The following is a 143,678-nucleotide window of genomic DNA, read 5'->3' as shown; positions in this document are numbered from 1 at the left end:
ACACGGGGACGGCTGCAAACAGAAATGGCGTAGGCATCTTGATCAATAAGAGCCTCAAGTATGGAGTGGTAGACGTCAAGAGACGTGGGGACCGGATTATCTTGGTCAAGCTGGTAGTTGAGGACGTGGTTCTCAATGTTATCAGCGCGTATGCCCCGCAAGTAGGCCACAATGAGAACACCAAGAGGGAGTTCTAGGAAGGCCCGGAAGACATGGTTAGGAGTGTACCAATTGGTGAGAAGCTCTTCATAGGAGGAGACCTCAATGGCCACGTGGGTACATCTAACACAGGTTTTGAAGGGGCGCATGGGGGCTTTGGCCATGGCATCAGGAATCAAGAAGGAGAAGATGTCTTAAGCTTTGCTCTAGCCTACAACATGATTGTAGCTAACACCCTCTTTAGAAAGAGAGAATCACATCTGGTGACTTTTAGTAGTGGCCAACACTCTAGCCAGATTGATTTCATCCTCTCGAGAAGAGAAGATAGGCGTGCGTGCCTAGACTGTAAGGTGATACCTGGAGAGAGTGTTGTACCCCAGCATAAGCTGGTGGTTGCTGACTTCCGCTTTCGGATTCGTGTCCAGCGGGATAAGCGTGCCAAAGTCGCTAGAACGAAGTGGTGGAAGCTCAAGGGGGAGGTAGCTCAGGTGTTCAAGGAGAGGGGCATTAAGGAGGGCCCTTGGGAGGAAGGAGGGGATGCGGACAATGTGTGGATGAAGATGGCGACTTGCATTCGTAAGGTGGCCTCAGAGGAGTTTGGAGTGTCCAGGGGAAGGAGAAGCGAAGATAAGGATACCTGGTGGTGGAATGATGATGTCCAGAAGGCGATTAAAGAGAAGAAAGATTGCTTCAGACGCCTATACCTGGATAGGAGTGCAGACAACATAGAGAAGTACAATATGGCGAAGAAGGCCGCAAAGCAAGCTGTTGGTGAAGCAAGGGGTCGGACATATGAGGACCTCTACCAACGGTTAGGCACGAAGGAAGGTGAAAGGGACATCTATAAGATGGCCAAGATCCGAGAGAGGAAGACGAGGGACATTGGCCAAGTCAAATGCATCAAGGACGGAGCAGGCCAACTCTTGGTGAAGGACGAGGAGATTAAGCATAGATGGCGGGAGTACTTCGACAAGCTGTTCAATGGGGAGAATGAGAGTTCTACCATTGAACTAGACAACTCCTTTGATGAGACCAACATGCGTTTTGTGCGGCGAATCCAGGAGTCTGAGGTGAAGGAGGCTTTAAAAAGGATGAAAGGAGGCAAGGCAATTGGCCCTGATTGTATCCCCATTGAGGTGTGGAAAGGTCTCGCGGACATAGCAATAGTATGGCTAACCAAGCTTTTCAACCTCATTTTTCGGGCAAACAAGATGCCAGAAGAATGGAGACGGAGTATATTAGTACCAATCTTCAAGAACAAGGGGATGTTCAGAGTTGTACTAATTACCGTGGAATTAAGCTGATGATCCATACAATGAAGCTATGGGAGAGAGTCATTGAGCACCTCTTAAGAAGAATGACAAGCGTGACCAAAACTCAGTTTGGTTTCATGCCTGGGAGGTCGACCATGAAAGCCATTTTCTTGGTACGACAACTTATGGAGAGATATAGGGAGCAAAAGAAGGACTTGCATATGGTGTTCATTGACTTGGAGAAGGCCTATGATAAGATACCGCGGAATGTCATGTGGTGGGCCTTGGAGAAACACAAAGTCCCAGCAAAGTACATTACCCTCATCAAGGACATGTACGATAATGTTGTGACAAGTGTTCAAACAAGTGATGTCGACACCGATGACTTCCCGATTAAGATAGGACTGCATCAGGGGTCAGCTTTGAGCCCTTATCTTTTTGCATTGGTGATGGATGAGGTCACAAGGAATATACAAGGAGATATCCCATGGTGTATGCTCTTTGCGGATGATGTGGTGCTAGTTGACGATAGTCGGACGGGGGTAAATAGGAAGTTAGAGTTATGGAGACAAACCTTGGAATCGAAAGGGTTTAGGCTTAGTAGAACTAAAACCAAGTACATGATGTGCGGTTTCAGTACTACTAGGTGTGAGGAGGAGGAGGTTAGCCTTGATGGCTAGGTGGTACCTCGGAAGGACACCTTTCGGTATTTGGGGTCAATGTTGCAGGAGGATGGGGGTATTGATGAAGATGTGAACCATCGAATCAAAGCCGGATGGATGAAGTGGCGCCAAGCTTCTGGCATTCTCTGTGACAAGAGAGTGCCACAAAAGTTAAAAGGCAAGTTCTACAGGACGGCGGTTCGACCCACAATGTTGTATGGCGCGAAGTGTTGGCCGATTAAAAGGCGACATGTTCAACAGTTAGGTGTGGCGAAGATGCGTATGTTGAGATGGATGTGTGGCCACACGAGGAAGGATCGAGTTCGGAATGATGATATACGAGATAGAGTTGGGGTAGCACCAATTGAGGAGAAGCTTGTCCAACATCGTCTGAGATGGTTTGGGCATATTCAGCGCAGGCCTCCAGAAGCTCCAGTGCATAGCGGACGGCTAAAGCGTGCGAAGAATGTCAAGAGAGGGCGGGGTAGACCGAATTTGACATGGGAGGAGTCCGTTAAGAGAGACCAGAAGGATTGGAGTATCACCAAAGAGCTAGCTATGGACAGGGGTGCGTGGAAGCTTGCTATCCATGTGTCAGAGCCATAAGTTGGTTGCGAGATCCTATGGGTTTCACCTCTAGTCTACCCCAACTTGTTTGGGACTAAAGGCTTTGTTGTTGTTGTTGACTATGAAATATAATGGGATAACATCTTATTCACCGTTACAAATATGGTTCCATGTTATGTACCTAATAAGTCGACCAAGATTATCTTATATCTTAGTCGATTAGACTTACACTTCAATTTCTTTAAAAAAATGGCAAGGCCCCGAAGGTTACAGGAGTTAACGGAGCAACCTAAGAGTGTATTTGAGTTAAAATTTTGTAGGAGTAAATCATGCATTGTTAGCTTCTCTAATGGCGCAAATGATTTATTTATTTATTTTCAAATATCTCTCTACTGCTCATTTATACTCCAAGTTCCCCCAATTACAAGTATTTTGTACAGAGGGAGGGAGTAGTTTGTTAAATCGAACAAACTCTTAAAAAAAAGTACTGCGCCCTCACAAACTAGTCTGCTCTCTCCCCATTTTTGTCAGATGCATATCTCCTAGCTGGCCGTGGCATGTCTGAAATTTTCTCTTCATAGCTAGCATTAAATCGATAGTTTTAAAAGATCTTTCAAGTCTTTGCAAAATATAAAAAGGAAATTTCAAGGCAGAAATGTAATGCTCCAAAAGCTTGTATTCTTAACCACAGCAAATAGCACTTATGTCATGCATAACATTACCAGGCGTGCAAGTTACACTCACACTAGTACATTCATCTATGTACAGAACTAAACTATATATATAGCTTCAGCCTTCATCTGCCAAAGCCAAAACACACTTTTTTCACAAAAAATCAAAATGCAATTGCTCTCACAAGTTGCAATCTATTGTTGGTTTGGTTACATCTCAGCCTGGAGACAGGATGGCAAAAAAGTCTAAATTCTAAGTAGTTTCCTAAGCTCCCAGATAACAGCAGCTGCGCGCCATTTCCAGGTTCACCAAAATACCACCTAATGATGTGCTTGACAAAACCAGCCCAAAAATCACCCACAACTGACATTCTAGAGGAATGGAGAGAGATGGGGGCAACACGAGCTCCGATCCCAGTACGGATACAATAAGAGTGGTTACCTATGAGATGAACTACAGCAACAGTAGCTAGAAAGATTCAGTCTAAGGAGTTAGTTTGCAGGGTCGGTAGTTCTTCCTACAATGTTTCACCTTCCCACTCATCAGATTTGCGTCGCCACCTTCTGAGTACAGAGCCTTCGGGCTAGTGCAAGTTAGGCCTGCAGCAGATCACTGTTAACATTTTTCAGGGAAGGCGACTGTTAACTCCAAATGCTAGGAATTTGTTGCAATGTATGCTTTGATATGGATTGTTTGCATGATAAAGCACACAACTGTAATGACAAAGGGATAGAGAGGAATTTACTGGGGAATGGCGCTGATGTGTGAGGACAATTCGGCGACTCGGCATGTGGGAGAGCGAGGACAGCCGTACCAAGAGGTGGTTTTTCTGTATGGTTCTTCTTCTTAGGATGTTTCGTCTTCAGTCTCACGAGCTTTGCGTCGCCACCTTCAGAAGTCACAGCTTTAGGAGTGCCGGTATAGTGGTTCTTCCTAGGACGTTTCACCTTCGCTCTCACCAGCTTTGTGTCGCCACCTTCAGACGTCAGAGCCTTCGGAGCGGTGGAAGTCAGGCCTGCAGCAAGTCACCGTTAACATTTTTCTGGTAAGGCCGCTGCTCACTTGAAAGACTAGGAATTTGTTGCAATGTTTGCATTGAAATGGATCGTTTGCATGATAAATATGTACTCAACTGTAATGACAAAAGGGGAACGAGAGGAATTTACTAGCGAATGGCCCTGATGTTGGAGAGCCAAGACAATTCGGTGATCCAGCATGTGGGAGAGCGAGCACAACCGTATCAACAGGTGGTTTTTCCGTAACCAAGGACACTGCGGTAGCTTCCAAAGCATGTACGGACTCAGCAGTCTCTTGCCTTCCTTCGCTAGCTGCAACAGAGACAACCTGCACATCTTGACTTCCTTGACTAGCTGCAACAAGAGGTGCTTCCTCCATAATCATGGACGATGCGGTAGCTTCCAAAGCATGTCCGGGCTCAGAAGCCTCTTGCCTTCCTTCACTAGCTGCAACAAACACAGCCTGCCTATCTTGACTTCCTTCACTGGCTGCAACAAACACAGCCTGCTCATCTTGACTTCCTTCACCAGCTGCAACAAACACGGCCTGCACCCCTCGGCTTCCTTCACCAGCAAGGAAAAACACACCCTGCTTATCAAGCAACATCGCCCGGTGTTGAGTTGCAATCTGATCCTCATGAACAGTCTCCTCATCGCTGCTCAAGTCAATAATGTTATCATCGCTCAGCTCTATGAAATCTATTAAGGTCATTGTGTGGCCTGAAATAGTAAAAATGTGTGAGCAATGATTAATGAAGAGTAGTGCAGGAACATAAAGAGCTGAAGCTATATCCGTCGAACTAGATCAAACTGTGCGCATAGATCACCAGATAAACCATGTCAAAAACAGTAAGGGGAAAAGCTGAAAAGGTATGCTGCTGCTGGTTATGTATTTGCTAACTGAGTATACCACAATACTGTATCGAATATGTTGATATGTTATTTTTTCACACAGAATATGTTATTTTTTGTATTAAATAGAAAGCCTTGTGGGGATATGTTATTTTTTTTGTATACCACAAACTTGTATTGAATATGTAAGTCAAAACCAAACCATGATAGTTTATCAATAAAAATGAAACCATACACAGGTGACACTGAGAAATTCCTTCCCTCAGACACATTCCATAAACTTAGTATTCTGCAAGTCAACACTACTGTAAGTTGATTGCTGAATCGTCAACTTATCCCTCTTTAAGTGTTGCTATATCTAAGCAATCATGTTAATTTTGCCTTGATAGCCTCTACAAGTCACAAACTCCCTTTTTAATACACAGGAAATCTCTTCATTTAATAGACGTGGTAAAGTATAAAAAGGTGAAAGTTCTATTGATGACAAATTTACTAAAATTATTGTCGTGCAGCCAGTCATAAACATCACATGTATTTAAGGGCACCCTATGTTTTAGTGTGCGAGTTCAAAGACCTATGATTGCAAAACTCAACATCTGTGTTGATTCATACATGTTGGTTGAGTTTATTATTGATTCATTTACTGAACTTCACACCAGAGTTGCAAAATCTCAGGGTCCTGAATTTTTTGCAAGATTTGTTCAGAAATTCAACAAGCAAAGACGGGCCTAGTTGACGGAGAAAACTTTGCTTGCAGTTTACAAGAGCACCAGGTAGCAAGGGTATGAAAATAGGATACCTTATACTGGAGGAATTGACAGCAGTTACGGAGCCAATCTTCTTAAACACGGGCCCAAGTTTCCTCAGCTTCACCGGATCAAACTGTGCACACAGATCACCAGAGAAACCATGTCAAAACAGTAAGGAGAAAAGGTGTTCTGATGGGTTGTGTTGACATGTTATTTTTTGTATACGACAAAATGCTATTCAATATGCAAGTCAAAACTAGACCATGATGCTCTATCAATAAAAAATGGAATTAAAGCATATGCAAATGACATTCCATAAATTTAGTAATCTGCAAGTACAAAAAAACACTAGTATAAGTTGACTGCCATATTGTCAAGTTATCCCTCTTTAAGAATTGTTTGAGATATTAATACCATGTCAACAGAGCAGCTAGTGTTCCCGTAATTAACTGTTGTTTTTGCCTAGACAGCGCCTCCAAGTTAGAGCACCGGCCATGAACTTTCTTCGTTTAACACACGTGGTAAACCATGAAATGATGAAAGCACTACTGATGACAAATGTACTAGTAACATTCTTGTCATGCGGCCAGTCACAAGCACCCCAAATATATATTTTTTAGTGTGCGCGTTCAAAGACCTATATATGATTGCAGAACACTAGCATCCGCGTTGATTCAAACTACATGTTGGCTGAGTTTGTTACTGATTCATCTACTGAATTTCACACTAGACAAGAGCCACAAAATCTCAGGGGTCTGAATTTTCTGCAAGATTTGTTCAGAAATTACAACTGTGTTTGCAGTTTACAAGAGCAGCAGGTTGGTTCTTTACTGAACCTTAGAGAATGATGTGCCTTTAGCCAGGTGCTTTGGTTGAAAGGTGTGCTCAGCCCAAACAAATCGCATTCAGCTAGTACCACCACCTATGTGTCAGGAGATGAAACTCTGTTTTACTGTTCAACGTACTGCTGGTACTAGTTTAAGGTGACTTGGGTGGGATAAGCAATTCGGAAGTAGATCATCTGAAAAGAAGATATCTGCAAGACAAGACATGGAACGAACCTTTCTTTTATCTGCTTCCCCTTCTCACTCCACCTCCAGCCTGGTTCCTGTCTCGCTTCGCCCCCTCCGCCTGCTTGCCCCGCTTCCAAGCCCCAACAAGATGGAAACGAGGCCGCGGGACGGATCGACCGGAGAAAATTAGAGAAACCCTCACAAAATCAACTCCAAGAAACAGATGGAGGGTTCCTAATCCTCACAAAAAACCAACTCCAAGAAACAGATGGAGGGTTCCTAATCCTCACCCGCGGGACGGATCGACCGGAGGTCCGGCGGAGGAGGATGAAGAGTGGATCTGTCTGATTGTTTGGAAGGGAGGAAGGCGAGCTGGATCGGCTCAGTCAAGAAGAAGAAGGTGGGTCAGCTGCTCTGTTCCTCTCCCATGGGGATGGGGTGGGGTGGGGTGGAGTGGAAGAGGAAGGAGCCATGGAACTGAGCGTGGGGGTTTCTGTACCACCGTGGGACCCGCCAAGAACAGTGGCCGAGCACAAAGAAGAGCGTTGAACAACTGCCACCCAAAATTGACCGCCGCCTTTTCTTCTTCTTCTTTTTTTTTGAAAATATAAAAGCGCCATTTTTGAATCAAAGAAACTTTCAACGTTTATTACAATGGATATTTTGTTTTTGTTTTTGTAGGATTCCATATTAATAAAGCCACACGACCAAGTGATAGAAAGTATTGAGTTAATCCTCGAGGGCTGGCCAAAGAAAAATAGACGACAAAGCAATCCTAGAACACAAAAAACGCACAAACTCGTGCGCAACTAAACCTCTCTGGCGCGTCACCGAGAAGAATCATTTGACGCGGGTCATTGGGGCCAACCAATATCATCGTTGGGGCAGCCCTAGAAGATGGGCCACCAGAGTAGCGGGCCCTCCATGGGCCAGATCTAATGCAGACCTCAGAGCCCACCACAACCTAACCTTAGATCTATCACCAACGGTGTTGGAAACCCTCACACCACCCTCACCGGCTGCCTGTCATGGCCTGGCCTGAGCATGCCCCCGCCCCGCACCGACGAAGAGGTCGGTTCGCGTCTCCCGAAGGAGCCGGCATGTCACGGCATTGGAGCATCGCACTCTAGCATAGTAGGGCTCAAGACCGCGACGCCACCATAAGGACACATGCATTCCACCTCCGAGTGCCACCATCGCCACCAAACCCAGTCCCGCCGTCACACGCCAGCCCACACGCATGTCGTGGCAGCATCGTCCACCTCCAAGTGTTGCATGCACCAGATCCACCCCCACCACCTGGAGCATGGATGACACTAGCTCTGACGCCGCCACCTCCAACCACCTCCTCCACCTAGAGTAGATGCAACGACCCACCAAGGTCGTCGCCCGATCCCACTGATAGCCTGCAAGTGCACATAATTTTGTTGTAACCTTTTCGAAGTAAAAATATAAATCTCACAGGGAGCACATGAAATGACATGTGTTCCTTGTAGTGAATTATTATGAAGTTCCTTCAACAATTTTTGGCATAAGATCGAAAGTTTCTAGGTTTGAGTTCTTATTTTTGCACAGTCATGGAGTTGCACGGAATTTCGTTATCGGAACTACTTCACAGACGATTTTTGGTTGAACGATATATGCACGATAGCTAATGCAAGGGCCTACGGCTGTTCGGAATTGCTAATCAATGGTGCGAGGAGCCATGTCGTGCATGTATCGGCTAGCAATCGTCGTGTGTGTAGCAATGGTGTTTTGTTATTATGTTGCGAGTGGAAACCACTTGTCAAGGATATACACTAGGGAAGTGGTGAAGAAATCTAGGATCGATGTCATTAGACTAACAACTCTATAATACAATAGAAATTGTAGGTTGGCTAGAATAATTTTGTTGTCACTATGTTTTAGTGATCCGACTCGTATATGGCGTACACATAGAGTACAATGCGAAAGAAAGAGACTTAGAGTATAAGACAAGTAACACGTGGTTTAAACTTATTGTATTGTGGTCCTAATATAAACGAAGATATTTGGATGACATATATAGTATATCTTGGAGTATAAGACAACTTATATGCGGTTTAAACACAATATACATCTAACATGACCCTGATATGAAAGATGATATTTTGGATGATATGGACACGGTCTCTAACCTCTATAATACTAGTGGTTGGGCCTTTTGAGAGGAAGTTATGCGCGTATTTCTCCCTCTTAAAGAAAAAAAAAGAAAAAAAATCTCAGCTTCATCCTAAAATTTTAAAAACTTTCTCGGCAACCCGTGGACATCACATCCATCTCAAAAAGAAAAAGGGAAAACCTAAAAAAATCACAGAAAGAAAAAAAAAGCCTCACTTTCATCTTCTAAAAATAATCTCCAAAATAAAAACTTTTCTGAAAAGAAAAAAAGTATCACTTTCATCTTCCAAAAGTAATCTACAAAAAAAATCAAAACGTTTCTTGCCACAGCCAATCAGCATGCGCCATGTGGCCATGCTAGTTGGCCGCCCTTCCCCCGCATGTTAATGTGCTTAATATCCTCGACAACTCTCATTTCCACTTGGAACATACTAACGAGATATTGATTTTTCGTGCAAAAGATTTACGGGAAACAAATCAAGTACTCCCTTCGGTCCATATTAATTGTTGATGAATTAGTACCTAAGTGACTTTCATGCATTATTCAATCAAACTATATGTTTTTCTAAATGATAGCTATCAAAGCCAGGAAGTTCAAAGGACTTAACCAAGCAATCGTACAAGCGCATTATAGAGTAAAAAAATAGGAATAAATCCTGCATTATCAGCTTCTCTAATGCTGAGCTCGCATTTTCTTTCTTTCAAATATCTCTCTACTGTCCACTTAGAGTTAAGTAGAACAAACTCTTCTTAAGAAAATTTTGCACCCTCGCAAACTCTTATGGCCTATTATCTTTGTGTGGTTTGTTAAATGCATATGGAAAAGGTCCATTTTAAACCATGAACTTGTAGAGTTTAGCTAAATCAAACCAACAACTCCGAATCCGGGTAGTTGGCATCCCGAACTTATCAATCCCGGTCTAAATCAAACCCTGGAGCTGTTTGGTGCACCGGGAAAGCAACGATCCTGGGATTACATCTCTCAGGTCGCTCCTTTGATGGGCGGCCAACCTGCAAAATAGTCTTGATTTTCTTACGGATTTGAAAAAATGTGCATGATATTAAAAAATGTTTGCATGATATTGAATGTCTCGAACAATTTTTGAAAACTGGAACATTTAAAAAATGGGAATATTTTTTGGAATTTGATTTTTTAATGAGAGTAAATATTTAAAGCTTTGATCATATTTTTCAGAACGCGACCAAAATTTTAGAATTCTGAACATTTCTCTAAGAAACAAACATTTTCAGAAAATCATAATCATGTCTTTTAAAAATGTTAAACATGTATAAAACAAGGACCCTGATAAATCCTGAATGTTCGGATTTAAACATGTCATCCCGAACGTTTCTCATGGCAACTTTAGTTGGCGCGAGGTGGCAACTTTAGTTGTTAAAACATGGTTGTCCGAGTTCAGATTTTTTTTTATCAGAAAATTTCCATCTTTGCCAATCTCATGTGAACTGAAGTTGCCGTGAAAAACTTTCGGCTTGCCATGCTTAAAATCCGAATGTTCGGATTTATCATTTCCATAAAACAATGTTCCTAATGTATACAAAAAATGCAGAAGATGTATGTAAATAGTAGACGTCAAAAAACAATTATTTAATAAAAGTACTCCTGATGTATGCAAAAATTATAAAATGTCTATCAAAAAGAAAGTTGACATCAAACCATATATCTGGGAAAAAAAGTTAACCATCTACTTGAAAACTGTTAAACATGTATTGAAAAATATACCTCATGTATATGTAGAATGTAGACTTGTGTTTTTGAAAAACCTCAAAGAAAATGGAGAAAGAAACAAAAGAAGAAGAAAACCAGAAAAAACCATATTTTAAAAAGAAGTGAAATAAAATAAGAAAACCTGAAAAAAGCGAGAAAGAAACACAAAAAGCAAAACCCGATGAAGAAATTAAAAAATAGAAGAAAAAGCATAAAAGGAAAAAACCGAAACAAGAAGCGATCAGAACGAATGGAGGAACACACGACCTAGTCAATGATCCCAGGGTTTCTCATGCCACGTCAGTGAGTACCAGCTAAACGCTCTTAAGGTTTATAATAGACCGGGATCGGACAGTTTGATGTGCTCATTTCAAAAATTAGGAGTTCAAGGTTCAATTTAGATGTCGTCTACAAGTTCAAGATTTGTTTTGGACTTTCTTAAAAATGATTGTGCGGCATCGGCTAGGGTCAGTGCAAAATATCCGATCCTTTGGCGTGGCCGTTTTGGTCTGCCGTCTCAAAAAGCTTCGCCCCACACAGACTTGACTGACCAGAGCGGGTTTTCCTTTCCCAGGTGGTAGGTAGGATAGGATGCAGGCCGCTGCCGCCGAGGCCGAGGGGAGGAGCAGGGGCTCGCCGTCGGCCATGGACAACGCCGACGAGAGCGCCAAGAAGGCGCGGCTGGAGCCGCCCAACGGCCACCTCGTGAAGCAAGAGCTCGTCGCGCACGAGGCGGCGGCCGGAGGAGGCGCCATCGTTGCGGCGGCGCCGGAGCACAGCCCGAGGGCGGAGCTCGCGGTGAAGATCGACATGTGCGTGCTCCACTGCCCGCTCTGCACCCTCCCCTTCAAGCCCCCCGTCTTCCAGGTTCTTCCTCTGCTCCTTGTCCTTCCTTCTTCCGGATTCTTTCCTTTCCTGCACAAGATGTGCTGGTTTACCGATCGACGGACGCCGATCTGTGTGCCTGCAGTGCAAAGGCGGCCACTTTGCCTGCGGCGTCTGCGTCACCCGGCTGCCCTGCAGCCGGTGCAAGGCGTGCGTGGACGGCGGCGGGCTCTTCGGCCCCTGCCCCGCGCTGGACGCCGTCGTGTCGTCGACCAGGGTCCAGTGCCCCAACGCGGGGTGCCAGAGGTACGTGACCTACCACGAGGCGGGCGAGCACCAGAGCGCGTGCCCGCACGCGCCCTGCCGCTGCACGGAGCCGGGCTGCGAGTTCGTCGGCGCGGCGCCCCTGCTCGCCGGCCACCTCCAAGCCGTCCACTCGGTGCCGATGCGCAGCTTCCAGTACGGCAAGGTGAGCCGGATCCAGGTCCCCGTGTCGGCCCCGCGGCTGCTGCTGCTCGTCTGCGAGGACGACGGCTGCGTGTTCCTCCTGACCGTGGGCGCGCTCGGCGCGTCCGCGTCCGCCGTGTCCGTGGTGTGCGCCAGGCCGAGCGCGGCGACCCGGCCGCGGTTCACGTGCAAGATGTGGGCGAACCTGGCGGCGTCGAACGGCGGCAAGATGGACATCGTGCTGGTGGAGATGCAGATGAGGAGCAGCACCTCGCCGGGGGCCGTGGTCGCCGCCAGCGAGCCGACGTTCCTGGCGGTGCCGGCGGTGTACCTGGTCCCAGGAGCGGACGGGGGTGGCATGGAGATGGAGGTGGCCCTGAACGTGCGCATCGACAAGAGCTCGCCGTGGTCGGACTGATGGCAAACCACCATGCATTCCGATCAGCTCCTGCTCAAAATTCCTTGCTGAGATCCAGCTGAATTAAACCATTCAAGATGTAGTATTACCACTACCAGTGAACTTTAATGACGTTATCGGGTGAACTGGTGCTAATTCTGGTGAGAAATGTATGGACTTGCGTTGTTTTTTGTCATTCCATTTGCAATCTCAATCTCAATGTCAGGAAATACTCTGTGCGTGTACGATCAGTTGGAAGGTCACATCTTTGTTCCATTTTGAAAGTAACTTGTGCTCCACGTACCAATAAATTTGTTTCTGCTTAGCATGAGCATGCAAAAGTTAAAAATAATAGTAATCCATATTATGGCAAATTGACCATTCTATTTGTTCGAACAGAAATTTAATACTCCCTTCGGTTTGTAATAATTGTTGTGGTTTTAGTGCAAATTTAAACTAAAACCGCAACGATTATTATGGATCGGAGGGAGTATTGTTCCTACCCTTGCATTCTTCCTACGCATGAACATAGAAGTGAAATGCGCCATTACTCAATGAACTCAAATTGTTTTGCAGGCTTTAGGACAACAACAACTCGAGACCTGATTGGTTTCAAACTCGTTCATTTGATCAAATAAGGCGGAAACTGATTCGGAAGGGAGAAAATCGGCCACGTGACTACCACGTCAGCAGCGCACCTTTGACTGCTTGCAAATTAACTAATCTTTACCGTGGACTTTTCGTAACACTGCCAACCTAACATAATATGGGAAAAAATATTGTCACACGTTGGGTGGGACTTGAACCCGCGACCTAAGAGCATCTACAACGGAACTCCTCAAACTCCACCCACTTCTCCCAAGCGTTCGAGCGGACAGTCCGATCAAAAATCATACCCTCCCTCCAAAACCAGCCCAAAAGGATAAAAATGAATGTAGATGCATTCATTTCTTCGATAAGTATTTTCAGACAGTGAGAGTATGGTCGAGTCCGAGCCCTCAAAAAGAAGAGAAAAAGAAGAAAGTTGGGTCCTTGACGTGGATGGCCAGTTGGCTACTTCTACTCCTGTGCTACGCCATAACTCTTGTTGCATCGGATCGGATCAGATCAGATCAGAAGCGGAGGCAGCTTTGCTTTTGCCTTTTGCTTTGCCCTGTGCTCTTGCGTGGCAGGTGGCAGGGAATTGTTGGAGCCATTGGCAAGCTGCAAGCTGGGCGAGGCTCATATCTTGCTCCCTTCGGTCTCCACCAAAAAGCACCGTAGCAGCATTTTGGATTGGATGCCACCCACGCATTCTCTTAATTTTTCATATGAAAAATCACTTCTACATCATCATTGAAGTATGTGATTTTTTTTTTGAAAGGGTAGTATGTGATTTCAACTGCACTAAAGATGGCTTCCAGGTCAAAGAGAAGACATGTACAAATATAAGAAATCTGCATTGTTAGCTTTTCTAATGGAGAAAATGATTTTCTTTTTAAAATTCCAAATCTCTCTCTATGGCCCATTCATAGTGTGTTAAATACAACACGTTCTTTCAAGAAAAAAAAAGGTTATGCGCCCTCGCAAACCATTGCCTCCTATCTTCCCGTTTCTGTCAGATGCATATCTTCTAGCTGGCCGTGGCATGTCTGCAATTTTCTCATCATACCTAGCATTAAATCGATAATAATTCTAAAAGAACTTTCAAGTCTTCACAAAAAATAAAACAGAACTAAAATAAAATGCCATGCTCCAAAAGGTTGTACGTTCATCTGTTGAACAGAGCTAAACCATCGCTTTAGCCTTCATCATCTACCAAAGCCAAACACCCTCTTTTTTTCACAAAGTACATAAATTGAAAACGCAGTTGCTCTCACAAATCTGGATCTATTGTTGGTTTGGTTACATCTCAGCTTTGAGCCGGGATTAACTCCTACAAAAATTTCTTAAGCTACCAGAAAACAGCAGCTGCGCGCATTTCCAAGCTCACCAAAATACCAGCTAATTAATCATGTGCTTGACCAAACAAGTCCAAAAATCACCCACACCCTACATCCTAGACGAATTTGATGCAGAGAGATGGGGCAACGCGAGCGCAGATCGACCCCATTACAGATGCAACAAGAGTGGTTACCTATGAGAGGAACTACAACAACAGAAAGATTCAGCCTAAGGAGTTAGTTTGCAGGGTCGGCAGTTCTTCCTACGACGTTTCACCTTCCCAGTCACCAGCTTTGCGTCGCCATCTTCTGAGAACAGAGCCTTCGGACTGGTGGAAGTCGGACCTGCAGCAGGATCACTGTTAGCATCTCTCTGGCAAGGCCACTGTTAACTCCAAATGCTAGGAATTTGTCGCAACACTTGCATTGATATGGATTGTTTGCATGATAAAAAACACAACTGTAATGACAAAAATGGTGCTGATGTTGGAGGGCGAGGACGATTAGGCGATTCAGCATGTTGGAGAGCAAGGACAACCGTACCGAGAGGTGATTTTTCCCTAACCAAGGACAAGATATGGTAGTTCCTCTCAGGATGTTTCGCCTTCGCTCTCCACAGCTTTGCATCGCCACCTTTAGAAGTCACAGCTTTAGGACTGGTGGAAATCAGGCCTGCAGCAGGTCACTATTAACATTTTTCTAGGAAGGCCAATGTTAACTTCAAACACCAGGAATTAGTTGCAATGTTTGCTTGATATGGAGCGTTTGCATGATAAAGACACAACTGTAATGACAAAAGGATGTAGAAGAAATTACTGGGGAATGTCGCTGATGTTGGAGAGCGAAGACAATTCGTTGATCTAGCATGTGGCAGAGCGAGGACAACCGTTTCAGCTGAGTCGGTAGAGGCAACTGATTCTTCTGCTGGCCCGAGCATGCGAGACCTCTTGTGGTCGGCTGTTGGCTCTTCCACAGGACTGGTACAACATCCACCCATCTGTATGAGCCTAGGACTTCTCCTAGGAGTGTCGGTATGGTAGTTCTTACGATATTTTGTCTTCACACTCACTGACTTTGCGTCGCCACCTTCAGAAGTCTGAGCTTTCGGAGTGATGGAAGTCGGGCCTACAGCAGGTCAACATTAACATTTTTCAGGAAGGCCACTGCTAAACTTTTCAAATACTAGAAATTTGTTGTGGTGTTTGCTTGATATGGATCGTTTGCATGATAAACACACAACTGTAATGACAAAGGGGCAGAGAAGAATTTACCGGCGAATGTCGCTGATGTTGGAGAACGAAGACAACTCCCTGATCCAACATGTGGCATAGTGAGGACAGCCGTTTCAGCTGAGTCGGTAGAGGCAGCTGATTCTTCTGCTGGCCCGAGCATGTGAGACCTCTTGTAATTGGCTGCTGGCTCTTCCACAGGACTGGTACAACATTCACCCATCTGTATAAGCCTAGGACTTTTCCTAGGAGTGCCGGTATGGTAGTTCTTCTTACGATATTTCGCCTTCACACGCACTGACTTGGCGGTTGCTTCCAAAGCATGTCCGGACTCAGTAGTCTCTTGCCTTCCTTCACTAGCTGCAACAGACACAGGATGCACATCTTGACTTCCTTCACTAGCTGCAACAATAGGTGCTTCCTCCATAATCATGGACAATGTGGTAGCTTCCAAAGCATGTCCGGGCTCAGAAGCCTCTTGCCTTCCTTCACTAGCTGCAACAAACATAGCCTGCCTATCTTGATTTCCTTCACTGGCTGCAACAAACACGGCCTGCTCATCTTGACTTCCTTCACCAGCTGCAACAAACACGGCCTGCACCCCTCGGCTTCCTTCACCAGCTAGGACAAACACATCCTGCTTATCATGCGACGCCGCCCGGTGCTGAGTTGCAATCTGATCCTCCTGAACAGCCTCGTCATCGCTGCTGCTCAAGTCAATAATATCATGATCACTCAGATCTATGAAATCTATTACAGTCATTTTGTGGCCTGAAATAGTAAAAATGTGTGAGCAATGATTAATGAAGAGTGGTGCAGGAACAAAAAGAGATGAAGCTATATCCATCAAACGGGATCAAACTATGCACATAGATCACCAAATAAACCATGTCAAAAACAGTAAGGAGAAAAGCTGTCCATCAAACTGGATCAAACTGTGCACATAAATCACCAGATAAACCATGTCAAAAACAGTAAGGAGAAAAGCTGAAAAGGTGTGCTGATGGTTATGTATTTGCTAACTGAGTATACCACAAAATTGTATTGGATATATTGATATGTTATATTCAGACAGAATATATTATTTTTCAGACAAAATAGAAACCTTCTATTGATATGTTATTTTTTCTGTATGCCACAAAATTGTATTGAATATGCAAGTCAAAACCAGATCATGATGGTTTATCAAATAAAAATGAAACCATACGCAGATGACACCGAGAAATTCCTTCCATTAGACACATTCCATAAACTTAAATTCTGTAAGTTGACTGCTGAATCGTGAACTTATCCCTCTTTAATAGTTGACATACTAATACCATATCAATAATTTTGCCTTGATAGCCTCTACAAGTCACAAACTCTCTTTATTTAATACACAGGAAATCTCTTCATTTAATAGACTTGGTAAAGTATAAAAAGGTGAAAGTACTATTGATGGCAAATTTACTAAAATTATTGCCACAACAGCCAGTCATAAACATCACATATATTTAAGGGTACCCTATATTTAGTCTGCGAGTTCAAAGACCTATGATTGCAAAACTCAACATCTGTGTTGATTCATACATGTTGGTTGAGTTTATTTATTGATTCATTTACTGAATTTCACACCAGAGTGGCAAAATCTCAGGGTCCTGAATTTTCAGCAAGATTTGTTCAGAAATTCAACAAGCGAAGACGAGCCTAGTTGGCGGAGAAAACTTTGCTTGCAGTTTACAAGAGCAGCAGGTTCGTTCGCGACTAAACCTTTACTTTTTTTGTGTGCCTTTAGCCAAGTAATTTGGCTGAAAGTTGTGCTTATCCTAAACAATCATATGTACTTTTAACCACCAGTACCACCACCAATGCAGGATCTCTGTTTTACCGTTCAACATAAGAATGACACTGTACATAGGAGCATACAAATGGCACTACAGTTACAATTTAACGTAAACATGGCTTTGCATAATTCATCTTAACCATGAAAAAATCCTAAATTTTGAGCTCTGAAATAATCTAGCTTCAGTACACTCTTAAGATGACACAGAACAGACCCATCATTTTTACTACTGAAGATATACAACATAGATTGGCTGGATATTGCAAACAGAAGGTAGTCTGGTCATGTAAAATGAAGCTACAATGTCAGACCAAGCAGTATAAAAAATCCGAATGACACTGTTGAGTATAGAAATACTGAAAAGAGTCACTTCAGTCGCATAGCTCCATATCTACTAGCTAAATGCTTTGTTCAAGCTAAAATGTGGTTGCATAAACCTCAGTTTCACTCTAAGAAAATATCCATAAAGATAGTAAACAGGTAGAAAGGGTACGGAAATAGCAAACCTTATACTAGAGGAATTGCCAGCAGTTACGGAGCCAATCTTCTTAAATGCAGGGCCAAGTTTCCTCAGCTTCACCGGATCAAACTGTGCACATAGATCACCAGAGAAACCATGTCAAAACAGTAAGGAGAAAAGGTATGCTGAATCGCTGATGGTTATGTATCGGCGTTGTGTTGATGTGTTATTTTTTTTGTGTACCACAAAATTCTATTGAATATGCAAGTCAAAACCAGACCATGATGGTCTATCAATAAAAAATGAAATTAAAGCATATGCAAATGACATTGAAGAAATCCCTTCTGTTCAACACATTCCAAAAATTCAGTAGTCTGCAAATAAACACTAGTATAAGTTAACTGCATGTTGGCTGAGTTCGCACAAGACTAGAGTCACAAAATCTCAGGGTTCTGAATTTTCTGCAATATCTGTTTAGAAATTCAACAAGCAAAGATGAGCCTAGTTGGCTGAGACAACTTTGCCTGCAGTTTACAAGAGCAGCAGGTTCGTTCGTCACTAAACCTTAAAAAATGGTGTGCCTTTGCCCTTTAGTCAGGTGATTTGGTTGAAATGAGTGCTTAGCCTAAACAAATTGATCTCTGTGTTCCAGGTGCTTTGGTTGAAAGGTGTGCTTAGCCTAAAGAAATCGCATTTACATTTAACTAGTACAGTATGTACCAGTACCGCCACCAATGTCAGGAGATCTCTGTTTTACTGTACAACTTCAACGTACTAGTACTAGTACTAGTGTAAGCTGAATGCGGTGGGATGGGTGAGCTCTGGAATGCTTAGAAGAAGCAACAATTCGCAAATCTCGAAGGGATCATCTGAAATTAAAGAACGAATCTGGGAGGGAGGGCATGGGGGCAAACCTTCTTCCTCTTCCTCTGCCCCTCCTTCTCACTCCGCCTCACCCTGCAGGCTCGCCTCGGCGGCTCCGCTCGGCCCCCTTCCAAGCCCCAAGAAAACTGCAAACCAAACTGCGATCAGTGCTCTGCGCCGCAGGGATGGCATGTTTGAGGCGAACAAGAACCGGCGCAAAATCAACTCCCATTCAAAGAAAGAGAGGGTTCCTCACCAGCAGCCGCAGGACAGATCGGCCGGAGGCCTTGGCTCTGCGCCTCAGTACGATCCAGCGGAGGAGGAGTGGATCTGCTGGATTATTTGGATGGAAGGGAGGGAGGCGAGGCGGATGGGTTCAGTCAGGAAGGTGCTCTGCTCCATCTCATCTCCATGGGGGGGAAAGAGGAAGAGCGTCGACGGATGAATGAGACTGAGAGGAGGAGCGTCGACGGATGATGGCGTGGGGGTTTCTGTACCACCGTGGGACCCGCCGAGAACAGTGGCCGAGCACAAAGAAGAGCGTTGAACAACTGCCACCCAAAATTGACCGCCGCCTTTTCTTCTTCTTCTTCTTCTTCTTCTTCTTTTAAAAATGTAAAAATAAAAGCGCACCTTTGAAGATTCGAAGATTGATCAACGGCGGTAAGGGCCATTTTTGCCTCACAAAAATCTGTGAGGGCCACTTGGATCAAAGAAATTTTCAACATTTATTACAATGTTTTTTCTTTTGGTTATGTAGGATTCCTTTTTCTTTTTGCGGACATACGTAGGATTCCGTATTAATAAAGCCACCCACCCAAGTGATAGAATACACAATGTACTTATTAAGGTGAGCTGATCGAAGAGAAATAAACAGAAAGCAATCCCAGAGCGCAAAAGGCGCACAAACGCGCACAACTAAACCTCTCTAGCCCGTCGTCGAGAAGAAGCATAGAAGATACACCGTCACGCCCTAAGGGATTATCGCACTCATCGACGCTGCCTCCAGGAGGATCACCAGCCCCCATATCGGCCGTTGGCGCGGGGCATTCGGGTCAACCAGTATCATCGCTGGGGCAGCCCTAGAAAATAGGCCGCCGGCGTAGAGGACCCTCCTTGGGCCAAATCCAATGCAGCCTTCGGAGCCCACCACAACCTAACCCTAGATTTACCGCCAATAGGGCAGGAGGACCCTGCGGTACCCTCGTCGGCTGCCTGTCATGGCTTGGCCCGAGCACACCCCCGCCCCACACCGATGAAGAGGTCAGTTCGCGTCGCCTGAAGGAGCCGGCACGTCGCGGCATCGGAGCATCGCACTCTAGCACACTGGGGCTCGAGACCGCGACACCACCACGAGGACACATGCAGTCCACCTCCGAGTGCCGACATCACCACCAAGCCTAGCCCCACCGTCACACGCCGGCCCACACACATGTCATGGCAGCATTGTCCACCTCCAAGTGTCGCATGCGATACATCCACCCCCACTACTTGGAGCATGGATGACACTAGATCCGGCGCTGCTACCTCCAACCACCTCCTCCACCCTGACGAGATTGTAAGTGCATCTAGTGCCACCCCTAGTTGGTTTTGGAGTATTGACGACAAACCTAGTTGAGGGACTAATGTGTTTGTGAGAATTGCAGGATAACACAGGTAGAAGTCCCTCATTGATTCGGTTTTCCTACCAGAGATGACCCCTAAAAATGTATGAAGACATTGATGTCAAAGATGGTATATGAAGATATTCACATTGAAGACTATGACAAGAGAAGACACCGCATGAAGCCCATGGAGCTCGAAGACTTAGATCTTTCATAGTTCTTTTTCTTTTTTGTTGAGTCATAGGAACCACCGTACTGTTAAGTGGGGTTCAAGAGAACCAGTCAGAATGACTGAAGTGATGCTTAAACAAAACCTATGTCTTCGAGTGAAGACTATGAGAGCGAATTTTGTCCAGAGTCGGACAAGTCAGCTTTGCTTGTAGCCCAAGTAAAGTTGCCGTGTGAGTTTGAAATCTGACCGTTGGAACACGTGTCAGTTCCTTAGTGACCCAGGGTCATTTCGGACAAATCAGGTCGGGTTGCCTAGTGGCTATAAATAGCCCACCCCCTACAACCATAAACGGTTGGCTGCTCAGATTCAGAGTACGGCTTTTGTCGTTTGCGAGGAACCCACCTCGAAGCCTTTGAGAGAGAATTCCTTGCGAGGATAAAGCCCTAACCACCCAGAGCCAAAGAGAATTGGGCATCACTTAAGTCTTCTTGTCTGTGTGATCTGAAGACTTATTACACTTGAGGACTGTGAATCCTCCAGCCGGTTAGGCGTCACGTTCTGAGCATCCAAGAGTCATTGTGGATTGCCGGTGAACGAAGTCTGTGAAGGTTTGGGAGTCTACCTTGAAGACTTACCAGAGTGATTGGGCGAGGTCTGTGTGACCTTAGCTCAAGGGGAATACGGTGAGGACTGGGTGTCCTGAGCTGCGTGTTCAGGACTGGGTGTCCGGGACAGTGTGTCCTCAGGTTTAAATACCTAGCCGCCCTAACCAGACGTACAGTTGTCACAACAACTGGAACTGGTCCAACAAATCATTGTCTTCAACGAGTCACTGGTTTCATCTTTCCCTTCCCTTTACTTACTGTTACTCCTTGTGAAGTCATTGTATGTTTGCACTATCTTTTGTCTTCACTGAGTGACAGTGTGTTCTGTTTGGCTTCATAATATCTTCCTACCTGATCCTTACTACATTGCTGCTATTAGTCATTGTGCTCTCACTTGATTGAATACTTGACTATGGTTTGCCTAGTGTAGTCTACCTTCCGCTGCATGGTAATAGGTTTATTTCTAGCGTTTGTCTTCGAAACTTCCACGTTTTGAAGACTTCCATAAAAATCGCCTATTCACCCCCCTCTAGTCGATATAACGCACTTTCAATTGGTATCAGAGCAAGGTGTTCTCTTGTTCTGTGTGATTCGGTTTAACCACCTGGAGTTTTAGCTATGTCGACTGCAAGGATAATTAAAGTCTTCGCTGCGTGCCCCATCTTCGATGGAACTGAATATCCCTACTGGAAGAATAAGATGCGCATGCATCTTGAAGCCATTGACGTCGACCTATGGTATGTCGTCAAGAACGGCGTTCCCAAGGCTGGAGAAGGTGTCACTGCTGCTGATGTCAAGAAGTTCGTTCAACTGGACTCTACTGCCAAGAATATCATATGTGGTCATCTGACCAAAGGACATTATGGCCGTGTGAGTGCTTTGGAAACATCTAAGCTGGTCTGGGACTGGCTATCCAAGGTCAACGAAGGCGTCTCAACCCAAAGAGATCAGAGAATCAGTGTCCTTCGCAACCTCTTCAACCGCTTCAAGCGAAATGACAATGAGAATGTCCAGCTCACGTTTGATTGACTCACTGACATCACAAATGAGCTTCAAGCCCTCGGCGCTACTGAGATCACCAAGCATGAAGTTGTCAAGACACCACTGAGATCACTCGACAGTTCGTTTGACACCCTAGCCCTGATGATTCAAGAACGACCTGATTTCAAGACACTCGATCCGTCCGACATACTTGAGAGGCTCAACACACATGAGTTTCAGCTTTCTGAGAAAAGAGATATCTACGGTCCAAACTATGGGCGAACTCGTGCCTTGAAGGCAAAAGCTGTCTCCTCATCTGAAGAAGAATCTGACAGCAGTTTTGATGATCCTGAAGACATTAGAAAGGAACTTGCTATGCTTGTGAAGAAGTTCCAAAAATTCACCAAGAAGAAAGGCTTCAGAAAGTCTTCACGATCAAGCTCAAGGAATGATAAAGTTTCTGCTCATGACTACAAGAAGAAAACATGCCACAAGTGTAAGAAAACTGACCACTTCATCTCTGAGTGTCCGCAGTGGGACAATGAGAACAGAAAGAAGAAGAAGAGCAAGGAATATGACTCTGACGACAAGAAGAAGAAGAAATACTCAAAGTCTTCTTCCAAGTCTTCCTCAAAGTCTTCATCACACAAGAAGAGCTCATCTGGCAAGGCACGTGCGTTTGTTGGCAAGGAAATGGATTCAGAGGAGGAGTCCGCTTCTGAGGAGGCGGAGGTGGAGTCTGAGGAGGAGTCCGATTCTGGCATTGCAAGTCTGGCTACAGCATACGTTGCCAAGTCCATCTTCAACACTGAAGACAATGACTTCACCACCGACACCGATGCAAATGACAAGGACTACTCTGCTCCTACCTACTGCTTCATGGCACGCGGTGCCAAGGTAAACACACGCACTACTCACTATCGAACATCTAGTGACGATGACTCTGATTGTGGTTCAAGACCCAGCTACAAAACACTTGCTAAAAATTGCAACTAAACAACAGAAAGCCATAGAACATATTCAAAAACTGTTAGACAAAAGCGATGATCTGTTGGGCGCTGAAATGACTCGATCTGAGTCCTTAATTGAAGACATAAAAAATCTTCACGTTAAGTATGAGGAACTTGAAAGTCGTCATGAAACGCTCTCAACAACTCATGAAAAGCTTTCCTATGATTATCTTCAAAGGAAGCAAGATCTTGAGAAATTGAGAGCGGCTCATGAAGATCTTCAAAAGGAAAACGAGTCACTTCGCGCCGAACAGATCAGTTCCGCTCAGGAAGGATTTGAACCACCATGTCTTAAATGCATTGAGCGTGATAATGCTACTTCTGTTGCTGAATATTCTACTGCTGCTACTGTTGCAATATCTTCAACTGTTGATGTGGTAACTAACCCCTCTGCTGAGGATACCACTACTATTGCTGATGAGAATGCTAGGTTGAAGACATTGCTTGAAACAGGGATGTACAAAAGTCTTAAAGGGCATCAGACACTATGTGATGTCCTCAAAAGGCAGATTCTGAATCGAAACCCGAGGAAAGAGGGTGTTGGGTTCGTAAGGAAAATGAATGCTGATGGATCTTACTGGAAACCCGAGCAGTATCCCAAAACCACATGGGTTGCTGCAAAGGAACCTTCAGCAGATCCATCCAATCTATCTGGCTTCACTTGTGCTAACCCCATTGTCATTGATGAATCCTTTGATGCAAACTATAAACTGTTTAAGAATCAGAATGGTGAAGTGTTTGCCAGGTACATTGGTACTAACTACAGGAATGGACCGCCTATGAAGAAGATCTGGGTGCCCAAAAGGTGTTTGGAAAATCTTCCTGTGAATGTCGTCATGACACCACAGATGAAGAAGACTAACCCCAAACCACAAGCTTCATACGGCCCAAAGGCTTCATACATTCAGAGGACTCACCTGAGTCGCACTAACGCAAATGTTTTGCAGGGAAACCATACTCAGGCCTATGAATATGAGCGCGGTTCATCAAACCGCCATGTTCATAAGACCAAGAACTATTCTGCTTATTCTTATGAGTACTATTGTCCGCCTGCAAGACTTTTTGCTAGAGCTCCAAAGCCAAAGTTCTCAGACGCTGCACTTAGACTTATTGCTTCTAAGCCACCCTTGAAGATGTGGGTGGCTAAGAAAACTTAACTCTCTTTTGCAGGGAAAGGTCTCCAGCAGAAAACCAAAATCGTCTGACGCTATTGCTGGGGACCTTAAACATCTTGTAGGGCGCAAGATCAAATGCCCTAATGGTCTTACTATGTACTTCATTCCTGAATCGCTTGCTACTCTCCCTATCAGTCCTAATCTGGATCTAAGCTTTCATAACCCACTGGTTCGTCAAATGTTTTTGCTTCACAACTCTCTTCGTGAAGCCTATCCCCCTAACTACACTATAGGGTACGACACCAGCATCTTCAGAATGGATTATTGATAGTGGGTGTACCAACCACATGACTGGCAAAAGAAGCCTTCTTATGGACTCAACCTTACGTCCATCCGACAAGAGCCACATCACATTTGCTGACACTGGTAAAAGTAAGGTATTGGGTCTAGGTAGAGTTGCAATCTCAAAGGATCAACACATGGATAAAGTCATGCTTGTTGAATCCCTTGGCTTCAACTTAATGTCTGTCTCAATGCTTTGCGATTTGAACATGATCGTAATATTTGGAAAATATCGTTGCCTTGTTCTAATGGAATTTGACAAGTCTCTAGTGTTTGGAAAATATCGAAAAGATGATTTGTACGTGGTAGATTTCTCAGCAGGACCACAACTTGCCGTATGTCTTCGAGCAAAAGCTTCAGAATGCTGGCTCTGGCATCGGAGGCTTGGGCATGCTGGCATGAGGAACCTCCACACCCTTGCAAAGAAGAAGCATGTCATAGGCATCGAGGGCGTCAAGTTCAAGAAAGATCACTTATGCGGTGCCTGTGAAGCAGGGAAGATGACGAGGGCCAAACATCCCTCGAAAACAATCATGACAACTACTCGACCCTTCGAATTGCTCCACATGGATCTTTTCGGTCCCACTCATTACTCAACTCTTACTACTACTGCTTGTCTCTATGGCTTTGTCATTGTTGATGATTATTCTAGATATACTTGGGTGCACATAATCCTCTACAAGACTGAAGTGCAGGATGTCTTCAGACGCTTCGCCAGTCGAGCAATGAACAACTATGGCGCCAAGATAAAGCACATCAGAAGTGACAATGGCACTGAATTCAAGAACACTGGCCTTGATACATATCTTGATACCTTGAGCATCACACATGAATTCTCAGCCCCGTACACGCCACAGCAGAATGGCGTCGTTGAACGCAAGAACAGAACACTCATTGAGATGGCCAGAACGATGCTAGATGAATACAAGACTCCAAGAAAATTCTGGCCTGAAGCCATTGATACTGCATGCCATACAATCAATCGTGTTTATCTTCACAAGCTTCTGAACAAGACATCTTATGAGCTCCTTACTGGCAAGAAGCCAAATGTCAGTTACTTCAGAGTATTTGGTGCAAGGTGCTGGATCAAGGATCCACATCACACTTTAAAATTTGCACCAAAAGCACATGAGGGTTTTATGCTTGGATATGGAAAGGATTCGCACTCCTACAGAGTCTTCAATCTCTTTCATTATAAAGTGGTTGAAACAGTGGATGTGCGGTTTGATGAGACTAACGGTTCACAAAGAGAGCACCTCCCAAATGTGCTAGATGAAGTTCCATCCAGCGAATCAATCAAGCTAATGGGAACTGGAGAAATCATACCTTCTGAAGCTCAACCTGAAGAGGAACTTATCATCTCCACACCAGACCAACCTGAAGACAATGCTTAGCCTGAAGGCATTCCCTCTAACAACGACAATGATCAGCAAGAGCAAAATCTTCGCCCTGTACATCCTCGTGTTGCCAATGAAGTGCAGATTGAAAGAATAATTGATAGCATCAATGCACCCGGTCCGCTCACTCGTTCAAGGGCAACTCAGCTAGCAAATTTCTGTGGGCACTTCGCATTCGTCTCAATAACAGAACCCAAGAAAGTTGAAGAAGCCTTCATGGAACCTGAATGGATTCAAGCTATGCAAGAAGAGCTTCAACAGTTTGAGCTGAATAATGTATGGGAACTGGTTAAGCGTCCTGATCCTCGGAAGCACAACATAATAGGCACCAAATGGATATACCGCAACAAGCAAGATGAGCATGGTCAAGTTGTCAGAAACAAAGCTCGTCTCGTTGCTCAAGGATATACTCAAGTGGAAGGCATTGACTTCGATGAAACATTTGCTCCTGTGGCTAGACTTGAAGCCATACGCATACTGCTGGCCTATGCCAATCATCACAACATACTTCTATATCAAATGGATGTGAAGAGCGCCTTTCTCAATGGCAAGATTGAAGAAGAAGTATATGTTGCACAACCGCCTGGCTTTGAAGATCCAAAACATCCTGACATGGTATACAAGCTCAACAAGGCACTGTATGGCCTCAAACAAGCCCCTCGGGCCTGGTATGACACACTCAAATACTTCCTGAAGAGCAAAGGCTTCATACCTGGTTCCCTCGACCCCACTCTCTTCACGAAGACATATGATGGTGATGAAGGAAATATGCCCTAGAGGCAATAATAAAGTTATTATTTATTTCCTTATTTCATGATAAATGTTTATTATTCATGCTAGAATTGTATTAACCGGAAACATAATACATGTGTGAATACATAGACAAACAAAGTGTCACTAGTATGCCTCTACTTGACTAGCTCGTTAATCAAAGATGGTTATGTTTCCTAACCATGAACAATGAGTTGTTATTTGATTAATGAGGTCACATCATTAGTTGAATGATCTGATTGACATGACCCATTCCATTAGCTTAGCACCTGATCGTTTAGTATGTTGCTATTGCTTTTCTTCATGACTTATACATGTTCCTATGACTATGAGATTATGCAACTCCCGTTTGCCGGAGGAACACTTTGGGTGCTACCAAACGTCACAACGTAACTGGGTGATTATAAAGGAGCATTACAGGTGTCTCCAAAGGTAGATGTTGGGTTGGTGTATTTCGAGATTAGGATTTGTCACTCCGATTGTCGGAGAGGTATCTCTGGGCCCTCTCGGTAATACACATCACATAAGCCTTGCAAGCATTACAACTAATATGTTAGTTGTGAGATGATGTATTACGGAACGAGTAAAGAGACTTGCCGGTAACGAGATTGAACTAGGTATTGGATACCGACGATCGAATCTCGGGCAAGTAACATACCGATGACAAAGGGAACAACGTATGTTGTTATGCGGTCTGACCGATAAAGATCTTCGTAAAATATGTAGGAGCCAATATGGGCATCCAGGTCCCACTATTGGTTATTGACCGGAGACGTGTCTCGGTCATGTCTACATTGTTCTCGAACCGTAGGGTCCGCACGCTTAAGGTTTCGATGACAGTTATATTATGAGTTTATGAGTTTTGATGTACCGAAGGAGTTCGGAGTCCCGGATGAGATCGGGGACATGACGAGGAGTCTCGAAATGGTCGAGACGTAAAGATCGATATATTGGACGACTATATTCGGACATCGGAAAGGTTCCGAGTGATTCGGGTATTTTTGGGAGTACCGGGTAGTTACGGGAGAAGTAATGGGCCTTGATGGGCTTTAGTGGGAAGAGGAAAAAGGCTGCTGCGCCCCCCTCCCCTCTAGTCCGAATTGGACTAGGGAAAAGGGGGCCGGCCACCTTTCCTACTCCTCCACTTCCTTCTCCCTTCCTCCCCTCTTGATGGACTCCTACTAGGACTTGGAATCCTAGTAGGACTCCCATCCTGGCCGCACCAATAGCCTTGGCCGGCCTCCTCCTCCTCCATCCTTTATATACTGAGGCAAGGGACACCCCATAGACACACAAGTTGATCCACGTGATCTATTCTTTAGCCGTGTGCGGTGCCCCCTGCCACCATATACCTCGATAATACTGTAGCGGAGTTTAGGCGAAGCCCTGCTGCAGTAGTACATCAAGATCGTCACCACGCCGTCGTGCTGACGGAACTCCTCCCCAAAGCTTTGCTGGATCGGAGTCCGGGGATCGTCATCGAGCTGAACGTGTGCTAAGAACTCGGAGATGCCGGAGTAACGGTGCTTGGATCGGTCGGATCGGGAAGAAGACGTACGGCTACTTCCTCTACGTTGTGTCAACGCTTCCGTTGCGATCTACAAGGGTACGTAGATCATACTCTCCCCTCGTTGCTATGCATCACCATGATCTTGCGTGCGCGTAGGAATTTTTTTTGAAATTACTACGTTCCCCAACAGGTGAACTGTTTGTGTGCCAAATATATGTGGATGACATTATCTTCGGCTGCACCAATCAGAAGTACAGTGAAGAGTTTGGATATATGATGCAAGAGCAATATCATATGTCCATGATGGGAGAGCTAAAGTTCTTCCTCGGTCTTCAAATACGACAGCAACGCAACGGCATCTTCATATCACAAGAGAAGTATCTCAAAGATTGCCTGAAGAAGTACGGTATGCAAGACTGCAAAGGCTTCACGACTCCAATGCCAGCCAAGCATCATCTGGGTCCTGACAACAATGGTAAAGAATTCGATCAAAAGGTATACCGCTCCATGATTGGTCCTTTGCTTTATCTATGTGCATCTAGGCCAGATATTATGCTTAGTGTTTGCATGTGTGCTCGATTTCAAGCGGCACCAAAGGAGTCGCATCACTTAGCTGTGAAGCGAATTCTTCGATATTTGGCTCACACCCCAACTCTAGGATTATGGTATCCAAAGGGCTCAGAGTTTGATCTGGTTGGATTCTCGGATGCTGATTATGCTGGTGACAAAGTGGATCGCAAGTCTACATCAGGCACATGTCACTTTCTGGGACGATCACTTGTATGTTGGTCTTCAAAGAAGCAGAACTGTGTATCTCTCTCCACTGCTGAATATGAATACATTGCTGCTGGATCTTGCTGCGCTCAGCTTCTGTGGATGAAGCAAACACTCAAGGACTATGGCATTCATTTGGAGCAAGTGCCACTCTACTGCGACAACGAAAGCGCCATCAAGATTGCCAACAACCCAGTTCAGCACTCGAAGACAAAGCACATTGAAATTCGTCATCACTTTCTCAGAGATCATGTTGTGAAGGAAGATATTGATATCATACACGTCAACACTGAAGAGCAATTGTCAGATATCTTCACCAATCCCTTGGATGAGAAGAGATTTTGCAAGTTACGGTGTGAGCTAAATATCTTGGAATCCTCAAATGTCCTGTGATCAGGCACACACCCTAACACTTATGCATATTGATGACTTAGATGTGCAACACACGAAGTAAAGTATATCTTCAATCAATGAAGACATACATTCTAAGTGTGAATACATTAATGTGGAATTTGACTTCGGAGCGCCATGATAATTGTGCGCCGTGTCTGGGTCTAATACTTCCTATACGGTGGGTAACGCCACCACCAAAAGTTCTGTTTGAAGCGTTTTACTCATGGCGTTACATTTGCTATGTCTTCACATTTGATTTGGCTTCAATCTCAACATGTCTTCATGATTATCTTCACTATGTTGATTATATATATATAAACTAGTGTTCTGTCCTCTACAGCATTCACTTATAGCTATGTCTTCTTGTTGAATCTTTTGAACTAAGTGAATGTGATCGGACCCTAACCTCTCTATGCTATCTATCTCAAACTCTATCTCTCCAAATCATATGCATTCTATTGAAACTGTCGAATGTCTTCTCTGCGTCCTTGTCAGCAGAAGATACAGAGACAACCACTAAGTCCGTTTTGAATGCTCATTCCTTCACATGAAACCCGGAGAAGTGGGAACGACCACCCGACAATCCAGGCGTGCGTGGGACGTGGAACAAACCCCAATATGCTGCATGATGGCCACGTGTTCCTCAGATGCGAATCGCCAGGGCCACCTGTGTAATAACGCAGTGCCGCCCCTGTACCTATAAATACACACCTCACAGCGGTCATTATCTCTTCTTCCACTCTCGCACGAACCCTAGCGCCACTGCTAGCCCTCGACTACGCCGGCGAAGCGCTTCGCTGCCGCAACCTCTCCGACGCCGTCTTCACGCCGACCGCGGACATCGTCCTCTCCGCCGTCACCGTAGGTCTCCTCCGTCGCCAAGTTAGGGCACGGAAGATTGAACTTCTCGGCCTCCTCTTCCACTCAGTCTAGCAGTTCTTCGTGTGATAAATAAAACCTTCTTTTTACGGCCCCTTAGATCCTATAGCTTTATCACTTTCTACCACAAGCAGTTTCTATTCACACAAGTTGGATCTCTTTCATACTGCATCTCATTACATGCCTAGTATATTCACTTATGCTTCATAAAGTAGTAGATTCCTCACTTGTACTGATCCGTGGATTCGTACAAATCTGGAACCAACTCCTTATCTATGAGTGAATGTCTTCGCACGATGAGGTCAATGTCTTCTAAACTGATTTATCTTCAAAATCTTCTGAGAATGCATATGACCTCTTCCCCTTCCCTCGCACCTTAATGCTGTCACGGGTACATGTCCGTGGGAGAATCCCTTGGTTCTCATAGTCTGCATTCATTTGCAGAATTCTTACAACATCATATAAATTCTCCTGAAGCCAGTTCCTGTTTGTCCAGCAAGCGAAAATCTTTGAAGCCTTTGAACGTGTTGAAGCCATTCAGTTTGAAGTTCATGGCTGCAGAGAAATCAGTAAGGAAGGGTGGCAGACAGCGTCGTGGGGGAACATCAAGAGATTTGCCCGATGACCTCTCAGAGCTTTACAAGACAGATCCTGAAGAGGATTACAATCAGTGCAAGACCCGAATCCAATGGATTCAAAGATATTGGGCGGAACAATGGTTCAAATACCGGTTTGTGACCCAGGAATATGCTGAGAAAAATGCCATCAAGCGAACTTGGGGAGACATCGTATACAAAAATCTTCAACCCAGGTCCAGGGATGAAGCCATTGAACAAGGCTTCTATCCCTGCATGGTCCGTGGGCCACAGCCTGCAGATGCACACCCATCGTCACTACTATGGTGTCGTGACGACAATCTGTTTAAGCGCAACTTTCAGTTTGCCAAGAACTCAGCGAAGCAGAATAAGAAGTCTTTGGGATTAGACTTCAACCCTGGTCCTTCTGCTCCAAGGGCTAACGGCACACGAGATGCAGAACCCAATGTCGTCGGTCCTTTCTACAACCTTGAAGGTCTCATCACCCATATCTTGGTTCAAGGGACAGCCGTGAATGAGCCTGCAGCTGACGCTGAATCAGATGAAGCGCCTGCAGCGCCGAAGCCAAAGAAGTTGAAGCAGCCTAAAGCTTCAAAGCCTGCCTCTTCACCAAAAATCTCATGGGCGAAGCCACTGGCAACTGCACCTCCTGAAGACAGTGTGCAGCCTGAAGATTTGTCACGCATCTCCAAGCTCCAGAAGGTCAAGATGCCTCTGCCACACACCGGCCAAGAGCTAACAGCTGCTGCCATTCTGTGTAATGATGCCATTGATCTGTCAAGTGATGAAGATCTTGCAGATGACGCTCTTGAGCAACTCATCAAGAGCAAAGAAGAAGCAGAAATCTTCAATTATCTGCCTCTCTTTGATGTAACAATCATCCACAACTTCATTGATGAGTGGTTTGACATGCCAAACATCAGCTTCGAAGATCTGCAACTACCCATTGGCCTTAGTGTCGCCTTCCATGGCGCCATTGCTTCAGAGTTAGCCATCGCCCAGCGCATTGTTGAACTGAAGCAGAAGATTGACTTTGAGAAATCTCAGTTCAAGAAGCATATGGCCAAGCTCAGCGTGCAAGACGTGAAGAACTTCAAGATTATGCTGCACGAGCTCAAGGAAGCCTTTCTCAAGAAACGTGCAGAAGCTCAGGGTTCTCGTGAGCGCATGAAGGTCCTGGCTGACAGGTGTGTGCAAGCCTACAATGAGGCTGAGAAGCGCAATGCCCTTGGGCGTCCTGGCATTGACCCCAGGATGACTGCCAAGAAGAAGAAGAAGCCCACTATGGCTGAACCCGACGCACCAAGGCAGGAAGCAGATCCCATTGTCTTCCCAACTAGCATGACTGGCCCAAAGCCAAAGGCCAGGTTAACCGCTTCAGAACTGAAGAAGACCAGGACTGCTAAGGCTGAAGCAAGGAAGAGGAAACATCCTAAAGCCTCTGCTACTGCCCCCTCCAAGAAGAAAAGAAAGACCAAGAAGGAACGGGCTGCTCCCACAGAGCCCTTAATTGTTGAACCCATTTCCATGGTTCACCCTGACGCTGAACCACAAGAACGTCAACTGACTGTCCATGAGTCTGCTTTCACAGAGGCTCATGAAGCTGAAGACTTTCCAGCAGCTGATCCCATCGCCGCTGAAGAGATTGGTCACCATGACCATGTTGAAGATGATGCAGTCCTTCCTCAGCTAGAGCACCAACAGGTATCATCGCCCGTGATAACGCACAGCGAGCTCATCAGCATTGGTCGTCCACTGACGCCAATTGCTCAGGATGCTTCATGGGCTGATCGCCCACAAGAGGAAGAAGACTTTGAGGCCCAGCCAACACCAACTCCACAGGCGTCGCCCGCGTTGCGCAGGCTTCGCAAAGGTCCAAGGCCCCCAGTCTCTGCGTCTGAAGGTAAAACTGCTGAAGATATTCCGGCTGCATCAGCCGATGAAGAAGAAGCCCCACAAGCTGCTACTCCCCTGTCCCACCAAGAAGCGGTTCTCGAGGAGAACGTGGTTGTGACCGACCCTCCAGCTCGTCAAGTGGAGGTTGAAAATCTTGAGGCTGCCACCACCAACACCACTGAAGCCACTGACACTGTCATGGCTGAAGCTAATGTGGAGCCCTCACCATCAAAAGCACCAGAAGTCAGCGAAGCCACTGATCCCACTGCTTCTGTTCCTGTGTCTACTGCCGGTCCCCAGTTCGACTATCATGTTGAGCACATACCTCAGGTACAGAAGCCAATCCCAAGATTGCCCAGGTTCCCAGGTCCTGCATCAGCACCTGGCTCCTTTAATATCAATGGCTTCAGAGCAGACAACACATTCTTCAATAGCTCCAGGAACCCCTACTCAAGGGAAAGAATATCATTTGATCGGTTCTGGAGCTATCCGCAGTGAAGCTATTACTCCTGCATTCTTTACAATCAAGGTCACATCTTCCCACACAAGCGTCTTGACATTGAAGCAATAGCTGGTCTGCCCTATCTGGAAGAAGCTCTGGATTGCTTCAAAGAGGTTGGATTGCTGCCGTTCGTCACTGACCAAGAGCATTGGAATGAAGAGTTGCTGCTCCAATTCTATGCCACACTTCACATCCGCGGGTATAACAGAGATCCGAAGACTTGGGTCCTGGAGTGGATGACAGGAAACGTTCATCATGAAGCCAAAGCCTTTGACATCATTGAGCTCACTGGTTTGCCCACTCCTGGCGATCTCTACGAACATGGCTGTCAGCTTCATAGTGAAGCTGTTAAGAGCATCTTTCAGAAGCCTGAACCTAACATGAGTCAGATGCTCAGTATGATGAAGCCATTGCCCCAAGATGCTGCTTATCCCACGGAGTTCTTCGTTGAAGACCTTGAGTATCTGCCAAGGACTATTTATCACATCATAAGGCGAACTCTCTGGCCAATCAAAGGACATTCTCCACATGCCAAGCTGGAAGGTGCAATGAAGACTTTGGTCTTCTATATTCTTCATGGAAAATGCTTCAATGAACAGGACTTCTTCATTCGCCAACTTGCTGCATCAGGCTCTGATCTGTATGGCTTGAAGTTCTACGCCCCATGGGTAATGCGGCTGATCAAACTTCACTCCGCTATCTCATATCAGCCATCTGCTCACAATCATCGGATCTTTTTGCCTGATGTGGATATGTCTATTGAAGCCATCTATCCTGAGCCTGCCAAGGAACCTCTAAGTCTTCAGAATGCAGAGCATCAAAGTTTTTCTCAGAACATTGAAGGCGTTGAAGCAGTAACTCATGTGTATCCTTTGGCTGGCACTACACGTGCACCGCATCCTGCTCTCACTGAAGCCACTGATAGCACCATTGCCCAACGACCCAAGAAGCGCACTCGTGTTCTCAATGACCGAGAGCTTCTGGTGGCTCTTCATCAGAAACAGGATAGGCATCATGACTGGCTGAAGCGTCAAATGCAAAGCCTCTTGGTGGATGTTAATCGCATTCGCAATCTTGCCACCAAGAATGCCTTTGTTGCTCATGAAACCTCTCGACGCACATGGAAAGGGCTGACGCTGCTGTGTTCTGAAGATGATCTTCAAGAGGATGGCTTCTCTGAGCGCTTCAAGTTTGACTCCACACCTCCTCGAAGGGCAGTGCTGCGACGAACTCCATCTCTTGAAGACTCTGAGTTCTCTTCCTCTGCTGCAACTGTGAATGCCAGAGTGATCGAGGATGAAGACGATGCTACTTCACCGCCACCTCCTTCAGCACGCTTCGACACTGCTCCAAGTTCTTCTGCACCGCCGACCACCACCGACGACCCTGCTGCTTCACCTACTCTTCATGGGAACGAGTAGATGCTCTATGTCTTCGAACCTTTTTGGTCCTTAATGAAAAAAGGGGGAGAAGCATACGAGTTTGATAGTCTTCAAATGGGTCCATATGGGCGGGTGCTTTATATTTTGCTTCGTGTTTACAACTCTCGTTTTGATACATTTGGTTCTTTGAGTTGTAACACTTAAACTCAATGGTCGTCTGCTACTTATTTGCCACCTTGTGATGCGATGATAAATTCCGCATGTGCGACGATAAATTCCGCACTTAGATCATTTTGCAGACGTCCATTTTCCATTATGCATGTCATTATCTTCACATACCTTCACATGCATAGTGGATTGTCATCATAAGTTGAAGAGGATCTCCACAAGCACAACCTGCCATGTGCATTTGCATTCCAAAAGCAAATTACTTATATGCACATCTTCAGGGGGAGCCATTGCAACTTATGAAGACAATTCCTTATCCTTTACAATTTCACATATTATATTCCCCGTTGAAAACTTCAACAAGTTTGTCATCAATCACCAAAAAGGGAGAGATTGTAAGTGCATCTAGTGCCACCCCTAGTTGGTTTTGGAGTATTGACGACAAACCTAGTTGAGGGACTAATGTGTTTGTGAGAATTGCAGGATAACACAGGTAGAAGTCCCTCATTGATTCGGTTTTCCTACTAGAGATGACCCCTAAAAATGTATAAAGACATTCATGTCAAAGGTGGTATATGAAGATATTCACATTGAAGACTATGACAAGAGAAGACACCGCATGAAGCCTATGGAGCTCGGAGACTTAGATCTTTCGTAGTTCTTTTTCTTCTTTGTTGAGTCATAGGAACCATCATACTGTTAAGTGGGGTCCAAAAGAACCAGTCAGAATGACTAAAGTGATGCCTAAACAAAACCTATGTCTTCGAGTGAAGACTATGAGAGCGAATCTTGTCCAGAGTCGGACAAGTCAGCTTTGCTTGTAGCCCAAGTAAAGTTGTCGTGTGAGTTTGAAATCTGACCGTTGGAACACGTGTCAGTTCCTTAGTGACCCAGGGTCATTTCGGACAAATCAGGTCGGGTTGACTAGTGGCTATAAATAGCCCACCCCCTACAACCATAAACAGTTGTCTGCTCAGATTCAGAGTACGGTTTTTGTCGTTTGAGAGCAACCCACCTCGAAGCCTTTGAGAGAGAATTCCTTGCGAGGATAAAGCCCTAACCACCCAGAGCCAAAGAGAATTGGGCATCACTTAAGTCTTCTTGTCTGTGTGATCTGAAGACTTATTACACTTGAGGACTGTGAATCCTCCAGCCGGTTAGGCGTCACGTTCTGAGCATCCAAGAGTCATTGTGGATTGCCGGTGAACGAAGTCTGTGAAGGTTTGGGAGTCTACCTTGAAGACTTACCAGAGTGATTGGGCGAGGTCTGTGCGACCTTAGCTCAAGGGGAATACGGTGAGGACTGGGTGTCCTCAGGTTTAAATACCTAGCCGCCCTAACCAGACGTACAGTTGTCACAGCAACTGGAACTGGTCCAACAAATCATTGTTTTCAACGAGTCACTGGTTTCATCTTTCCCTTCCCTTTACTTACTGTTACTCCTTGTGAAGTCATTGTATGTTTGCACTATCTTTTGTCTTCACTGAGTGACTGTGTGTTCTATTTGGCTTCATAATATCTTCCTACCTGATCCTTACTACATTGCTGCTATTAGTCATTGTGCTCTCACTTGATTGAATACTTGACTATGGTTTGCCTAGTGTAGTCTACCTTCCGCTGCATGGTAATAGGTTTATTTCTAGCGTTTGTCTTCGAAACTTCCACATTTTGAAGACTTTCATAAAAATCGCCTATTCACCCCCCCTCTAGTAGATATAACGCACTTTTAGAGATGCAACGACACACCAAGGTCGTCGCCCGATCCCACTGATAGCATGCGAGTGCACATGATTTAGTTGTAACCTTTTCGAAGTAAAAATATCAATATCACAGGGAGCACACTAAATGACTTGTGTTCCTTGCAGTGAATTATTACGAAGTTCCTTCAACATTTTTTGGCATATGATCAAAAGTTTCTAGGTTTGAATTCTTTTTTTTTCTTCACAGTCATGAAGTTGCGTGGAATTTCGTTATTATGTTGCGAGTGGAAACCGGTTGTCAAGGATATACATTACGAAAGTGGTGAAGAAATTTAGGATCGACGTCGTTAGACTAATCGCCCTGATACAATGTAGAATTGTAGGCTGCCTAGAATAATTTTATTGCCGTTATGTTTTAGTGATCCGACTCTCGATATGATGTAATTCCTCCATGTACTTATACAAGGCCACTATGAAATATACATTTTGCCTCTATATAAGACCACCAACAGTAATCGAGGCAAACATTAATGAGGTTTTCTCATACTAGAAATTTGTTTAATACTTGCATGCATCTAGTCATAATGACGCTCTGCTACTTCCTCCATTAAGTTTTCTTGCATGCATGCGGTGTATTAAATGTTCCCAATAAACGAGAAAAAAAGGTTAGGTTGCAAACATGTATTAAATTTTATCTTGATATCTGTAATTTGAGTTTGTGGCTTTGTGTATAAAAATGAAGGGAGCACACATAGAGTACAATGTGAAAGAAAGAGACTTAGAGTATTATAAGACAAGTTACATGTGGTTTAAACTTATTCTATTATGATCCTCATATAAAAGAAGATACTTGGATGACATATATAGTACTCCCTTTGTAAACTAATATAAGAGTGTTTAGATAACTAAAGTAGTGATCTAAACGCTCTTATATTAGTTTACAGAGGGAGTATATCTTTATTACAGATATAGTATTAATCATTCTTTGAGTGGGATTGACATTTTTATTTACGAGCCAGGCCAACAACTCCCATGTACTTTGAGGCCGGACAAACCGTGATGCCGTCGTCTCAACTATTAACCACGGTTCACATCACACTGCATTGCAGGGTCGAGTTTCAAAAAGAAAGCAGGTCCAGTTCCGTCCTTCACGTGGGTGGCTACTCCTGCACTAGGCCTCTACTTGATCCTACCTCCCTGACTGACCTGCACTGCTATCTACTCCTATATCACAAGAAGAGATATTGGAGACACTCCCATCTATTTGTACTGGAGATAGCATCCGTATTTTGCTTCTTGTCTCTCTTGTCTCTCTCACTTTCTCTTGTTCCTTGTTCTCCATTTATCCTAATCATGAACTGGAATTAGAGATCGGCCACGTCTAACCTTCATTTGCATTTTACATCAAGCAAAGAAGTTTCATCCTTTTTTATACTCGTACTTTTTCTGCTTCTACTATACTACTCTATCCGTATCCAAATATAAGACGTTTTTGCAGTTTAACTTTGATATAGGGTAAGTATGTTATTGCAGCCGTTTTCTTCTACTTGTCCATCTAGCTTGTGCTGCATATGTTTTTTCTGGCATGGCTTCTAGAAATTGAAATGTGAATCTCGATATGAAAGATGCAAGAACAAATGTTCCCCTCCACCCCTCACAAGTGTAACGACTACAAAAATCACACTTAGGGCCTGTTTGAAACTCCCCCACTCCGTGCTTCTCCAACTCCATGCGCAGAGGCGCAGAGCCGGACCGAATGGCTGAGCCCTGTGGAGTGGGCTTCGCGAAGCACTGCCTTCCTCTAGTGCAAAACTTCGAAGCAGCTCAAGCCCGGCTTCGGGAAATGCAGAAGGGAGGAGTTCGGCATAATTACAAGAGGATGCCACCACCAAGTTGGAAAAAATGTTTCGCACCACTCATATCTGAGGGATGTTCCCTGAATCTGTACGCAGCAACCCCTCTACCCTCGACATATCTTCCGCTCGTAACCTACCCAGCGCCACCGGTCGCTGCCGCCGCGCCCGATTCCACCCCTTCGCCGGTCGGCGAGCCTCTCAGCCAGTAGATTCGACCATTCTAGCCTCGTTCCCGCTGGATCCCATCCCGAAGGAGCATTTCCCCCGCGTCAGCCAGGAGAAACAACCCCACTGGCAGGAGACGACCACCTTGACGCCATTGATGCTGGTGTCACCATGTTGTCCTATGAGCCAGGCTCCTCGCCCTCGACCCCTCTCCCCAACCCAAGGTGAGACCACCTTTGCTTCTTTCATATGGCAGTCATGGTGATGCTACTGTAACATGTGCTGGGAATAGCTGCCAAGCGAGCTGGACGCAGAGAAATAACCAGGTGAAGTGAGAGGCTAGCTCAAGAAGCTGGATTTGTAGAATTTTGAGAAGTTAGTGAGTTTCAAAACACGCCCTTAATAAAAGCTAAATAGTAAGGGAATCTCCAAGGCAAACCGGCAAATAGCTCTGGTATATGTCCGTTTTTTGTCTGAACGTGATCCGCGGACATGATGCATGAGAGAGCCATTCAACCCCTTTTCACAGATTAATCTTTATTTGTCCGGTTAGGAGGAGAGAGAGGAGAGGGGGCCATGCATGTGCGGAGAGCGAAAAGAGAGGAGGGCCACACGTTGTCTTTTTGTTTGTCAAGTGGATGTTCAGACATGGTATAGCCCCCCCCCCTTGTTTTGTCTCAGTTTCGACGGAAAACGGACATCCAGACTCCAGACTACTTTGCGGACCGATAGGGTCCCTTTGGATGACAAAAGTTGCCACAAACGGTCCGGACATATACCGGAGCTTTGAAGGTCTTCCTTGGAGATGCGCTAGGAAACATTTAAGTCTAACCCATTCCCTAAGCATAGGGATTTTGAGATGGTTATTACCGCAACTTGGAACATCTGGATTGTCAGGAATGGCGAGGTTTTCAAGAATGAGAGACCTTTGTTCTGAACCTGGAGGCACAACTTCATCCATGACATGACTCTGCTTGTTCATAGATCTAAGTGTAAATACAAGGAAATTTATATGGCTTGGATTTCATCTTTGGCTTAAATCATAGGTAGGCTTATGTAAGTATGTTTAGTTTGTAACTTTGTAGTACAGCTTTGTAGTTCTTTGTTGTACATTGACTTTCCTTTTGTCGATTATTTAATAAAGTTCACTGTGAGGCTTTTGCCTTGCAGTACATAGTCAAAAAAGAAAAAAACCACTCTAGCGCCCGCATTGACACAATCCACCATTTGGCCTGGTCAACATCCGCTATTTAAGCGAGGTCATGCCCGACATGGTCCACACCACACCACATCTTTCCCATCCTCCTCCGTGCACCACCTTCCCCATGACAGCGAGCTTTAGAGCGTTGTGGGAGATACTCTTGACCAAGCAGAAGCACGAGTTGGCCACCCTTGCGGCCGGCCGCCATGCACGGCGGATAGAGGTTGGCATGCCGGTGAGCTCCCCGGAGGTCTTTGACGATGAAGGCTCCCTCCGATGACGAGTCGACGCCCCTTCCCATGCCGCTTCATGCTGGCATGACCGTGGAGCAAGAGCATGCACACTTGGACGCCATCATGATGGAGGAGCAATCGACACCACAGCCGGTGTCGGTGTCAGGAACATTTGCGGTCGATATATCTGTTGGGCCGCTTATGGGACATCATCCTATCTTTAAGATGTTTTACATTTCAGTATAGTATCATGACAAACCTTTCCTCCCCTTTTCTTGTGCTCTTTATCATATTATTTTCACTCTTCTTTTGCTTATTAACTCAACCTTTTGTTGTCAATTCAAGGCCATCATTTGATAGGTGTCATAGGTAAAACCTTTTTATTATCATGTACAACACTAGCCAATTCGGCTTCAAGAAGCCTGCAAGTCCTCAACGGATACAACTTGATTTGGCACACTCTCCACATTAATAGGAACAAGTGAACATTATGACTCACAAGGTAGGTAGGAGTAGTTTCTTGTTAGCTATCCTGAGTAAGACGTTCCTATTTTCTTCAGGGATTTTTCACGGTAACATTGTACTACCGACTTTAACAAGAATCCGTTTTGATTTTAGCCCAGAGACATTCTGGTAATTTTAGGTAGTCCTTTCACGTGTTATTGATTCTAATTAATGCATACGCATATGAATACGTCTACCATGTGCGTCGCATGACTCCCTAGTCCTTCGCCACGACGATGCCGCGCACTGGAGCAATTTCTTCACAATCCTACGCCACAGATGACATATCTGACTCCACCAGGCAGCTGGCCGCGTGCGTCCGCCAGCTTCCCTTGCTACCCGTGTGATGGCAAGACGTCCTGCCGCGTCGAGGAGTGCCGCGAGCTCAATCACGGCCTGCTTGCTTGGCCCCGTACTTCCTGCCATGAATCTTCTGCCGATGTGTGTTTGGCCAAGAGACGCGCGTATGAAGCAGCCAGGGAACCAAGGGAAAGTATCAGGTGTTCCCAGCTTTGGGGTACTTCCGATGGACCATGGGAGTTTGGATGTTGCTATTGTTGTCCCACCTATGGGTGTTGGACAGGTGGCATGTGTGGGTGCCGAGGTTGATGAGGTAGGTGCTTTGGCACCTAATTCTGCGGTGTTCAAGACCATCCGATCGCCCGTCTTTGACCGTGAAAGTATGATGGCACGTATTGATGAGGTAGTCTTCGCAAAAAAGCTTTGCCGCTTGCTCACTGGTTTGGAGGCCGCTAGCCCTGGGTCTGGCAAGACGATTGCCTGCATCCTAGCGGATGAGGCTTCTATGGGCAAAATCAAGAAGGTAAAGAAGGCTCTCAAGAGCATAGGCAAGAAGAGTGGCGACATTGGTAAGGCGTCTGCAACTGCTTAATGGATAATACTCAGTCTCTTCGACCACCACCTTCGATTGGCTCGTCTCCGTGGATTTGATGGTGACCGTTGTATTCAACCTTGGTTTCGTTGGGGGTTTCATTGCGATGTACAAGTGCGAGGGATCATGATTGTTGCGCGGTTTATATGTTCAAGAAATCCAGATCTGAAGGAAGGAGGCAAACAAGCCCAACAGGGAAACCTGCCGGATTTGACATGAACAACATCTGACCAGGACAACTAGGGGGAGGAAGCAGTCAGAGCCGCCCCAGACAGGGCCGGAGGACTGCAAACACCGACAATGGGTGGTCGGACCCCAGTTGAAGCCACCTACTCCCTCCTTCCATCTATATAGGGCCTAATGCATTTTTTAAGACCGCCTTTGACTATTGACAAGATTAATAGTGCATGACATGTATAATATGAAAAATATATCATTAGAAGCTCCTTTCACATACGAATTTGATGTTATGCTTTGTTTAAGTTGCATGTCATATATTGTTACTCTAACATTTGGTCAAAGTTAGCCTCGAAAAACATATTAGGCCCTATATAGATGGAAGGAGGGAGTAGCTCTCCTGCGCGACAGTGCACACGGTCATGCCGAGGCATCCCGCCGCCCTCATGCCCTAGATCCATGTGATTTGAAGCCCAAACACTGCCCAACCGTTGATGTTCACCGGGCCGGCCACCCCGTCACCAGGAACAAACTCTGCTGCACCAGTTAGGCAACACGAGCGCCACCCATGGAGCCGCAAGCAACACTTGGAGGAGGCCCCGCTGCCGCCGCTCTCGGGAGCCTCAGAGGTGAGCCTAGCAACCCTCTCAAGTGGCGACGAGGTGGGGGAAGGAAGGAAGAGTTGTTGCAGCGACTAGATTAGTCGCCACCCAAGTAGCCCTGAGGGGAGCAACGCGGGGGCGAATGGCCATCTTGGTGCAACTATTCTTTCTCTTATAAAATGCACATTTTGCATTGGTCGGGTAGTGTTTCCTTGACTATATTGTGACTTCACCGGGAGTTGAAAGTGGGTGAGGCCAAAATTGAAGCCATCAAGAGTTGGCTGACCGAAGTAATCTTGGGCTGACTGAATTTTATCGATATTTTGTCAAAGAATTCCAATAAAATTCATGTAAATAAAAAAAAGCCTAACTAATCTTGATGTAAAGCTAAAGTCCTCCAATTCTGACATTATTAATTGACTCTAGCACATGTATTAATTTGAGTTCTTTTGTTTTTTCCCATAAAAACGAATCAATCAAGTTCTTATTTTTCTGAAAAAAACCCACCCATATATTAATTAGATTAACATGTTCATACAATTGTTCATTACAACCTTCGCCATGCAGGGCAAAACTCTATTAATAAGCACACCAGCAGACCTATTAACAAAACTAAACTTCGCAATCTCGTGTGCCACCATATTGGCCTTTATCTTAATCTTGAAGATAAAATTCGATAACATTTTAGACGCTTCCCTCTTCAGGTCCACAAGGGATGACCTTTCAAGATTATTGTTCCCAAGAAAGGAAACCACAAAAGAGGAATCAGTTTCCAAAATAATCGGTTTATGAAGAGTTATACCAATATAAAGACCGGATAGGATCGCTCTAAGTTTAGCTTCATCGATGCTATTGCACACTCCAATATAGTCCCAGGATGAGATAATAACTTCTCCAGTATGGTTTCTGGCCACCCGTCTCACGCTCACCGCGGTAATGGCCTTCATGAAACTAGCATCAACATTAATCTTAATAAACTCCAAGGTGGGAGCCTGCCAAGCAAGAGCAGTCATCTCCATATTATCGATGGGTTGCAAACCATCCATCAACTCCTTACCTTTGTTACTCACCTCTGACCGCATGTTGTCATGACAAGAAGAAAATGAAGCCCGATAATTTTGTACAAAACTCAGAGACAAAAACAAGTTTCTTCCCCTTACGAAATATCATATCATTCCTCAAGCGCCATGCTCTCAAAACATGAATACAGTTTGCTCTCGCGCATGCGATCTTAATTGATCCACTAAAAACAAGAAACCTGCCCGGCGCAGAGAATTTGAAGATCTCTTCGTCCAGTAAATTCCACAACTCCCTAAGCGCCACATGAAACGCAGGAGCCTTGGGGTCACTCACAAACGCATGAAAAACAAAGTCATCTTCACCACCTAAGTTCGACCACGTACCTAGGATAGTTTGATGGTGTTTTACAAATCAGAGGGTGCTTGGATACGTTTTAGTCTCATGACTAAAAGTAGTGGGACTAAAACTTGCTAGCCTCATCCATGCTTGGATCCAAATACTAAATAAACTAAAATCAAGTTAATGATCATTTATTATCCTCCAAACCCTTCAATCTAGAACTCGCAAGTGTTAAAGGAGAGGAGTTAAATGAGGAGAGAGAGGACTAATCCACATTTTAGTAGGGGTACCCCTGACTAAAAAAATTTAGTCTCAAGACTAGTTTTAGAGTCATTTTACAGTGCATCCGGACGATATGGACCGTCCGTCGGAGCGAAATCGACGGTCCAGATCCGATGCAATACACTGATGTCACGTGTATTATGTCAGACCCCGAGGAGCATTTTCGGAAGAAAAAATATTTTGAACTGATCTGTTTTTCCCTCCAAAATATTTCGAGGGTATTCTCGGTATGAATTTGAGGGCTATTTTCGGTTCGATATTTATCCCGTTCGCTAGGGTTTATGCCTCGCCGCTGCTACGGTTTTGATCCTCGCCGGTAGGATCTAGCCGCTCGTCGCGGCCCCTCCCTCCCTCGTCGCCGGCAGGATCTAGCCGCGCGTCGCGGCCCTTCCCTTCCTTCACCCCAATTCCCTCGCGATCTCGCACCGCATTTTCAACGAACACGAGAGGAGGCCCACTACCCTCCCCGCGGCGGCCGCCGGCGAAGAGTCGGCGCCATCCCACCTCCCAGTTCTCCATGCGGGTGCCTATAGCCGTAAGGTTATAGGCAACCTCTTTCCCACACCCCAATTGGTTGTTTGTGTCCTCTACATATCATTTCTCAGTCATGGCTGCAGCTTCTATCTGGCCATGCATCTCGTCCGATGGCAAGGTGGTTGTGTATGGATCATGTTCTGCGGGACTAGATGAAGCTGGCCGCCAGCCTCGACGGCCAGCCCCATTCGTCCACCCCCGACTGCTTGATCTACGAACGTTCAATCGTTGCATTCAACATGTACTCTTTCAATTTGGCTGATAGGTGAGATTTGGAGATCAATGGAGATGATAAGCTATTAATTTTGGAATGTACTATAAACAATTCATAGCTTATGTTGCTCAATATTTATGATGCTCGCTTCTTCTTGTGCAATTGTTGGACTGGGATCAACAGACTTGGCATGTGCTTTATATGAAAAATTAGATTCACATGGGATATCCACCTTTTCAAGATTGCTGTTAAGTCTTATTATGGTGTTTTAGCCTTGTTAAAGGGAGAGTAATGGTCCTCGCAAAAAGCAGAGAGAAAGGAATGAGCATTCGATTCTTCCATATATTGCATTTCATTCTTTCGTGTTTAGTTATGTCCAACATTTGTTACATGCACACACTTGACAAGGTTAGTACAAGTACTAATTTTTCCTCTGTTTTGCAGGGCTGTGACAGAACATGCTATGTGATTCCCTGAGGCAGGATGGATGTACCATGTCCACACCACTGTGCTCCTGAAGGTGATCGCTTCAATTTAGCGTTGCAGCACCTGCAGAGGACCCCTATGGTACGTCCTTTTACTCTTGTTATCATATGCTCTATTTTTTTGGCTTTGTGGCCTGCCTACGAGACATAGCTGGGATTGCGTGTTGAATCAGGCAGTATTTTTGACTTCTGTTGTGAGGCTATGCTCATGCCTTAATAAAATTTTCTCTCGTATGAAAATAGACATATCATAATCCATTATTCTTCTAGGGTTGCCCCAGGCACCATTATTGTCACATGGTAGTAAAAAGCAAATATAGATTTCTACAAGATCCCGTAGAGACCAAATTTATTTCAAGCAAAATATAGTAACCAATATTATTGAAGTTTTACAACTTGACTCATGTGCAATGGACTAATAACACTGCTAGGAAACCTTCTTCGGGACTAAAACCCAACCACACCTTACTCTATCGCTTTATGGCCAAGTGTACACTCCACATGTAAGAATGAACCACAATGCTGGACTAACTGCTTGCATCCTCGTTGTCTTCAACCGCAGCTGCATCCGATTGCCTAGCATGGTACTGCCTGAACCTAGTCCCGTATTTCATTTTGTTGTAGGGTGAATCGACAAGCACAACAGGTAGCTCTCTTCTGAATTTGTCGATGTAGGCCTGCATGCGAGGATATGTTAGTATCATTCCATATGTTTCAGAAAATGACAAAATTTTAGGTGTTACTTTACGTACTTCGTCATATTGCAACCTTAGTTTTACTCCCATAAATAATTCGATGTTCTTCAACATGTATAGTGCACTACAAGAACTGCAACATTTTATGTTGTTAGATCAGCATTTCAGATATTAACAATCTAAAACAAAAACAAAAGCTAATATTGTTGACTGACGTCTCATCGGATTTTGGCACATTAATATTCCGTACTGGCCATTGCGTCACATTAATGTCTTCCCATGCATTGCTTTCAATCCCATTGACTCGCATCGCTGCTCTCAGATGTGCTTCCATCCCACGTACCTGCAAGCCCAATGGGATGAGAAGTTGCCTACGACTAATACTTACATACGATGTTAAATCCTTTCTTATAATTAAATATGTTGAAATTCTCACCACGTTATTTACTTCTTTGGGTATCATACAGTGGAAAAGTGAATCAAGAGCCTGAATCTCCTTCCTTATGGGGTTTACGACCACAAGGAACCACTGGGTGTATAAACTTTTCGTAGGTAGGAAAACCTGGAGTGCACAGATAATTAGATCAATGTGCATAGTAATAAAGAAAAAATATGTTCTACGTCAGCTTAATATACCATATCATGTTTCACGTAAGTGGTTCCTTGTGTTGTTCCAGGAATGCCTGCCAAAGCGTCCTCGTAGCACTCCTCTATCCTACCATCTCTTTCGAGCTTAGCGACGCCGGCCACCCTCTCAATGTAAACCAGTTGGCCGTCCCTTGTGTCAATTGGTTGATCATTACGCATGAGCTGGATCGCAACATCAACCACCTACAACAATAATCAAGTTAATTGTATTGTACAAAAATGAAACTTCATAAACAAATTTGTGAAATACTATCTTACTTCGTCACCCAACCATACTCCATCTTCAGATTCATCTTTATGGGTGAGGCATTGCAAATGCTTTGATAGCACGACAATGTCATCAACTAACACCATTTGTTTTTCACGATTTGTAGTGTTGATCAGTGACGCCACGAAATCCTGTCGAACCACGTCTAGCTGATCCCTCTGGGTTTCAGGAACTTCTGACCTCTTTTTTAAGTTGCTAGAGCCAATTTTCCTCTTTTTACTGTTTGTGTCCTCGGAATCATTTGTACACTCTGATGGAGTCTCTTTTTTTCCTTTTTTTCTTCTCAGTGTCGTACGAAGCATACTCGTCATCCTTAAATAACTGCAATACCACCCTTTTCTTTTCGCCCCCATGATTTGGTGGCGTCGATCCAACCACACTTACTTGTTGCTGCTTTTCAAAGGATTCATCATGGCTGTCATCATCTGTGAAGGCACGGGCCTCTTCAGGATCTCGCGATCCCGTAGCCTTCACAGAGTGCTGCTTACTCCGTCTGTTGAACGGATTCTGTCAGACGAAATAAACCGTGTGTTAGCCTTTAGCAGATTCTTGCTCAATTATAGGTAAAATTTGCATCACCTGGAAATCTTCAAGGCTTGTGGTGGCTTTGGAATGCATTTGGTTATCAAAACTAGGAGCTCCCTGGATATCATCCACCTATTTCAAAAGCTTATGAATACCACTGAGATCCTGTTTGATATTTGCAGCAGCTCTTTCGAATGCTTCATCCTGTATGTGGGAGATCAAATGTTATTTATGAAACGACAATGATTGTTTCATAATTAAGTTAACATGCGTATGTCAAAATCTTCATCAAGGTTCTTCATGGGGGGCTCCATGTCATCATTTTTTATTTCCTGCTTACAATCGTGCTTAGCATCGACCTCCGTGACATCCTTTTGTTTCCCCTGGTCATAAGCCTGCTCATCATTCTCAACAGAGGCCTCCATTGGGTGTGAAGGTGCCCCGAGGTCAGATAGATGTATGTCGTCCACTCCTGGAAATATTCCATCGTGTTTTTTCTTTAAAAAATACATGTTAGTCTGGGGTGTTTTGATAGTAAACTAAATTAGAAAAAAACTTGTACACGTAAATTTCCAATTATATATACTAATCTCATAATTCTAGGCTTACCTTCAATTCTTTGATGAGGTCCTCCATGAGCTTGCCATTTGTACGGGTACGCCTAAGACACTCATCCATTTTCTTTTCAAGGGTGCACATCCTATGGTTTTGTTCTGTACCGGACTCCCGCACGAGGGAGGCAACTTCTTGCAAATCAGTCAATACACGTCCGACGAGTACCTTAATCTGAGACTTTGAAACAGTTAGAATCATATAACTTCATACTAGTTGGAATGTTACAATATATATTTGTGCCTTATGTAACTCATTTACCCGAGCGCCAGTCTTCGGTTTGGCCAGCGTACCATCTCGTGCTGGAATGAAAGGCCTCATCAGGTCCTCAACATACTGCAGTTTAGTGTCGTTAGTATGATTTAGAAAATATATATGTTACATAATCCAGGCAATGTGCTAACATTTTACCTTTCCAACTCCCAGATAATTATTCTGGATTATATTGTCAACCTTTTTTGCCTTCTCCTCGCTCCAGTTCTGGATCAGCGGCCTTAACCTTGATTCATACGAGATGCTAGAGTCCAATTGGTGCACTCTGAACTTCTCGTAGTACCATGTCTGCATGACAACAAAAGCAGTTTACAAACATTCCCGTACATTATGTAATGTATGTTAGGTAACTGATAATTGTACTACTACGAATTACCTGCAGCAGTGGTAGATTCCCCTACAGAATTGCCTCACCATTTACAAAATTCTTCACGCTATCCATAAGATAGTCAAGCGTTAGCTGTCCAAGATTTGTGCCCTTTATCGTCTCAACGTTTCTAACAATCCCAATATATTTGTTATCCACATACTCCTCTTTTGTTCGGCATACATATTTTCCTATGGTGTACAACACAAATGGCCTGACAAAATTTGGTGTGCTGTCGACTTTCATCTTGGCTAGCAATCCTTTGAAAGTTATTTTGGTGTCATTACGGTCTTTCAGTTTCTTCCACAACTCCATATTATCATCAAGATTTGAAGGGACGTGCTTCTTCCCATGGCAGGGCATGCCCGTTATATGCGCTACATCTTCTAGTGTGATCCTACATGGTCTCCCATTGATGATAAAGGCATCCTGCTCTGCATCATATGAATTAGCGATGGCCAGGCAGACTACACGTCTAATTTTGATGCTAGGTGTCTTGAGAAGTCCACCCAGTCCTATCAACTGGATGTACATCCTTTGCTGCGTGTTTAATCCGTTTATGAACTCCTCATATGGCGGCAAAGAAGCATCCTGGGTTCAATGGATGTGCAAGTGTGATTAGATTCAGCATGGTATACAATTTAAACACTCATACAGACGAATACAACTTATATATACCAACATAAAAATTGTGCTCTACGCTACTGCATGAGGTACAAGCATGCTGAGTTCCATGTATGTGCAAATACTATCATGTGATTCAGCTTGGTTACGTTTGAACGGTCATCTAAGGTAATCTCCATTGCAAGGCACTTATCTGAAATAAAATAAATATTGGAAAATAAAAAACTATCCAACCGTGGTCTCCTCAACTCTAGGCGCTAATCATGGTCAGTGGTATGGAATTAAAACATGGGCCATCGATGCCTTCCATGACTCGTGCGGAAGGAAAAAAAGAAGGCAAGCACCCACTGCACTAATTGGCATCGACAAGACCAGACGCTAAGATTTAGCCTGGAATTAATCAATGAACTGCCAATCTGGTAGGAAACAAATCCTAGCACCCTCCCCTAACGCCCCCAACTTAATTTGTTTAAAAACGTGCTGAGTTACATGAATATGCAAACAACGAGTGGGGTCGCAGCAAGAGATCATGCGAGGAAGATCGTGGCACGAAAAATAGCAGCGGCTGAGATCGTGGGGAGTTACCAGAGGATCCATGTTTGGCTCCGTCGTTCGGTCTTGCTGGATTCCTGGGTTGCTCCGTCCTTCTGTCTTGCTGGTTTGGGCGGCGTAGAAGGACGAACTATGATCTACGAGGTTTCAAAGGATCCCTATTTATAGGGATCGTAACAACCCGGACATATATCTACGTATAGATTTCTTTGGTTGGAGGAAATCAAGGGAGGGGACCCACCTGGTTGAATATTAGGGGGGCGTGGAGAGTTTAGCAAATGTAAGTCATGGTTTAAAAAAACCAAGGTAAGTTGCGTAACAACACGTAGGTCTCCCGAGAATCACGATCATCAAAAAGATATTGTTCCCGTTTCTTTGAAAACCAGCCAAAATATTTCAGCCTCACTGAATTTCGGCCAAAATATTTCAACACTCGCTGAAACTTTTTCTGAAACTTCTAACTAGCGATGTTAAAAAAAACTGAACCTTCTAACTAGCGATGCCAAAATATTTCAGCACTCGCTGAATTTTTTCTGAAACTTCTAACTAGCGATGTTAAAAGAATTCCGAAACTTCTACCTAGCGATGTTTAAAAAATTCTGAAACTTCTAACTAGCGATGTAATTGTTCTGAATCTTGTCCAGACTCCGACGACACTTAAATATAAATTTAAGAATTCAGTTAACCTTCCTAAGCTTCAAAAGTTCTGGTTGAAAAAAGCGAATATATGTTTCAGCGTCTCACATGCAGACCAAATTTATTTCAAGAATAGTATTTGGAACCAGTACTGTGAAATATTACAACTTGATTAATCCGCACTGGACTATGAACATGGCTAGGAAACCTTCTTCAAGAATAGTATTTGGCTCTCTTGTGAAGTTATTTTATTGCCCATCCGATCTTGCATGCTCAAAATCATACTTTTTTTCCTCGTATCTGTGAGACCAAATTTTGTTAATAATGCTGAATCATTTCTGTTGCTGCTCAAGATGGCACGACACCATGGTTTTCACTTCGGTGAGATTTCGATGAAATAACTGAACTTCATTCATTTAAGCACTCACTGCAATATTTGCCTTTCAGCCAAAATATTTCAGCACTAACTGAAATTTTTCTGAAACTTCTAACTAGCAATGTTAAAAAAAGCTTCAAAAGTTCTGGTTGTAAAAAGAAAATATATGTTTCAGCGTCTCCCATGCAGACCAAATTTATTTCAAGAATAGTATTTGGAACCAGTACTGTGAAATATTACAACTTGATTAATCCGCACTGGACTATGAACATGGCTAGGAAACCTTCTTCGGGACTAAAACCAAACCACACCCTACTCTACCGCTTCATAACCAAGTGTACACTCCAGATCTAAGAATCAACCACTGCTGGACTAATTGCTTGCATCTTCATGATCTTCAATCCCAGCTGCATCCGATAGGCTAGCAATGTACGTCTTCGGCCTTTTCATGGACTTCAATTTGTTGTAGGGCGAAGTAAGAAGGGCAACAGGCAGCTCTCTTCTATAATTGTCAATGTATGTCTGCATGGGAGGATATGTTAGTATCGTTCCATATGTTTACAAAATTGACAGAATTTTAGGTGTTACTCTACGTACTTGGTCATAACGCAGCGTAAGATCTTCTCCCGTAAAGAATTCGATGTTCTTCAGCATGTAGAGTGCACAAGAAGAACTACAACAATTAATTCTGTTAGCACCATTTCACGTATTAAAAATTCAAAACATATTGAGAAGCTAATACTGTTGACTGACTTGTCATCTTGTTTTGGCACGGGAACATGCTTTACTGTCCATTGGGTCACGTTAATGTCTTGCCATGCATGGCTTTGTGGTCCTTTGATTCGCAGTGATGCTCTCAGATGTGCTTCCACCCCACGTATCTGCCAAAGTCCATGGTATGAGAAGTTGCTCACGGTTCAAGGTTAGGTATGATGCTAAATGCTGTGTTATATTGAAAGACGTTTAAAATCTCACCACGTGAACCACTTGTGTTACTACGTAGCTGAAAAGTGAATCAAGAATCTGAATCTCCCTCCTTCTGGGGTTTACAACCACAAGGAACCAGTGGGTGTTCGCCATGTTCGTAGGTAGAAAAACCTGGACAGCAAAGATGATTACATCAACATGCATAATGATTACAAAAATAAATGTGTTTATGTCATGGTTAGAAGGTACCAGATCATGTCTGAGGTAGTTGTCTCCTTTTGTTGTTCCATGACTGCCCGCCAAAGCGGCATCGTGGCAGTTCTCTAGCTTACCATCTCTTTCGAGCATAGAGACGCCGGCCACCCTCTCAATGTAAACCAGTTGCTCGTCCCTTATGTCCTCAGGATGATCATGACGCATGATCTGAATCACAGCATCAACCAACTAAAACAAAATTCAAGTTAATTGTACTGTGCAAAAGAAAATTGATAAAATAATTTGGCAAATATCTTACTTCGTCACCCAACCATTTGTCATCTAAAACTCCATCTGTCATGGTGTGGCATTGCAAATGCTTCTGTAGCAAAACAATGTCATCAATTACCACCAATTGTTTATCAAGATCTGAGGTGTTGACAATTTCGGCCACGTGATTCTATCGAAACTTGTCAAGGTCAGTCTCCAGCCTCGAAGCACCTGTGTCTGTATCTTTAAAAATGCTTGCACGGTTTTTCCTCTTTGTATTCTTTGTGTCCTTGGAATCGTTGGTAGACTCCGATGGAGTCCTGTTTCTCTTTCTCTTCTTATCACTATCGTACAGAACATAATCTTCATTGCACAATAATGAAGATGCCACTCTTTTCCGAATGCTCGTACGAGTTTGTAGCATGGAATCAACCATGCTATATTGTCGCTGCTTTGCTAAAGAATCATCATAGTTGTCCTCATCAACTGGGAAGACATGTGTCTCTTCCGGCTCCCTTATTGCCTTAGCCTTGGCAGACCGGTGTTTGCTTTTGGTACCTGCCTCTCTCCCCACCTCAATACTGACATCTTCATCATCTTGATCTCTTCTTTCTTCAGCCTTTCCCACATTCTCATTGTGCCTCAAATTCAGAGGATCCTATGATTCGAAATAAAGCACTTGTTAGCTACGAATCTTCATTAACTTAAAACAAAATTAGTTAGATGTGGAATGTGTATCACCATGAAAGCTTCAAGGCTTGTGGTGGTTTTTGAATGCTTTCACGATTGCAAACTAGGAGCAGGCTGCAAATCTTTAGCTACGTTCTTCATGGGGGCATCCATGTTATCTTTTTGTATTCCCTTAGCAGAAATGCCTTTGGCAATGACCTCCGTGTCTTTTTTTGTTTTTGCTGGTGAGTAGTATTCTCTCCTGGGACCTCCATTGGGTCCGCAGGTATTCCCAGGTCAGATAGCTATATGTCCTCTACTCTTGGGCGATCAACATCAAATATTCCATAGCGGTGGTTCTTTAAAACAAATGTGTTAGTGTGGAGAGTATTGATAGTAAAAATATTTGTAGAAACTCATAATGTTTTACTTACATTGAATTCTGTGATGAGGTCGTCCGTGCGTCTGCCGTTCGCAAGTGTACGCCTAAGGCACTCGTCCATTTTTTCAAGGGTGCTCATCCTATCAAATTGTTGTGCACTGGCTTCCCGCACAATGGAGGCAACTTCTTTCAAATCAGCCAATACATGGCCCATGAGTGCCTTATCCTACAAATTACAAGCAGTTAGAAGCATATGACTTCGATTGTACTTGCAAAGTTACAATATATATATTTGTGTCTGATGTTCATCATTTACCTGACCGTCAGTCTTTGGTTTGACCGGCGTCCCAACTGGTGGCGGATTGAAAGGCCACAGCAGGTCATCGACATACTGTATGTTAGTGTCGTTAGTATCATTCAAAACATATGGTAGATAATCCAGGCACACAGTACTAACACTTTACCTCTCCAACCCCTATATAATTTTTGTTGATTATGTTGTCAACCTTTTGTGCCTTCTCGTCACTCCAGTTTTGGATCAGCGGCCTTAACCTTGATGCATACGAGATGGTAGAGTCCAATTGGTGCACCCTCCACTTCTCATAGTACCACGTCTGCATTACAACAAAAACAGCTTAGAAATTTTTCCATAAAATTAAATGTATTGTATGTTAATAATGATTGTATTACTTGCAGCAATGGTAGGTTGCCCTCCAGATTTGCTCCACCATTTACAAATTTCCTGACGCTAGTCATAAGATGGTCAAGTGTAAGCTGTCCAAAATTGGTGCTCTTTATTGTCTCAACGTTTCTAACAATCCCAAGGTATCTGTTGTCCACATACTGCTGTGTTGTCGGGCATACATATTTTCCTATGGTGTACAAGACAAATGGCCTGACAAAATTAGGTGTCCGGTTGCCTTTCATCTTGGCTAGCAATCCTTTCAAATTTACTTTTGTGTCATTGGGGTCTTTCGGTTCCTTCCACAACTCCAAAGTATCATTGTGATTTGAAGAGACGTGATTCTTCCCCATGCAGGGCAGGCCTGTTATATGCTCCACATCTTTTAGTGTGATCCTACATGGTCTCCCATTAATTATAAAGGCATCCTGCTCTGCATCATATGAATAAGCGATGGCCTGGCACAGTAGACGTCTCATTCTCATGCCAGGAGTCATGAGAAGTTCACCCAGTCCAATCAACTTGATGTACGTCAGTTGCTGTGCGTTTAAATCTTTTATGATTTTCTCGTATTGCAGCAATGAAGCAACCTGAGTTCCCTGAATGTACAAATAGTGTGATTAGATTCTGTATGGTATTCATTTAAACACGCATAGAACCGACTAGATGTAATCTATGCCAATATCAAAAGTGTGCTCTACATTGCTGCATGAAATTATAGAGCTTCTAGGCCATATAATGAACACCAGACATAGAAAAAAAAGCTATCTCTGTCCGCAAATTGACTGATAATAGTATAGATTTTTAGTACAAAGAGCAGACTTTGTTCTATGTACACTACTAAAGTTTCAGGCGTCACGCTTATGAAAATAATTGCATACATGATCACAAGATCAATAGTTTATAGATAATCACCATACTAGGAATGTAACATGTGATCCTACTGTCCATCTTTCCCTTTAGTTTTCTCCTTTATTTCTGGTCAACCTAAAATTTAATATAGCACATACATTTGATGTTCTCAATGCCAAATAAGTGAGGCGTGCAACGTACGTACAAAACTACTTTGTATTCTGTCTACTGCGTATTTGATCAGGCATTTAGGAGTACTACGATTATTTTGTTGATTTGGTTGTTGGTTTTAAACAAAGTTGAATTACTAGTCCTTCCTTTCCATATCGTTGCACGTAGAACTTTCCAGCACGAAAATTAGCGCAAGTTTCATTACAGAGAGAGGCATTCACGACTAAAAACTAAGAGAGGAAGGTATCCACGATCTCCCTTAAGTTTTGCTAAAGCACATGTGGATGTGCTCTAAGTATTGCTTATCTAAGTCCTATGTCATTGATTTTATGCTAAGATTCGTGCAAGCCTTTCTAGACACACCAATCTCCCTTCGGTAAAATAGGGATAGTTCGTTATGGCTATAACTAAAAGAGATCAAAAAGAAGTGCACCGTAAATAATGGGATTGCATGCAGACTTGGGAAGGAGGATGTATACACAATACAAGGATCTCGATCTTTACCAGAGGATTCTCTCGATGGCGACCGACTCCATTGCCGTTCGCTTTCATCTTTTGATTCGCCGGCTTCTCCGACGTGCCCTTCTCTTTTATCGGCTTCTCTGACGTGCCCTTGTCTTTCATCTCAGGATTCACCGATGCAGGCTTTGAAGATGACGGCTCCGTCGGCTTCACCGACCTGGGAGCTACTTTGGGCGGCGTGGGGTGGTAATTCGGTGTAGTCATGGAAGGCTAGGTATGGGCATCGTGGGGTGGGAGGCGTGGGGTGGAAGTATACGATCTATGCCGTGAAAAGCTTCGTATTTATAGGGGATTCTCTACCAACCGATCACAAGGAAATATTGGGAATTTGGGATCTCACGAAGAGGTAGTTTTAGATCACGTAATGTTTATGTATAGGGATTCTCTAACAACCCACCACAAGGAAATATTGGGAATTTGGGATCTCACGAAGAGGTAGTTTTAGATCACGTAAAGTTTTTTAGCTATATTTTTATTTTGAGAATTTTTTAGCAAGTTTAGATCAGTAATCTCAACCGTGAAGCTTTTGGGCTTCTTGTGCTTTCTTATACGGGCCTATGGGTGTGCCCATTTTAAATGTGAACATGACAAAGGAAGCGAGGACTCCAGCAGGCGGGACGAGCCCCATCCCAATTATTTAGGATGGGCATGCGCGAGGGCGCTTCGTCCTCACTGCCACGATTCTCCAAAAATGGTTCCTCTGCCTCTGCGTCCTCTCGATTCCCTCTTCCTCTGCGTCACCCACTCTCCCAACAATCTGGCTTCTGGAATGGTGAGTTCTCCTTCCTGTCAATTTTGTTAGTAGTTCTCTAGTAGCAGCACATACGTTGGCCTTCTTCTTGTCAATTTCTTGTTCTCCTGCTTTTTTATTTTGTGCGCACAGATTCATCTGCCTGCAACATGTAGTCCGTTGCCTTATGAGAATTTTGCACACAGATTCATCTGCATGCAACATCTAGTCCGTTGTCTTGTCAATTTCTTGTTTTTCTCCTGCTTCTTTAGTTTGTACACACAATTTCATCTGCATGGATGATGAACAATACATAGATACATGTTTATTCTTGATTGTTGACGCAATTGTTTAGATAAATATTTCAAGAGCGTAAATTTATATTGTTACTCCCTCTGCAAGGAAATATAACAACTTTTGGTTCACTGCTTTAGTGATTTCTTTACATAGGGAGTACTTGTTTAGTTTAAATTGTTCATGCACTTGTTTACATAAACTTTCAATAGCGCCAGAATTCCTATACTATCTGCCGTCATATTCATCTCGGCTTATTGTTATCATGTTATTGTCATGCTTCATGTCTTATACTGGTTTCATCAATTACAGTCCTTCGGCATGGCATTCGAGAATGATTATGATGCTAGGGCAGATGGAAATACCGAAATTTGTGTGAAGTACACGAACAAGGCTAGCTGTGTTGAGTACTGTATTGGCAGATTCAAATACTGGCTGCGGAACGACGACTAGAAGATAGTTGCACTGGATGTGGAGTACACCTGGCCTCGTTGTCCGACACAGATGGCGGCCGTGGTCCAGTTATGCGTTGGCATCTACGTCCTCGTGTACCACATAAGCGTTGCTGATGAGCACTACGGCCTGCTTGCCACCTTCCTGCTCGACGAGGAGTACACCTTTGTTGGGGTGGACATCGAGAATGACAAGAAAAAACTCAAGCATGTTGGTTTGGTGGTACAAAACTCTGTGGATATCCATAATATGTGGAGAGTGCCTGATCCAGTGACGATTAAGCCAAAGTATGGCTTGGCTGACTACGCTGGTTCCATCATCCACCACAGCTACAACAAGATGAAGGACGTTCTCACAGAAGATGACCACCATATATGGGCAGAAGCGCCCTTGCCCTTGAAGAACATCTATTATGCTTCCATGGACGTGTATGCCACCTACGACGTATACAGGCGGTTGGTGAACTTCCAGAAGGGGTTCGAGAGTCAGCGCCAGCATCTCGCCAAACCATCCAGGCGGTCAAAGAAGTCCGGAAGGAAGAATGAATCAACATAAAATATTTCTTCTATTTATCTAGCTGATAGTCTGTAAACTTTATTATACTGCTAGTAAGTCGTAAGTTCAAATTTCCTGCAAGTTGAATCATCCTTTATTCTAGCTGTCTTGCCTAATTTGATCCACGTTCACGAGATATTATACTTAAGACGTTTATTTTGTTTCAGTTTCGCTAGCTACGATACAGAATGCGATAGCCATTTTTACCAAAAGATTATTTCAGATTTATAATGAATACACAGAATGCGATAGCCATTTTCTCCAAAAGATTATTTCAGATTTATAATGAATACTGTTCTCAACTGGTTTTGAATAGAGAAATTTTATTTTTTAATTGCATAGAGAAAGTTCATTTTTTAATCAAAAGAAGGGTCGCCCCCTCTGATTTTCCATTAACAGAGAACACATGGTCTTTCAAGCCCCTGATACAAACTACAGCTAGAAACTAAAGTAATCAACTAGCAGCACAAATCATACATGGTAGCCAGCCCAGCCAGACTTAACATGAAGGTCCAAAAAATAAAACTACGGCAGAGATGCGCCGGCAACACCGCAGTACCCTGTGACTCCACACTTGCGATGAACTGTACAATTCACCTGCTACATGCTCTAGTGTGCGCATATAGACCATCATCACCTCTTTGCTCCCAACATCAGCACCTCTTTGTTTACCACCTTCATCTGCAATATAGACCATCCCATGATCCACAAGCAAATTAGCTAAACAAGAATCATAAGATCACTATACCATTTATTTTGTAATCTCACATTATTCCTGCATTGCCAAAGAGTCAAGAACACAACTGATGCCCTTCCCGCATCTCCTACGCAAACACTCATAGGTAGTTCTACCATCTTAACTCCACACCACTCGCCTGCCCACCCCGCCGCTGCTCCCTTCCCGCCGCTGCACCTCCGCCGTCAAGATGCCCAAGTGCACCATGGGAGGGAGGGCCGACACCGGGGCCGACGCCATGGCGCACGAAGCATCCAAGCGCCGTGCAAAGCTGCACATGGAGAAACCCCTCCCCGCCGGCGAGGGGTCCAGCCGGCAACAGGGCGGCCGTGACGTCGTCGACCACGTCCAGGCTCCGGTGCAGGTGTCACCTACGCCAGAGCAGGTGACTCCTCTGCCACGCCTTCTGCCTCCTCTGCCGCAGCCCGTGGTCAACGTCGACGGCGACGACGACGAAGAAGAGGTCAGTCCTATTTTAGGAAATATCCTAGGTTTCCTTGTTCAGTCCCTTATCTATTTTTGGGCATGGCTAGGCTTTCTGCTTTTCTTCCATATATGAAATCCGTACCTAGATTCGTTAGATCAGGTAGGTTTGGTCCACATGGGTGCATGGGTGTGGGGGTCGGCTCCTCATTGCATAGGTTATCTTGTTTTTAAGATCTACCAACCACTCCGATCCATGGCTCTCATGCATCCAAAATGTGTTGATGCCAAATTTTAAGATAGATCTACCAACCACCCGAAATTATTTGCCCCAAAGTTCTTATATATGGTTCTTTTATTTTAAATGTACTAAAAGTGGTGTAGTTTATGCACTAAACTTCATGTCAATTTGTATAAAACTAGCCTCTTACGCTTAATCCAGCAGACACATTTTTTGTCGTTCAATTTGCTCTACACCAATTGCTTGATTCCTGGAGTCCAATTACCATAGGCTATAATATTATTGACTTGTTATCATCCCTATTTGAAATATATTATTTGGTTGCTTATTTTCATCATAATATTTTCTGCAAGTAAAGGATAACAACACCATGCCTTGTTTACGAAAATGTCATACTAAATAATCTTCATTTTCTGTCATTCATGTCTGTACTGTCAGTATGATGAAAAAAAATAATATTTTCACATGAACATTTTAGCTATTACGTACTCCTAACTCTTTAATTTCTTGAGTAACAGAAGCAGAGGCAGAAGAATGCCTTCTGGACTCAAAAGCCAACTTGATCTCAGCCGTTTGAAATATATTGTTGTGGTTTTGGTTTGCAATATTAATTTTTGAACACCCAACTTTGAAATCCTGGATCCGAAGCTGTGTTGCTAGGTTGCATTAGTTTAGGCATGTATATGACATTTTTTATCTATATAAAATATTCTACTATTTATGTGGGACCAGGTAGCTGCTCTGGCTCCTCAGACGGAGCAGGTGACGCCTCCTGTGCCCGAGCCTGTGGTCGTCGGCGATGTCAACAAAGAAGACGTTAGTCATCTATCTCCTTTAATTTTTTGTAAAATCCTAGGTGTTCTCTGGTCAATCATAGGTGTCAACCTAGATTCGTTAGATCCGTTAGGTTTCAGGGCGGATCCACATGGGTGCATGGGTGTGGGGGTCGGCTCCTCATTGTATAGATTATCTTTATTTAAGATCTAGGAACCACTCGGATCTCATGGTTCTCGTGCATCCAAAATGTGTTGATGCCAAATTTTGATAGCAGCAGCACCGGTACATACGTACAGTACTGCAACCGAATTTTTTTTGGCCAAAATTTCTTATATATGGTACTTGACTGGCATGAAACTGTCCTTGCACAGCCATTTATCTGGGCCCTGGTAGCTGCTCTGGCTCCTCAGACGAAGCGGGTGTCTCCTCTGCCGTGGGTGACGCCTTCGATGCCCGAGCCTGTGGTCGCTGGTGACGTCAACAAAGACGACATTAGTCATCTATCTCCTTTAGTTTTTTGTAAAATCCTAGGTGTGCTCTGGTCAGTCCTTTTCTCTATTTTTGGGGAAGGCCAGGGTTTCTTTTTATCTTTGATCAATGGACTCCATACTAATATTCTGTAGATTTGTTAGATAACTAGCTAGGTTACACATGTTGAGCCCTGTATAGGCAATATTTTGATGTAGATAAATTATTCTGCTAATAAAGCCACCTAGGTTTGGTGACTGTGCTAATACAAATACGTAGCTTGACCTTGGAATTGAATTGCCTACATAGGTGATTGTGAAAATATTTTTTGCAACTTAAGGATAACAACACCATGCCTTGTTTATGAAAATGTCATATTGTATGGTCATGAAGTAAATAATCTTCATTTTCTGTCATTCATGTCACTACTGTCATTACGATGGACTAAGAATCTTTTCACATGAAAATTTTAGATATTACTCCCTCCATTTGAAAAATATTGTTGTGGTTTTAGTTTGCAATATAAATTTTTGAACACCCAAGTATGAAATCCTGGATCCGCAGCTGTGTAGCTAGATTACATTTATTGAGGCATGTATATGTCAGTTTTTGACCTATATAAATTATTCTGCTAATAATCCGAAACAGGTAGCTCCTCTGGCTCCTCTGCCGGAGCAGGTGGTGGCTCCTCAGCCTCAGCCGGGTGTTCGTCTGCCGCGGATGTTGCCTCCCCTGCCCCCACCTGTGGTCGTCGACGACGAGAACAAAGAAGAGGTTAGTCATCTATCCCCTTTATTTATTTATTTATTTATTTTGTAATATCCTAGGTTTTCTCTGGTCAGTACAAGGCAAATAAGGTATTTAAATGTTGAGTACATGTTTGGTTGCACTTGATCGATCTTCAGTTTAAATGTTCCATAAGTGGCTGTGGCAATGATTTTAAACATTGATTATCTCTAAGCAATGGCTATTTTAGAAAGAAATTGGATATCATCAATGTTTTACTTGAGTTGTTTTAATTAGTTCTTTTGTAGGGTTTTTATTATTTATGCCACCAGTTGTATCCCACTACTCAGTTTTTCCCTTAGAAGTTACAGCCGCTCAAAAATGCCATCGATTCGTGACATGCTTACTCAGAAATGCCATTAGATGTATAAAAAATGCCATCGTTCCGTTAGATGTTTGCTCAATAATGCCATTAGACATTGTTATTTTCATTTAAAACTTGTTGACCATCCAATATGACAAAAAAAAGCCCAGGCCCACATTTCAGTTCTCTCTATCTCACAATGATAAGTATGCCCCACTTGTGAGGAGTAAGTAAGCGAATAATTTTACAGGAAAATAAGAACGCTGTTGGGATCAAGTGGGCCCACACTTTATTGTAGTGAGATAGAGGAAGAGCTGGCATGTTGGTCCATAGGTATTGATGCCATTATAGCATGTCAAGATAGATTTGATATCACAATAATGATATGCAGTGGTATTTTTGAGCATGTGTCTAAAGAAGCGATGGCTTTTTTAGCAGTAGAAATTCCTAGTGGTCATACTTAATTGTGGGACACAACTAGTGGCATAAATGATAAAAAACCCTTTTTTGTAAGTACAACGTTTGGGATCACTTATTGTCAGAATGCATAATAATTAACTACTTTACCTAGAACGTTGAATGGTTCAGGAACATTGATGGGTGGGGTATCGATCAACAGGGGAAACTTCCACGACGATAACATGTGGACTTTCAATATCCATCATCATAAACAAACAAAATTCTAACCCTAAATAGATACAGCTCACGAGCTATTTTATCTAGTCATGCATGTAAGTTATAAGTCTTTTTTTGCATTAGTACATCTGTATGCTGCTCTGCCATGTTACATCATCAGTTCATGCATTTTTACGTAACAAGTGAATTTTGTTGCACTAAAGGCTGTTTGGTTAGTGACTTTGCAAAAGATTGCCATACCTAAGGTTAGGCAAGTTTGACCAACTTAAGTGAGTGTTTGGTTCCAGCCACACCTAAGGCAAGCCACACTTGGGTCCCACATGGCATACACACAAAAAGTGTGGCAAGGTTCCCTTAGGCTTGCCAACTTGTGGCTCTCATTTTGATGAACTAACCTTAGGCAAGCTTGGGAAAAATGTGTGGCAAAATGTGGCAATGCTAGTGCTCTCTTCGACATGTATGATTGATCCTTCATTTTTTACTATATGGTACTATCCCATTTAGTTGATTATGTACCAACTAATAAGTTATGCATTTATTTTTTCAACATCATTTAAAGATATTTTACGCTGTCATCAATTACATTATGTTTCATAGACTCTGTGCCTGCTGAATTCTCATATTAGATATACTTACGCAACATTTGGTACTACATGTAGGTCCTAAGTGATGACGTCGACAGCGACCAAGAAACCCAGAGGATCTACAGGAGGCAGAAGGCGAGGGAGCTGAACAGTGGTGTGCTCGAGAAACGTATCAGGCCAAGAATCGGAAGGGGGGCTACGGATGCGCTTACTGCAACAAGCTGATGAAAGGCGACCTAAGAAGTACCATCAACCATGCAGTCGGAACTTCCCAAGGCAGCATCAAGAATGGCTACGCTTTCAGGGTGAAGCACGCCGCGTACGCCGAGTACTTGATGAGGCTTCTTTGAGGCTTTAGGGAAGTGCGCACCCTCGCAGCTAGAACTGATGCTCTTTTGGTTTTAACTATGCTAAGTACTACCCTATGCTATACTTTGTTGGTGAACGTTTATGGTCGAACTATGTGCACCAGTACTACTAAGTGGTGCTTGCTTTTGTATATATGGAAGTGTTGAACTAAGGTAAAACTATGTTAATTGGTGTGTGGTTTGGCATCTCTGCTTGTTAAACTCGTGCTCATTAATCATCGGCTCATTTAGATTAATTAGCATAAAACCCTGATTGGCTAGGTTCGTTTGAAGCTAGTTAAGCTTGTGAGCGCTCGTTAACAGATTCTGATGTGTTATGGTATACATGATGAGTGTGTACATGTGGTTTTCAAGAAGGAAGATGGTGACTCAAAAAGGAAATGTCTGGTCTGTCCTTTTCTCTATTTTTGGGGAAGGACAGGGTTTCTTTTTTTCTTTAATCGATGAGATGCCTATCCAGATTGTGTAGATGTGTTACCTAACTTGCTAGGTTACATGTGTTGAGCACTTTAGAGGTCATTTTTTGATCTATATAAATTGTTCTACTAATAATCCGGCTATGGTTGGTTATTGTGCTTATACTATTTCACAGCTGCACCTTGGAATTGAATTTCCTATGCAGATGATTGTGATAATAACATAAAGATTGATTTGCGCTGAGCACGAGTTATGCACTAGGAAAATAAGGTCTTAAAATGTTGAGTAAATGCTTTGCTGGTTTTGTTCTTTGAGCACTGATTTTTGGTTTTAATTTAATGATCTACCTAAGTGATTGTGACAATGATTTTAAGCATTGATTATCTCTAAGCAGCGGCTAATGCATAAAGAAGCTGGATTTCATCACTGTTTTACTTGAGCATTGTTAATTAGTTTCTTTGTAAATAAATTTTTTTGGATCGCTTCTTATCAGAATTCATAATAACTACTTATCTAGAATGTTGAATAGTTAAGGACCATTGACGGCCGGGGTATCAACATGGGAATCTGCCACGACAATAACATGGAGACTTTCAATATCCATGATCCTAACCACACAAAATACAGGGTGGCTCTTTTATGATGCTTTAGTACTCCATCCGTCGCAAAATTCTTGTCTTTGATTTGTGTAAATACCAACGTATCAAATCATGTTTTAGTCAAAATTTTGGGACGGAGTATTTTCTTGTTGTTTTTTCAAATTATTGTCACACGCCTTTTAGTTTATGACATCACGTGATGACATTGCTAGCATCACAAATTCATGCGAGACATGACGACTATCGATGCATGGCTAGAGGTTCTAGGCGGCCAACAGTTCATGGTGTGATGTCTACATGGCCACGGAGACCATCGTGTTGGTTGTGTCATGGCTACATGATGATCACAAAGTCTCGATCCAAGTAATACTATAGTGGCCTCTGTGTACATTTCTTTCTCAGTTTGAAATTTCCAGATCAATTGATGACAATTTGATCTGATGTTTCACAAGTCTTGAGCACCAGGGTTTATGTACAAAATTTTCAATCCCCAACCCATCCACCCCGGACATGAACTTTGGATTGCATCACGTAGATGTACAAAATCCAGTTCCTAGCGCCTACCCCAAGCGCCTACGATTGTGATTTTTTTCCAGGATCCTAATTAAGCGCCTAAATAAGCCGGCTGCATTGTAGGTGCCCAACGCCGAAGTATTTCCGCTATAGTAGGTAACTACCAATTACTCCCCGCATCTCTCCCCCTAGGGCACGCTCTAATACTATCGCCGCCGCTCACACGCCCGCCTCGCTGCCGCCGGATATGAAATCCACTCATGGAGGTCGATTGGCCGTCGTGACAGAGCGGGCCATGGACGTGGGGGGCCTGTCATGGACGCCGTCGTGACAGATCGTGGACTTGCGGAGCTAACCACCGACGTCGTCGTCCATCGCATGGATGAGGATCCCCACGAGAAAGCTTTGGACTACTCGGTGTCCGACCCAGAGAAGCATCGTGTCAACGAGGTGCAGTACTCCGTCGTCGATCACAAGCAGCAGGACAACACGGCATGGACTGGAATTCCGTTACGGTAATTTTAATTTTTGAATTGGCATGACAGGTCTTCAAGTTTAAGGTTAGAGGTTAATCATTAAACCATCAATACATTGTTGAATTGGCATAATGGAATCTAGCTCTAAATATAATGTTGATCATTATTTATTCAATCAATCTTTGAGAAATTAATGGTTCATCCACTCCACAATTTAGTGCGTTTTGGTTTTATGCTAAAAGTCAGACATCATAAAGGTTGTGCATGTTTATTGACAATTTTTTTAAAAGTACATCATATGATTTATGCTTTCATATGGATTTGATATTGCTTTTTTCTCCTTAAATTTTCAAAGTTAATAAATATTTACTTTAAAAATAATTTATAGGCACTACAGTATGAAACTTAGGGAATATTAGGTACTGTAAACAATGGTGCAACTTATATCATACATAATTTAAACTTGAAGGTTTGCAGAATGGACAGTGCAACGTGCTTAAGCGTATGGCATATCGTTGTGCGTTCTATGGCAAATATCTGGACCCGGCTTTCGTTAGTATTCTTGAGCACGCCAAAGGAGTTGCCAAAGGATACCAAATGAAGCATGGTGTGAGGGCGAAACACAAGGTGCTATCCCAATATCTCAGGAATTTGTTGGACAAAGAGAAGGTCCGAAGAAGGCGTTATGAGAACCAGCATGCCAAAGAATAGATGAATAAACGAAACCATGAAGAAGTTCTGGTTGGCATAAGTAGTCATTCGTGGTTTTTTTTGAAAATACCAATGAATATTTTAATTTATCATAGTTTTTGCAAAAAATTTACATTTATTAAATTTAGTCATAAAATGCATACAATTCAATTATTCATTTTTTCAAATATTTGCAACCTTGCATCTAATAGTTTACCATTTTATTGGTTAACCATTATTTTCATATATATATATACTGTGGAGTGCTTAAAATTATTCAAGATCAATTGGTACTGAAAGACTCATCCACATGCAATATGAACAACAGTGTATTTTTAGGGTTTCTTTAAAAGAACACCTGTGGTCATGCTGATCTTTTGTGTTTGGCCAGAATTGGTAAAGCTGCCAAATCTGCATCTGATCCGGCCCAACACTTTGTTCCTTTTGTGGGCCTGCACAAGTGGGAGGCAGAGAGAAAAGCGAGCGATGGCCCCAACCCCAACCCCACCCCCATTCCCAATCCCACCACACTTCGTTCTTTGCAGAGACAGAGAGGCGACGCGGAGGGAGACGGCTAGGGTTTGCCAAGCCGTCACCTTGGCCGCCCCCGTCGTCGTCAAATCGGCCGGATCCACGAGGCCACCCACTCCCCCCTGCTCCGGCCACGATTCTCCACTGCTTCGTCGACAGCAAGGTCCGACAACGGCACCTCTTCTCCCCAATCCTTGTCGCGCCGCCCGAACCTCCGGTGGTGCCAGCTTCGAACAAGTCTACTCCAGCCCCATCTGGTACCACTTCGCAGGTAAGATTGATCTTCCCTGCCCTTCTAATGTCGATCTGACCTTAATTTTGCGATCTAGCAGTGCCACCCAAGTTAAAATCTGACACTTGCTTGTGTGCATGTTTCGGGTATTCGCAGATTTACTGTCAACTAGTAGGTCATATTGCAACAACTAATTTTACAGCAAGATAATCTGACAATGTACTGCGTAACCATGGTTTTACTTGTTCGTATGGGTAGTAATGGGTAAACACTTTCATGCAAGTAAGAGAAAAAGGTGGGTGTTGGCCAGCATACCTTGCTCGTCGACATAGCCTTCACTATGCTATCATCTTGCTTGACAGATGCTATCAAGTACTTTTTCCCCTGGAAAATGGCCCCCCACTGCTAGATATAGAAAAAGTATATTCACAGGAGCATACACATGTTTTGGTTTGTTGGGATAGTTTGAAGACTGTGTATATGTATTTGCTGATGCTTAGTTATTAAAAACTAAAAAGGCGAGCACAGAAGCAGTCCATGAGGAAATTTGTAATGATGGAATGAGGATTAGTTATAGTTTCATGTATTACTCGATGGTAGTACGATGATTAGTGCATATTTTGAAGGATTTGTCAAGTATAGACTGATCATGATTGGTGCATGTTTTTGATGATATGTGCACACATGTAATATTTTTGGTTGGTGCATATTTTTGCTGATCGTTGTTACTGCTTACTTGAATTATGTCAGCCTATCTCCAAGATATGGTATGGGCTTGTTGGGGTCAATGAAAATTTCCTGTGAGCTAGTAGTACACATTGCAACAAATTCCTCAATGTTGGATTTTCTGACATTATACTTCATAATCATGATTTTACTTGTTGGTATGGGTAGTAATGAGTAAATAAATAGCAAGTATACAAAAGGGTGACAATTGGTTAGCATACCTTGCTCGTTCTCATAGCCTTCACTATGCTGTCATCTTGCTTGAGGGATTCTATCATGTCCTTATTCTCAGTGGAAATTGGAAAATTAACCTCCACAGCTACCTCTAAAAATGTTATGTACAGCAGAAAATGCATTATTTGTTTTGTTGGGACAATTTAAAGACTTTATATTTATTACCTGATGGTACCACACAACAGCCCATCAGGAAATTTGCAGTGATCAAAGGCAGATCAGTTATAGTTTCACATATTGCTCGATGAGAGCAGTCAATCATGGTTCATTTTTACATGGCTACTAATTGGTTGGTTACCAAGTTTTCTTATCCAGCTTACAAAATTGTAACCTTGAAATATCCTAATTGGTTATGTCTGCCCAATGATTATGAGTCTAACCACTAGTCTTGACTAGTCGTGCGAATAGTTGTCGACTAGCTTTTTCGTGTAGATGTTTATACATGAACTACGTACTTAGCAAGAAGTATGCGAAAAGATTATTCACATTGTATATGGTGCTAACAAGTCATAATGGAAGACTAATTTCATATATCAATAACTAACATTTGTTCATTGCAATGCATGCAACAGGTTTGAATGGCAAGGGAAACCATCCTCATCAGTAGTGAAGAGAGTGATCACCAGACCACCTCAGATGATGCTTCAGATGGCACTTCACGTGGGAGTGACGGCTATAGCGGTGATGACGACACCTCTAGCGACTATGACACTGATGTGGACCACGATCCTATCTTGGCACTATGAGGTAAAATTCTATTTGGCTGGTCAGATATTAAATGAACCGTGAAATATCGAAAGTTGATGTTTGAGTGACACTTGATTACCACACATTACTCTGTTTGGGTTCTAAATGACCTTCCAAACCAACATTGACTGAACTAGATCTTACATAGAGTAGTGTTTAGTTGTTAGTTTAAATAAATCAAATATTCAATTTGCCCATGTTTCTACGAGATATTGCTGGGTGGATGTGATTGGGTTATCTATGTCCTTCATTTCTTGATCATTGGAGTAGGCACTGATCATTAACCCAGTGCTGATGTTCTAGATCTTACATATGAAATTATTTACACTCTGTCATCTTAATTTTTTTTATACAGGTCCGGGATACCATGTGAGAAAAGGAACTTTCGAGGATCGCATCTTCTACGGCAACCATGTATTGCTAAACGAGGATCGGTGGGACTATCTCAAATCCATAGTAAAGAGTGCCAACCTCCCATACCATACTATGTCAGCACCATCACTCGCTCGGCAGTCGTCAGAGGGAAGAGCAAGATGGTAAACACTTGGACTTTTCTTTTTGCAAATCATACTTCACTAGTGAAACTGCCATCATGTAGAGACAGACAGGAGGGCGGGCGTGGTTGTGCAAATCATTCTTACTTTTTTGTGTGCAAATTATACTTCATTTTTATGTAACATTATTTATTTCCCTGTGCAATCAGTGCTTCTCAAAGGAGTACAGTCAGGCCTACCTCAAAGATTATCTGCGAAAGCCCATGGTTGTGCGTGTCACTAGCGAACATTTTGAAGGTAATAAGAAGGTCTTGTTCAAGATGGGCAAGAAGGACGGGCGAGCGATCATGACGAAGAACTGGAGAGAAGTCGTTGAGGGCGCCAGAATGAAAGAAGATCAAATGGCTATCTTCAGGTTCATGGAAAGGAGTGGAGGTGGGCTTAGGGTGAACATGGTTAGTGGCATGAGGATTCGTTGACCCGCCGCAGTAGTTTGACGCTAGTTTTATAATCTGTATGTACTAGCCAGTAACTCCAAGTTGGTAGTATCAGCTTTAGGGTCCACTAAGTGCAACTTAGTAGTAATTGGTACTTGGTAGTAACTAGTACTTTGGTGGTATAACTTTTGGGTCCGACTGGATATGAAGATCGTCCAGTAAGTGGAACTTGGCAGTAACTTGGTGGTAGTATGAACCCTATGTGGTGTAATGTACTTTCTATGCAAGTCTATATATATAACGCACTTTGGTACCCTCCTTGATATAATTACCTTTATGGACTGCAATTATATTTCCTTTTTGCCACAGTGATGCTAGTATTTTTAGAATCAAATCTAACCGGGTTTCAAATGGATTAGACACTACTTTCATTTTTGAACGAGGTTTGTGTGTTGGCTAGTACGAGTTCTTTTGAATATGTTGTTTTTAAAAATAGCATGCTGATTTCAAAATCAGCACGCTGCTTTCAAAACAACATATTTTAAAAAGCATGTATTTTTTGAAATCAGTTTAAAAACAGTGTTATATTTTAAAAACAACGTTATATTTTTAAAAACAGCGTTGTATTTTTAGAATGAGGCTGTTATTTTGAAATCAGCATGCTATTTTTAAAAACAACATATTCAAAAGAACATGATTTTTTTGAAATCAGCATGCTATTTTTTTAAAATCAGCATGCTATTTTTGAAATCAACATGCTATTTTTGAAATCATCATGCTATTTTTTTAAATCAGCATGCTATTTTTGAAATCAGCATGCTATTTTAAAAGTATCATATTGAAAGCATTATATTTTTAAAATAAGCATGCTATTTTTTAAAAATATCATGCTGATTTCAAAAACAGCATGCTATTTTAAAAGTAGCATATTGAAAAGAGCATTATATTTTTAAAAGAACCATGCTATTTTTAAAATTAGCATGCTATTTTTGAAATTAGCATGTTATTTTAAAAGTAGCATAATTTTAAAATCAGCATGCTATTTTTAAAATCAGCATGATATTTTTAAATCAGCATATTCATTATATTTTATTTTCAATTGAACATGTTTTTTTCAAATGAGCATGCTATTTTTAAAATATCAGTATGCTTATTTTCTATTTGAAAATAAACGATTTTCAATGTTATTTGAAAACGAGGTTTCTATTAACGTTCTATTTTCTTATATATATATTCGGTTTCTATTTTATATTTCAAGTATGAAATTTGACTACACTTTGAACAAATTTCAGCAATATATTATGTAAAAAATGAAAAAAAATATAGAAAACCAACTGCACTAAAAATGCATTGTTTCATCAATGTTGATAAATCATAACTAGCCTACCATGTCGACTCGTCCATAATAAAATGAGGGTGTACCAATCAAAAGAGGAATTCATAAAAATAGTGGCAGTCCATCAAATAGGTCTAATACATGAGAAACAAGGTGGATCACGACATGGAAAACTGTCTACTTTAGTTTGTTCTCAATTTTTCGACCCCTGAAATCCTTTTGTTTTCTCTGCTTGACCCTGTGCATCTAAACATCCTGTCTCGACTTCACTTTAGCTTTCCTGCATGAAACAACGTTTGTTAATAGGATAGCAAAGAAGATTTGAGCATTTACAGTACACTATAACAGAAAAAACACTAACTTCACTGATTTTCTCTTCAAAGCTACAGAAGCTAACTTGACAGCTCTTATTTGCTCAGCCTGTGGTACATTCCTATCAGGCCTTTTTGTCTTCATCACCCCTTTGGCCTGTTCTTTACCACACTTACTAGAGTCTTTCCTGGAAAAGTTAAGAAACGTCAACACAGTACTAGCAAATACCCGACTTCTAGAGCGGACATGTAAGTACAGACACTAACTTCACTGGTTTTCCTCGCGCACCCTTGTCATCGTTCTTTTTCGTCCTCCCAGCATTGACATTTGGAGCGCCCTTGCGTTTCCTGCAAAAAATGAAATAGATGAATCTGCAGCCAGCATTCGAAAACATGTTTAAGTACGCACAATTGTGCTAATGCCCACTTGTTTGGTTTTGCGTAATCCTCTTCTGCAACCTTCAATGGTCTCTTTCTAGCCCTCCTCAGCCCACCATCTTCTGCATCTGAATCTTCCTCTTCTTCCTCATCTGAATCTCCCTCTTCTTCTGCATCTGAATCTCCCTCTTCTTCTGCATCTGAATCTTCATCTTCTTCTGTACCTGAATCTTCCTCTTCTTCTGTACCTGAATCTTCCTCTTCTTCTATATCTGCCTCTGTCTCTTCTTTTGTATCTTCCTCTGTCTCTTCTTCTGTATCTGACTCTGTCTCTTCTTTTTGCTTCTTCCTCCTTGTGCTATTTGATTTCCCCAATTTTTTACTGCGTAAATTGAAGAAAAACATGTGAACACTCACCGGGAGAACATATTAACACTGTAAGCATGTATGGACATGAACAATGAGATAAACATGTGCACTAACTTTGTTGATTTTTTTTAATCTTCCTCTTCTTCTATATCTGAATCCGTGTCTTCTTCTGTCTCTGAGTCTTTGTCTTTTCGCTTCTTCCTCCTTGTGACCTTTGATTTCCACGATTTGTTCCTGAGTAAATTGAACAAAAAGAGAGAACATATTAACATTATAAGCATGTATGGAAATGAACAATGAGATAAACATGTGCACTAACTTCATTGCTTTTTTCCCTCTCATCCGCTCGCGCCTGGATTTAATCCTCTTGTTCGATTCTTCGGTAGTTGGTCTCCCTTTTGGAACTATTTTGATTGGATTTTCCACGTCATCAGTGCAACATTCGCGAGCAGCAGAGAAGTATGCCGGCAGAGCAAAAAACGATTTATGGCCTTCATCCAAATCAGTTTTTTCTCCATCAACCAATATACTCCGGAGGAACTCCATCACCTGTTCTGACTGTCAATCGCTAGCTGCGGCTGTGAATAAAGCATCACTAGCCATGTTGCGTAGTTGATGATACTTATTCATGTGATCAGACCATACATGAGTATTCGCAGTCCTCGAAGAGGGGAACACTGGCTTGGCCTGCATTGTCCATCTTTTCTTGACAGATTTTTTTGGAAATGTGCGTACACCAAGATGATCCAGAACGCAGAATATATGTGCGCATGGGTAATCCTGACTTTCCAACATTTTACATTTACAAGTGAAAGGATCGATATGGTTGACTAGAGGGGGGGTGAATAGGCAACTAACAATTTTTTTAGCTTTTCTTTAGCAATTTAAACTTTGCATCAAAGTAGGTTGTCTAGATATGCAACTAGGTGAGCAACCTATGTGATGCAACACGGATAGGAACACAAGCAAGCAAGATATATGAAACAAATAAGCTTCCACAAGTAAAGGCACGAGATAACCAAGAGTGGAGACGGTGGAGACGAGGATGTGTTGCCGAAGTTCCTTCCCTTTGAGAGGAAGTACGTCTTCGTTGGAGCGGTGTGGAGGCACAATGCTCCCCAAGAAGCCACTAGGGCCACCGTAATCTCCTCACGCCCTCACACAATGCGAGATGCCGTGATTCCACTATTGGTGCCCTTGGAGGCAGCGACCGAACCTTTACAAACGAGGTTGGGGCAATCTCCACAACTCATTTGGAGGCTCCCAACGACACCAGGAAGCTTCACCACAATGGACTATGGCTTCGCAGTGACCTCAACCGCCTAGGATGCTCAAACACCCAAGAGTAACAAGATCCGCAAGGGATTAGTGGGGGAATCAAATTTCTCTTGGTGGAAGTGTAGATCGGGGCCTTCTCAACCACTCCCAAGCAAATCAACAAGTTTGGTTGGCTAGGGAGTGAGATCGGGCGAAAATGGAGCTTGGAGCAATAATGGAGCTTAGTGGTGGAAGAGGTAAGTCAACGGGGAAAAAGGGGACCCCTTATATAGTGTGTGGAAAAGATCCAACCGTTACCCACCAACCAGCCTGCGACCAGCGGTACTACCGCGCCTGGCCAGCGGTACTACCGCAAGGCCGTGCGGTACTAGTGCTTGCAACCAAGCGGTACTACCGCACGGCTGTGCGGTACTACCGTACCGACCCACGGTACTGCCGCAACCCCAGCACAGAACCGATAAACAGACGCACATGAGCTGGGGGCGGTACTTCCACACGCGCGGTACTACCGCCCCCCATGCGGTACTACCGCGAGGCAAAAATCCCAGCCAGGGGAGAAGGAAAACTTCCGTGCCTACTTCCGCAAAGAAACGGAAGTAGCAAAAACCCGACACAGTAGTACTGCCGAGGGGCGGTACTACTGCCTGACTGCATAGCGCGGTACTACCGCTCGGCGAACGCGGTACTACCGTGGGCACCTGCGGTACTACCGCGCTACCGCGCGGTACTACCGCGAATGCCCACGGTACTACCGTTGACCTGGGAGCAGTACTACCGCAACCAACAACGGCAGCCAGACAAGGGAGGAAAGAAAACGGAGGAAGCTCCAAGGAAGAAGGAGGGGATAAGAAGGAGACGTGTACGTGATGATTCCACCCAAACCTTTCCAACGCGGACCCCCTCTTAATAGTACGGCTTTCCTACGACTCAAATCCACCAAAAAGAAACGTAGAAAAGACGCCGTCTTCGTTAGTCTTCGAGGGGCACCCAATCGTCTTGTGCCTAGCAAAGAAGTGTCTGGAATACTCATGGCACACGATTAGTCCGCAAATGCGTTGTCATCAATCACCAAAACACTTAGGGATAAATATGTCCTTACAATCTCCCCCTTTTTGGTGGATTGATGACAAAACGGGATTTGCACAAAGAAAATACTATTAAGTAAATGCAAACCCCTCCTCTCTATAATATAGACGGGCTCCCCCTAGATGTGTGCCACCTAGATGAGTGATTTGGACTGCATGGCACACGAATACTAGGAACAGAGCTCCCCCTATATTGTAGAGACAAGGCATATCTATCACTAGACAAGATAGCACACATATAAGTTAACTACGATAGATAAAGTGTATATGTCTTACACCATATGAAGGAAAGGTCTTGAAAGCACAAACCAAACAAGAGCAACCAAGCACAAACGAGGTCCAAAAGACAAAGCAAATAAATGCAACAAGCACGACACAACGCAAATCCCTACACTCTCTCCCCCTTTGGCATCGAGACGCCAAAAAGGCAGAGAGGACACCTACACACACGGGGTGGCTCAGGCAGAGAAGTCTTCCCACTGCTCCTCGTGCTCCTCGTCAGACTCAGCGGCGGGGATAGTCTCCTCGAGGTCATCCTCTGAACTGGTCCACTTGTATCCCTGCTTTGACATCCAGGCAGCCTCAGGTGTGATGACGTCCTCAGACCCGCCAGACACATCCTCTCCAAAGAGCCTCATAACCTTCTTGTCACGGCGGCGACTCTCCTTGTCTGCCACGTGAGCCCTGTACTGTCCCTTCGCCTGCATGCAGAAGAGAGTCTTCATCTTGTCCTTTAGCTTCTTGGCCCATGACGACTCAGAGGAAGAAGTGGTGGACCTAGCAGCACGGTCCTCAGCAACATTCTCAGCAGCAGCAGCCTCCCCCTCACCAGCAGCCCTCCTAGCAAAAGAGGCCTCAGCACGGGTAGTGGTGTTGGCCCAGTTGGGCTTGACGCGGAGGCTGATGGACTCATGGTGAATCCAGTCTGGAGCAAGGAACTCATCACCCGGGTACATCTTCTCCCAAGTGGTGGAGAGCAGCAGAAACAGGTACGGTCCATAGATGGGTACCTTGCGAGTGAACACCACAAACCGAAGCTCACACCACATGATGTGTGAGACATCAAGTGGCTGAGTCTGAGAAGAACGTGCCTCTGCACACATGAGCAACATGTCCACTAGATATGCATGTACCTTGTCCTTGTTGCCAATGCGTGGGAACAGAGTGTTGCGGAAGATGCGATGCATGATATCCAGAAAGGAGTTTAAACCCAAGATGACTTGCCATTGGGGAGTACCTTCTCAACAAGGAAGGGCTGAAGCAGGTTCTTGTTGGCAGACTCAGAGTTGGCATGGGGGCGAACACCAACGGAGGTGTGAAGCCCGTCATCAGGAATGTGCAGCAGATCCATGAACTCTTTCCATGTAGAAGACAGCTGACGGCCATTGGTCATCCAGGTCATCCTCCGCTCCTCCCCGGGATGAAAGTACACTGAGGCAAAGAACTGACAGATGAGCTCAGGGTCATACTCATGGTGAAAAGAGATCACCGGCTCAATAGCAAACTGCTCCACCAAGTCCAGAGCCTCTCCAAAATAGTCACGAAACTTGTCCTTCCGCATGTGATGCATGTCTATCCACTTGACCTCCACGAATGTATTCTGCTTGCTCTTGATTACATCCAGATAGATGAGAACCTATTGCTTCTTCCAGAACATCTCAGTGCCTCTGAGCATAGCCTGAGGAGTCACATAGGGATTGACCCTCCGGCATTCGACATACTCAGTGACAGAAATCTCGTCCATGCCCTTAGCAGGTTCCTTTTGCTTGCTGGCAGTGGTCTTGACATTGCGCTTGGGGGCATTGGAGCCCTCTGGGGCTTCATCTTGGGAGTTGCGCAGACACTTGGAGCCAGTGTCACGACTGGGATTGGAACGACGAGAGCCACCACCTAAGACACAACGCAAAAACACCCACAACAGCCAAGAGAGATTAATGCAAAGACCACAACAAAGCAAGTGAAACAAGCAGAAAGCACACATGATAAATGCCTAGAGAGAGATTTGATCCCTACGGTAGTACTGCCAAGTGCTGCGGAGCTAAGATAGTAGTACGGCTCTTAGACGCGGTAGTACCGTGCAAGATCACGGTAGTACCGGGTGTAGGAGTGGTAGTACGACCTTAGCGCCGCGGCTGGTGCGGTAGTACCGCGTCAGTAGAGCGGTAGTACCACACGGTACGGTAGTACCGCACCTGACGGGCGGTAGTACCGCAAGAGCGGTAGTACCGCACATTAGGCACGGTAGTACCGCACCGCGTCAGATCTGAACAGGTTCAAATCTGAAAAAGCCTGCGAAACCACGGCGGTACTACGGTTGGACAAAGCTACCACAAGACAGCATATCAAGTATGTTTCCTATGCATCACGACTCTCCTACATCCTACTCTTGCATAGATTTGGCCCAAAATCTCAAGAACGACAAGTTTCTCCCCAAAAACCTAGAAGCAAGAGAACAACCAAGAAAAAGAGGGATTTGGGGAAAAACCTTGGTCCATGGCAAGAGGAAGTGGTGGGGAACGATCCCACCGGTCGGAATCCGAGGAGAGTGGCCAGAGACGGAGATCCGGCGAGGGCCTCCGGCGCCGTTCTTGAGAGAGACGTGGAGAGAGAGACAAAAGAATGGGTATGGGGAGTTGGAACTCCCCTGCCCGAGTCATAACCCCCACGCGCCCTCGACGGCGCGGTAGTACCGTGCCCAGACACGGTAGTACCGCTCGGTGCGGTACTTCCGAAGTACCGCACCAGAGCGGTAGTACCATGCTGTGGCGCGGTAGTACCGTGCCTCCCAAAGTGGTAGTACCGTGGCCAGACGCGGTAGTACCGTGAGCTCAAGAAGATGCACGTTTCGAGCACACGAAAAACTGGATCTTTGCACAAAACACTCCGAGCCAACACGACACCACAAGACCACGCAACACACAAAACCAGAAACACACACGACAAATGAACCAACCACGAGACACCACCTCTCCAAAAGAGAGGGCGGTGGCCGTAGCCACCTATGTTTGAGTCAATTGGTATGGCACCGCGAAGAATTATCCTTGGGTCCATGACCAAAACTCGTCTTTGAAGCACAAGTGCCATCAAACATGGCTAATGTGAAAGACTTGATTGATTTATGCATAATGGGGGGAGGGAGAGTTCATTGAGAGAACATCACTCCCCCTATGTCCATGCCTACATCTAAATAGGACAACACGTTGACTATGGTGGGGTGTGCAAGGGTTCAAGCAACATTGCTCGAATTGATGATATTTAGCTCATGCCTTAACTCGCGAAATCTTGCTTCATCCAAGGGCTTCATGAAGATATCTGCAAGGTTATCATGAGTGTTGACGTAGTTGAGATCGATCTCTCCTCGCCTAATGTGATCCCGGATGAAGTGATACCGAATCTCAACATGCTTCGTCTTGAAGTGTTGCACCGGGTTGAGAGAGATCTTGATGGCACTTTCATTGTCACACCAAAGAGGCACTTTGTCACAAATGACACTGTAGTCCTTTAGAGTTTGCCTCATCCATAAGAGTTGTGCACAACAACTACCGGCCGCCACATACTCCGCTTCGGTGGACGAGAGAGACACACAACTTTGCTTTTTGGAGGACCAACTTACCAAAGAGCAACCAAGAAATTGGCACCCTCTGGAAGTGGACTTCCTATCCACTTTGTCTCCCGCCCAATCGGAATCCGAATACTCTACAAGCTTGAGGTTTGCTTCTTTTGGGTACCATAGGCCAAAGTTTGGGGTATGAGCCAAATATCGAAAGATTCGTTTGACCGCCACATAGTGAATTTCCTTAGGTGCGGCTTGAAAACGTGCACAAATTCCCACACTCAACATGATATCCGGTCTAGATGCACAAAGGTAAAGCAAGGAACCTATCATGGAGCGATATACCTTTTGATCCACCGCTTTACCATTGGGATCTATGTCAAGTTGGCACTTGGTAGGCATGGGAGTGGAAGCCGGCTTGACATCACTTAGCTTGAATCTTTTGAGCATGTCTTGAGTATATTTGGCTTGATTGATGAAGGTTCCTTCTCTTCTTTGCTTCACTTCGAACCCTAGAAAGAACTTCAACTCTCCCATGGAAGACATCTCGAACTTTGAGGTCATGAGAGCGGCAAATTCCTCATTGAAAGCTTTGTTAGGGGAACCAAAGATAATATCATCAACATATAATTGGCACACAAACAACTCCCCTTTGACCTTCTTAGTAAAAAGAGTGGGGTCGATTAGCCCAACTTCAAAACCATGGTCTTGTAACAACTCGGTAAGGTGGTCATACCACGCACGTGGGGCTTGTTTAAGGCCATAGAGTGCCTTATCGAGTTGATACACATGATCGGGAAAGTAGGGATCATCGAACCCGGGGGGTTGCTTGACGTAAACCAATTCATTAATAGGACCATTAAGAAAAGCACTCTTCACATCCATTTGTTGTAACTTAAAGTTGTGATGAGAAGCATATGCAATCAACATGCGAATGGATTCAAGACGAGCAACGGGAGCAAAGGTTTCACCGTAGTCGATACCCTCGACTTGGGAGTAGCCTTGTGCTACCAAACGAGCCTTGTTGCGAATGATGATCCCATGGGCATCTTGCTTGTTCTTAAATATCCACTTGGTTCCTATGACATTGTGATTCCCGGTCGGTCTTGGCACCAATCTCCACACTTTGTTGCGCTCGAAGTTGTTGAGTTCTTCATGCATGGCATTGAGCCAATCCGGATCTTCTAGCGCCTCATAGACCTTGTGGGGTTCCACAAAAGAGACAAATGCATGATGGTCACAATAATTTGCTAATTGTCTACGAGTGCTTACCCCCTTTCTTAAGCTTCCAAGCACATTCGTCATGAGATGATCCTTGGTGGAGAGCTTGGAAGCAACCTTGGCGGCACGACGCTCTAATTCCTCCTCGGGGGTGAGACGAGGAGTGGTCACTTGATCATCTTGAGCGTCGTCTTGGGCTTGTTCTTGTTCTTGAACTTGCTCGGAGGATGAGAGAACTTGACCTTGGGCATCACTTGATGTGTCAACACCGTCTTGAGCGTGATCTTGCCCTTCGTCATGTTCTTGAGGATGAGGGCCTTCATGTTGTTCTTCGGAAGCGTATGGGCCTTGGGTTGGTGATGGCTCCACTTGAGTGGAGCTTTGTCCTTCTCCTTCGGCCACAAGCGGTTCCTCAATGGGTAGGATAAACCCAACACCCATTCTTCTTATGGCTTGGGTAGGAATTTCATCACCTACATCACAAGTGCCACTTTGCTCCACTTGGGAGCCGTTATTCTCATCAAACTCCACGTTACACGTCTCCTCAATAAGTCCCGTGGATTTATTGAGGACACGGTAAGCATGCGAGTTTGTAGCATAGCCAACAAATATGCCCTCATAAGCTCTAGCCTCAAATTTAGACAACCGAACACCTTTCTTGAGAATGAAACACTTACACCCGAATACCCGGAAGTACTTGAGGTTGGGCTTGTTACCGGTGAGTATCTCATATGGAGTCTTGTTCAAGCCCTTGCGGAGGTAGAGCCGATTGGATGCATGACATGTGGTGTTGATGGCTTCGGCCCAAAAGTTGTACGGAGACTTGAACTCCGCCATCATGGTCCTTGCCGCATCCATCAACGTCCGGTTCTTCCTCTCCGCAACACCGTTTTGTTGAGGGGTGTAGGGTGCGGAATATTGATGCTTGATTCCCTCATCACTAAGAAACTCATCCAAGGTGTAGTTCTTGAACTCGGTGCCGTTGTCACTTCTTATTGTCAAGATCTTTGCATTGTGTTGACGTTGTGCTTCATTTGCAAAGTCAATGACGGTTTGTTGGGTCTCGCTCTTCCTCTTGAAGAAATACACCCACGTGTACCTTGAGTAGTCATCCACAATCACCAAGCAATACTTCCTACCTCCAAAACTATCAAAGGATGGAGGCCCAAAGAGATCCATGTGAAGGAGCTCCAAAGGCCTCTTTGAATAAATGATAGTCGTGGGAGGGTGAGCCTTCTCATGTAGCTTTCCTTCGATACAGGCACTGCAAGCACGATCTTTAGCAAAACTAACATTCGTTAGTCCACGGACATGGTCCCCCTTAAGGAGACTTTGCAAAGATCTCATATTGACATGGGCTAAACGGCGATGCCAAAGCCATCCCACATCAACTTTAGCCATTAGGCATGTCGCGGTCTTAGTGGGTCGCTCCGAAAAGTTAAATCACATATAGACCGTTCTCGACATGCCCAACAAAAGCTACTTTAAGAGTCTTGCTCCACAAGAGGGCCACGGTATCGATATCAAAGAAAGTGGCAAAGCCCATGATAGCAAGTTGACGAACGGAAAGTAAATTGTATGCAAGGGACTCAACAAGCATGACCTTCTCGATCGTGAGATCATGAGAGATGACCACCTTGCCAAGTCCCAATACCTTAGAAGATGAGGCGTCACCCCACTCGACATTGATGGGCATAGATGGATCCTTGTGCACGTCCACCACCAAGTCCTTGCTTCCGGTCATATGATTTGTAGCTCCGCTATCGAGCAACCATGATCCCCCACCGGAAGCAAACACCTACAAGAGATCAATGCTTGGTTTTAGGTACCCATTTTGTAATGGGTCCTTTGATGTTAGTAACAAGGGTTTTTGGAACCCAAATAGACCATTCAATGTATTCATGAAGAGAACCAACAAATTTGGCATAAACATGCCCATCACTAGCACGGCATAACACATAAGAAGGGTTAAAATCGCCGGCTTTGTTGAGAGGGGTGACATTGCCCTTCTTGACATTGTTCTTCTTCTTCTCCTTGGGGCACTCTCTCCCTCCCTCACAAAGGTTTGCATGAGGGGAGGAGGTCGTTTGGTCTTGTCATTCTTCTTCTTGTTCTTGGAGTCGGGCACGTACCCAACCCCTTCCTTGGCCACACCTCCCTTTTGGTTGATCAAGAGATCGTTGAGGTTCTTTTTGCCTTGTATGCAAGTCGCAAGACCTCTCTCAAGTTGCTCCTTCAACTTAGCATTTTCCTCAACAAGATGTATATGCTCACAACACGGGTTAGTAGCATTTGCATTATCAATTAAAACCATATGAGGAAAAGTTGCTTTCTCCTTAGTTAGCTTCACTTGGAGTTGATCATGAGACTCCTTGAGACTAGCGTGAATACCCTTCAAGGCCTTGTGGGCCTTGTCAAGTATATCAAACTCCTCTTTGAGTTTAGCAAGATCAACCCCGAGTTTGGCCTTCTCGGAATTTAGCACACGAGAAACAATGAGGACATGATCATAATCTTTCTTTAACTTAGCATGATCAACGTTGTGTGACTCCTCAAGAGCCAAACGAAGACCACACTCTTCCTCAAGAGCATTGGAAGGATCCGAAATCTCATCAGCATAGTCACGACTATGCCCTTCCATCTTAGAGATGGTGTCTTCGTGAGCCTCGATCATGTCATTGGCTTCACCAAGTTGTTCCAAGAGAGCAACAAAGTGCTTCTTGGATTTTCCCTTGAGTTTGCCCATAAAGGCCTCAAACTCGTTAGCCTCCACATTAGCTCCCTCAAGTTCATTAATGCTATCCATCGGGGAAGGATGATTAATGATGGTAGTTTTGATGTTGGAGGTTACCTTGTTGGTGGCTTTAGCCATGAGGCACTTGGCGGTGATGCTCTCGTTGGGTGAGTCGAAGAGAGACACCCGTGACGTTGTTGCAATGGCAACGGAGGCCATGGCAACCGACTCACCATCTTCATCATCGTCATCATCCTCATTGTACTCTTCTTGCACAACCAAAGCCTTTGGAGGAGTCTTCTTGGTGAAGTTGTTCTTGTTGGGGAACGACTTGGCCTTGTCCTTTCGGATGAGCTTGCCACCATTGTCTTCCCTCTTCTCATACGGGCATTCCGCAACGAAATGACTCACGTTGCCGCAATTGTAGCAAGTCCTTAAACATTGCTTGCCCCTTGTGCCACTCGAGTTGCTTTTGCTAAAGTTTGGCCTTGAGTTGTTCTTGCTCCAAAATTGCCTTAAAGCAAGTGCCATGTGTTCATGATATGCATACTTCGTATCTTTGGGGTTGCTCTCCTCTTCTTCCTCTTCTTCTTCTTCCACGGTGAGCTTGGCCTTCAATGCAAGGTTAGGCTTCTTTGCCCATTGAGAACGGAGCACCGCATTGTTGGCAGTCTTGTCCAAAATGTTCATGGCCACAAACTCATCCAACACTTCGCTTGAGGTCAAAGTGTGGAAGTCCAGTCTTTGACGAATGACAGAGGACATGGCCTTGTGATAGGGCATCATTGCCTTGAGGAATTTGCGCTTGATCCAATTGTCATCCGTGTCCTTGCTCCCGTGATCTCGTAGTGAGACCGCGAGTTTGGTTACTCTCCGATGAAGCTCACGAGGTTCTTCATCTTCTTTCATTGCAAACTCATCGGCCTCATCTTGTACCACTTCATAATTGGAGCATTGAATGCTTGCGCTTCCCCGATAGAGAAAGACAACACAATGCCATGCATCTTTGGCCAAGGCGAAGGGACAAAGATGAGGTAGGTCTTCGGGTGGAATTGCATCTTGAATGATGAAGAGAGCATTCTCATTGAATTGATTATCCACGGCTTCTCGAGGAGTGAAGTTGCTTGGATCATGCGGATAAAAACCTTCTTCAATGATTCTCCAAAGGTTACTGTTCACATGATTTAAATGACGTTTAAAGCGGTAAACCCAAGAATCAAAGTCCTCATTTTTCACAATCTTAGGGGGAGGACCGGCATGATTCAAATGAGTGGAAGGAACCGGTCCACCATAAACAAGTGGTGGTTCCACATGGGCAAAGATGCCGGTGCCATTCTTACCACTAGAAGAAGGAGCCTTTTCACTACTAGCTTCCCCCTTGTCGGGGATAGCATCCGTCACCTTGTTGGCGGGTCACCCACTTTCAACGGTGCGGTGGATAGTTTAAGCCCCTCAAGAAATTTAGTAAACATGCTTTCAACTTCGGTCGTCATGGAGGTTTTCAATGTCTCCAAGGCCACATTGAACTCCTCACGAGAGACCGAGGTTCCCCCATCGCCCGTAGACAAGATCGGATTCACACCGGAGTGTTCCTCCACACCGTCTACAGTATCAACCATACTCTTTGGACGGTAAAGTCCTTAATAAAGAGACGAGGCTCTGATACCAATTGAAAGGATCGATATGGTTGACTAGAGGGGGGTGAATAGGCAACTAACAAATTTTTTAGCTTTTCTTTAGCAATTTAAACTTTGCATCAAAGTAGGTTGTCTAGATATGCAACTAGGTGAGCAACCTATATGATGCAACACGGATAGGAACACAAGCAAGCAAGATATATGAAACAAATAAGCTTCCACAAGTAAAGGCACGAGATAACCAAGAGTGGAGACGAGGATGTGTTGCCGAAGTTCCTTCCCTTTGAGAGGAAGTACGTCTCCGTTGGAGCGGTGTGGAGGCACAATGCTCCCCAAGAAGCCACTAGGGCCACCGTAATCTCCTCCCGCCCTCACACAATGCGAGATGTCGTGATTCCACTATTGGTGCCCTTGGAGGCGGCAACCGAACCTTTACAAACGAGGTTGGGGCAATCTCCACAACTCAATTGGAGGCTCCCAACGACACCACGAAGCTTCACCACAATGGACTATGGCTTCGCGGTGACCTCAACCGTCTAGGATGCTCAAACACCCAAGAGTAACACGATCCGCAAGGGATTAGTGGGGGAATCAAATATCTCTTGGTGGAAGTGTAGATCGGGGCCTTCTCAACCACTCCCGAGCAAATCAACAAGTTTGGTTGGCTAGGGAGTGAGATCGGGTGAAAATGGAGCTTGGAGCAATAATGGAGCTTAGTGGTGGAAGAGGTAAGTCAACGGGGAAGAAGGGGACCCATTATATAGTGTGTGGAACAGATCCAACCGTTACCCACCAACCAGCCCGCGGCCAGCGGTACTACCGCGCCTGGCCAGCGGTACTATCGCAAGGCCACGCGGTACTACTGCTTGCAACCAAGCGGTACTACCGCACGGCTGTGCGGTACTACCGTACCGACCCACGGTACTGCCGCAACCCTAGCACAGAACCGATAAACAGACGCACAGGAGCTGGGGGCGGTACTTCCGCACGCGTGGTACTACCGCGCCCCCCATGCGGTACTACCGTGAGGCAAAAATCCCAGCCAGGGGAGAAGGAAAACTTCCGTGCCTACTTCCGCAAAGAAACGGAAGTAGCAAAAACCCGACACAGTAGTACTGCCGAGGGGCGGTACTACTGCCTGACTGCATAGCGCGGTACTACCGCTCGGCGAACGCGGTACTACCGTGGGCACCTGCGGTACTACCGCGAATGCCCACGGTACTACCGTTGACCTAGGAGCAGTAGTACCGCAACCAAGAACGGCAGCCAGACAAGGGAGGCAAGAAAACGGAGGAAGCTCCAAGGAAGAAGGAGGGGATAAGAAGGAGACGTGTACGTGATGATTCCACCCAAACCTCTCCAACGCGGACCCCCTCTTAATAGTACGGCTTTCCTATGACTCAAATCCACCAAAAAGAAGCGTAGAAAAGACGCCGTCTTCGTCAGTCTTCGAGGGGCACCCAATCGTCTTGTGCCTAGCAAAGAAGTGTCTGGAATACTCATGGCACACGATTAGTCCCCAAATGCGTTGTCATCAATCACCAAAACACTTAGGGATAAATATGTCCTTACAACAAGCTGCATCATCCAGTCTTGCTCCTGTAAACAGACAAGTCAGGTGATATATAAAATCCACAGGCTTAGCATCCACGCCTTGTGCATCCAACTTTTTTGCCTCCAACTCCTCACTGTCCTTACCTTCCAAGTGATTGGGATCCTTAGCATCCAGGTTTTTGGCGTGCAAGTCCACACCATCCTTGCCTTCCAAGTCATTGGGATCCTCAACATCCAAGTTTTTTGCATGCAAGTCCTCAGCATCCTTACCTTCCAAGTCATTGGGATCCTCAGCATCCATGTTTTTTGCATGCAAGTCCTCAGCATCCTTACCTTCCAAGTCATTGGGATCCTCAGCATCCAATTTTTTTGCATGCAAGTCCTCAGCATACTTACCTTCCTTATCTTGCAATTCTCTAGCATCCCTGCCATATGGGACTTTATCATATGAGGCTTTGCGCAAAACTCCAAACACGACCAAACCATCACATGCTACCCGGTCCGTGACCTGCCAATTTGTCCCTTCGACAATCTAACGCTTTACCTTTGGAAACATCACAGTTGTATAAATATAATAGGCAGCAATCTCCAAAGGGTGTGCATTCAGCTTAGTGAAGGGTATCGTATGTGTTGCTACTGCGTCTAATGTTGCTTCAGTCTTACGCATTATGGATACACAGTGCTCAACATGCTGCAACAAATCAACAAGCTGCATCTTCCTGTTCAGGTGCACATGAAGCCTTGAGTTGAGAGACTCACTCCTTTGATTACTCATCATGCCTAGGAAATATCTACCCTTTGTGTATGCAGCAACCCATTTGTGTCGCAGCTTGTACATCCTGTTAACCCATGACGACCTCTTGCCCGTTGGTTTTATTTTGAACCGAACCTTATAAGCCTCCCATCTTTTCTCAAACTCATCAACATCCCAACGACGGTAAATGAATTCCCTAAATTGCTCCAGCTTTTCCTTGTGGAGGTGCATCACCATATTCTCCTCAATATGCCACGTGCACAAACGATGATCTGTTCTGGTCCAGACAGTAGCTATTGCTTTAGCCATTGCACCGTCCCCATCGGTGATTGCTGAAATTGGTGCCGTCTGGGACATTGCCTCCAAAAATACATGAAGAATCCACTGGTATGATGCAACTGTCTCGTCTGACACTAGACCCACCCCAAAAAAAACTGTGCTGCAGTGATGGTTCAGACCAACAAATGGAACAAACGGAAGCATGTACTTGTTAGACCGATATGTACTGTCGAACACCACGACACCACCAAAGGCAACATAGTCAATGCGGGATTGTGAGTCAGCCCAGAATATGTTCCTCAAATGGCCTTCGCTGTCTTTTGTGTATTTGAAAAAGAATTCTGGGTCTGCTTTTTTCTGTGCAATCATATAGGTGAGCAAATATCTAGCGTCGCCGCCTTCTATCTTGCGCTTCTTCTCGACTGAAACATGGTTGTATAGATCTCGATATATAAATCCAAGCTTGTCAGGACCTCTGGCATTCTTCTCCATTACATTCATAATCTGATGTGTTCGAAGTCCACCGACAGCATACTCGATGACATCGGCCTTTTGTGCGTCAGTCATTCTACGATGAGCCGACAAGTACGGAGTCAGGTCAGCAGGGACAAACAGATGGTTATGCTTTTCCACAAAATTCTTGATGAACCAGAGGCCACTGCTATCTTGTAGCTCAACCTGAAAAAGAGCGGGACACCCACACCGAGAAAGACCCCTCGGTGTTCTTTTTCTTTCAGTTCTGTTAAAGTGCTTAAGGGCCCGCCATCCTTGTTTGCAGCACTTGTATGTCCTTCTGTATGCATTTTGTTTCAGACCCGGACCCCTGTACTTCAGATCATCCTTTCTAACACCAAATCCTTTTTTCTCGCATAGCCTACGTAGAACATGTAGGCTTCTTCCTCAGTCCTGAACGTCTTCTTCACAATCTCTAAGTATTCCATACACTCATTCGGGTCTGAACCAGCCATGCCGTTATTATCAATTCCTTTACCTTGTATGTGTACATCATCCATGTCTATGCCATCCTTGCCTGCATCCTCATTATCCTTATCATCCATGCACATACCATCCATTCCTTTGGGGTCCATGCATTTGCCTTTGTTGCCTCTATGACCCATGTCCTTGTCGTCCTTGCCTGTATCACCCAAGTTTTTGCCATCGTTGCCTTTATCATCCATGTCGTTATGCTGTCAGCGGAAACAGATAGTCAATGTTACGGATGGATAGCATACGTTACCAAAATTATGCACTACTCTGCTTAAATAATTGATTTAATTTTTCATATCGGATTCATGTACCTAACTCGGTCCTTCAAAAGCTGTAAGTAAATATGCCCTGACTAAATCCAGAAATTTGTAATTGATTGTACTAGCTCTAACTGATGATCTCCTAACTAAATCCAAAGTCCACGAGTCCTTCAAATGCCTTGATAGATCCACCCTGATAGATCAATTATCTCCAAACTCCATTCAAAACTATATCCTAACTAAATCCAAATTATCTCGTAACAAAATCCAAAAGTATGTCCTAACTAAATCCAAATTATCTCCTAACTAAATCCAAAATAAGTCCAAACTCCATACAAAATAACTATCTCCTAACTAAATCCAAAATATCTTGAAACTCAATTCAAAAGTACCTCCTAAGTAAATCCAAAATAACTTTCTTTGAATCCAAATCTGCTGACAACTTTCTCATGCCACATAATCCTAACTAAGTCCTTCAATATGTCATAGCTACATCCGACTTACACTTCCTTTCAATCGTAATCTCATCACAACTTTCTGAAAAGATAAACCCTAATCCTCAGATGACATATCCTAAACCCTAACCAAATCCGACCGAAATCTCCTCACAACTTTCTGAAACGATAAACCCTAAACCTCACATGACATATCCTAAACCCGAATCAAATCCGACCCCTATTGGTTCTATATGCAGAAGGGACAAGAAAAGATTTGAGATGGGTAGGCACTTACAGCGAAGATCCGGCGTGAAAAAGTTGATGCACGTCGATGAGGATGATGTGGCCTCTCGGGTCGGGGAAGGTGGCGTCCGCTCGGGGAAGGATCTGGCGCCGCGACCCGACTGGGGTGACTTGCGATGGAGGGAGTGAGGGGGAGTAGGAGCAGGAGGGGTAGACAAGGCGAGTGCGGTCGGCGGCGATCGAGGGCGCCGGGGGCGATCGAGGGCGCCGAAGGCGATCGGCGGCGATCGAGGGCGCCCGAGGTTAGGGCTCGAGAGGAGGAGAGAGGACGAACCGTTCGAACCGAAATTCAAAAGAGTACGCACGATGATGGGACCTCTATAATGAAGTGCTTTATTAATGCACTTAATTTACTCGAAAAATTTAGGACGATATTACCCCTGGACCAAATTGGGCCGATTAAAGGTAAAAAAATTAGGTTGAAAATACCCTTGGGCTTAAAAAGGCCCAATTATTCTCATCCGTTAGATCGGTCATATAATACATGTGCTCTGGTGTATTATAATGCACCGTAAAATCTCCCTAGTTTTAACCCCTCTTTAGTCAGGGTTGCTTGGAACTTTAGCCTCTTAAAGAGACTATTTTAGTCAGACTAAGAGGCTAAAGTTCCAAGCAACCCTGACTAAAGAGGGGCTAAAACTTGTCTTGAGACTAAAAATTTTTAGTCAGGGGTACCCCTGCTAAAATGTGGATTAGTCCTCTCTCTACTCATTTAACTCCTCTTCTTTAACACAGGCGAGTTCTAGATTGGAGGGTTTGGAGGATAATAAATGCTCATTAACTTGATTTTAGCCTTTTTAGTATTTGAATCCAAGCATGGGTGAGGCTAGCATGTTTTAGTCCCACTACTTTTAGTCATGGGACTAAAACATATCCAAGCACTCTCTAAAATAAGTTCCTTGGATCCAAGCACCCTCTCAATCAAGTTCTAAGCTATTACACTACACGTACGGAATTTACATTTATTAAACGGAGGGGCACGTGCGGAGTTAAGTTAACCCATTATATACATCGTGCACCCATATATCCACCTACGGCGGCTACGCGGTCGCCGTATCCAAAGCAGCAGCACGCCGCGGCGAGCTCGGCGGCGGCCGGCGACGCTCGCCGTGGACCAGCGGATAGATACATGCATGCACCCGGGCGTCGTGACACGTACGGTCAAATCGCACCGCCGGCTGGGTGGTTCATCTAGCTAGGAGAGGAGAGCTGGTGGCCTATCCATGCGCGCGGGCGGTCCACCCTGATCCTGTGGAATACTAGGACTCCATTCCATGCGTGCGGTCTTATCCAAGTCTTTGACTGTCAACACAGCACGGCCACCACGTGGAATCCTAGGACCTCAGTCCTCAGTCCATCCCATGTGTACTGCTTATCCAAACTCGGCTATAAACACACACCGCATTGCTCACTCACTCACTCATCTCTCTCTCTCGAGCTAGGGTTGCGTGCTGACTGCTGAAAGGAGAGGAAATGGGGACGGCAGCGGCGGCGCTATCCGTTGTGTCGCTGTTGTGCTGGACGGCGTCGACGGCGGTGCACGCGTCGCATGTCATCTATCCGGAGCTCCAGTCGCTGGAGACCAAGGAGGTTGCACAGGAGCTGCGCACCGGCTACCACTTCCAGCCCCCTAAGAACTGGATCAATGGTAGATACTGTTTTCTCGATCCATCTACACCTCTGCATGTTTGTGGATCATCTTCTTCTTTCTGTTACTCATTTCTGGTCGCCTCTTGTTTGCATGGCATTGACTCTACTTCCCATGACGACACAACAACCAATCAGATCCCAATGGTACGTGGAGTATAGTAGTTTACTAACTAACTAGTGTGGACATTTGTTTGCATGGCACTCAGCATGTATCTAAACCTAGCTTACGTGCGTGCGGATGGATGCAGGGCCAATGTACTACAAAGGGCTGTACCACCTCTTCTACCAGTACAACCCCAAGGGCGCCGTGTGGGGGAACATCATCTGGGCGCACTCCGTCTCCACCGACCTCATTCACTGGGTGGCGCTGGAGCCTGCGATCTACCCGACCATGCCCTTCGACGTCAACGGCTGCTGGTCGGGCTCCGCCACACTGCTGCCCAACGGCGTCCCCGTCATCATGTACACCGGCATCGATCCCCACAAGAACCAGGTGCAGAACGTCGCGTACCCGGCCAACCTCTCCGACCCATACCTCCGGCAGTGGGTCAAGCCCGATTACAATCCAATCATCAGCCCCGACCACGGCATCAACGCAAGCGCTTTCCGTGATCCCACGACAGCGTGGTACGGACCTGACGGGTATGTACATTTTATTTTCATCCTCCGAACAAATTTTCTTCACAAGTTGGCCCAGAGCTTGGGGGGAGGGGGCGGTGCCCCCCCCCCCCCCAAAACTATATATTGTGTTGTGAGTATGCATAAAGAATATATGTTGTACCTGATATATGTGCAGACACTGGAGGTTGGTGGTGGGCACCAAGGAGAACATGAGGGGGATCGCGGTGTTGTACCGGAGCCGAGACTTCAAGAAGTGGGTCAAGGCGCGCCACTCATTGCACGCGGGACTCACAGGAATGTGGGAGTGCCCTGACTTCTTCCCTGTGGCGGTAGCCGGAGGCAGCCGTAACCACCAGAGTGGTGTGGACATCGTGGAGTTGCACGACCATGTTGTGGCCAAGGAGGTCAAGTACGTGCTCAAGGTGAGTCTAGAACTGACACGATACGATTACTACACAATTGGCACATACGACCACGACAAGGAGAGGTACACCCCCGACCACGCCTTCCTGGACAATGACTACGACCTCCGCTACGACTATGGTGACTTCTACGCCTCCAAGTCCTTCTTCGACCCGGCCAAGAGACGCCGAGTGCTCTGGGGCTGGGCCAATGAGTCTGACACCGTTACCGAGGACCGCCACAAGGGCTGGGCCGGCATCCAGGTCACTGGAACTAGCTACGCTTGCACATGAACAAAATTACTTTTGCTAGTATGTTTTCCACTGTATGTGCTGAGAGCCTGAGATCGAGACGTATTGTTGTTGCTGATTTTCTCAGGCGATACCAAGGAAGATCTTCCTATCGCGAAGCGGGAGACAGCTGATCCAATGGCCAGTGGAGGAGGTCAAGTCGCTGCGCTCAAAGCACGTAAATGTCAGCAACAAGGCCGTCAAGGGCGGCGAGTACTTCGAGATCACCGGCTTCAAATCCGTGCAGTCAGACGTGGAGGCGGCGTTCGCCATCAGGGACCTGGACAAAGCGGAGAAGTTCGACCTGGCGTGGCGGACCGACGCACAGGGGCTATGCAAGAAGTTCAACTCGCACGTCAAGGGCGGCGTTGGGCCGTTCGGGCTCTGGCTGCTGGCCTCCGACGACCTCGAGGAGAGGACAGCCGTCTTCTTCAGGGTGTTCAAGACCAACGACACCAATTACGCCATCCTCATGTGTAATGACCCGACAAGGTAAGTCACATTACATGGTAGTATAAAACTTGCAATGTTGGATTATCCGTGCATCCAGATCCAACAGTAATTCCCAATGGTCACTATCAAATAGGTCATCGTACGAGTCACAGATCTACAGGCCGACCTTCGCCGGCTTTGTCAACGTCGACATAGCCAAGACCAAGAAGATCGCCCTCAGAACATTGGTATATGTATATATGTAACCACATGATCAGTGTATGCTCTGGAGTGGATTAAACCGTTGAAAGAGGGGTCTAAGGCATGTCGCGAACTTCATTTCAGATTGACCATTCTGTGGTGGAGAGCTTCGGGGCCGGCGGAAAGACGTGCATCCTGACGAGGGTTTACCCGAGGAAAGCCATCGGCGACGACGCGCACCTCTTCGTCTTCAACAACGGTGAGTCGGACATCAAGGTCACCAACCTGCACGCGTGGGAGATGAAGACCCCCATGATGAACAAGCTGCTGGAGCAGTAGCAGCAGCCTGGACGATCGAGGAGTAGAAGTAGCCTAGCCGTAGCTAGCCAGCTTATTAGTTTAAATGAGATGGATTAATTAGGAGAGGCTGAAGTTAAAAATGTAGTTGTACACTTGCTGCCCACGGAAACATGGGAATGAATAAAGGTTTTGGTGGATGAGTCCATTTTCGCCTTGAAGAATTGCAGATCAGTTTATGTCCCTCTTTGTTCGACAAGCTGCTGGTGAACTTCCAGTTAAATATTTCCAAGAGATTTCTAACTTGTTTTGACATGCACATTTTCTAAGGTGTTGTTTTGATGTACATAAAAAAGGCACATAAGTAGTGTTATTTAATTGTCAGTTAAGAAAAATAAATGTTTGTTCTTCTCATCCTGGCTGCAAGCTGAGATGTAACTAAACAGCAATAGGTTGAAATTTGTGAGAGCAACTGTAACGTAAAATTTCTGCGGAGTATGTGGTTTGGTACATGACGGCTGGAGCTATATGAAGGTTGAACATAATCAGTTATTAGTGCTACTTATATGAAGCTCTGACCTTGAGCATAGCCCTTGATAATATTGTACAAGCATGATAATATTCTCAGTTGAGAAAAAGGTGCTCAAGCAGCGTGGATGCATGCTAACATATTATTTCAGTCCAAGGAAGACCGAATTTAGTAAGGGAGGGCCGCAACATCAATGCCTTCAACAAGGAAAAAGGGTGCCTGTAGGCGCCGTCATTGACGACTCCAGCCTCAGTCGGAGCACGGCTTTTGGCAGCAGTCTCCCCCTCCCAAACCCATGGCCCTGCCATCCCATCCAGCCTACCACCTCTGCGACATGTGAGCATCTTGCCACATCTCGCCCTTGATAAGTTTCCGACGTATCTATATTTTTTTTTGTATGTTTCATGCCACTATCTTATTTTTTATGCAAACTTTGATATGTATTTGGACTAACCTACTACTAATTGCAAGACAAGCACAATTACTTGTTTTCCCTTATGTGCGTAGGAACTTCATGGAAATTCAATGAAGTATGAAAAAACTTCAAGGTCCGGTAAAATTTGGAGTTACTACATATCTGTCCATGCAAGTCTAATTCTTAAAGATCATCACTTGCTTACCATGGTAGATTATGAACGTTCGGGATTGATAAATTATGAACGTTCGGGATTTGACCATGGTAGATTGAACGTTTATATGGTGATTTTAGTTGACGCGAGGATGACAAGCTTAGTTAGCAAGCACGGCAATTTTTTTGACAAAAAATAAACTGAGAGTCGATTTATCATGCTTATGAACTAAACTTACTGTGGTCAACAAATATTAATTGTCAAAAAGATATTCCCATGTTCTTTTTGTTGGGCCTGCCCACTGATCTCGGTGGGTCCCACGGCGCAGGAACCCCCACGTGATCATCCTCCCGTGGCTCCCTCGGAGAGCATCCCCCACCCCACCAGATCAGCTCGCCGTCCTCCTCCTCCTCCGGTGGACCGCGCTGCCGTGGGCGCAGAGCGAAGGCCTCCGCTCGATCCGTCCCGCGGGTGAGGAACCCCGTCTTTCTTTTCTTGGAGCTGATTTTAAGCTGGTTCTTGCTCGTCGCCGCTCAACGATCTCTGCTGGTCTCCTTGCAGAGCACCGATCGCGCTTTGATTCCCGGCCGTTTTGTTGGAGGCCAAGCGGAGGGGAGGGGGGCGAAGCGAGCAAGGAAGTAGCCTGAAGGTGGGGTGAGATGGGGAAGCAGAGGAACCAAGGTCTGCTGCCTCCGCCTGCGCCTTTCTCTTCCAGATTTCTTCTTTTCAGATGGCCTCTTTGCGATTTGCGAAATCTTTCCTCGTAGCGTTCGAGAGCTCACTGATCCCATTCCCACCCAAGTCAGCTTAAACTAGTACTCCGTACTAGTAGCATGTTGAACAGTAAAACAGAGATCTCCTGACATTGGTGGTGGTACTAGTTAACTGTAGGAGTATGATTTGTTTATGCTAAGCACACCTTTCAGCCAAAGTACTTGGCCAAGGGCAGAGAAAAAAAAGTAAGGTTTAGCGACGAACGAGCCTGCTGCTCTCCTAAATGAGCTAAATTGCAATCATCAAAGTTTTCTCCGCCAACCAGGCGCGTCTTCAACTTCGATTGACGAACTGCTGTGAACAAATCTTGCAGAAAATTCTAGATTTTTACAATCGGAGTTCTTCAAATTCGCATGCTAAAATACATGTGGGATGTTTGTGATTGGCTGCATGAAAATAATGTTAATGCATTTGTCATTAACAGTAATTCCACCGTTTAATATTTTACCACGTGTATTAAGTGAAGAGAGTTCATCATGGCCGGTCCTTCAAAGTCGGAGAGGCTCTCAATGCAAAGGCGAAAATAGCAGTTAATTAAGGAAAGATAGTTGTTTCGTTGATATGATATTAGTATCCCCATTCTTAAACAGGGGTTAGTTGAAAATCCAGTAGTCAGCTTATACTAGTGTTGAACTTACAGATTACTAAATTTGTGGAATGTGTTGAATTTCTTCAATGTCATCTGCACGTGGTTTCATTTTTATTGATAGACCAACATGGTCCCGTTTTGACTTACAGATTCAATATAGTTTTGTGGTACACAGAAGAATAACACATCAAGACAAAGCAAATACATAACCATCAGCATACCTTTTTTTTTCCATACTGCTTCTTCATGGTTTCTCTGGTCATCTACGTGTGCAGATTGATCCAGTGAAACTGAGGAAACTTGGGCCAGCGTTTAAGAAGAATGGGCCTGTAACTGCTGGCACTTCTTCTATCTACTATATATAAGGTTTGCAATTTTCGTACCCTTGTTATTTGTTTTACTTCTTTATATGGATATTTACTTAGATGGTAACTTTGCAAAATAGTTTAAACAGCAATATTCCAGTATGGTACCATAATCCTGAATAAAAACATCCAGCTACTAGAATTGAGCTATGTGCTTAAAGTGCCGCTATTCAGTATTTGTTAACATAACACTTTCATTCAGATTTATGATACTGCTTGGTCTAGCATTGTAGATTTATTTTTACATGACCAGACAATGTTGTATATACTCAGTAGTATAAATCATCGGTCTGTTCTGTGTCATCTTAAGAGAGTACTGAAGAGCTAGATTATTTCAGAGCTTCAGCCAAACAATGTTGTATATATTCAGTAGTATAAATCATCGGTCTGTTCTGTGTCATCTTAAGAGAGTACTGAAGAGCTAGATTATTTCAGAGCTCAAATTTTATTCTTTTTTGCACGGTTAAGATGAATTAAGCGAAGCGATGTTACATTAAAGTGTAACTGCAGTGCCTTTCTTATCTTCCAGCACTGTACAGTGATGGTGCTGCTGCAATTGCACTAGTCAATGGGGTGAAAGCTAAGAACCTTGGCCTTCAAGTTATTGCAAGGATGAAATTTGAGCTGAAGGTAGTCTGGTCTTGCCTTACATGCCTTGTCATTATTCATTGCTGGTGAAACAAATGTTGTTTGAATTTTTTTGACCCATTATTCTTGTTAATGAAGACTTGTACAAACATTATCCTTTCCTATGTCTCAAAACTGTGAACCTAGATAATATCATCCAATGATCTTTTTCTGTAGGATTCAATGTTATTTTTTTCTCTTTTCTTATTATTTTGCATTACAATGAGTTTTTTGCATTAGCACTCATTACAACTTCAAGCGCTTGTACTATTTACAACAGCTCCAGCTCTTGCTATCCTAAAGGTTATATCAAATTCAGGTCTCAAGATTCACAAATAGCCTCATTCTAGTGGATACGATCAAGAAAGCGACAGTTTGGTCACACTTGGATCCGGTAAAGCCATTTTTGTTCGATTTTTAGCAACGTCGCCGTTACTTTTTAACTCAACACATGGAGATGCTAATTGACCCGAGCTATGTGAAAAAAATCCATAATTGAGGAAGAACTCTAATTCTTACTACTACTCGAGCTTCTCGACCTCTTGTGAAATCTATTCATTTAGCAATATACAGAAGGAAATGATAGCTTCATTTTCAATCAAGATATACTGAATGAATATGTAGGAATCAAAGCAACCGCTAGAGCTTTGGAATCAGAGTTCTTTGAATTTGCACATTAAAATATTTATGACGGGTTATATGAAAATAATCTTACTGCATTTGTCTTCAATAGTACATTCATTGTTTTTTTACCACATGTACTAAAAAAGAGAGTTCATGGCCGGTGCTCCAAGTTAAAGAGTTAGTCATGTTATAATAGCTACATAAATGTTCAAATATCTCGATTCTTAAAAAGGGTAAGTGACTTTGGTTATTTTTATTATCCTTGCTACTTGTTTCTTTTCCCTTAGGGGTGAAATGTCTGATGGATGGATATAGCTTCAGCTTCTTTTTATTCCTGCACCATTCTTCATTAATCATTGCCCACGCAATTTTACTATTTCAGGCCACAACATGACTGTAATAGATTTCATAGATCTGAGTGATCATGTTATTATTGACTTGAGCAGCAGCGATGACGAGACTGTTCAGGAGGATCATATTGCAACTCAGCACCGGGCGGCGTCGCTTGATAGGCAGACTATGCATGTCGTAGCTGGTGAAGGAATCCAAGATGTGCAGGCTGTGTTTGTTGCAGCTAGTGAAGGAAGGCAAGATCTGCAGGTTGTGTTTGCTGCCGCTAGTGAAGGAAGACAAGAGTCTGCTGATTGCAGACATGCTTTGGAAGCCACCACATCGTCCTTGGTTACGGAAAAAGAACCTCTTGTTGCAGCTAGTGAAGGAAGCCAAGAGGTGGCTGATTGCGAACATGCTTTGGAAGCCACCACATCGTCCTTGGTTACGGAAAAAGAACCTCTTCTTGCAGCTAGTGAAGGAAGCCAAGATGTGCAAGTTGTGCTTGTTGCAGCTCGTGAAGGAAGCCAAGATGTGCAGGCTGCTAGTGAAGGAAGCCAAGATGTGAAGGCTGTGCTTGTTGCAGCTACTCCAGGAAGTCAAGAAGCTGCTGACTCTGGAAATAGTTTGGAAGCTACGGCATCGCCTTTGGTTACTGAAAAAGCACTTCTTGATATGGCTGAATCGCACAACCGTCCTCGCTCTCCCACATCAGCGCCGTTCCCCAGTATATTCCTCTATCCCTTTCTCAGTACAGTTGTGTGTTTATCTTGCAAACAGTCCATATCATGCAAACATTGCAACAAATTATTATTATTTGAAGTTAACAGCACCCTTCCCAGAAAAAAATAATTAACATTGATCTTCTGCAGGCCCGACTTCTACAGTTCTGAAGGCTCCGACCTTTGAAGGTGGCGATGCAAAGATGGTAAGAGGGAAGGTGAAGCGTCCCAGGAAGAACTACCACACCGGTACTCCTAGGACAAGTCCTAGGTTTGAACTGAAGCCTGAATGTCGGAACGGGCCTCTGGAAGAGCTGCCAGCCGAGGCACTGACCTGTGAAGGTGGCGACGCGGAGCTGGTGAGAGAGAAGATGCAACATCCTGGGAAGGATTACCATACCGGCACTCCTGGGACAAGTGCTAGGTTTGAACCAAAGCGTGAATGTCATAACGGGCCTGTGGAAGAGCTGCCAGCCGAGGCTCTGACCTCTGAAGGTGGCGATGCGGAGTTGGTGAGAGGGAAGGTGAAACGTCCTAAGAAGAACTACCATACTGGCACTCCTCGGACAAGTCCTAGGTTTGAACCAAAGCATGAATATCATAACGGGCCTGTGGAAGAGCTGCCAGCTGAGGCACTGACCTCTGAAGTTGGCGACGCGGAGCTGGTGAGAGGGAAGCTGAAACATCCTAGGAAGAACTACCATACTGGCACTCCTCGGACAAGTCCTAGGTTTGAACCGAAGCGTGAATGTCGTAACGGGCCTGTGGAAGAGCGGCCAGCCGAGGCACTGATTTCTGAAGGTGGCGATGCGGAGTTGGTGAGAGGGAAGATGAAACGTCCTAAGAAGAACTACCATACCGGCACTCCTCGGACAAGTCCTAGGTTTGAACCAAAGCATGAATATCATAACGGGCCTGTGGAAGAGCTGCCAGCCGAGGCACTGACCTCTGAAGTTGGCGACGCGGAGCTGGTGAGAGGGAAGCTGAAACATCCTAGGAAGAACTACCCTGCTGGCACTCCTAGGACAAGTCCTATGTTTGAACCGAAGCGTGAATGTCATAACGGGTCTGCGGAAGAAATGCCAGCCAAGGTTCTGACCTCTGAAGGTGGTGATGCTGAGCTGGTGAGAGGGGAAGTGAAACATTCTAGGAAGAACTACCATACCGGCACTCCTCGGACAAGTCCTAGGTTTGAAACAAAGCGTGAATGTCGTAACGGGCCTGTGGAAGAGCTACCAGCCGAGGCTCTGACCTCTGATGGTGCTGATGCGGAGCTGGTGAGGGGGAAGGTGAAACATGCTAGGAAGGACTACCATACTGGCATTCCTAGGACAAGTCCTAGGTTTCAACTGAAGCATGAACGTCGCAAGGGGCCCGTGGAAGAACCGGCAGCCGATCATAAGAGGTTCCGCACGCTAGAAGAATTAATTGCCTCTCCTGACAATGCAGAATCTGCTATGACCCCGTCTACTGACTCTCTGAACTAAGGTAGTTGACTGAATATGATCCCCGTGAAACTTTCGAACTGTTGTTTCTCTAGATTGTCTCATGCATGTTTACTGAACCACCATTGTTGCATTTGTAGTGTGGCCGGAGCTCACGTTGCCCCATGTGCTGTGAAGGCTGAACAACATCAGTAGTACTTGAAGAATGCTGTTCCTTGGGAGTTGAGAAACAACATCAGGCTGCAAGCTAAGATGCAAGTGCGCACTAATCATGTAACCAACCAGCAGTAGGTTGAAAATTGTGAGCAACTGCGGTGTGAAACTTGTGAAAAACTCTGTTTTTTATGTGGAGGTTGGAACTATTTTTTGGTGTGTTCACAGGGGAATTTACAACTGTGAATGTTGAACAACGTCAGTTAGTGCTACTTACTGGAAGTAATTTCTTTCTGGCGAGGGTACTTGCTCGAAGTTCTGAGCCTGAGCATATACTCTTCCTGTGAGCAACTGTAAGCATAATAATATTGCGGAGACATTGTCTGAAAATCGTCTCATATTTTTCAAATACTAGTTCAGAACACTAAAACTGTACAAGTGATGATATTCAGGACAGGGGTGTTGTTGATATGGTTGGTTCAGAAACAAAGATATAACACACCAGGATTTATTTGAATCGTGAACGCTAACTTTTGGAGCATGCGATTTCTGTCTTGAAATTCCTTTTGGAACTACAAAGTCCAGGTTGCTCAGAAGGAAAAGAAAAAACAAGCACACACAAGACTTGATGCTGACTATGAAGAAAAAATTGTAGACATGCCAGCTGCATGTAACGAGAACGGAAAGAGAGCAGGCAATAGCTAGTGAGCGTGAAGAACTTCATTTTCTTTAACTTGTTCTTGTTAACTGAATGATGCGACCCAGTGTAATATAAATTCCGAGGTCTTTGATGTTTCGCCTGAAGCCGGTAATGTTCAAAAATACACTGCATGTACACCTGATTAGTGATTACATACGGCCAAGTCACGAAGATGAACATGCACTAGTAAATGGTATGGTCATGCAAACTGATGTGTTGGAGACCACGTGCATAGATGAGGAAAAGAAGGGCGTTCAGTTTGAGATTAAATGCCACCGTATCAGACGTGCATGTGGAGGAAACCAAGGAAAAGAGCATCCTAATTATTTTGGTAAGCCACGATTAGAAGATGGCATGAAGGAGTCCACGAGCCATCGTGAATGTTTCCTTGGCAGAATTATCTACTACGCCAGAATTAAAACAAGAAGATTATTTACGTTTATTTTTCTACCCCGCAAGGAAAAGATAAACATGAGGATTCTTTTTATTTGGGAATTATTCAGCTTAAAGGACGTCGGCTGGGGTCCACCACAGACAGGGAAGAAGCCACATCAGAACTAGCAGTTATTGTTTTCTTAGATAGATCAAGTCGGTTTAGCATATACGTAGGAGTTATCTTTTCTTTTAAATATGTAGCAAATGCTTGCTTTCCAAGCTACTTATGGTGTGCGTGCGTGAGGTCTTTGGACCAAGTCAGGGTGCGGCTATTATATAAAGTCTATCTAGTCCTTTGTAAAGAGGAGGTTATTTTTTTATAAAATAGATACGATGTGTTTTTTAGGGCAGACACCCATATCAAGTTTTGGAGGGATCTTTAAAAAACCTCTGTGTTGCTGTTTCTCTTTGTGGAAATTGTTTTGCGTGTGAGTACCTTTGTCGAGATTGGTTTTTTCGTGCTGGGCTGCAAGGTTCAAATCCTCTACTTCGTGTACATCACGTGCACGGGCGAGAGGTTGCTACTGCTGGTGGTGGAGTGTCGTGAAAGATCGGGCCGCAACAACAGATCGGATCTCGCCAACGAGGTCCGGTCTATATCACTGAACAACTGAGAGATTTAAAAAAAGGGCAAATGTTTTGTGCTGTTAGAAAAGATGTTAAATGCAGGATTTTTTCCTACAATTTTGACACGTCTAATATCCTTTGGGTTAAGCCGTTAAAATCCATTTGTCATAAAAGAATCATTATTACTTTGGGGGAAAAGCTATGAGTGGACAGTTTTTTTTAAAGTTTCAATTCTTCTCTTCTTCTTATTGAGATACATATTTCAATTTCTAGAACAGTTGAAAGGGGGGGGAAAATAACACCAGCTAGATGTATAGAAGTAGTAGTTGAAAAAAGCTGATGCTAAGGGCATCTCCAAGGCGGACCCGTAAACCCCCCGCATCTCCAAGGGCATCTCCAAGATGTATAGAGCATGCATTTGGTAGGATGACACTTATCACTCCAAGGAATTTTCTTGCCTCGTTTCTACGCAAAAAAGAAAGAGTTTTGAGTGAATGTGTTGCTTTCTTTGAAAACACGGGAAATGAATAGTATTTCCATTAAACTTCTGTACATGTATCCTACAAACCGAATGCATCTCCAGGAAATTTTGCTATGGAATCCTTGTTCCTATGTTTTTTCTATGAAATACCCTCCGAACCAAGTGAGGCCTAAAATCTGAATTTTTTTTAGAAAAGAATGATTATTCCTTTCGGGAAAAAGGCTATGAGTAGCTACTTTTTTAAAAGTTCGAGTTAGAAGTTCAATTATTTTCTTCTTATTATTATCGAGACACACATTTCAAATTCTAGAACACATGGCAGAGAAATATAGCACCAGGTAGATGTATGGAAGTAGTCCTAGTTGAAAGAAGCTGATGGTGCTGGAGTACAAGCATGGTAGATATTTCCACTCGAGCAACAAAATGCCATCTTCTTTCGCAAAAAAAAAAGTGCCATCTTATTTGAATTTTGAAAGGGCGTGAGGGTGTGGGAGTAGTACGTAGTAAGATGGATGCAATTGGACTATACTAGTACTGCAAAAGAACAATCTGGGTCATACATACGTACGAGTATAAATTAAAGAGATTGGATCAATCTTTTCCCTTGTCTCACACGCCACACAGACAGCAGTCTACTCGGAGTGGGTAAAGCTGTGTGCTAGTACTGCTTTGATGGAGGCATGGAGCAGAGTCCAGAGGAGTAGACGACGGCAAGGGGACTGACCGGGCGTCACCCCTCCCCTTCCCGAACTGAGCGGCGAGCCATGCCATGTCATGGGATCATCGCTGGTTAAGTGCTGTGCTGTGCTAGCTTTCTGTTTCAAACCTGACCCTGCAATGAGTGCAGTGCTAGCCGTGAACTGATGGTGCTTGTCTCGTTCCCATGACCAGCATCACGGCCTGCGGAATCTCGGCCCGGCGAGGCCATGCACACACGCTACTTGTTGGTGCCGTTCGTGGAGAAGAATCACCAAACTAAACGACGTCCAAATGCCATGGTTTTTCTTCACAGCCCTAGGCCATCGCCACGTGAAAAATGCTTTGTTGGCCACCGCTTCCCCCTCCGCGGCTGTCGAAGCGTGGCGGGTCGTCTTCTCGGAGGAGCAGCACCGCGTGGGGTCTTCGTCTTGGGCGGTGGACGGCGGCGGCACACGGGGGTGGTCGTTTAGTGAGGTCCGTTTTCATCAAGTTTGTAAGCACTCATAGGCTAGCAGAATATTATCCGTAATAAGATGGCCCAGGACAAAAGCACTTTGAACAGGAGAAATAATTTCATGAAGGCAAGACTTAATGCGAAAAACAATCATTGTTGAGATCACCTTATAAAGTACACTGTAGAGACTAATCGGCCTATACTGAGATATTCTTTCTGGTTCATCCACTTTAGGGATCAAGATAATGACTGTATCATTCCATCCTTCTGGGATTATTTTGTTATTGATTGCACTTAAGACTTCAGCAGTTAATACATCCCCCAATATGTGCCAACATTTCTTAAAGAAAATGGCGTTGAGACCGTCCGTACCTGGAGCTTTTAGATCACCAATAGAGAACAGAGCTCTCTTGACTTCCTCCGCCATATAAGACCTTAGAAATGCTTCATGCACCCGGCTGCAGCAAACGCAGTGAAAGGGGGTGGGAATCGAGGGGAAAAGGCTGCACGTTAATTGCAGGGGACTTGTAAATCGGCTCGCCGGACCTATAAACCCTGACGGAGGTATTATTGTGCTTTGTTTGACTATGTCAAAAATCAATTGTTCGATTAGATTTTGTAATTTATCTTTATAATTCCAAGGACCTTGTGATTCTACTGCATCGTCTCTACTTATTGACAGACGACGTCCTGCTGAACGACACGGGCTGTTGCTGTTTTGACTTGCCCCTAGATGGTGCGATATGCCATGTCGTCCGAATTTCGGCTAGCAACTGTCATCCGTGTGGCATGTGCCACGGCAGAGCTCGACGTACCATGGCACCATAAAATGGCATATTTCAATGCTTAAAAAAATTACAAGATGATTGTAACCCCCGAACTTATTATTTGTGTTTTTGTGGGCACCAACCAGGAACATTCATGTAATGATTTTCAAGATGTTCTCCAGAAAGAAACAAGATGTAATGATTTTGCTATTAGCATCACAATTGACTTCTTCAGAGAGAGGAAAGGGAAGGGCGTGCTAAAGCTAGACGAGAGCGGAAGTATTTAGAGTGGCAGGGCTCACGCAAGAGAGATATGCAGCAAGAGGTTGTGACTCGCTTTTGACCATGTCCGCTCCTGACGCATGAGTCCACATGAGATAAAAAGGCACAAGCGACATTTCCAAAAACTTCTTTGGTTTTGCCTGTCTCGGCTCCGAACGCATCTGGCCCATTGACTGGTGGCCTCAACTTTGCCATCATTCGGGTATAGGTAGCCTTAATTGATGTATGTACATAACCTTTCAATTTGATTGTAACCCAGGCGAGGAATAAATTCTGTGTTTCCGCGTACTATTCAAAATCAGATAAAAAAAACAGCAGCCTGGTATTTGTGTTGGCGTGCTCTCTGAGCCTGAAACACTGGTCAGCTGCTCGATTCAAGGGTTCCCCGAGTCAATCCTTGTCTTATTGCCGAAGAGGAAAAATGCAGTCTGGACCTTTCAACATGTAGCGTTAATGCAGTGTGGGCGGCGTTCTCTCACCTCCGTCCGGTCTGGCGTGCTCTCTGAAGCCAGGACCAGGCCATGACACGCAATTAAATTTCTGAATCCAAAACTATCTGAAATTATGACCCGAAGTGCAGTTGATGAAATTAAGAAATAATGATTTATGAAGTACGAGTGCATCATGTTGTGATACCTTGGATCAAATAAGTCTTTATGCAGCAAACATGTGCATACAATTAAATGCACGTAACTTGATTCAGATAAAGGAGGTCAAACTCAACAGCCTTTCACTTATACACATATCTATAAGGTTGGTCCACATCAAGAACAGATCGCAAGCTGTAGAGTTCAACTTCTTTTCACAAGCTACAAGTAAAATATCTAGTGTTGATTCTACTGTTCATAACCTTACGCACATGTGCTGCTACGTAGTGTACATATCATCCACTACAATTGTGCATAACCACTTTTTTTAAGTAGCTGCAAGTGAAAATATGTAACCGAAGTAGCTGAGTATCTAAGCTACGGAAATTGTCCAATAGCCTGAAGCGCTGTTCAAGGGGCTCGTCCAAAGCCGATCCAGCCGCAGCTGGCGATGTACATGGAAATCTTTCATTCTGAATTCCTGACTTTCCCTTATGCAATCCATGTTCACTGAATTACAACAAAGCACAAATTAAGCACCACCGACGCAGTCGGATCTGGTAGATGAAAGGAAAAAAAGAAAAGAAAGAGATAAGCACAAGTGAAGGAACCAGATATGGCTCTACAGCATCAAACTGAACGCAAAGCAAGTTCAGAAAATCACACAATCCACAAGTGCAAAACAAAAAGGTGAACAAAAGCAACCGAGGAACCAGCCAAATTGAGAGAGGGGAAGGAGGAGTAACCTCCCGCCCGAGAAGTAGAACTCGACGTGGCCTCAACGGCCATGCTTGAAGGCTTGATGCTCAATGGCCCTGGCCGCCAAGGTCGGTATCAGGCTGATAAGATTTCCACTGGTTTCACGGCCTAGAGGTCGGCGTCGACACCGCAGCTTGCATTTCCGCTCGCGCTCATCCACCACCCGTCGCACCCCACCATAGCTCCTCCCTTCCTCGCCACCCTTGCGAGCCATGCCGTCAGAGCGTCTACTGTTCGTCAGTTGATCTCGGGTGTGAGGTTCCTTCTTTGTCTCAGCCATGCCCGGGAAGGGGAGTGAGGGAAAGGAACGCATTATGAACAAGCCAGAAGACTACTATGAGCTAGTTCAAAACAACTTATTAGAAAAGGTGGGCGAAGTGGGGGTGCCTGCTACCACGGATCAACACGTGAAGCAATGTTGCAGTTTCTGCTCGAATGCATCCAAGTATGTAAGGCAGACAGCAGACAGGAATCTTAACACGCATGTGACCTTTGACTCGCCATTTTACTGTGATGGGTCAGATCGCAAAACTCTGTATGGTGCTCTCCGAAACCAGACATGCATGATGCCTAAATAAGGAAACATGCGTACTAGCTGGAGAATCCTTCGATCACGAGATAAGCCTGACGTTCCATGAAAACCCGGACGTGGAACAGGGTGCTCGTCTCGACGTGCATGTGATTATGTGGGCTACCGGAGATGTTGTCAGCAATGGGCCACAGTATCCATTATAATACACCAATGCAAAATTATAGTAGACCTTGTCTCAAAACAAAATTACAGTAGACCTTATTTTTCATCGTTGATATGTTAGATTACATCCGTTTTGTTATAAGCTAAACAGACCGTGTTCATTTTCGGTTAGATAGTAGTTTAGTTGCCATGGCAGCAAAACCGCTTCACAAGCAGCTATAAATTTGTGGCCATTACAGCATGGATGATGAACTGATGTCGGTCCTGTGAATCTAATTTAGTTGATTTCAAGACGGTGGAGTTGGAGCTCATGCAATGAAGGAACACTGCAAAGTGTTGTTTGAGTGAATCATCTGATAAAGTGTCTGAACCTTTCCAGCGCCTGGAACCCTTCGTGGGCCGGGAACCATTCGCGCGTGCCTCGAAGACTGTCGCACAGCAGGTATGTCAGCCTATGGGCTGGGCCTACTACCTATACGCATGCGTTTGTGGACCATGATCAACCCAAAGAGGAAATAAATTCCACACTCTCAAAATGATAGAAAAGTTTGTAAGGAAATAAATGGGACCAGATCCCAAGTAGAGCATGTGGCCGAGATTGCAGCCACCCGAGCGAAGTTTCATAGGTTTGCTTTTCCCTATATATAGGGTCACGTTATTCGTCACCCTGGGTGAGGAATTCTTATTCCTCACCCCAGCCCCTAGCCATCTCCCACGGCCATACCTTCAGAACGTAAGAAAACAAAATCACTTGAGGTAAGATTACATCATGAAGAAGGAACCGATCTCCATTCCATAAAGCAAAAAGGTGCGACGTAATATTACCTTCTGCTTCTGCATGCCAATAACTTACATCATGCATGTGAGAACTTTGTATGGCACATCAGAAAGCCCCATAAAACAATAAATGTTGTTGCTATAATTTTATAGTGAGTATGGAAGCGCACCTGACTTTTTTTGTTCGATAAGATTATGTTCCTATAAAGGTCTACGGTGCAATTCCTGTCTGCATTTTCCTCTAATGTTTTGCACGACAGTTATCTACAGGATCAGCTCCTTTTTTTGGCGAGGTCTAGATAATCTTGTTGCTTTAGAACACACACACACACACACACAATGATTCTTGAGCGTTGTTAACTTTACTGTGAGATGGGCAAATTAAATGAAATTTTTTATAGTACGAAATTACCTTGAAAATGACAGATCCAAATTCTTAAACTGTATTCCAAAATTTTGATTTGCCTTAGGTAGTTCGGCTATAATCACCTTGAAACAATTTCTTATTATCTTTGTAGGGCAAGACAGGCACAAGTCCAAAAAAAATGGAGGCAAAAGCTTTGTTTCTAATTGGGAAGCATATCAGCACTACAGTGAGGCTAACAATCCAAAAGCCCATAACCGATGCTCAGCGCTGATTGAGATGACAACACTAAGAACCGAACATAAAAGGGACATATGTATCATCAAGTACACAGTACAATCACCAGCCTCGAGGAACGGATGGTAGCCCAATGGCCATAAAATAATGCTATGTAATGCAAAATAATCAACATGTCCCTAGGAATAACAAAGCCGTCTAATAAATTGATTCAATGTACAAGACTACTATGGTTCTGGGAAATGTCTCACGTAATGAAAACTATACCTACGAGTACAAAAAAATTCATTTAGAGATCACTATTTCAAAACAGATCTAATGGTCTGATTACATCAGGTGCAATAGACTCGCATGCCCAACCACACTGCCCTCACACATATTTGAACTTGGTCTCCAAGCAGCTTAACTTGAGGGTGCCCAGAGATTACAATCAATTTCATATGTTCAACAATCTCTAAAGCGACTGAACTATTCTCATCGATAGCATGGAATCAGCATAGTATCGTAACAATAGTACTGAAGCCATTAGGTTCACCTCCCTTCTCAGCAATCCTGAATTTTGCTACTTATTATTGGCAAAAGCTCTAAATTTTGAATCTAACATTACTTGTACCCACCATACACTACAAAGACGTGTTCCAGAAAACTTATTCCTCTCTATCCCTCATACATTTCCTGTCATCCACTTGAATAGAGACCTGAAGAAACATAATATGTTTAGTTCTCAGAAGAACAAACAGGTAGAGACCACGAACAAACAAGAACATATGAATCACACTTGAAGGTAGACTGGGGCTTTACTACCTTAAACTGAAAAAAGAATCAATATCAAATATATAGCAAGCGAAGTTTGGACGTACAAGAAATCACATGAACACACTGGCTACATGTATGAATCAATAGTAAACAGAGAAACAAGACAAAGAGGCCGAGCTCTGTAACTACCGTTTCAATGCAACCTAAACCATGCCGTGTATCAAACTGTGCGAGCTACAATTGGATAAGCATGAAATAAAAGAGATCAAGATTAAAAGTTGTTCACACACCATCCAATGCATATGAATTACTCCCTCCGTTTCTAAATATAAGTCTTTTTAGAGATTTCCCTATGGACTACATACGGATTTGTATAGACATATTTTAGAGTGACTCATTTTGTTCCATATGTAATCTATATTGGAATCTCTAAAAAGATTTATTTTTGGACACGGGGGGAGTACATAGCATCAAAACTTAAATACCTTAAAAAGCAGGCTACCACATGATGTAATCATGATGAAAAGGAGCACCTGAAATTGATTCATAGAAACGGTAAATTATTGCACAACTAGGATAACAATAAAGTGTTGCTACAATAGAAAAATGGATTGATTAAAACAACAGGCAGTCACTATTTACTCCCCCCGTTCCCAAATATTTGTCTTTTTTATAGATTTTAACAAGTGATTACATACGAAGCAAAATGAGCGAATCTACATTCTAAAATATGTCTACATACATCCGTATGTTGTAGTCCATTTGAAATGTCTAGAAAGACAAATATTTGGGAGCAGAGGGAGTATATGGTTGTCATGCATTTTACAGCAACATTCTCTATTTTGTCTGGCAGCTGAGAGTCATCAAAATGAAAACCGCGCATGCAAAGAATTGGAGGTAAATCATGCCGTAAATAGAAATCTGAAAAACACTTTGATTTCACGACATTACCTGGTTTGTTTACAACAAAGAATAGTGTAAAACAATCCTAAATTGTTAGCAGCATACACAAAAATTTAGCCAAGGTGTAACACCACCTTCGAATTTCGACCTGAACTACATGTATTGGTTTGTATAGTTGCAGTTTACATCATTACTTCAATCCAAAATTTTATCTATATCGTGAGTGAGTTCATGGAGATACTAAATATAAATTACCTACCTAAATTCAGATAACTAAATTTCTTACTAATGTAACCTAACATGGACAGAGACTTGCCATGGGAGAATACATTGACACACACTCATGTAAATCGGAGAGAGGGGGTGATACTAAAGAGTTATGGCGGCTAGACTTGGTTGTCGACCGCCGTGGTGGGAGGAGATGCATACCGCACCAAGAAACATGCCAACGGCTACCATAACCTGACACTAATGAACACGAACCAGCGACGCTACACGACTGCTCAGCTCTGTTGCAAATCTGTGACAACCCACTGTCATGCAAAATCAGCAGTGATTATTACACAGTCTAGTTGGATAGCATCAGTCGTGCACAAGCCTTTTGTTTTGGTGGAGGAAGCCACCCAAAAAATTACACACTTGTGTATACAGTGGTGCGGTACAACATATTATCATGTGTGGAAGATGGTATTATCTAGCATATTCAGAATCCAGTCTGGCATTTTGTAAAGCTACGCATGATTCTAAAGGCTTTTTATGTTTAGAGCTATACACATGTGTACACATTTTTTTGTGGTTTAAGTTTATGTATGCCAACACTTGAACAAGGAGCGAATCACTGGAAGACAACCTTGATATACAGAAACTGTATATTTTTGGAAAGTTAGTGCTGTCGAAACTTTACTAGGATATTTTCATTTATAAAGTTATGGTGCATGATAGCCGATAAGGTGAACAAATACAGAGAGATGTGTGCAGAATTTCAACTACAAATTAAAGATTAAGCAGTTGTAGATACAGCTATGATATTCTATCCAAACCTATATAGCAAAGTTCTCCAATTCTTTATATTGCCCAAAGCCACAAACAATGTAGGGACTAGAATTCACATGAGGAAATGTACATCTGTCCTAGGTTTCCTTGCTGATTGCAAAGAAAATGCAGACAAGAAAATTGAAGTGGCCGCTAATTTCCATCAAATTGAGGAAATGATATATGTGCACTGAAAACAGACCGAGTTGGACATTTACTCGGCGACTCGAGCATTTGCCCTCAAAATAAATTCAGAAAGATATAACTATATATTAACATCAATTAGCTTCTTTACGGTCTGGGCAGTACCTGCATACATTGAGGAGAGCTCTTAGTCATGAATCTCCAGTCCGTGAGGACATCAAGGCGAGCTCTTGGCCGGAGATATAAGTTATCTGCACATCACATTGGTATTAGGCCAGGGAAATTAATCAAAAAAATTGTCTACTCTAAGCAACTTGCCCAAAACAGAACTGTGTGTATCTAACATGACGAGTGATAGGAGTTACTTAGTGTTCAACATAGTGCATTTCATATTCGAATCAAAGTGTAAAATGCAACAGACTATGACCAAAACAGTGCACAGTTTGTAGAATCAAGTCAGACCGTCAGAGGGAACCAATTCCCACAAGATGAGCTTTCGAAAAGAGAAGAGAAAACCCAACAACAATTACATCGCCAGTATATTTTTGCATGGTATTCCTGTCAAAACTTACAATGTGGCTTCTAGAGTACAGTCAGGGCAACAAACGGACATAGACACAGATGTTGAAGGGATTTGGATTGAGCTCACCAGAGCGTACGGGGGCAAGCAGCCATGGCTGGAGGAGAGCACGCACGATCTAACAAGTGCGGCCGCGACCACCAATTTAACCGCCGCCATGGCCAGCCGACCACCACACGCCGTGCTTCCCAACACCGAGGCCCCGCCTCGCTCACCTTGCCGCCGTGGTCAATGATACTGCCGCCGAGTTAGCCCATCGAGCAGCACGCCGTCGCGCCCCCACCGGGTCAACCGCCGCTCCCCGTGCCGACCACCGAGCCGTCGCGCTCACGCCTGCCGCTCACCACCATACCGCCTGTTAGTCGCAGAATAGGATCTGGGGAGATGGCGGAGTGGGCTAGGTCCTAATCCCACGAACAGAAAATGTTTTTTTGTCACATAAGGAAAGGGGAAAAACTTACAACACGCGTGGGGTAACGATGGACGGCCGGAGGCACAACGCGCGGGTGCGATCGAGAGAACCTGGCTGGGTCGCTGGACCAGGGTGAAGAATTTCTTATTCGTCATTTTGGGTGAGGAATAATTATTTTTCACCCCCTGTATGATGAATAGTAACACTATATATATAAATAATCATAAAAACAGTCTAAAATACATATATATAAGGTCGCGCTATTCGTCATCCTGGATAAGGAATAGTTATTCTTCATTCTCCTATATTTTACTATCAATGCATTGTAATTTTAATTATGAAACATAATTTAATTATGAAATAATCGTAAGATTATCTCAGATGAAGAATAATTTATTATGCACCCTGGGTGATGAATAGTAACACTATCTATATCTGAAATAATCGTAAAAACAGTCTAAAATACATATATATAGGGTCGCGCTATTCGTCACCCTAGATAAGGAATAGTTATTCTTCATCCTCCTTTATTTTACTATCAATGCACTGTAATTTTACGTTCCGTAAGTTTTGTTCTATTTACGACGTAAAAAGAGACCGTAAGAAAATATATAATCGTCATAAAAAATATTTTATGTTATGTAAAATTACAAACGTAAAAACATAGTGTAAAATACACATAAATTGCAAATTTTCTAGTCTTATGACCTATATATTTATTTTCTTATGCCAAATTTTACGTAATTAATCAATAGGAATGTAACTATTTGAATTCGAAACGTAATTTAATTATGAAATGATAGTAAGATTACCTCGGATGAAGAATAACTTATTCTGCAACCTGGGTGATGAATAGTAACACTATATATATATATATATATATATATATATATATATATATATATATATATATATATATATATATCAAACGCTTGCGTGAAACAAATTGATTTTTTTTAAATCACACTCTGTAATATAAAAAGATATATGTTGCTTGATGTCCCCATGAAAGAGCAACTTCGGGAAGTCCATGCGGGAGCATGTGGAGTTGATAGGCTTGACCGAGAGTGTCGGTTGTGTGGGGAAGTCGTCTTTGATGACCGAGGCGGACTTCTCGACACTTGTCACCCCCGATAGCGGTAGGCTATGCGCCATAGCCTGCACTCACATTAAATGTGTGGACGAAAACGTGACCTCACACGGCCTCTGTGAAAGTTGTCTACACGTGAGGCAGGTGTGTTGAGGAGGCCCGTGTTCGTGACACCTAGCACCGTCCCAAAACGTCACTGCTGACGTTTTGGTAGATCAAGTTTAACCAGGGTATTTGAAATTGACAGTAAACCTACACAAAGGTCCGCATGCCGCCACGTAATTAGCTCCTTCTGGGATGTTGTAGTATTAATTGTGAAGAGGAATTCCAGTGTAGTTTCTTCTCGCACCGAGGATTCAAATTTTCAACAAAATCTCGCATATTTTAGTGGAGTCTGAAATACTTGCAACCCTGAAATTTCAAGCCAAATTCAAACTAAAATTTAAATTCGTTTTAAAATCAATAAAAAATGTTGACCTTTGAAACTCAAAATCCAAAATAACTTTCGAATTTTCAAAATTTTACATATTTTTATGACGTCCAAATTTTTTCCGTTTCTGAAGTAAAAAGCCTTACCGACGTGGCTTTTTGGGCTGGTCCATTTGTAATTACGCTCGGGGTACCCCGCTTTTAAATATGCCGACATGCATCGGGCGGAAAATCAAAAGGGGCAGCTAAAAAAAGCAAGCGTTTTCATGCTCCACTAGCTGACGTAGTCTTCTGCTATCAATAAAACCAAAAAATAAATCAAAAATCAGTGAGTCGGATCTAAAATTTTGGGAGTTATACAAACGCATGCCATGCCCATCAGTCAATACCAACAGTTTGTTAGAGTAAACATATGCCCAGCAGATGTTTACTCTTATAGTGTCGATGACTTGCTTTTATTTTAATATAGAAAGATTGTTTTGTTAGAAAATGGTTTTTTTTGCCAACAAAGCGCATTCATATAAAAGAAGAATTGTGGCCATGTGTAGTAAAAGTTACTAGTTTTTTTGGGGGCAAACTCCAGCCCTCAGAGAGGGCTTAACACTTTATTATTAGCAATCTAAGGAGTGTACAGACATAAGTTTCCCCCTTAGGAAGGAGATGGCTTGAAAAGACCTTTTGGAATTACATCTAGAACCTTTGCTGCAAAGAAAAGTAGAGCTAGAGGAGGCTTTCTTAGCAAGATTATGAGCCATAAGACTTTTGCTCCTTGCAATGTGCTCAATCATGTAAGAATGAAGAGTGAAGACAAGATCAAAGAAATCAACAAAGCATGTCGTATGCTCCAATGTCCAGGATGCCAAATCAAATCCTTGGCCTCCGGAACTTGTACCGAGGTCCTGCAATCAGAGGAAAAAAGAAACAGTGTTCCAGTTCAAAGCATTGACGACTGCAGCCGCTAGAACTAGAAGAAGTCCCATTGATTTGCTTGTGCCTGCAAAACTGAACAAACTTTCATAGCAGACGCTTGAACAAATATGGAATGGTTGCTTGATCCATTCCTTAGGAAGACTCTGAGAGAAGCTTCATCAACATTGGCTAGGTATCATGCATGTTGAATATTCAAATTCATACATAGAGAAGAGTTGACAGTCCCGCAAAAAAAGAAGAAGGGAGATTGTTTGACAGAAGGCCTCCTTTCTTCCTTGCTATGCTCCAGTAAACCCGCATTAAGCGTCGCTTTGGTGTCATGGATAACATTTCTTGACATGAGATTGAGCTCTGCTCTTGACTTGAGATAGATAGATTGCAACAGATGCAAATGAAATGCTTGCAAGTTGGAATGACATAACACCGGAAGAAGATATCCTCCGATTAGCACCAAGCTTAATATCCTCCGATTTAGGTAAGTACCCTACAATGATTTAGGACTACCATCAAAGATGAACTGCATCCCCTAATTATAACATGACCCAAATACTTAGTTTAAGCTGGAACACCAAAATACTAAGCAACCACGAACTGCCTTGAGTGCTGGAGCTAATCACACCAATGCGTCGGACCAAGGGGAGAGCTTGTCGATGCGGATGTGCAGAGGCACTTCCATGGACGCAGCCCCATCCCCTGCTGCTGCTGGCACCAGGTACATTGGCGGCACCATCAGGAACGTGGGCTCGCCCGCGGCGACCACGGCGCCGGGCGACGAGCTGCTCCTCATGTGCATGTCCACCAGCACCATGTCCTCCTTGCCGCAGTTCGCCGCCTCGAGGTTGACCCACATCTTGCACGCGAACCGGGGCCGCGTCGCCGCGCTGGCCCTGGCGCACACCACGGACACGGCGGTCACGCCGGCGCCGAGCGCGCCCACGGTGAGGAGGAACACGCGGTTGTCGTCGTCGCCGAGGAGCACGAGCCGCGGCGTTGAGACCGGGAGCCGGAGCTGGCTGGCCTTGCCGTACTGCAGGGCGCGCACCGGCACCGAGTGGACGGTGTGGAGGTGGCCGGCGAGCGCCTGCGGCGCGCCGACGTAGCCGCAGCCGGGCTCGGTGCAGCGGCAGGGCGCGTGCGGGCACGCGGTCTGGTGGTCGGCGACCTCGTGGTAGGTGACGTACCTCGTGCAGCCGGGGTTGGGGCACTCGATCCTGGTGGAGGAGACGACGGCGTCGAGCGCGGGGCAGGGGTCGAAGAAGCCGCCCCCGTCGACGCACACCTTGCACTGGCCGCAGGGCAGCTGGGCGACGCAGCCGCCGCAGGCCAGGTGCCCGGCTTTGCACTGCAGCAGCAGGAGAGGAGCACAAATCGAATCTTGAGGAAGGAAAGAATCGAGCTTTCACCAGCGCCAATCGAGGAAAGAAAGAGCGGAACCTGGAAGACGGGGGGCTTGAAGGGGAGGGTGCAGAGGTGGCAGTGGAGCAGGCGCTTGTCGATCCTCACGGCGAGCTCCTCTCTCGGGCTGTACGGCGCCGCCGCCGCCGCCGCCGCCGCGACGACGGGGCTCCCTTCCCCTCCTCCGGCGACGAGCTCTTGCTTCACGCGGGCGTCGGGCAGGTCCAGGCGCGGCTTCTTGGCGCTCTCCTCGTCGGCCTGGTCCGGCGAAGCCCTGCTCCTCCCCTCGGCGGCGGCGCCCTGCATCCTGGCTGGCTGGCTGGCTGGCTTTTGGGGAAAGAATACTTTTTTCTAGCAGGAGGTGGGAGAGAGAGGAGAAGAGCAGAGGTCGGTCCAAGAACAAAAGGGGCCGAGGCAGCTACACCAGTAGACTTCCTTCCTCATTGACCGGTGCTGGATAAACGAGCCAAAATGGTTTGATATATGCACATTACTGTCATAATGTGCCCTAACCAGCTGCATGTGTGTTACTTATATCATTGTTTTGCCTTAAAAAATCTTATATTTTGATACGGAGATGGTATTTTTTATGCTTAGGCAATGCAAATGTCTGCAATACTCGATTATTCCTCTCCATCCTTTCCACATCTAGCAGTTGCCGTAATTAGCGTAATCGGTCAATTATGGTCAGGATAGTAATTGTGAGTACTTGTATATCTTTTGTAAACATCTATTGTGTTCTTAACCAGCTGCATCTATTACTAATGTTAATATATCACTGTTAAGATTATTTTGTATATGCTGTGAGTACTTCCTTGTATGTACTCCATTGTGGGTCACCACTGTGGTTTTCATCCCCAAACTTATATATGGTATAGATATAAGTCGTGTTCTTAATCAAATTCATTATTGCTGGTTTATCCATATATTCATAGTGTCTTCTCTTTTAAGTACCTACAAGCGTGCGATAAAAGGTTGACGATTGCAGGTCCATGTTGTTCTAGAAACATTGAGGAACATAATTGTAAGCGCAAGTTTTGTTCTTTTTTGCACATGTGCCTGCTTCATTGATTAACAGTGGAGTGCTTTTGACTCCATCGCCAGCTGACAACACCAACAAACACGTGGGAGCCCATAAAAAGAAAAGGATACGTACATGTGTAAGCACATGGGACACGCGTAACCAAATAGTACAAAGGAGCAACACAGACACGTCACAACTTCTCACCCAGGTCACCACACATTCCACCGTTCCCACTGTCATCGATCGACACATATGGCATATGGGCTACCTACCTGCCACCAGCAAATAACAACAATATGACCACAAGCCTCTGAAAGACCCCTGGAATAAGGTACTGGATTTTGGAGACTCCCGACAACAAAAATGTTGATTAGATGCTTGTAATGGAGTAGGAGAAATAACTCTTTGATTCGGCAGATGCCATCAATAAGCAATGAGCAATCCATCGGTCACCACACCACGCAACCACCTATTCTAGAGACTTCTAAGCAGTCATCCGTAGTTGGAGGCTATAGAGACGCAGGGGGATAACCAGAGAGGACACTAACCAAGATCATCCTCGCATCGATGCATGAGAAAGGCATGAACAACATTGCCGGAGGACGAAAAAGCTAACACCAAGGATGATGTGGAAAATCATGTATTGGCTCCCAACCAACCTGTGCTAACCACCAGGTGACAAAACTAGAGAGTAGAAAATACATCCAACATTACAATAGGGGCTTAGATTCACCTAATATCCTAGAAATAACATAGTGGAGAATAGGTGGCGGGAAAGCTTATTTGAACCTAAGGAGAGACAAGTATAGAAGGACCTCCATATCAGAACATGAACCGCCAGCATAACCCAAATCAAAATATGTGTGAAAAGATCTAGGCAGGATAAAACATATGCAATGATCATTTAATGGGGAAATGAAAGTTAAACCAGGAGGAGCAGGAGTTCGCAAAGGATGACACCTATTCCTGGCTTGACATCCAATTGACATAGGCATCCCCAAGCCGGCTTGATAGCCCCAAAATCCTCCATAAGGGGTGCACAAAAGACTACCGTTTATTGGATAACCTACTACTACTAGAAATCGATGGTGAAAGAACATCTAGCCTCTAATGATGGTTTTGGTGTTAATGGCATTATGATCAAATGACTAACTACGTTTCAAGTGTAATTCTAGCATACACATTGTATGGAATGGAGTATAAAAGTTAGTCAGCGATACATCTCCAACATATCTATAGTTTTTGTACGTTTCATGCCTATTATCCTGGAAGTTTGCAATATTTTAAATCCTTTAGAGGGACAAGCCTATTAATTCAGTGATGGGTGCCAATTTTTTCCTCCTATTTTTGGGATCTCACGAAATCACCACAGCAAAAGTCACCAGAAAAATAAAAAAGAAGAAGGTGTTTTTGTGCCGGAAGAAGACCAGGGCACCTGGGCCCTTTGCATGGAGGGGCCCATAGGGCATAGGCGTTCATAGGACAGAGGAGCCTTGGTGGGGCGCCTAGGGCCTATGGTGCTTCCCACCAAGGTGGCTCTGGTGCCCATTGGCTATATATACCCTGAAAGCCCTTCCTTAGTTTATCGTGCATTTTTTCACGGCCGCTACCTCACGATCTGAGGCGATCTTCATTTTCAACCCTGATCTAGTACTCTGTCGGAGGGGCAAAATTCGTCTCGATCTTCAGCAACATCGATTCTTGCACTCGAAGATGAGTGGTGAGTAGTCTAACCCCTGAATTATGGGTTCATGGCAGTAACCAAGATGTAATCTCTCCACTTTGGTGTTCAATACAATAGCCATATGAGCTGCCCTACATTATTATGGTTAATCTAAAGTATTCTTTAGCTATGATTTTGTTCATGTGATGAGTTATTTATTTATGTTCAAATATTTTTGATGATTATATGGTTGATACATATATGTGTATTTCTCTCCGCTTGTTTGTTTACTCTTGTCCAGTTTAGATCGGTAGCTAGTAGTGGAAAGAGTTGTGCATTAGCTGGGTTCAACCTTGCAGGTAAACTAGCGCAGTGACAGGAACTGACAAGACATGTAGTGTGTTGTTGCTATTAAGAATAATATTTATACGGTGACTAGAATGAGTCCTATACACTACTAGGAAACTTAGTATATGTGGGGTCACATTAATGGCTGATGTTGTGCAAGTGCATAGAGTTTATTTGTAGCTTTTGTGAACTAAGAGTATCGGTCCTACACATTAACAGTCGTGTGGAGATCCGGTCATGAGGAGGGCCGCTTAACCGACTGTGAGCGCTCGGCCGTCTGTGAGGAGGACGCTTGCCTGGGCTTCCAGCTACCCAGCATTTCGCCTAGCGGGTGCGGAGTGTCGTTTAGCTGGTTGTGCTGCCACGGGGGGCGCGGGGGGGGGGGGGGGGGGAGATTGGGGGTGGGGGGGATGGGGGTCCGGTGAGGGTTGGCCACACATTAATAGACGCGGGGTAAAAAAACCACATACACAGTCTACAATCCGGCGAAGCATAAAGGAACCTCAAACATCAATGAAACTTAACGTAAGAACCAATGCACACGTAGCCCGTGTAAGCATGATAACACACATCCTAACAAAAAGTTACACAGACGAAATTTCTCAGATTAAAAAGTCACCCTTGTTTAGGGAAACCCATCATACAGTACAAATCATATACCTGTAGCCAATTTGTTAATGAACACAAGTTGCAAGCCACATTTGACATATCCTAAAAGTTTATATAAGCTTACCTAATAATATACTAGAAACCACTATTAGTACTTTTGTTAGATTGTATGCTTTAGAAATCTCTATCATGATATTTAGTGATATTAGTATATACAAGCACACACACATGGAAATATATTTTATACACTATATAGTTAATACAATTTTAAAAAATTAATTAAAATATAATTTTTATATTAGTTAGGAGAAGCAAAATTTTAGTGACAGATTTAAAGTGCATATAAAACACATAACACTATAAGTATTATTTAGCGAAATTTTCATGCTATTGACTATGCTAACTAACTACTCCCTTCCTTTTTATTTACTCCGTATATTAGGTTGTCTAAAGTCAAACTTTATATACTTTTGACAAGTTTGTAATAAAAAATATTAACATATACACCTTCAAATCAATACCATTGGATTCATCATCGCATATATTTGCACATCATATAAATTTGTTAATGTAAATATTCATATTATTTTCTATAAACTAGGTCAATGTTTATAAAGTTTGACTTCAATAAAGCTAATATGCAGAGTAAACAAAAGCGGAGGGAGTAATATAAAAGTAAACTATTTAAATCTATAGTATTATAGAACTAGTTTAAACAAGTTGAAAAGTTTATTATAAATATATGGAATTTATTACACCCAGTTGGGTCCAAAAATTGTTTGGTCCTACTGCCCTATCAAATAGAAGAGATTCAATCAATTTCCCTTGCCTCACACACTCATGATCCGTCGCATAACACTATAGTCAAAGCTGTGTGCTTACTGACGAAATATGCCCTAGAGGCAATAATAAAGTTGTTATTTATATTTCCTTATATCATGATAAATGTTTATTATTCATGCTAAAATTCTATTAACCGGAAACTTAGTACATGTGTGAATACATAGACAAACAGAGTGTCACTAGTATGCCTCTACTTGACTAGCTCGTTAATCAAAGATGATTAAGTTTTCTAACCATAGACATGAGTTGTCATTTGATAAACGGGATCACATCATTAGAGAATGATGTGATTGACTTGCCCATCCGTTAGCTTAGCACTATGATCATTTAGTATATTGCTATTACTTTCTTCATGACTTATACATGTTCCTATGACTATGAGATTATGCAACTCCCGAATACCGGAGGAACACTGTTCTATCAAACGTCACAACGTAACTGGGTGACTATAAAGATGCTCTACAGGTGTCTCCAATGGTGTTTGTTGAGTTGGCATAGATCGAGATTAGAATTTTTCACTCCGTGTATCGGAGAGGTATCTCTGGGCCCTCTCGGTAATGCACATCACTATAAGCCTTGCAAGCAATGTGACTAATGAGTTAGTTGCGGGATGTTGCATTATGGAACGAGTAAAGAGACTTGCCGGTAATGAGATTGAACTAGGTATTGAGATACCGACGATCGAATCTCGGGCAAGTAACATACCGATGACAAAGGGAACAACGTATGTTGTTATGCGGTTTGACCGATAAAGATATTCATAGAATATGTAGGAACCAATATGAGCATCCAGGTTCCGCTATTGGTTATTGACCGAAGATGAGTCTCGGTCATGTCTACATAGTTCTCGAACCCGTAGGGTCCGCACGCTTAATGTTCGATGACGATCAGTATTATGAGTTTATGTGTTTTGATGTACCGAAGGTAGTTCAGAGTCCCAGATGTGATCACGGACATGACGAGGAGTTTTGAAATGGTCGAGACATAAATATTGATATATTGGATGATGTTATTCGGACACCGGATGAGTTTCGGGGCCACCGGATAAATATCGAAGTGTCGAGGGTTATCGGAAAGCCCGGGGGACTAATGGGCCAACATGGGCCATGAGAGAGAGAGGAGATGGCCCTAGGGTTGGCCGCCCCCCCTTGAGGAGTTCGAATTGGACTAGGTGGGGGCGGCGCCCCCTCCCTTTCCTTCTACCTCTCTCCCTCTCCTTCCTCCCCCCTCTCTTCCCTTGTTGGAAACCTACTAGGAATAGGATTCCTATTCCTAGTAGGAATCCTACTTGGGGGCGCGCTCCATGAGGGCCGGCCGGCCTCCTCCCTTGCTCCTTTATATACGGGGGCAGGGGCACCCTAGAACACACAAGTTGACAGTTGTCTTAGCCGTGTGCGGTGCCCCCTCCACAGATTTCCACCTCGGTCATATCGTTGTAGTGCTTAGGCGAAGCCCTGCGTCGGTAACTTCATCATCACCGTCATCACGCCGTTGTGCTGACGAAACTCTCCCTCGGCCTCAACTGGATCAAGAGTACGAGGGACGTCACCGAGCTAAACGTTTGCAAATCGCGCAGGTGCCGTGCGTTCGGTACTTGATCAGTTGGATCGCGAAGATGTTCAACTACATCAACCGCGTTACTTAACGCTTCCGCTTTCGGTCTACGAGGGTACATGGACACACTCTTCCCTCTCGTTGCTATGCGTCTCCTAGATATGCGTGATCACATATTTTTTTTTGAAATACTGCGTTCGCCAACACTTACTGAGGCGATGGATCACAGTCCACAGGAGCAGAGTACAAAGTGGAGTGTAGAGGCGTGAGCGAGCCTTTCCCGAGCCAGCAAACAAATTAAAGCATAGGATAGTGCTAGTACATGCAGACTTCAAACGTGACCTACAAAGTATTTTCTACTCAACTCTCTTTTTGAAACTTGACCCCGCAAACAAAATAAATGCAATGCTATGAATTGCTCGCGCTTTGTCTCGTTGTCTGATACGTCTCCAACGTATCTATAATTTATTGTTCCATGCTATTATATTATCTGTTTTGGATGTTTTATATGCATTAATATGCTATTTTATATTATTTTTGGGACTAACCTATTAACCTAGAGCCCAGTGCCAATTTCTGTTTTTCCTTATTTTTAGCTTTGCAGAAAAGGAATATCAAACGGAATAAAACGTTCACGATGATTTTTCTTGGACCAAAAGACACCCAGGAGACTTGGAGTGCAAGTCGTAGGAACCACGAGGCGGCGACCGGGATGGAGGGCGCGCCCTAGGGGGGCGCCCCTACCTTCTGGGCCCCTCGTGACCCCCTGGCCTAGTTCTTCCTCCTATATATTCACATATATTTCAGAAACACCAGATGCATCCACGAAAACACTTTTCCACCGCCGCAACCTTCTGTTCCTGTGAGATCCCATCTTGGGGCCTTTTCCGGCATCCTGCTGGAGGGGGATTCGATCACGGAGGGCATCTACATCAACTCCATTGCCCTTCCGATGAAGCGTGAGTAGTTTACCTCAGACCTACGGCTCCATAGCTAGTAGCTAGATGGCTTCTTCTCTCTCTTTGATTCTCAATACCTCAGACCTACGGCTCCATAGCTAGTAGCTAGATGGCTTCTTCTCTCTCTTTGATTCTCAATACCATGTTCTCCTTGATGTTGGAGATCTATCCGATGTAATCTTCTTTTGCGGTGTGTTTGTCGAGATCTGATGAAGTGTGGATTTATGATCAAGTTATCTATGAATATTATTTGAATCTTCTCTGAATTCTTATATGCATGATTTGATATCTTTGTAATTCTCTCCGAACTACGGTTTGGTTTGGCCAACTAGATTGGTTTTTCTTGCAAATGGGAGAAGTGCTTAGCTTTGGGTTCAATCTTGCGGTGTCCTCACCCAGTGGTAAAGTAGGGGTACCGAGGCACATATTATATTGTTGCCATCGAGAATAAAAATATAGGGTTTTCATCATATTGCTTGAGTTTATTCCTCTACATCATGTCATCTTACTTAAAGTGTTACTCTGTTCTGTATGAACTTAATACTCTAGATGCAGGCATGAGTCAGTCGACGTGTGGAGTAATAGTAGTAGATGCAGGCAGGAGTCGGTCTACTTGACACAGACGTGATTCCTATATTACATAATCATTGCCTTGGATATCGTCATAACTTTGCGTTTTTCTATCAATTGCTCGACAGTAATTTGTTCACCCACCGTATTATTTGCCTTCAAGAGAGAAACCTCTAGTGAAACTTATGGCCCCCAGGTCTATTTTCCATCATATTAGTTTCCAATCTACTATTTTGCAATATTGTATTCTCAGATCTATAAACCAAAAAACTAAAAAATATTTTATCTTTCGTTTAGGTTTATTTATCTATCTCTATCAAATCTCACATTTGCAAGTGACCGTGAAGGGATTGGCAACCCCTTTATCGTGTTGGGTGCAAGTGTTTGATTGTTTGTACTTGTATTGGTAATTTGCGCGTTCTTCTCCTACTAGATTGATACCTTGGTTCTTAACTGAGGGAAATACTTATCTCTACTGTGCTGCATCACCCTTTCCTCTTCAAGGAAAAAACCAACGCAAGCTCAAGAAGTAGCATTGCCATGTTAACAGGCCCTTCCCCCAAGCATGCTAGTGGGCCCCACCTCCTATCGGGCCCCACTAGTCAGTCAAACATGGCGTTGATCCCGGCCCGCTGATCGTGGATTAGTGGAACTGTATTCCTCAGAATACGTTTACCTTGATTGAAAATGCCTTCGATCACGGCTGCAGGCAGGAATGCGCTTTCTATCTTGTGAAGACATATTTCAGCAGAGTGTGCTTTCTGTTTTTCAGTCGGCGACCGAAACTATTAAGTTGTAGGCGTTCGTCCGTTAAGAGCAGAAATGAACACCGTTTTATTTGATTTCTACCTAACGAATGAACGACCGTATCTCTGCAACCGTAACTCCGATTCAGGTGATTCAAAAGCCTGCATTCTCTATTCTTCAAGCACGTTCAGTTGGTACCATTTTCATGATGTTGTCACATTTTGAAAATGACCATTTCCCCTTGCCATTAATCAGCCCATTCGAGAGAGAAACGTTTTCGACGAATTTTTCCGCGAGTTCCTCGCACTTCTTCCCAATGATTCCTTCAACCCCAGGCAAGACACAATAGCCACTTGCGTGATGGCATTGCAATAGCCATGGTTTCCACTTGAACGTTTGAATAATTGTTTGGTTATGTAATTATTCTGTAATGCTTTATATGCTTGTAAATCAATGCACATTCTTATGCCATGATCATTTGCATCTAGTTAGTTAAATGATTGTTTGCTAATGTTATGATTACTATGTTCAATTCTTGTAAATATTTTCGAAGTGATCATGATATGCTCATATGAACGGTTATGGTTTGTATTGAAATACTTGTGAGATTCATGATCATCACAATGCCATGCTCATTTGCATCCGCTAAACTATATGATTTACTGTTGTTGTTAATGTTAAGATTCACATGTTAACTATTTATGCTTTCCATCCATGTTTATGTTGATATCATGCTCATATGTAGTGTCATGTTATTTTCTATGGCTCAGCTCATCACCATTCAAGTTAAACCTGACATTAAATGAACTTGAACAAATCTGTTGGCTGAGTCATGGTGCCACCGAATCGAGCTCACTAGTGCATCCACACTTGCCTAGATGGGGAGGCCATAATTCGGTCTATTGTCATGCCTCTCGCCGGTGCCTCCAACAAGGAAAGATTATGTGTGCGCGGTACGTAATATCCTAGAAACAACATAGTGGAGAATAGGTAGCAGGAAAGCTTATTTGGACCCAAGGGGAGACAAGAATAGAAGGACCTACAGATCAGAACATGAACTGCCAGCATAATCCCGAAATCAGGATATTTGAGAACATATCTAGGTCAGACAAAACATAGGCAATGATTATTTAATGGGGAAATGAGAAGCCAAACCAGGAGGAGAAAGAGTTCGCAGAGAATGCCACATATTCCTGGCTTGGCATCATAACGACATAGGATTCTCCAAGCCAGCTTGATAGCCCCAAAATCCGCCATAAGGAATGCACAAAAGGACTACCTTTTTTGATAACCTACTACTACTAGAGAGCGACGGTGAAAAAACACCTACCCCCTAATGAGGGTTTTGGTGTTAATAGCATTATGATTAGACAACTAACTATATTTTGAGTGTGCTTCAAGTGTACACATCATATGGTATGGAGAATAAAAGTTAGTCGGTGATATGTCTCCAACATATCTATAATTTTTTTGTATTTTTCCTGCCTATTATCCTCCTTTAAGTTTGCAATGTTTTAAAGCTTTTTGAGGGACAAACCAATTAATTCAATGCTAAGCGCCAATTACGGTTTTCTGCTATTTTTGGAATATCGGAAATCACCACAGAAAAAGCCTCAAAAAATCAGAAAAAGAAGGTGTTTTTTTGTCGGAAGTAGACCAGGGAACCTGGGCCCTCTGCATGGAGGAGCCCATAGGGCATAGGTGCCTTGGTGGGACGCCTAGGGCCTATGGTGCTCCCCGCCAAGGTGGCTCCGGTGCCCACTGGCTATATATACCCTAGAAAGTCCTTCCTCAGTTTATCATGCATTTTTCACCACCACCACTTCGCGATCTGAGGCGATCTTCATTTTCAACCCTGATCTAGTACTTTGTGGAAGGGGAATTCATCTCAATCTTCACCGACATCCATCCTCGCGCTCGAAGATGAGTTGTGAGTAGTCTAACCCCTGGACTATGGGTTCATGGCAGTAACCAAGATGTAATCTCTGCATTTTGATGTCAACACAATAGCCATATGAGCTACCATACATGATTATGGTTAATCTAATGTATTCTTTAGCGATGATTTTGATCATGTGATGAATTATTTATTTATGTTCAGTTTTTTTGAATATTTTATGGTTGATATATAGATGTATATTTCTCTCCACTTGCTTGTTTATTCTTGTCCACCTTAGATCGGTAGCTAGTAGTGGAAGAGTTGTGCATTAGCTGGGTTCGACCTTGCAAGTAAGAATAAATGTAGTGTATTGTTTCCACTAAGAACAAATGTTCATGGGAGGACTAAAATGAGTCCTATACATTGCTAGGAAACTCATTATAGGTGGGTCACATTAGTGGTTGATGTTCTGCAAGTGCTAACAGTTTAGTTGTAGCTTTTTTGAACTAAGAGTATCGATCCTACAGGGAGTACATGAACTGGTCTTTTCCTGTTGTATAAGTTCACGTAGATATGCCTTCAACTTAACTATGGTCTAAATGAAAGAAAATGCGAAAATTGGAAATGCAAGTGATTGGTGACCGGAAATGAAAGTACAAGATTAAAGTAAAAGAGTGAGTGTCGGAGACGATTCTGGCAGATCCCTCATTAGGGTATTCTGAAGAGGTGGGTAGGTTCTCAAAGCTAATAGCCTATGTGCATAGGTTCTCAAAGTTCGCTACTACCCAGAGGGACGCCCTGAGGACATGGTCTTTACAGGGAATGCCCCGTCAACTTGGCAGGCTATCAAGTATGGGCTCGAGCTCCTCAATAAGGGGTTGCTGTGGCGTGTTGGTAATTGGGAGAGCATATGTATCTGGCATGGCAGGTGGTTGCCCCACTCCCCTTCTGGTCATCCGATCGCCGCACAAGGTACCCGCTGGCTCCGATGGGTGGTCTTGCTCCTCGATGACCGCGGTGCTTGACGCATGGACCTTCTCCACTGCCACCTCCATCGAACTGATGTTGACGTCATAAAAAACATACGGACGTCACATGGGCTCTGGAGAAGAATGATATCTTCACCGTTTGGTTTGCGTACCACTTCGCGATTGACGAGCACGAGTGTCCATTTGCGAGCGCATCTAGCAGGGTACCGGATGGTCGTCGTGCCATCTGGAAGACCATATAGGGGTGCCCTTCCCCACAAAGGCGCTTGTTTCTTGGTGGCTTGTGACAAATTCCCTTGCTACCCACATATGTCCCTTGGACCATATGGGGGCGAACAAACTTTCCCATCATTTTGAAACCACTAACATATGTCCTATGTGTGGTCAAGAACATGAGAATGGATTCCATGCAATGTGTAGTTGCCCAAGTGCGATGGAGCTCTAGAGGGTGATGACAAATGACTGGAGGCTCTCGGATATCAAGTCTGTGAGTCACAACGGACCGGAGTGGCTATTCGATGTGCTCGAGTCACTCCCGGACTCGTCCCGCTTGGTGCTCTTAATGACCATGTGGCAGTCGTGGCACGTTCCCAACGAGATCACCCCCAACTGAAGCCTCTCGACGGTTCCCGCATAGCTACATAACATCACTTGTCTCCATTCAACAACATAACAATGATGGCCCGAGTAAAGGGAAGAGGTCTTGGTGGATCCGGTGTTATGGGTTGGGCCTTGCAGCAACACGAGCGGCACACCGCAAGCTTGCCCATGTCGACACCCGAGCAAGGTTTGGAGTGGGCCAAACCTGGATGGCTCAAAACTATCGTCGATGGGGCTTACCTGGAGCAGGCGTGCAATGGGCCACCAACACTTATTCACGTGGCATCATCTTCACATCATGCCACCACTTATTCACGTGTGATAATGATCTATATGTGTAACTAGAGGCTTGCAGTGAAGGAATTGTGTTACCATTGGATGGAGGTCACTTCCGTTCATCATTGATATGGATAGTGTTAAAGTTGATGTAGTAATCTCCGATCCCTCGGTTAATAGATCTCAACATGCTGCAATTATCCAGGACATTGCAACCTTGGCGTGAAGGGAGACAGAGAGATTGTGGTGGATGCTATTAGAAGAGAGAGTAATCATGTTATCCATGAACTAGCTATGATTGGGAGAGGCGAGATTAAGATGGTTGTCTTGTTACATGCTGGTCCTGAGAGGGTTGCAAACTTATCTGAAGTGGATCGCCTTGGTCCAAGTTAATTAATATGAACCCCTTTCCGTCGCAAAGAAAAAGGCTGCATCTATGTTCAAATCTATTTTCATCCCTAAACTAGTGGTCAAATCTTGTTTGGGTGAAAAAACTCCTAATCAAACAAATTTTATGGTAATGTAAAAAATCTCCATAAAACAAACATTGGTATCCATAAAAGATTTAACACAATCAAACTTAGGTGTCATACCTGACTCCTTACCTTTGTCGAGGTCCCAATCTTCAGAGTTGCGTTTAATTCTTTCCAATAAATCCCATTTGAATTAATTAGACTTCATCATAAAAGAGCCAGCATAAGAAGTATCGAGCATGGTGCGATTGTTATCAGAAAGCCGAGCATATAAATTTTGAATAATCATCTCTCTTTAGAGCTCATGATTGGGGCATGAATATAACATTGATTTAAGCCTCCCCCAAGCTTGAGCGATGCTTTCTCCTTCGCAAGGCCAAAAAATATATATATATAATTGCGATCACGATGAACAAGATGCATAGGATAAAACTTCTGATGAAATTCCAATTTCAATCGTTTGTAGTTCCATGACCTCGTATCATCACATAGCCTATACCATGTCAATGCATCTTCCTTCAAAGATAAAGGGAAGACCTTCTTCTTAACAACATCTCCAGGTACACCTGCAAGCTTAAATAATCCACAAACTTCATCAACATATATTAGGTGCTCATCAGGATGCATTGTTCCATCTCCTGCAAAAGGATTAGCTAGCAGTTTTTCTATCATACCCGAAGGAATTTCAAAGCAGACACTTTCATTTTCATTTTCATTTTTAGTAGGTTGAGGAGCAACTCTTTGCTCTACTGGTCGGGGTGAAGATACCCCAAACAAGCCCCTCAGAGGATTACTTTCCATAGTAACAAGTGACAGTAAATTTCAGCACACTATATAAATTTTTCCTTACCAAATTCCACCTACCAAAGGCGCTTCACTCCCCGGCAACGTTGCCATAAAAGAGTCTTGATGACCCACAAGTATAGGGGATCTATCGTAGTCCTTTTGATAAGTAAGAGTGTCGAACCCAACGAGGAGCAGAAGGAAATGATAAGCGGTTTCCAGCAAGGTATTCTCTGCAAGTACTGAAATAAGTGGTAACAGATAGTTTTGTGATAGGATAATTTGTAACGAGCAACAAGTAACAAAAGTAAATAAAGTGCAGCAAGGTGGCCCAATCCTTTTTTGTAGCAAAGGACAAGCCTGGACAAACTCTTATATAGAGAAAAGCGCTCCCGAGGACACATGGGAATATCGTCAAGCCAGTTTTCATCACGTTCATATGATTCACATTCGGTACTTTGATAATTTGGTATGTGGGTGGACCGGTGCTTGGGTACTACCCTTACTTGGACAAGCATCCCACTTATGATTAACCTATATTGCAAGCATCCGCAACTACAACAAAAGTATTAAGGTAAACCTAACCATATCATGAAACATATGGATTCAAATCAGCCCCTTACGAAGCAACGCATGAACTAGGGTTTAAGCTTCTGTCACTCTAGCAACCCATCATGTACTTATTACTTCCCAATGCCTTCCTCTAGGCCCAAATAATGGTGAACTGTTATGTAGTCGACGTTCACATAACACCACTAGAGGAGAGACAACATACATCTCGTCAAAATATTGAACGAATACCAAATTCACATGACTACTAATAGCAAGACTTCTCCCATGTCCTCAGGAACAAACGTAACTACTCACAAAGCATATTCATGTTCATAATCAGAGGGGTATTAATATGCATATATGATCTGAACATATGATCTTTCACCAATTAAACCAACTAGCATCAACTACAAGGAGTAATTAACACTACTAGCAACCTACTAGTACCAATCCCGGACTTGGAGACAGGAATTGGATACAAGAGATGAACTAGGGTTTTGAGAGGAGATGGTGTGGGTGAAGATGTTGATGGAGATTGCCCTCTCCCGATGAGAGGAGCGTTGGTGATGACGATGGCGATGATTTCCTCCTCCCGGAGGGAAGTTTCCCCGGCAGAATAGCTCCGCCAGAGCCCTAGATTGGTTCCGCCTCGTGGCGGCGGAGTTTCCTCCGAGAAGATGGCTTATGGCGATGATTTCCCCCTCCCGGAGGGAAGTTTCCCCGGCAGAATAGCTCTGCCAGAGCCCTAGATTGGTTCTGCCAAGGTTCCGCCTCGTGGCGGCGGAGTTTCGTCCGAGAAGATGGCTTATGATTTTTTCCTCATCGAAACACTTCATATAGCAGAAGATGGACATCGGAGGGCCACCAGGGGGCCCATGAGGTAGGGGGCGCGCCCAGGGGGGTAGGGCGCGCCCCCCACCCTCGTGGGCAGGGTGTGGCCCCCTGGTGAACTTGCGCTCAGTATTTTTAATATATTCTGAAAACATCTTCCGTGAAGTTTCAGGACTTTTGGAGCTGTGTAGAATAGGTCTCTAATATTTGCTCCTTTTCCAGCACAGAATCCCAGTTGCCGGCATTCTCCCTTTTTATGTAAACCTTGTAAAATAAGAGAGAATAGGCATAAGTATTGTGACATAATGTGTAATAACAGCCCATAATGCAGCAAATATCGATATAAAAGCATGATGCAAAATGGACGTATCAGTTATGTACCATTAACTTGTGACGAATGAATCTCATAGCATAACATCAATCCGGGTCGATTCAACACAAATGTTCTCTTAACATTGTGCCCTCAAAGTTGCTGGCATAGAGACATGCCCATGATCAGGAAAACAGAACCATCATGCAACACTTGAGCTAGTCTTGGAGGCCAGACTAAGAATACTTCTTACCGTTTATTATTCCACACGTGCATATGAGTCTTCCTCGGAGCCTCGTGTTATTGCAGACTCGAGAACCATAGCAGTTATAGCATGGAACATAAACATAATTATGAACTTGGAGATAAATAATATCATTTATTATTGCCTCTAGGGCATATCTCCTACAGACTCCCACTTGCACTAGAGTCAATAATCTAGTTAATGCTAATGCACTTTACACCTATAGCATACTGGTGTAGAAAATACTTCGCATGTGGTATAGCCTGATGTCCATCGGATCTGACAACTTCAGCTCCGTGTGTATCTCTGCATATCCTCGCGTTTTCACGCTTTCACAAAATTCATATTTTGTGCGGACTTGGCTTTGTATATATGTGAATCATTGGTTGAAACCTGATTCTCAGACTGAGTTATGGATCAACTATCTGCAATAGTGTCCCATTGACCAAAGCCTTCTTGGAACCATACTAAGTTCATGAATGAACTATATGATTCAACATCTTTGTCTTTGTCGCTTCTAAAGCGGCAACATACTTCGCCTCTGTTATAGAATTCGCCACAGTAACTTGTTTGGAATAATTTCCAACTAACTGCACCACCATATTGTGTGTTACACAAAACCCTCAATTTAAATCGAAAATTGCATGGAGAAATGATGAAGATTGTATCGATGTAACCTTTTACAACGAACTCTTCATGATCTCCACTTGCGAGAAAACATGTCATCAGTGCTACTTTAGTACTCAATGATCCTTTTTCACTGTTGTCCCATGATCAGTACTTTTGATCACTTTGGTATCTATACTCGCAACAACTTGGGAGTATTGGACCTATCTGGTTGTTTTACATACCATGGAATACATCATTAATCCAAACACATGAGTGTGTGGAATCTCCATCATGTATTTTGCTCATCAGTGTTTTGGGACACTGATTCTTGCAAAAACTCTTTCCATGTGACTTCGGCAAGAATCGATCCTTGTCGTTCTTAGTGTTAAACTGTTTTAGCATCTTGTCAATATGTATTTTTGCTCAGCCCTATTAGGTAAATCTATCTCCATAGATCATTATGCCTAATATCAAGGCTATTTAGCCCAAGCACTTCATCGAAAAACTATTTTCAAATGAACTCCTAATTCGTGTCAAAAAATTTATTTCCAATTAACAATGTGTCAAGCACACAAGGTTTTCAGAAATATTATTATGCTCCCACTTACTTTCTTGAAACCACAAGCATCTTCGTTACCCATTGATGAATTCAAATCCCTTTGACCATTCCATCAAAAACGAAGATTCCAACTCCATTTTGCTCTCTTCTGTCCATTGCTGGAACTCTGAAGCTAGCATACTTACTAGCATCCTTTGGACCGACAAAATACTTTGCAATGTATCACATACAAGTCCTAGGTTGTAATTCCATTTCATGGAAATTCTTTTGTCATCCATGTTTCATATCTCACGTTTTGAAATATGTATTAATTGCTATTTTAACCCGAACCAACTTTAATCATTGCTACGGTGAGACAATCTCATTGTAGTCAACTCCTTGAACTTGTTATTGCAACAAGTCGAGCTTAATGGATAAAACATTTTTATCCATATCAGTTTATAGTCCCATTACAATCCGTTAGACTCCAAGTATTTCGGAGGGTTTATTAAGATTTAAATCTTGAATCATTTATGGAAACTATCTCGGATTATATTGGTATTCAGCCAATTTCGGAGTCAGGGCCCATCAACGCTTCCTTGTGTATCATAGGTATATTGTTGTCTAACAACAATATCTCGTTTGCGCACCTGAGAGGTTTGCACGAGCTTTGCCTATGTTGTTCAGCTACAAGTTTGACCGAAGTCTATACATCTAATGTAGAGGCTTCCGTATCAGTCGCAGTAGGAAACTCTGGAATTACTTCCAAGGTTCCTTTCCTTTGACCTGATGACGAAGATACTTGTTATCTCGTCGAGTTGCACTGTCTTCCCACTTACCCTTTTGCAAGAACTATTCTCTTTAAAAGCATACCGTTTTGTGGCAAAAATCCTTTGCCTCGGTATAGTGGTGGGGGAATACCCAATGACTTGGGATAACTTACAAAGTAGCACTTGTCTGATTTGGAATAGGTTTGTAACCTTTTACACAAGCCCCATATTCCAAATGTTAATAAAAGATATAACATGGTTGGGTGTACCATACCATGCTGTCATTTCAACAGACCCGATGGAGCTCTTTTCAGTGTAAAAGCCGCAGTCTCTAAAGCATTACTCGTCAAAATTGATAATGGCAAATTTATTTATGTCATCTTTGATCTTACCATGTCATAAATGGTTTGATTACATCTTCACAGACATTCCACTCATAGTGGTGTTCCGGGAGTTGTAAGTTATGAAACTCTTTTCACAACTCATCAGACATTCGCTAAACTTGTAAGTCAAATATTCCTTTCTGCAATAAAATTGCAGAAACATAATTTCCTTGATACAATAACTTCTACTTCATTTTTGAAAACCTTTCAAATGATTTCAAAAGATCTAGACTTACATCTCATCAAGCAAATATCCATATATCTACTTGAGTCATTTCTGAAGATATATAAATCCACTACTTGCAACAACATTTATTGAACGACACACATCAAAATGTATGATCACCAATAAGTTTGTTGCTCGTTCCTTATGGCCTGTGAATGGTATTTTAGTCACTTCACTTTTCGGAGAAAAGTTGCAAGTGTCAGATGATTCAAAATCAAACGACTTCAAAATCCATCATAATGGAATTTTTCCATGCGGGTTTCTCCAATGTGACCAAATGTAGTGCCACACATGCGTGGTATTCTCATAGTCTTGCGACATTTAGCGTCAGTGTTATGGATGTATCATTTTACCATCAATATTCATAACATACATCCCATCTTGGATGGAAGCATGGCCCTTCATGTTATTCATAATACTGAACAACCCTTTTGTGATAAACATTGTGCAATGGGCTAGAGTGTAAGAAACTCTAAAATGAATTATGAAAGTAAACATAGAGGTAATATATTAATACCATTATTCATAACATACATCTCATTCATAATGAAAGTATGGCCCTTATGTTTATTCATAATACTGAACATCAAAAGTTCTCTTATGAACAACCTTCTTGCAAGATACCTTATGCAAAGGGCTAGAGTGTGAGAAACTCTAAAATGAATTATGAAAGAAAATACATAGGTAATACACCGATGGATGGTATAGTAACTTTTACTATGCTCCCAGCATGTATTAAAACCTCATTCCTGGCCAATCTTTTAGGCCATAGTAGTTCTTACATCGAGTTGCAACAAAATGCAATCGAACGGGTATCTTTGTGATTAACTCACAATACCCTAGAATTAGTGATTAACATGTTTAACCATAACTCCCAAGAACTATATCTTTGACCAGCCTTCTATACATCAAAAACTTGTATGACATTCATACATGAGCTGGATATTCCAGTCATCTTTCTTTCTGCCTTTATACTTCTAACAGTTTAACTTTTAGTATTTCCTACTCGTAAAAGAAGCACCCAACTTAAGAGTGGCGTTAGCCCTGGACTTCCTAGGCGTGTAAGTATACTAACACCCTTTGGACACTTCCTTTCTCTTTAAGTTGTTGTTTTATTCACCTTTCATCATATGACAGGTGTTCTTCTGGATCCCTCTCTTATCAGTCTAATTCATAGTAAACACTTTACTAATAATTTGCAAACAAACATTGCTTTGGATATTTCATATCTTTCAGCCTTTGTTTGCATCTGAAAATTAATTTTCAGTTCCATCAATATCACATAACTATCCCAAAACTTTTGAAGTTCGGGTTTCATGGAAGCAAACATATTGCACTTGACCATAATGGAATTCTAGCTTTTGGATCGAAGGACGAGAGTCTCATCATCCATTGCATTTAGCGGGAGTATACGGAAAGCATGCGATAGGACAAAGTCCTTCTCGGCACTTTTGAGGACAATCCTCACATTACGTTACCAATCATAAAGTTTTAACCAGATATTTAACAGCTATTCAATTTTAACAGGGAAGGTGGAAACGCGAGCCATTATTCTACAACTATTTTGCAAAAAACACTTAGACAGTGTTCATAATTAATTGCATTGAGAATTAAACATGTTAATTCAACAGTGCGCTCCCACTCAAATCAATATCTCTCAAAATTGATTATGAGTGACACAAGACCCGCATATCCATTCAATGCCATTGAACGAGATGAATACTGATGGCGCGAAATTCAATCGGTAGGCAAACTTGCCGATCACATCTCTATGTGACTCTTGTTCATCTTTCGATGGGCGTGTTCCGAGCTCAGGGAGATCCTTCCAGAATGTCAAGACAACCAAGTGATCTTGCTGCGAGGTCTCAACTCACCCACCTCACACTTCCCTAATCGTTCGTACCCAGGGAGATCCTGCGATACCCCGAAAAGTTAGGTGCCGTGACGGTGCTACACTTGGGAGAACACTAACTACTTGATATTTTTTGAGAGATCATCCTAATAAAAGCGACTACCGCACAATCAAGAAGGGTGCATCAAGAGGGATAAACATCTCAGGTAATTCATAATAGCATGATGTCGTATAGCCTCTTCTGACGGAGAAGTCAAGTATTTCTTCGTCTTCGGCATTCGCTTCGGTGTTCACCTTCGCGAAGATTGCCACCACCTTGTCGATGCACCAGTTAATATCGCTATCTCCATAGCGGATAAAATAAATGCATTACTTAAGGTTGACAAGTAGGTCATTAAAGTGCAATCATATGGCTCCAGCCATCATGCCGAATCATGACATGCAGGTCATGTTAATTACATCATATAGTCATCTCATACATAATCAAATTATTATGATTATTGCTATACCACATCACATGCACATGCAAACCCTCCTGCAAAACCAAGTTAGACGTCTCTAATCGGTTCATGCAAAAACTTGTTTTTCCTGGCTTCTAAGGTTTCGAAACAAACCGAAGCTACCAACGTCCATCATCAAGTATGATAATTCAAGTCGCTAGATTAACTTTGTGGGGTGTATGAAACACGAGATAATAAAATCTCGAGCCCCATACTGAACTTCTTCATACGCATGACCCCCGTGCAGATCATATCTGCATTGCCCTTTTGTCTGCGAAATTTCATCTTTCTTTCTAACTATGGTGGATTTCAACGAACTGTTAGCACTTCGTTGATCAATCAGGATCGCGGATTGCCAGAACATTGAAAATCCACCATGTCATTATCAAGATCAGAAATATGCAAATTCCAGGGAAGCAACAAGAACATCGTGTAATAGATTTCATCTGCTACCCGCACAAATAATTTTCAGTAATAGAACTCATCTACTACAAATTATATTGTGCAACACCCATACATCTCTATGTATTCTAGATCGCAACCTGCATCTACGCATAGCACGGCTCATGATGCCACTGTAGGGTAACGCAGCAGAAAACAAAAAATTTCCGACCTACGCATCAGCCCAGGATCACTATGGAGACTGCATACATGGTTTGATCTTTTTCGTTACCGACTCGTAGCGTAGCGGAAGTAGAGTTGATGACGAACGACGGTGTAGATCTCCGCAGCTAGGATTTACAACCTCCCAACCGTGAGGATGTATACCCTCATTCGCCCCACGGTCAGCCCTCCGGGAGGCGGTCGGACAGTCCCTCGGACGGTGTCGTGGACAGCCCTTCGGGAGGACCCTCAAAACTCGGACGGTCACTCGAACAGCCCTTCGGGGGGACTCACAGAACTCGGACGGTCACTTGGACAGCCCTTCGGGAGGCACTCTCAAAATATCCCCTCAGGCAAAAGGATCGAAACTACGACCTCTCTACAGGGTTGCACACATACGGTGTCATCTATCCGGCAGGGCTTCGCCGTCCAGAACTAGTTCCTGTCGGAACCCAGACAACCTTTCGGCTCTACGAAACTATTTCGCTGGGAGGGAGAGAGAGAGCCAGATCATGCATGGCATTTGTATGAGAGCAAGAGTGTGTCTTTAGGCAGCCCCCTCCACCCCTATTTATAGGCCAAGCCCAAGGGTGGCTTCTCCAAGAAGCCAAAGGGGATAATACCAAAAGGCCCTCAAGGTGGCTTCTCGAAGAAGCCAAGCAAAAAGCACTTTCACTATTCACGACGACATTTTTCAGCGTCCGTACGAACTGAAAATATTTATGTGGGCTCAGAACATTTCCAGTACCCACTAAAATAATTTTCATCGTGTTCCAAACCAATTTCGGTTTAGTGAATTTCATCTGTGAAAAGCAAACAAGAATGCGTTTTCACTATTCATGAAGACAATTTTTTGCGTCCATTAAATCCGAAAATATTTCTGTGGGTCTTAGAATAATTCCAGTACCCACTAAAATGATCTTGGATTCATTCCAAAACAATTTCAGATTAGTGAATTTCATCTGTGAAAAGCAACCAAACCGGTATCGACAGCTGTGGAACAATTCCAGCTTTTATCCCGGAAAATTCCAAAAAGTTTCCAGGATGACTCTGGCACCCTCCAAGAATTATTAGGCATGTGCCGAAACCAATTTTACTTAATAGTATATCCCGAAACAACTTTTCGGTTTCACCGAAACTCATCCGATGACCTCTCTCTACGGAACTTTTCCGCTGTCCGAAACATTTTGGTGTCCGAAACTTTTTCGGTGATTTTCTCTCAAACTCCCTGTCTAGTATTCAGTAGATAGATGATCCTGAAGCATGTGACCCTATAGGTTCGGTGAAGCATAGACATGACCGGAACACTTTCCGATCAATGATCAACATCGAAGCCGTGGACACCCATATTGACCCCTATACCCACACGAATGAATATTCGAGCGAACCTCCAGTTGCCGTGTGCTATTCCTCTTGCCTCGTGATATGTTACAAATACCCGAGGTGAGACATGTTGGCATCCCTGCAGACCAACAACTTGTCCACTATGCCAGTTACCTCATTACCAGTATTGTTCTCTTTTCTCATTCCTGTGTTCCGACATCCCCGTGATCAAATCACAAAGTGTCTGGCCAGACGATGATGGATACCGTAATACCGAGAGGGCCGAGAGATATCTCTCCATCGTCGGAGGAGAAAATCCCAATCTTGAGCTATCAAGTTACTTGACATACTTTTCCATGAACCCGTAAGCCGCCGTAATAACCACCCATTTACGGATGACGTTTAACAAACCCCAAAGTTCATGAAGCAAGCATGAAGAAACTCGATACTCTCATGGTCTAAGGAATCATGCAAACGTTAACCATCTCTGTGTTATGTACCATTAACTTGTGACGAATGAATCTCATAGCATAACATCAATCCGGGTCGATTCAACGCAAATGTTCTCTAAACATTGTGCCCTCAAAGTTGCTGGCATATACATGCCCATGATCAGGAAAACAGAACCATCATGCAACACTTGAGCTAGTCTTAGAGCCCAGACTAAGAATACTTCTTACCGTTTGTTATTTCACACGTGCATATGAGTCTTCCTCCGAGCCTCGTGTTATTGCAGACTCGAGAACCATAGCAGTTATAGCATGGAACATAAACATAATTATGAACTTGGAGATAAATAATATCATTTATTATTGCCTCTAGGGCATATCTCCTACAACGTTCCCAATGAGATCACCCCCAACTGAAGCCTCTTGACGGTTCCCGCATAGCTACATAACATCACTTGTCTGCATTCAACATCATACCAATGATGGCCAGAGTAAAGGGAAGAGGTCTTGGTGGATCCGTTGTTACGGGTAGCGCCTTGCAGCAACATGAGCGGCACACCGCAAGCTTGCCCATGACGACACCCGAGCAAGGTTTGGAGTGGGCCAAACCTGGATGGCTCAAAACTAACGTCGACGGGGCTTACCTGGAGCAGGCGTGCAATGGGCCACCAACATGGTGCTCCATGACGGTTCCGGTGGCATCATCTTCACATCATGCCACCACTTATTCACGTGTGATAGTGATCTATATGTGTAACTAGAGGCTTGCAGTGAAGGAATTGCGTTACCATTGGATGGAGGTCACTTCCGTTCATCATTGAGACGGATAGTGTTTGTAGTAATCTCCGATCCCTCGGTTAATAGATCTCAACATGCTGCAATTATCCAGGACATTGCAACCTTGGCGTGAAGGGAGACAGAGAGATTGTGGTGGATGCTATTAGAAGAGAGAGTAATCATGTTAGCCATGAACTAGCTATGATTGGGAGAGGCGAGATTAAGATGGTTGTCTTGTTACATGCTGGTCCTGAGAGGGTTGCAAACTTATGTGAAGTGGATCGCCTTGGCCCAGGTTAATTAATATGAACCCCTTTCCGCCGCAAAGAAAAAAGGCTGCATCTATGTTCAAATCTACTTTCATCCCTAAACTAGTGGTCAAATCTTGTTTGGGGTGAAAAAACTCCTAATCAAACAAATTTTATGGTAATGCTAAAAATCTCGTCGAATTTTTAGGCATGAAAAAATAGAACATTTTTTTATGACAAATTTAGTTGGCGTGAGGATGACAAATTTAGTTTGCGAGCACGACAATTTCCTAACATTTTTTTGGAAATGGGGCCGATTTGCCATGCTTATCAACTAAGCACACCATCCTCGGCAAACCAAAATTGCATTATTGCCATGGTCGAAAATCTGACGCAAGATTTGTAAGGGAGTCCAACTTTTATTGTCGTCTTTGAAAATTGGATAGTTTTGGTTCCTTTCTCGACGGAAGGCGGGTTATTGGATGAAGCAACAATAGTTTTGCACATCCGGTAGTCCGATAAAACAAAATAAATTGAGAAGGATAAAAAAACAAAGTAATTGATCATCGAATTTGAAATTCAATGAAGTTTGGGGAAAATTAGAATCTGAATAGAAATATTCGGAAATCCCCAAAAGAAGTAAAAAAAGAAAAGAAAAGAAAAGGGTGAAATTCACTGAAATTGGTACTACTAATTGTTTTTGTCTAACACAAGTGCACGAGCCTATTGAACAATGACCATGAAAAGGAAGAGCATTTGGCGGGCAAGGTTTCAAAATTTGAAAGGGAGAAGCGAAATATGTGTCTCTCTCCTTCACGTGGCTGACTACTCCCCACCCCACCCCACCCATGGCCATTTGAGGCAAAAGAGCTCTCCCTCCCCTCCCACCCTGGCCGGCGGCCGCATTTCCCTTCCCCTCCTCTGCTCCGGCAAACAGGACAAGATGGGTCGCGGCGGCAAGAAGCCCAGGGTGGAGTCGCCCGCCGCCGACGTCACTCTCGATGACGACGTTCAGGAGGTCGAGGAAGAAGACGAAACCGGAGCCATGGCGGTGGTGGCCGCCGGCAGCGCCGCCGCCCCGCGAGTGGAGATCCTCGTCGAGTTCGACAAGTCCCTGCTGGACTGCCCCCTCTGCTCCCTGCCCCTCAAGCCTCCCGTCTTCCTGGTACGCCAAAAATGGATCCTCTTTGCTTTCCGTCCTTGCTTGATTGATGCGCCGATTGCTTGAAGAACAGATCAAGAAAAAAAATGCTTCTTGCGCAGTGCCCGGCGAAGCACGCGGCGTGCGGCCCCTGCGCCGCGAACCTGGCCAGCAAGTGCCCGGCGTGCGACGGCGCGTACGAGCGCGACGAGGGGGCGTACGGCTACCTCCTGGCGGTCAGGGTGCCCTGCCCCAACCAGGCGTACGGCTGCCGGAGCTCCGTGGTGTACTGCATGGCGGGCGACCACCGTCTGGTGTGCCCGCACAAGACGTGCCGCTGCCCGGAGCCCGGATGCGGCTTCCTCGCCACCCCGCCCGCGCTCCGCGTCCACCTCGCCGAGCGCCACGCGTGGCCCGTGACAAACATCGCGTACGGCTCCGTGCTGGAGGTTCAGATGGAGCCCGCGGAGCAGGGGCAGCGGCTGCTGGCCGCGGAGGACGGGGAGCGGCTGTTCCTGCTCGTGGCGAGCGAGCGCGGCGTCAAGGTGGTGCGCGTGACCGCGGCCGCGGAGGAGGATGGGCCGGCGGCGTCGTGGTACAGGTGCAAGGTGTGGGTGCACGCGCCCGTGGACACGGACACCGGCCACATGGACGTCCTGATGCTGGACGCCAAGGTGGAGAGCTGCGCGGTGCCCTCCGAGGAGGCGGCCATGGGCGCCGGTGGCAGGTACCTGCCGGTGCCGTCGGACATGCAGCCGCCGGAAGGAGGAGAGGTCGTCGTCCGTCTCCGCATCGACAAGGAGGTCAGGGTCAGGGCGAGCAGGAGCCCCCGTTCCCGTGCCTGATTGGCTTGCCAGCTTCGTTCTTAATCCCTATCTAATAAGCATATTTATATATATCTACCATGGTTAGACATTGGCGATTTGGTAGAATGGTAGTGAACTGGTGGTAGTGATCAAAGGCTGGATCTTGATTGATTTTGTCCGTGGCAATGTTTGCCAATGTATCGCGTACGCTATGTAGCTGATCACTGGTAACTAGTAATCCTACTTGGCCTGTTCATGTCTATCGCTTGCCTGATCATTTTACTTGTTTGACTGCTGCAGTTCTTGCGAGGATGAACAAATGTCACTTTGTAGGGTCATTTGACTTGTTTGCCTGTTCATTTTACTTGTTTGATTGTTTTTGTGTGAAAACTGAATGTACCAGCTAGTTAGTCGGTCGTAGAGAAATCCTAGTTTAGTACATACTGCATAGGATTTAAGAGGCATAATGTGAGTGGATCAACATTTCGGTGGCATACAATGCAACGCTTTGATTAGGCTTGCTCAGCTGCTGGTGTTCTTGCTAGGGTTCCTAAATGGGAGTACCTTGTAGGATGTTAATTGTCGGTGTGTCGAAGCTAAAAATGCAGCTGTCATGACTGAATTTCCAGTCTAGTTGGTCTTACTATATACTAGTAGGATCTTAATTGTTGGTGTCTCAAAACTGAATATGGTTTTCCGCGACTTCACCGAGGAGCAGCCACCTGTTTTCAATTTAGTGGGGAGAACTGGGGAAGTGAAATGCTTGTTTGACTGGCCTCTTACTACAATGCAGTAGCTGATTTGTTTTTCCGCTCTGTTGCTATGAACTTTTGAAATGACCGTGTGACCCAGGCTCTGATTACGTGTTTCTCCAAATGTTCTGTTTCTTTATGTCTTCATCCATTCTTCGTTCTACTGAATGTCATGCTAATTTCCTTATTTTCTTCAGTGTGAGCCTGCGCATGTTTTGTGTTCTCGGCGCCCAGCTTCAAGGTGATCGTTCGATCGTCACCTGCTTCATTTGCTTCCTATTCCTGCGTTTACTTTCTTTAGCTCCGTGGATGGATGCCTTATAGGATGTAGGCTGCTGTAACACACACTGCGTATGGACACGCTGAAGCCTGCCTGCCGTATTTTCTGAAACTTGTATGTGATATGCTAGTGGATTTACATTTCCATGGCATAAATTGCAGTTATTCCTTGTTTGATTCTCAAAGAAATAGATGTTACTTTTCTGGATGCTGCTGTTCTTGCTAGGATAACCAAAAGACACCTTTTATGATATTGATTGCTGGTGTCTTGAAAACTGAATATGTGCATACAGGACTTAATTTCTAATCTGGACAGGATGCAAAGTTGCCTGCCATTTCCTCTGAAATTTGCCTGCCTTTCGATCAACATTTCGGTGGAATAACTGTAATATTTCCATCTATACTGGGTCAATGCTGGTGTTTTCATTGCTAGGGTTACTAAATAAATGAGATCTTGTAGGATGTTAGCTGTTATCTCGAAACTGAAAATGTAGCAGTTGTGACTAAATCTGGACGCTCAGCTCGAGCTTTTGGGCTCGGCTCGCGCTCGCTGCAACTCGGCCCGAGGTAGGCTCGGCCCGTCAAGTAAAAAGGCCGAGCCGAGCTGTATTTTTAGGCTTGTTTCGACCTCGGGCCGAGCCAGGCTCGGCTCGGTCCAACTCGCGAGCTAAAAGCTCGCAGCCCAGCAAAGGCCCACTGAACAACATACACACACCACAATTTAGCCCATCTAGCCCAACGAAATGACTACAGAAAGGCAGACGGGAATCAAATCGCTAGGGTTGCTCACTTTCTCGCCGCCGCCACAACAACATCCGCCTGCCTGGGTGTCATTGGCAGCACACCACCACTCCCCTATGCTCCTCCCTTCCCTCCTCTGATCCTCTCCTTCCTCCCCAAGCCCATGCGTCGGCGCAAGCTTTGCATCCCGGCCTCCAGCGCGGCTGCCTACACGTAGACGAACCACCAGGCAGAGGCCACGCTCGTCGACGTTCTCTTCCTGCTCACTGCCGGTCTGCCGCGTGCCCGCGCCCGATGGAGTTGAGGACTAGCTGGCAAGTTCCTTGCGCCCCGCGGTCGCCGGAAACGCAGTTGACTACCTCAAGCTCCCATGCATGGTCGAGTAAGTCAGAGTGAATCCAGTTGCTCCCCCGGCGGCGGACGGCCATGAACTACAGCAGCATCCCGACGCCCGCACGCGGCACGCTGCCGGGTGCCATCCTCCACTGCCGTTCCCCGTCCTCCAGATGGTGGCCCCACATGGCAGTGACCAGTTGTTGTTAGGCTTGCCGAGCCTGCGAGCTGCACCGAGCAAGAGGCAAGCTCGGGCCGAGCCCCGATATCTAGCTCGTCTGACTACTGGGCTCGGCTCGGCTCGGCTCGAGAAGAGGCGAGCTAAGGCAGGCTCGGGGCGAGCCTGGCTCGGCTCGGCTCGCGTCCAGGTATAGTTGTGACTTAATATCCAATCTAGTGGATAGTAGTGGAATGCTAGTTTAGCTGGTTTGTTGGTATGTAGTCTGTTGTTCCATCAAATATGGTTTAGCTGGTCTCTTGAATGATCTTGTTGGTGTCTCAAACTGAATATGGTTTTTTCATAACATAACTTGAGGAGCAGTCTGTTTAGTAAAATATTGAATGTCTCGAACAATTTTTGAAAACTGGAACATTTAAAAAATGGGAATATTTTTTGGAATTTGATTTTTTTAATGAGAGTAAATATTTAAAGCTTTGATCATTTTTTTCAGAACGCGAGCGAAATTTTTAATGGGGAGTAACTTATATTGGTGCCATGCATATGACATTAGTCTAAATTACTATCTCAATAGTGCAAATTAACATACTACTAGTATCATAGATTGCTTTATTTGTTAGCTCGTAGACTCATTTTGTCTTGGGAAGCGCTATGTTACAGTAACATATTATGTTATCATAAGCACCTATTTCCTCATTAAATAATTGCCACATAAGTAAAATTGTCTTGGGATGTGTTAAGTTATTATCTAAACAAAAATGCTATACTTACAGATACTTTACACGGATTTGTTTTCATGGACTCGTCTTTCACCAATCCTTGCTCCCCTTATTGTTCACTAGTGGCCCCCCTTCCCACCAAATCTGCAGTCATAATTTGCCACTTCAGCCCGTAACAGCAAATCTGTAACCTATGTCCGTACATGTAGCATTTCTGCTACCTAAATTACCCCTACTATGGCTAGTCTTATCTTAGGCTAGTCATAGTGGAAGTAACTTAGGTAGTAACATAGCGCACTCCAATTTTTTTTTGCTTATGTGGCAAATAGTTAATGAGAGGTGGTAACATAATATGTTATTATAACATAGCGCTTTCCGAGACAAAATGAGTCTACAAGTCAATAAATGAAGCTATCTATGATACTACTATTATGTTACTTTGCATTATGAAGATAGTAACTTAGACTACCCCCTTCGTCCAGGTGTATAAAGCATCTTAGAGAATTCAGGATTTCTAAGAGTATAAGTCGCTATTGTCAATTCGTAAGAGGTGGTAATTAATGACGTGACCAATCCTAGATAGCACATGAATCTGCACGTCCAGTGCATGCAAATAGCCTATACATCTTCCCGTGCATGCAAAGAGCACTAATTGTGTTTGCATGCAATCCACCTATTAACAAGCTAGCTGCCCATAAAATAGATGATTTAATTTTCACCTTACCCAATCTCTACACGCCTAAATCACAGTGCCACTTCTTAGACCGTCCTATGCACCTGGACAGAGGGAGTAGTATCATGCATATGACCCTAGTATAAGTTACTCCCCACTATGACCAATCTGATTTCTCTTGACATGTAAACTATCCACATCATCAAGTAGGTCCAACTTCATTTCTCTTGACATGTAAGCATCCCACCACAGCGCATGTGCCATGTCAGCAAACCTGTTCCGCCAGTAGTTTTTTTAAGGACATGTTCCAGCCAGTAGTTAATAACCCGGCGTAACAGCTGAACAAAACCCATCCACGGAGAGAAAAGGCCCATGCATCTCTCCCACAGAAAAAAACGTCATCTTTTTCGAAGAGTCCAAGGCCAACAGCCCCTCTGTTCCCCCACCTTAAAAAAACTCTGGTGATAATCACCCCATTCACATCTTTCCATTACTCCTTCCTACCCACGAGGTACTCCTTCCTACCCACGAGGTACTTCACCTCACCCCTTTTGTCTTCTCATTGCATAGAATTAACCTGGCTGCCCCTTCATCTTCGATATTCTCTTCTTCCTCACATTGATTCTTCCTCCTCTCAATCTTCCATTCCTGAATACTCAACGACCACATTGATAATAAGAGCAACTTCAATGGGCCGATCCAAATGGACGGCGATTTCTTCCGCTTTTTGTCCGTTTGGATTGACTGTCCGCCCGGCGTCCGCAATGTTTTAGCCCAACGCGCCGACCCATATGTGCCGGCGTGGCTGGCTGGCCGCCATATTTCAACAAATAGCTCACTTTTGCATTGATTTTGCATTTAAATAATAGTCAAATAACATAGTTTGAACCGAATAAAATAGCATAATTTTACAAGCAAAATAAAAATAAAAATGTCTCACATAGTTTTGCAAGTTGAATAAAAGAAGATATATCTATCGGTTGCCAACATGAGCTCACATATGCTCAACCAAATGATTTTGCAGTTGCACGTGAGTTTTCCAATCACGCATGTCATGATGAAATTGGGTGAACCGTTCAAACGTTGCCGCTCCTTCATGCTCAGGCACAACATTCTCACCCTGAAACTGAAACCCTTGATCGTACAGACGTTCCGGGAGCTCATCTTCTACGATCATACTGT

General features: G+C 44.0%; 9 protein-coding genes across 18 annotated transcripts; 6 read left to right on the top strand and 3 right to left on the bottom strand.

Annotated features, from left to right (window-relative positions):
* Window positions 1-1,594: 1,594 nt before the first annotated feature.
* On the top strand, window positions 1,595-2,680 carry LOC147977805 (uncharacterized). The gene has a single exon (XM_087516456.1). The coding sequence runs from the start codon at window positions 2,132-2,134 to the stop codon at window positions 2,678-2,680; it is 549 nt and encodes a 182-aa protein (XP_087372582.1). The 5' UTR covers window positions 1,595-2,131.
* Window positions 2,681-3,282: 602 nt separating this feature from the next.
* On the bottom strand, window positions 3,283-7,432 carry LOC125547622 (uncharacterized). 5 transcript variants are annotated; one of them, XM_087545982.1, is made up of 6 exons: window positions 7,234-7,432; window positions 6,992-7,073; window positions 5,981-6,063; window positions 4,447-5,049; window positions 4,059-4,328; window positions 3,287-3,912 (listed from the first exon to the last, which is right to left on the bottom strand). In XM_087545982.1, exons 4-6 carry the CDS (start codon window positions 5,039-5,041, stop codon window positions 3,797-3,799), a joined length of 981 nt encoding a protein of 326 aa, XP_087402108.1. In that variant the 5' UTR covers window positions 5,042-5,049; window positions 5,981-6,063; window positions 6,992-7,073; window positions 7,234-7,432; the 3' UTR covers window positions 3,287-3,796. The 5 variants fall into 5 exon arrangements, with proteins under 5 accessions (XP_048567402.2, XP_087402108.1, XP_048567400.2 ...); XM_048711443.2 differs by having other exon boundaries at window positions 6,992-7,061; XM_048711445.2 differs by having other exon boundaries at window positions 3,283-3,925; window positions 6,992-7,432.
* Window positions 7,433-11,311: 3,879 nt separating this feature from the next.
* On the top strand, window positions 11,312-12,761 carry LOC125547621 (E3 ubiquitin-protein ligase SINA-like 10). Its single transcript, XM_048711441.2, has 2 exons — window positions 11,312-11,675; window positions 11,779-12,761. Exons 1-2 carry the CDS (start codon window positions 11,400-11,402, stop codon window positions 12,496-12,498), a joined length of 996 nt encoding a protein of 331 aa, XP_048567398.1. The 5' UTR covers window positions 11,312-11,399; the 3' UTR covers window positions 12,499-12,761.
* A 1,473-nt stretch (window positions 12,762-14,234) lies between these two features.
* LOC125547620 (uncharacterized) lies at window positions 14,235-19,236 on the bottom strand. 3 transcript variants are annotated; one of them, XM_048711440.2, is made up of 7 exons: window positions 19,031-19,233; window positions 18,825-18,920; window positions 17,957-18,039; window positions 15,671-16,399; window positions 15,216-15,524; window positions 14,943-15,071; window positions 14,235-14,744 (listed from the first exon to the last, which is right to left on the bottom strand). In XM_048711440.2, exons 4-7 carry the CDS (start codon window positions 16,389-16,391, stop codon window positions 14,629-14,631), a joined length of 1,275 nt encoding a protein of 424 aa, XP_048567397.2. In that variant the 5' UTR covers window positions 16,392-16,399; window positions 17,957-18,039; window positions 18,825-18,920; window positions 19,031-19,233; the 3' UTR covers window positions 14,235-14,628. The 3 variants fall into 3 exon arrangements, with proteins under 3 accessions (XP_048567397.2, XP_087402107.1, XP_087402106.1); XM_087545981.1 differs by lacking the exon at window positions 14,943-15,071 and having other exon boundaries at window positions 19,031-19,235; XM_087545980.1 differs by lacking the exon at window positions 14,235-14,744 and having other exon boundaries at window positions 14,751-15,071; window positions 19,031-19,236.
* Window positions 19,237-56,849: 37,613 nt separating this feature from the next.
* Window positions 56,850-57,353, top strand: LOC147977804 (uncharacterized). The gene has a single exon (XM_087514543.1). It carries the CDS (start codon window positions 56,850-56,852, stop codon window positions 57,351-57,353), a length of 504 nt encoding a protein of 167 aa, XP_087370669.1.
* Window positions 57,354-89,151: 31,798 nt separating this feature from the next.
* Window positions 89,152-91,355, top strand: LOC125547619 (beta-fructofuranosidase, insoluble isoenzyme 3-like). Its single transcript, XM_048711439.2, has 5 exons — window positions 89,152-89,540; window positions 89,695-90,184; window positions 90,300-90,703; window positions 90,798-90,891; window positions 90,989-91,355. Exons 1-5 carry the CDS (start codon window positions 89,152-89,154, stop codon window positions 91,181-91,183), a joined length of 1,572 nt encoding a protein of 523 aa, XP_048567396.2. The 3' UTR covers window positions 91,184-91,355.
* A 1,189-nt stretch (window positions 91,356-92,544) lies between these two features.
* LOC125542386 (uncharacterized) lies at window positions 92,545-98,101 on the top strand. Of its 4 annotated transcripts, none has more exons than XM_087545979.1 (8): window positions 92,545-92,710; window positions 92,801-92,920; window positions 93,878-93,968; window positions 94,497-94,597; window positions 94,914-94,988; window positions 95,665-96,275; window positions 96,421-97,758; window positions 97,856-98,101. In XM_087545979.1, exons 6-7 carry the CDS (start codon window positions 95,738-95,740, stop codon window positions 97,755-97,757), a joined length of 1,875 nt encoding a protein of 624 aa, XP_087402105.1. In that variant the 5' UTR covers window positions 92,545-92,710; window positions 92,801-92,920; window positions 93,878-93,968; window positions 94,497-94,597; window positions 94,914-94,988; window positions 95,665-95,737; the 3' UTR covers window position 97,758; window positions 97,856-98,101. The 4 variants fall into 4 exon arrangements, with proteins under 4 accessions (XP_087402105.1, XP_087402104.1, XP_087402102.1 ...); XM_087545978.1 differs by having other exon boundaries at window positions 95,601-96,275; window positions 96,436-97,758; XM_087545976.1 differs by having other exon boundaries at window positions 95,601-96,275.
* A 14,218-nt stretch (window positions 98,102-112,319) lies between these two features.
* Window positions 112,320-113,790, bottom strand: LOC125547618 (uncharacterized). The gene is made up of 2 exons (XM_048711437.2): window positions 113,382-113,790; window positions 112,320-113,289 (listed from the first exon to the last, which is right to left on the bottom strand). Exons 1-2 carry the CDS (start codon window positions 113,646-113,648, stop codon window positions 112,561-112,563), a joined length of 996 nt encoding a protein of 331 aa, XP_048567394.2. The 5' UTR covers window positions 113,649-113,790; the 3' UTR covers window positions 112,320-112,560.
* Window positions 113,791-137,723: 23,933 nt separating this feature from the next.
* On the top strand, window positions 137,724-139,075 carry LOC147977803 (E3 ubiquitin-protein ligase SINA-like 10). Its single transcript, XM_087516455.1, has 2 exons — window positions 137,724-138,039; window positions 138,138-139,075. The coding sequence occupies exons 1-2, from the start codon at window positions 137,818-137,820 to the stop codon at window positions 138,858-138,860; spliced, it is 945 nt and encodes a 314-aa protein (XP_087372581.1). The 5' UTR covers window positions 137,724-137,817; the 3' UTR covers window positions 138,861-139,075.
* The last annotated feature ends 4,603 nt before the right edge of the window (window positions 139,076-143,678 follow it).

Source organism: Triticum urartu, chromosome 3A, assembly GCF_056163025.1.
Source record: "Triticum urartu cultivar PI428250 chromosome 3A, HENAU_Tu73, whole genome shotgun sequence".
Classification (NCBI taxonomy): domain Eukaryota; kingdom Viridiplantae; phylum Streptophyta; class Magnoliopsida; order Poales; family Poaceae; genus Triticum; species Triticum urartu.
The sequence above is the reverse complement of the archived record's forward strand: the minus strand, read 5'-3'. Positions and strand labels throughout refer to the sequence as shown.

Excerpts from the sequence above, each read along its gene's own strand:
- LOC147977803 (XM_087516455.1), top strand. The coding sequence starts at position 137,818 with ATGGGTCGCGGCGGCAAGAAGCCCAGGGTGGAGTCGCCCGCCGCCGAC. Across the intron at positions 138,040-138,137 it reads TCAAGCCTCCCGTCTTCCTG|TGCCCGGCGAAGCACGCGGC; the intron begins GTACGCCAAAAA and ends CTTCTTGCGCAG.
- LOC125542386 (XM_087545977.1), top strand. The coding sequence starts at position 95,609 with ATGACTGTAATAGATTTCATAGATCTGAGTGATCATGTTATTATTGAC. Across the intron at positions 96,276-96,420 it reads CACATCAGCGCCGTTCCCCA|GCCCGACTTCTACAGTTCTG; the intron begins GTATATTCCTCT and ends GATCTTCTGCAG.
- LOC125547621 (XM_048711441.2), top strand. The coding sequence starts at position 11,400 with ATGCAGGCCGCTGCCGCCGAGGCCGAGGGGAGGAGCAGGGGCTCGCCG. Across the intron at positions 11,676-11,778 it reads TCAAGCCCCCCGTCTTCCAG|TGCAAAGGCGGCCACTTTGC; the intron begins GTTCTTCCTCTG and ends GTGTGCCTGCAG.
- LOC125547619 (XM_048711439.2), top strand. The coding sequence starts at position 89,152 with ATGTACTACAAAGGGCTGTACCACCTCTTCTACCAGTACAACCCCAAG. Across the intron at positions 90,185-90,299 it reads AGGGCTGGGCCGGCATCCAG|GCGATACCAAGGAAGATCTT; the intron begins GTCACTGGAACT and ends TGATTTTCTCAG. Across the intron at positions 90,704-90,797 it reads ATGTGTAATGACCCGACAAG|GTCATCGTACGAGTCACAGA; the intron begins GTAAGTCACATT and ends ACTATCAAATAG.
- LOC147977805 (XM_087516456.1), top strand. The coding sequence starts at position 2,132 with ATGTTGCAGGAGGATGGGGGTATTGATGAAGATGTGAACCATCGAATC.
- LOC147977804 (XM_087514543.1), top strand. The coding sequence starts at position 56,850 with ATGGCGGCCGTGGTCCAGTTATGCGTTGGCATCTACGTCCTCGTGTAC.
- LOC125547620 (XM_087545980.1), bottom strand. The coding sequence starts at position 16,391 with ATGACTGTAATAGATTTCATAGATCTGAGTGATCATGATATTATTGAC. Across the intron at positions 15,525-15,670 it reads AACATCAGCGACATTCGCCG|GCCCGACTTCCATCACTCCG; the intron begins GTAAATTCTTCT and ends GACCTGCTGTAG. Across the intron at positions 15,072-15,215 it reads AACATCAGCGACATTCCCCA|GCCTGATTTCCACCAGTCCT; the intron begins GTAATTTCTTCT and ends GACCTGCTGCAG.
- LOC125547622 (XM_048711442.2), bottom strand. The coding sequence starts at position 5,041 with ATGACCTTAATAGATTTCATAGAGCTGAGCGATGATAACATTATTGAC. Across the intron at positions 4,329-4,446 it reads GTTCCCCTTTTGTCATTACA|GCCTGACTTCCACCGCTCCG; the intron begins GTTGAGTACATA and ends GACTTGCTGCAG. Across the intron at positions 3,913-4,058 it reads CACATCAGCGCCATTCCCCA|GCCTAACTTGCACTAGCCCG; the intron begins GTAAATTCCTCT and ends GATCTGCTGCAG.
- LOC125547618 (XM_048711437.2), bottom strand. The coding sequence starts at position 113,648 with ATGCAGGGCGCCGCCGCCGAGGGGAGGAGCAGGGCTTCGCCGGACCAG. Across the intron at positions 113,290-113,381 it reads TCAAGCCCCCCGTCTTCCAG|TGCAAAGCCGGGCACCTGGC; the intron begins GTTCCGCTCTTT and ends CTGCTGCTGCAG.